At 29.0% G+C, this 129,183-nt stretch overlaps 29 protein-coding genes across 30 annotated transcripts; 14 read left to right on the top strand and 15 right to left on the bottom strand.

Moving 5' to 3' along the window:
- Nucleotides 1–9,958: 9,958 nt before the first annotated feature.
- On the bottom strand, nucleotides 9,959–11,803 carry OCT59_028430 (uncharacterized protein; the record flags this gene model as incomplete). Its single annotated transcript, XM_066147277.1, has 1 exon — nucleotides 9,959–11,803. One exon carries the CDS (start codon nucleotides 11,801–11,803, stop codon nucleotides 9,959–9,961), a length of 1,845 nt encoding a protein of 614 aa, XP_065994001.1.
- A 31-nt stretch (nucleotides 11,804–11,834) lies between these two features.
- Nucleotides 11,835–13,342, bottom strand: OCT59_028429 (uncharacterized protein; the record flags this gene model as incomplete). The annotated part of the gene is made up of 2 exons (XM_066147276.1): nucleotides 11,835–12,785; nucleotides 12,902–13,342. 2 exons carry the CDS (start codon nucleotides 13,340–13,342, stop codon nucleotides 11,835–11,837), a joined length of 1,392 nt encoding a protein of 463 aa, XP_065994000.1.
- Nucleotides 13,343–16,249: 2,907 nt separating this feature from the next.
- On the bottom strand, nucleotides 16,250–17,112 carry OCT59_028428 (uncharacterized protein; the record flags this gene model as incomplete). Its single annotated transcript, XM_066147275.1, has 5 exons — nucleotides 16,250–16,446; nucleotides 16,536–16,625; nucleotides 16,695–16,724; nucleotides 16,799–16,950; nucleotides 17,030–17,112. The coding sequence occupies 5 exons, from the start codon at nucleotides 17,110–17,112 to the stop codon at nucleotides 16,250–16,252; spliced, it is 552 nt and encodes a 183-aa protein (XP_065993999.1).
- Nucleotides 17,113–21,844: 4,732 nt separating this feature from the next.
- On the bottom strand, nucleotides 21,845–22,693 carry OCT59_028427 (uncharacterized protein; the record flags this gene model as incomplete). Its single annotated transcript, XM_066147274.1, has 2 exons — nucleotides 21,845–22,083; nucleotides 22,291–22,693. 2 exons carry the CDS (start codon nucleotides 22,691–22,693, stop codon nucleotides 21,845–21,847), a joined length of 642 nt encoding a protein of 213 aa, XP_065993998.1.
- A 13,498-nt stretch (nucleotides 22,694–36,191) lies between these two features.
- OCT59_028426 (uncharacterized protein) lies at nucleotides 36,192–36,794 on the top strand (the record flags this gene model as incomplete). The annotated part of the gene is made up of 2 exons (XM_066147273.1): nucleotides 36,192–36,399; nucleotides 36,643–36,794. 2 exons carry the CDS (start codon nucleotides 36,192–36,194, stop codon nucleotides 36,792–36,794), a joined length of 360 nt encoding a protein of 119 aa, XP_065993997.1.
- A 1,810-nt stretch (nucleotides 36,795–38,604) lies between these two features.
- OCT59_028425 (uncharacterized protein) lies at nucleotides 38,605–40,468 on the top strand (the record flags this gene model as incomplete). The annotated part of the gene is made up of 8 exons (XM_066147272.1): nucleotides 38,605–38,634; nucleotides 38,705–38,985; nucleotides 39,058–39,214; nucleotides 39,278–39,366; nucleotides 39,445–39,576; nucleotides 39,661–39,968; nucleotides 40,034–40,176; nucleotides 40,244–40,468. The coding sequence occupies 8 exons, from the start codon at nucleotides 38,605–38,607 to the stop codon at nucleotides 40,466–40,468; spliced, it is 1,365 nt and encodes a 454-aa protein (XP_065993996.1).
- A 4,607-nt stretch (nucleotides 40,469–45,075) lies between these two features.
- OCT59_028424 (uncharacterized protein) lies at nucleotides 45,076–46,340 on the top strand (the record flags this gene model as incomplete). The annotated part of the gene is made up of 3 exons (XM_025311679.2): nucleotides 45,076–45,480; nucleotides 45,557–45,808; nucleotides 45,873–46,340. 3 exons carry the CDS (start codon nucleotides 45,076–45,078, stop codon nucleotides 46,338–46,340), a joined length of 1,125 nt encoding a protein of 374 aa, XP_025169255.2.
- Nucleotides 46,341–46,752: 412 nt separating this feature from the next.
- On the bottom strand, nucleotides 46,753–47,509 carry OCT59_028423 (uncharacterized protein; the record flags this gene model as incomplete). Its single annotated transcript, XM_066147271.1, has 3 exons — nucleotides 46,753–47,079; nucleotides 47,158–47,354; nucleotides 47,413–47,509. 3 exons carry the CDS (start codon nucleotides 47,507–47,509, stop codon nucleotides 46,753–46,755), a joined length of 621 nt encoding a protein of 206 aa, XP_065993995.1.
- A 5,008-nt stretch (nucleotides 47,510–52,517) lies between these two features.
- OCT59_028422 (uncharacterized protein) lies at nucleotides 52,518–53,023 on the top strand (the record flags this gene model as incomplete). The annotated part of the gene is made up of 2 exons (XM_025327853.2): nucleotides 52,518–52,701; nucleotides 52,806–53,023. The coding sequence occupies 2 exons, from the start codon at nucleotides 52,518–52,520 to the stop codon at nucleotides 53,021–53,023; spliced, it is 402 nt and encodes a 133-aa protein (XP_025169253.2).
- A 5,172-nt stretch (nucleotides 53,024–58,195) lies between these two features.
- Nucleotides 58,196–59,727, top strand: OCT59_028421 (uncharacterized protein). Its single transcript, XM_025331220.2, has 6 exons — nucleotides 58,196–58,280; nucleotides 58,358–58,382; nucleotides 58,517–58,580; nucleotides 58,678–58,833; nucleotides 58,913–58,946; nucleotides 59,021–59,727. Exons 1-6 carry the CDS (start codon nucleotides 58,237–58,239, stop codon nucleotides 59,550–59,552), a joined length of 855 nt encoding a protein of 284 aa, XP_025169252.1. The 5' UTR covers nucleotides 58,196–58,236; the 3' UTR covers nucleotides 59,553–59,727.
- Nucleotides 59,636–64,940, bottom strand: OCT59_028420 (uncharacterized protein). The gene is made up of 3 exons (XM_066147270.1): nucleotides 64,139–64,940; nucleotides 60,277–63,967; nucleotides 59,636–60,211 (listed from the first exon to the last, which is right to left on the bottom strand). Exons 1-3 carry the CDS (start codon nucleotides 64,864–64,866, stop codon nucleotides 60,140–60,142), a joined length of 4,491 nt encoding a protein of 1,496 aa, XP_065993994.1. The 5' UTR covers nucleotides 64,867–64,940; the 3' UTR covers nucleotides 59,636–60,139.
- A 1,050-nt stretch (nucleotides 64,941–65,990) lies between these two features.
- OCT59_028419 (uncharacterized protein) lies at nucleotides 65,991–70,122 on the top strand (the record flags this gene model as incomplete). Of its 2 annotated transcripts, none has more annotated exons than XM_025321308.2 (1): nucleotides 65,991–70,122. In XM_025321308.2, the coding sequence occupies one exon, from the start codon at nucleotides 65,991–65,993 to the stop codon at nucleotides 69,774–69,776; it is 3,786 nt and encodes a 1,261-aa protein (XP_025169248.1). In that variant the 3' UTR covers nucleotides 69,777–70,122. The 2 variants fall into 2 exon arrangements, with proteins under 2 accessions (XP_025169248.1, XP_065993993.1); XM_066147269.1 differs by having other exon boundaries at nucleotides 69,126–70,122.
- On the bottom strand, nucleotides 69,970–71,146 carry OCT59_028418 (uncharacterized protein). Its single transcript, XM_025321307.2, has one exon. The coding sequence runs from the start codon at nucleotides 71,059–71,061 to the stop codon at nucleotides 70,408–70,410; it is 654 nt and encodes a 217-aa protein (XP_025169247.1). The 5' UTR covers nucleotides 71,062–71,146; the 3' UTR covers nucleotides 69,970–70,407.
- A 290-nt stretch (nucleotides 71,147–71,436) lies between these two features.
- OCT59_028417 (uncharacterized protein) lies at nucleotides 71,437–72,997 on the bottom strand. The gene is made up of 9 exons (XM_025321306.2): nucleotides 72,948–72,997; nucleotides 72,831–72,879; nucleotides 72,596–72,742; nucleotides 72,509–72,525; nucleotides 72,373–72,406; nucleotides 72,231–72,282; nucleotides 72,085–72,123; nucleotides 71,884–72,008; nucleotides 71,437–71,799 (listed from the first exon to the last, which is right to left on the bottom strand). Exons 1-9 carry the CDS (start codon nucleotides 72,981–72,983, stop codon nucleotides 71,492–71,494), a joined length of 807 nt encoding a protein of 268 aa, XP_025169246.1. The 5' UTR covers nucleotides 72,984–72,997; the 3' UTR covers nucleotides 71,437–71,491.
- A 99-nt stretch (nucleotides 72,998–73,096) lies between these two features.
- OCT59_028416 (uncharacterized protein) lies at nucleotides 73,097–74,240 on the top strand (the record flags this gene model as incomplete). The annotated part of the gene is made up of 4 exons (XM_025311678.2): nucleotides 73,097–73,286; nucleotides 73,365–73,624; nucleotides 73,710–73,821; nucleotides 73,892–74,240. The coding sequence occupies 4 exons, from the start codon at nucleotides 73,097–73,099 to the stop codon at nucleotides 73,993–73,995; spliced, it is 666 nt and encodes a 221-aa protein (XP_025169245.2). The 3' UTR covers nucleotides 73,996–74,240.
- On the bottom strand, nucleotides 74,013–75,179 carry OCT59_028415 (uncharacterized protein; the record flags this gene model as incomplete). Its single annotated transcript, XM_025333819.2, has 3 exons — nucleotides 74,013–74,704; nucleotides 74,798–74,990; nucleotides 75,060–75,179. 3 exons carry the CDS (start codon nucleotides 75,177–75,179, stop codon nucleotides 74,013–74,015), a joined length of 1,005 nt encoding a protein of 334 aa, XP_025169244.1.
- Nucleotides 75,180–75,268: 89 nt separating this feature from the next.
- Nucleotides 75,269–76,432, top strand: OCT59_028414 (60S ribosomal protein uL22). The gene is made up of 5 exons (XM_025309547.2): nucleotides 75,269–75,364; nucleotides 75,483–75,683; nucleotides 75,752–75,819; nucleotides 75,892–75,984; nucleotides 76,075–76,432. The coding sequence occupies exons 1-5, from the start codon at nucleotides 75,325–75,327 to the stop codon at nucleotides 76,261–76,263; spliced, it is 591 nt and encodes a 196-aa protein (XP_025169243.1). The 5' UTR covers nucleotides 75,269–75,324; the 3' UTR covers nucleotides 76,264–76,432.
- On the bottom strand, nucleotides 76,378–77,252 carry OCT59_028413 (uncharacterized protein; the record flags this gene model as incomplete). The annotated part of the gene is made up of 4 exons (XM_025333820.2): nucleotides 76,378–76,618; nucleotides 76,689–76,942; nucleotides 77,025–77,077; nucleotides 77,157–77,252. The coding sequence occupies 4 exons, from the start codon at nucleotides 77,250–77,252 to the stop codon at nucleotides 76,410–76,412; spliced, it is 612 nt and encodes a 203-aa protein (XP_025169242.1). The 3' UTR covers nucleotides 76,378–76,409.
- Nucleotides 77,253–77,370: 118 nt separating this feature from the next.
- Nucleotides 77,371–81,654, top strand: OCT59_028412 (Splicing factor 3B subunit 1). Its single transcript, XM_025321305.2, has 8 exons — nucleotides 77,371–77,411; nucleotides 77,491–78,159; nucleotides 78,236–80,403; nucleotides 80,471–80,504; nucleotides 80,580–80,677; nucleotides 80,765–80,897; nucleotides 80,994–81,169; nucleotides 81,240–81,654. Exons 1-8 carry the CDS (start codon nucleotides 77,402–77,404, stop codon nucleotides 81,396–81,398), a joined length of 3,447 nt encoding a protein of 1,148 aa, XP_025169241.1. The 5' UTR covers nucleotides 77,371–77,401; the 3' UTR covers nucleotides 81,399–81,654.
- Nucleotides 81,655–83,480: 1,826 nt separating this feature from the next.
- On the top strand, nucleotides 83,481–84,435 carry OCT59_028411 (uncharacterized protein; the record flags this gene model as incomplete). Its single annotated transcript, XM_066147267.1, has 3 exons — nucleotides 83,481–83,539; nucleotides 83,784–84,234; nucleotides 84,301–84,435. 3 exons carry the CDS (start codon nucleotides 83,481–83,483, stop codon nucleotides 84,433–84,435), a joined length of 645 nt encoding a protein of 214 aa, XP_065993992.1.
- Nucleotides 84,436–87,883: 3,448 nt separating this feature from the next.
- On the top strand, nucleotides 87,884–88,303 carry OCT59_028410 (uncharacterized protein; the record flags this gene model as incomplete). The annotated part of the gene is made up of 1 exon (XM_025327851.1): nucleotides 87,884–88,303. One exon carries the CDS (start codon nucleotides 87,884–87,886, stop codon nucleotides 88,301–88,303), a length of 420 nt encoding a protein of 139 aa, XP_025169239.1.
- Nucleotides 88,304–88,460: 157 nt separating this feature from the next.
- Nucleotides 88,461–89,072, top strand: OCT59_028409 (uncharacterized protein; the record flags this gene model as incomplete). Its single annotated transcript, XM_025327850.1, has 2 exons — nucleotides 88,461–88,614; nucleotides 88,855–89,072. The coding sequence occupies 2 exons, from the start codon at nucleotides 88,461–88,463 to the stop codon at nucleotides 89,070–89,072; spliced, it is 372 nt and encodes a 123-aa protein (XP_025169238.1).
- A 9,415-nt stretch (nucleotides 89,073–98,487) lies between these two features.
- OCT59_028408 (uncharacterized protein) lies at nucleotides 98,488–98,805 on the bottom strand (the record flags this gene model as incomplete). The annotated part of the gene is made up of 2 exons (XM_066147266.1): nucleotides 98,488–98,670; nucleotides 98,755–98,805. The coding sequence occupies 2 exons, from the start codon at nucleotides 98,803–98,805 to the stop codon at nucleotides 98,488–98,490; spliced, it is 234 nt and encodes a 77-aa protein (XP_065993991.1).
- Nucleotides 98,806–100,542: 1,737 nt separating this feature from the next.
- Nucleotides 100,543–101,067, bottom strand: OCT59_028407 (uncharacterized protein; the record flags this gene model as incomplete). Its single annotated transcript, XM_066147265.1, has 3 exons — nucleotides 100,543–100,725; nucleotides 100,885–100,960; nucleotides 101,057–101,067. The coding sequence occupies 3 exons, from the start codon at nucleotides 101,065–101,067 to the stop codon at nucleotides 100,543–100,545; spliced, it is 270 nt and encodes an 89-aa protein (XP_065993990.1).
- An 88-nt stretch (nucleotides 101,068–101,155) lies between these two features.
- OCT59_028406 (uncharacterized protein) lies at nucleotides 101,156–101,395 on the bottom strand (the record flags this gene model as incomplete). Its single annotated transcript, XM_066147264.1, has 1 exon — nucleotides 101,156–101,395. The coding sequence occupies one exon, from the start codon at nucleotides 101,393–101,395 to the stop codon at nucleotides 101,156–101,158; it is 240 nt and encodes a 79-aa protein (XP_065993989.1).
- A 2,119-nt stretch (nucleotides 101,396–103,514) lies between these two features.
- On the top strand, nucleotides 103,515–103,994 carry OCT59_028405 (uncharacterized protein; the record flags this gene model as incomplete). The annotated part of the gene is made up of 2 exons (XM_066147263.1): nucleotides 103,515–103,570; nucleotides 103,658–103,994. The coding sequence occupies 2 exons, from the start codon at nucleotides 103,515–103,517 to the stop codon at nucleotides 103,992–103,994; spliced, it is 393 nt and encodes a 130-aa protein (XP_065993988.1).
- A 3,256-nt stretch (nucleotides 103,995–107,250) lies between these two features.
- OCT59_028404 (uncharacterized protein) lies at nucleotides 107,251–109,733 on the bottom strand. Its single transcript, XM_025321304.2, has 2 exons — nucleotides 108,717–109,733; nucleotides 107,251–108,565 (listed from the first exon to the last, which is right to left on the bottom strand). The coding sequence occupies exons 1-2, from the start codon at nucleotides 109,480–109,482 to the stop codon at nucleotides 107,790–107,792; spliced, it is 1,542 nt and encodes a 513-aa protein (XP_025169236.1). The 5' UTR covers nucleotides 109,483–109,733; the 3' UTR covers nucleotides 107,251–107,789.
- Nucleotides 109,734–115,414: 5,681 nt separating this feature from the next.
- On the top strand, nucleotides 115,415–116,331 carry OCT59_028403 (uncharacterized protein; the record flags this gene model as incomplete). Its single annotated transcript, XM_066147262.1, has 3 exons — nucleotides 115,415–115,469; nucleotides 115,542–115,883; nucleotides 116,057–116,331. The coding sequence occupies 3 exons, from the start codon at nucleotides 115,415–115,417 to the stop codon at nucleotides 116,329–116,331; spliced, it is 672 nt and encodes a 223-aa protein (XP_065993987.1).
- Nucleotides 116,332–117,179: 848 nt separating this feature from the next.
- OCT59_028402 (uncharacterized protein) lies at nucleotides 117,180–118,118 on the bottom strand (the record flags this gene model as incomplete). The annotated part of the gene is made up of 1 exon (XM_066147261.1): nucleotides 117,180–118,118. The coding sequence occupies one exon, from the start codon at nucleotides 118,116–118,118 to the stop codon at nucleotides 117,180–117,182; it is 939 nt and encodes a 312-aa protein (XP_065993986.1).
- Between the last annotated feature and the right edge of the window lie 11,065 nt (nucleotides 118,119–129,183).

The raw sequence follows: 129,183 nt of genomic DNA, 5'->3' as shown, positions 1-129,183 counted from the left end.
AGATTTCTTTAGCTAACGATTATTGCCAATTTATCGTGGTTTGATAAATAATTTGAAGGTAAGGAAGTAGTATCACTAGTATCTAAAGTATTTAATTTCATTATTGTTGTTTCCACTGGTTTCATTTTTACCTTTCACTTTGCAACCTACAGTACATCAATAAGAATTAGTTTGTATAGAAGACTTAGGTAAAACTGTAAAAGAGTACCAACCGTGTTTGATAAGTACCTTTGTAACGCTGCTTATGGAATTCGAATATCAAGGCCAATCACCATCCCAAACTAATTTTGTAATTCCGTTTATGGAGTTCGAATATCAACCATTTGTAATTTCTTTTATGGAGTTCGATTATCAAGGCCAATCGACATCCCAAACTACCTTTGTAACACCACTTATGGAGTTTGATCATCAAGGCCAATCAACATCCCAAACTAACTTTGTAATGCCACTTATGGAGTTCGATCACCAAGGCCAATCTGACTTTATAACGCCGCTTATAGAGTTTGATCATCAAAGCCAATCACCATTCCAAACTACAAACATTGTAGTTATAGATGATAACGAAAATACAAATGGACGTTATAACGATGAAAACACGAATGCAAACAAAGTAATACTAAAAGTTGGTGATACCTTTAAAAACTGGAACGAGGTTGATGTAATTATCAATCAGTACGCAAAACAAAACGGATTTGTTGCTATTAAATTCCGTAAAGATCTTGATGAAGTTGATAAAATGATCGTTCGACGACGTGTCTATACTTGTTGGAAATCTGGAATCAGTAAACCGAAGAAAGTCGAAGATATTACATTACACCGTGATGCTACTACAACCAAAACAAATTGTTCATGGCAAGCATCATTTAATTTTGGAAAACGCGCGACCGCCATACATCTTACCAAATTCAACAATATTCATAATCATCAATGTGATCCAGTAACTATAGAACTCGCTCCTATGAATCAACGTTTTCCACAAGTAGTTCTGGATAAAATTGAACATTACACCATCAATGGACATTTAAGTGCTGGACAACAGTACGATCTCCTTCTTAAAGAATTTCCTCAACATCACATAAAGAAAAAAAATCTATACAACGCAATTCAAAAGTTCCGGGAGTTCGAATTCATGATGAGTCTGACGCGGCAACGATGTTCTCATATCTTATAGAGCAGCGTAGTAAGGATCCCGATTTTATTGTTATAGCACGATTGGAAGGACCATCTAATGAACTCACTGGGCTTTTTTGGATGACAAGTCAACAGCGTAATGAACTTTGGCCTAAATATCATGATATTGTCATACAAGACAATACAGCCAAGACGAATCGATATGAAATGGCCCTTAGCTTATTTGTTGGTGTTGACAACAACTTTAAAACAAGGATCCTCGCTCAAGCACTAACAAAATATGAAACGTTAGCTGACTATAATTGGATATTGCAATGCACTTTAGAAGCCACAAGTAATCTTTCACCTGTTGTGTTATTCACAGATGGCGATCCGGCGATGATAGCTGCCGTTCAGAATACTTATCCACAAACTCGACACCTACTATGTATCTATCATATTACAGAAAATGTAAAGAAGAAAGCTAAGTCTAAATTGCATGGAGAGATGATCAATAATTTCATTGGAGATTTTCATCACATGCGCAATAGCTATACTCAATGCCAATTCGAATTAAGATACAAAGAGATGCTCACAAAATATGAGCCATGTCGAACTTATCTTGAGAAAAAACTTTATTCAAGCCGAGAATCATGGGCGAGGTATGCCATCGGGAAGGTATTCACAGCAGGGGTCGAGTCAACTCAACGGGTCGAATCCATTAATGGTGTTCTTAAAAAGCATCTTGACTGGTACACTTTTAAAGGAGCTAGTAAGGGAAGTCGAACGTGAATTAGATAAAGAATCATATTACAAACGTCTTAATGATTATTATGGATCAAACCCAACAATTCATCAGGAAATTTGTTTAGGCGTAATTTAGTGTAATATTTCGAAGGTGATGTAAAATTTTGAAATATTACACTAAAAACGTAATATTACAAAAGTTTACGCTCTTAAATTTGAATAATTATAGTAATTTAAGAATATCTCGCTATCTACTGATCCAATCAAGACGATCTATAGCTCATTGGAATCAGCTCATCAAGACGAATCGAATGGTAGTAAAATCGTATCTTTACGTTTAATAGATGACTTTCTATTAATTTAAAACTTTACTGCATACTATAGAGCGTTCTATCAACTGTAGAAATGCGATTTTACTACCATTCGATCCGTCTTGATGAGCTGATTCCAATGAGCTATAGATCGTCTTGATTGGATCAGTAGATAGCGAGATATTCTTAAATTACTATAATTATTCAAATTTAAGAGCGTAAACTTTTGTAATATTACGTTTTTAGTGTAATATTTCGAAATTTTACATCACCTTCGAAATATTACACTAAATTACGCCTAAACAAATTTCCTGATGTTGGTCTTCTATCAGCATACAACTCCATCTTTAAAGACATTGATTCTATTTTAAAGGAATGTTTAGCACCTATACCATTATCACTTCAGAGGGCACAATGAAACAGGCATTATTATACCAGGGAACATTAATTACAATAGATCAAGTGAGTAGTTACAAAGCTTTCATTTTAATATAATGTTTGTAGTATGCTAATCCAATTGATTTAAAGGTTAACGAACCTGAAAATAATCCTTCAGATATAGTGGAATATATGTATGATATGCCACAAATCCGATTGCAAGACCTTTTATCAAACCTAGATAATACCGAAATTCAGGAAATATGGGAGGTTAGCTATATAACAATAACATCATCTACAGCTAAACCACACTATGTAGCGATTCTTGCAGACGCAACATCATTTTGTACATGCATGAATATTATTAATCAAGGGATGCTATGCCGACATCAATATCGTATTCTACTTCAATCTGATAAAGCCGTATTCCATATGGGCTTCATTCATACGCGTTGGTTTGAGTCCATGCCATCTGAAACATCAAGATACGCCACAATTGCTCAAGGAAATAAAACTTACTCAATCAAACCATTGCACTACATTGATCAAATTCGAACAGGCAACGTTTATACATCAACTATTAAGAAAATGGCTGATAAAAGGATCGAATTTGGTAGTGCAATGTCTATGGCAAAAACTAGTGTCCAAATTGCTGTGACAGAAGGTGCAACAGGGGAACTGACTGGACTTCTCACACAATTTATAATGAAATATTGACGCACTACAGGACTAAATATTGAAGAAGTTCAAGAAGGTCTTTCCTCAAAGGATAGTTGCCAACGACAACCATTAGTTGTGATAGATAATAATCGCATTCCAGAGATATCAAATCCAGAGTACCACAAGCCAAAAGGCCGTCCTCCGAAACGTTATAAAGCGGTAACAGAAATGGCCAATAAACAAAATATAACTTCTTCTTCCAAGACGTGTAGTCATTGTTTAGAAAAAGGTCATAATATTAGAAGTTGCGCAAAGCATAAAGCTTCTGAACGGGTTGTTTAGTGAATGTGGAGTTTGGTAGGGTAGCTAATAAAAATGCGCCTGTACATTGTATTACATTTGATTGGTTTAATCAAATTTTAGAATTACGATAGACGCGTGTGTGTAACATGCCACAAATTTTTAGAGTTTAAGTTTAGAAGCGGCATTTTGTAAATAAATTAAATAAATTACGTTTGTGGTAAATTTGCGCTTTATTAATTATAATCGAAGTGATTTAAATATTATCACGTGATAGCGGTGATGATCACCACCGGTGATAAATAGCAAACTCCTTTTTTAATATATAAAAAAGGATTTAGAATGTCATTTTTGATTTTATATACAGTCAACTCTCTTTATAGTCACACATTTGGGACAGTCCATATTTGGTGATTATGAGCAAACAGTCTTATGACTTTATCTTTTATTATTAAATTTAAACGAAAAGTACAATAAACAGATCGAACAATATTACAAATATCAAATATAAGAATTAAACATAAAAAATAAAAAGAACTAGCTTCACGATTCATACAAGTAAAGAAATCTAAACAAAATAAAATTAAGTAAAGAAAAACTAAACTATTACAGAAACGCATACCCCATCTTTACCCGAAGGCCAGTGTGAGTCAACTATCCAGCATGTCCTAAGATCCAATCCGTTACCAAAAAGAAATCCTAAGTAGAGGCTGAACTGTTAAGCGACGCCAAAAATCCAAATGCGAAATCCAAGATCCCCCACGGATTATAGAAGAGGAAACCCAAGAAACCCAGGAATCCAAGAAAGCTGTCGCCAAGGAAGGTGTCGAAGAGTCAAGAAGAATGTTAGAGGAAGGTCGAAGAATAGAAGAAGGCCCAAGAGCTGACGATTTCATTTTCTTTGTAATGCCTTGAGCTAATTCCCAATAATGAAAGAAAATGGATCGGCACAACCAGATTTGAACATAAAGGTCAAAATGAAAGTCGTGCAAAGGTGTATCTAAGATAGACCATATGGTAGGTGAAGAAAAATAAATTCCAAGAAATTCTGTCAAAAATATCGGTATAAGTCCTCTTGTGAGTCGCAGGCAGGAAATTGAAGGAGGGTCACAATCCCAACAATTAAGAGCCATAAATTCAGCAGCAAAAGAGTCCGGTAAAGGAATTAAAGATGACGCGGAAAGGAAATTATCAAGATAAGTAGTCCGAAGAGCCAATAGTAATGTTTTAAAAGTTTGTAAAGGGCTAAATTCTGGTAAAATATAAGGACAAGTCCACAAGTGGTCTAAAGTCTCAGGAAAAGAATTATATTGAGGACAAAGCCAACTTGGATTATAAAGATGAGGCTTTCGTCTCTGAAGAGTTGTAAGCGTTGGAAGCATATCTAAAAGTAGCTTGATACGGAAACCACAAAACTCAGAACGGCCATTCCGATGAGAGACAAAATGCTTATTGTTATTGAGACAAAATTTGGAGCAAGCCCAATCAATATCAGAAGTTGAAGAATAGGAATTAAATCTTGGTAATACAGCAAGAGTTAAAAGACTTTTGGCGTCAAACATATTTCTAATAAATTTCCGGATATTCATATCCACAGGTAAGGAATTAAATTGTAAAATGCAAGGAGCTATCAATTCCAATGGTGGGCAAGAAGAAAGATGTGAGTCAGTATGAGCGGCTTTGGCTAATGCATCCACATGATTATTCAAAGGGTCATCAGCATGAGCAGGAACCTTGATCAAGGTAACATCCAGATTCTTTTGCAACATAATAGTGCGTATGGAGGACCACAAAAGGTGGTTGGATTCTTTAAGCATTCTGGGAATAAAAGGAGCATCCACATACAAAGACCATAAAGAAAGTAATTGAAGACAATCAGTGGCGACAGAATAATCTTTAACGAAGGCGGGAGTCCAATCCGTGCAATAAAGCAAAAACTTCTGAACGTAAAGCAGAAGGAAAAATGGAAGAGATGATATTAATATTTGGTGATTATAAAGAGATGTGACTATATAAAAAATTTCTTATATTTGTATATCATAATTCCGGCCAAAAATTAACATAATTTTAGCCAGAATTATACTTAAAACTTTATTGTATCATAACTTCGCCAATATTAATCGTAGAGAGATGATCTTACCGCCATTCGATTCGTCTTGATGAGACGGTTCTAATGGTATAAAATACGTCGAAATCCAATCACTAGATTAATTTCCAAAATTAAAAAAATATTAATGGTTTTTGTGTAATAACTCTGCCAATATTAATCCTAGAAAGACGATCTTACTACCATTCGATTCGTCTTGATGAGATGAATCTAATGGTATAAGATACATCGAAATCCAATCACTAGATCAATTTCCAAAATTAAAAAATATTAAATGGTTTTTAAGTAATAACTCCGTCAATATTGAGCTTACCACCATTCGATTCATCTCGATGAGGCGATTCCAACGAGCTATAAATCGTCTTTCTACAATCACTAGGTACTGAGAAATCTAGCAAAATGTTAAATGGCGCAGTAAACGTAAATCAAGAAATATTATAATGCTGATGTTTAACATTTTGTTGAATAACTCGTCAGCCAGTGAAAGGAAAAGGATAAAACTACCACTATTCGATTCGTCTCAGTGAGACGATTCTAACAAGCTATGATACATCTTTGTACGATTATTAGATGCCAAGTTATTTAATATATTCTTTATATAACTGTGATTATAAACGGTTCTTTTTAATATAAGATTTTTGAGGATAGGTGTGATAGTGACTATAGATAGATTGTGACTATATAGGATAGATTTTAATAATAAAGTGTTTTGAACATTCAACTGGTGTGACTATATACAGTGACACCTCTATAAGTGCACCCTCTATAAGTGCATGCACTATATAAATTCTCTTTAAGTGCACGGTAGGCCTGGTCCCAACTTATAAGAGCTCTTAATATTTTACTCTCTATAAATGCACACCCTCTCTAAGTGCACATTCTACTATTTTTTTACTATGGTCCCAAGGAGGGTGCACTTAGAGAGGTGTCACTGTAGTAGAATGTGACTATAACGGGAGTAACTATAGAGGGAGTTGACTGTATAATATATTATAGAAGTACAATATATATAAAAGTTTAAAATTTAAATACATTTACGTTTGAACGCATTACCTTTTTTGGAAATTATTAAATAGTAAATTTGCTGATCATAATATGATCATAAATGATCAACAAATTTACTATTTAAAAATTTTTAAAAAAGAAGGATGCGTTGCAACGTATCTGCGTAAAATTATTATTTTCTATATATAATGCAAGTATGATAAAAAATAAAACCTATTAAAAATAATGCTTTATTTATATAATTCAATATTATGTATAAAATTCTAAATATTTAATATATAAATTTACCTTTTTTTGCTAAAATTTAAAAAACCTATTTTTTGCAAATTTTTTAGTATTCAATAATCCAATTTTAATAAATTTTTTTTTTTTAGTAAATTGTAAAATTTAATATTATAAAGTTTTTTTAAAAGTGATTACTTTTGTATTATTTTTGTATAACATTTAAATTTCTTACTTTATAGAATAATTAATATTACAGTCAATTGGAATAACCTATTTTCTGTGATTATAAAAAAGTATAATTATATATAAAATATAATTTTATTATATTTGAAATAGGTTTATTATAGTTATTTTATTAAACAAATTAAATAATGGTAATTTTATTTAAAGCTTTAAATCTAATCTAATAAATTAAATAATCTAATAGATTAATTTAAAATATTCAGGTTAAATTATTAAATTTATAACCTAATTTCAAGTTACAGTTAGATATTCAACTTATTTTATTAACTTAATTTATATTTAAATTAATACTTAAAAAAAAATTTATATAAAAATTTAATAAAAAATATTATAAAAGTATTTTTTTTGAGTTTTGTTAATTTGCCTCTTGAGTTAAATAACTCAGATTAAATCCCCCTCTAAAAATTTTATATTTTACACCAATCAATTTTAATTGGTTAATTTTAATTTATTTTTGTTAAAAATTTGCAATACTTTTATTTGCAAATTTTTTTTTGTATTATAATGGTTTAAAAAAAAACATTTAATTAAAGTTTATTAATTATTAAATTCATACTTTATTTATTTTTAATAGGACTATTAATTATAGTATAAAGAATAAAACTCATGTAAAAAAGTAAAGAATAAAATGATGATAAAACTTATAAAATCAAAAAGTAAAATTTGTGATAGAAAAGTAAAACATATTAAATTAAAAAGCAATATACCCTATAAAAAAATTGGTATAAAGTTTTTATATGATTTTTTTCCTTAAAAATAACATATCATAATAGGATACAAAAAAATGCATAATTTTGTATTACTAAAAATATGGTTTGGATACAGAATTTGCACAGAATTCATATGAAATTTACATGATTTGATCACTGATTTTATCATGAAATTTATATGATTTGGTCACTGAATTTACTATTTGTATTACAGTTTATTATAATTATATTTACATAAATCTAATTTTACTTTATTAAATTAAATAAAAAATAAAAAATAAATAAAATACAAATAATTCTCTCCTTATTAAAACCACTTATTGCAACCAAAATTATCTATAAGTTCAGGTTCATTTGAAGTTAAACAACTTAAAAAAAATAAAAAAAAGAAACATAAGAATGTCTAACTGACTTAATTGGAAACAAAACTTCCCCTTCATATAGTATCTGCAATCGTCCAAGTTACCAAAAGTTAGCATTCCTACAAAAAAAGAAAGAGAACTCCAGAATGTCTGATCTATATAAATGAAAAGAATTATGAAGCATCTGATGAAAAAGAAACTAAAACAACAAAATAAATCCAAAACTGACCTACAAAAAAAGAAGATTCTGAAGCAACAAAACTGAAAAAACCTATAAAAAGAAAAAAAGAATCTGAACCCAACTTACAAAAAAAAAAAAGAAAATTTGAACTGACTTAAAAAAAGAAAAAAATTCTGAACAATCCTATAAAAAGAAAAGAATACAATGTGAAAGTGGGAGTTTAAGGACTGAAGGTCCAGCCCCCACTGAAACATTGTGTGTACAGGTCATAGAACGTTAAAAACAATATTGATTTTTCTTATTATATTAGAAAAGCTTCTATTAGTTTTAGAATCTTAATTTTGATATTATATTTCTTAATTCTGTGTGGGTTCTCCAACTTCAGAAAACATATTGATTTTTATTAATATATTAGAAAAGCTTCTAACGGCTCTAGAATCTTAATTTTTATATCAACTTTTCAGTTATATTTATTAAATTTAACGAAAATTATTATATTAGGAATTGATTCTATGCATGTTAGCTCTTTAAATAGCATATTAACTACTTCAGTCTGGGATATTTCCAAAATTGGATTGTGTAATAGATCACGTTCTGGAATGATTCTAGAATAATCAGCAATTACACCAACATTTTAATTGGTTAATTCCTGTCATATTAACGTGATTTGGTAAAAAGAATTTTTCATGATATATTCTTTGAAATTGCAAAACGTAATTATAAAAATACGTCATAAAAGGTATGTATTTTCATAATCAGTAAATATTTTTTTATAATCAACTCTCTTTCAAAAGAATTATGAAGACGCAACGCATAGTCGAAATCGAAGGTTATCGGGTACATATCGGGTACCCGATATGTGTGCAATATATGTGATATATGTGTATGATATTTAACAATACTACATATATCAGGTGCCCGATAAGTGTAGTAAAAATGTAGAAAATCGGTGACATATATTGTAAACATCATGTACATATCTTATACATATCAGGTAGTCAAATATCAGTCACATATCATAGATTTATCAGATACCCGATATATTATAGTAAAATATCGGATAGATATCGTACATTTATCAGATAGTGCCGATATACATGTCTGAAGTATACCTAATAGGCTTAACAGTCAGGCGATATGTCTGATTGAGTGCAGATCATTAATTAAATTGTTTTGTGTAACAATCATTCGTAGAAGTTAGGGAATATATTAACGTCAAATTGTCATATATTAACTGCGAATTCTTTCTAAATAAACTTCGTTTTCCAAGTTTCAAACTATACATTTCTAAAGAAATTTCTTACTTTTTCCTGCTTCTGGTCTTATTTTAATTAGTTAAATATGGTCTTAATTTTCGTACTTATGGCAAGGATTCTCCAAACGGAAGAAATATTACAATTTTGGAAGTAATCTTAGATTTGCGAGTCCAGTTGAGTCGCATACACTATCACTAATACTAGTTTTGATATATAACAGATAATAGAGCTTTAAAGTGACATTGTAATTTTAAATAATATAGTATGTAGTTAACTAGTAAACAAATATAAGGTTTTTTTTATTTAAAATGTTTTTTTTTATTTTATAATTTCAAATATTGTTATTAACCGTTTTCCTTGCCATTATTTAGCTTTTTTATGTCGATTTTTATAATACTGAGTTAATCGAGCTGCGTCCCAAATATCTGAAGATGAAGATATACCTTCAAGTGCAGCAAGATATCGTTGTACTTCTTCTTTAGTAGGTGGTAAAGAATGGGCCACCATCGGGGCAAGTATTTCAACAGCTTCTTTTGATGGAATTCGACGTACTCGCTTCTTAGGTGGTTCATCAGATGATCCAGGTTGGTTATCTAAAATATTTGTGTTTTTTCTTTTTCTGGGAGGTTTTTCAATATCTTTACATTTGGTAACTAATACTTCTTTTACCCTTCGTCCTGTAGTATCAATTTTTTCTTTTTTTAACACTTCTTGTGCATATATGAGATGTATACGGTGAAGTCCCCGCTTATAGCATTCCTTTAATCGTCTTATTCCATCAGCATGAATCTCTTTTGGATATGAAGTATGGAAAAGATCATGTGTTTGATTATAATGATTGAAATCTTTGGTATCAAAAGCTATCAACAATTTCTCCACCAAACTCCACATTTCATCTTTTCTTAAATTTGTTGATCGTTCATGATTAGTAGAGGTATTGTTATGCAAATATTCATTCAAAAATAATTCTATTCGTTCATACTCTGACTGAGATGCTTTCACTTGTCGCTTAAGGTTTTCCTGATCTATAACATTACCTGTAACATTCTGCTTAATAAATTTTACTCCGAATGTTTCTAGAGCTTCGTCAAATGCCATAAAATGTCCAAATCTATCTTCTGATACTTTAAAAGACCCTGCAACTTGCAATTTTTCCTCTAATTTGGGGTATTGTTCAAGAATTCCAAAGAAATGTGAAACCGATTGAGCATAATTAGATTTTCCAGCTGAAGGAAGCAGGGGACTAAAAGCAGCTAAAGTATTCTTTTGAATATTAAAATTTCCTATTCGAATACCAATTCTATGTGCAATAAATAAACCCGCCCAATTATAAAATAAATACCAGATTTTAAGTATTTGGTATTCTTCATATTTGTCATCCATAATATCATATTTATGCATATTTTTTGACTTTAAATGTATTCGTAAAGCTATACCAACTGAAACCCAAATTAATTCTATAATCCGGACTGTAGCCCGATAGTCAACAACCTTCTCCAATTTGTCTATATATTTGACTCCAACTGCAGCAGCTAAATCAAAAATTCCGTAGCTTGAGAATATACTAATAAGAGCTGATGCCATATCTTTGTTAGTATGCCATGAACCAAGAATAGGTCGAAGGTTTGGCCACTCTTTTCGTAAATTTATTAACCGCCGAAATATAGATTCATCAGCAACGATATCCAAATATTCATCAGAACTTAACGAAAAATCATTTTTATACATTTTTGCTGCATTAAAGATTCCCTCATTTGTATTTGGAATACCACCCGCTTCCAAAATTACTACATGCTGTAGGTCTCCAAAACATCCTCGATCCATTCTTTCAATAAGTTTTTTATGTACTGTAGAAATATCAAAATTTGTCTCAAATTGTAAGTTTTCATGATCATTATTAGAATAATAAAATCCTAAACATTCATCTAATATTTCATCATAAAGATCTAATATTTTCTGTGCAGTGACATTTATTCCAAAAATTCGATGAGATACCAATGCTTTTTCATCGTGTTTAGTTTCAATAATAGGAGTTTGTAAAGGTGTTTGAAATACCATTCGAAGAGTTGCATGTGATGTGCCACGTGTAATGTCAAATATATTGCCATAGGAAAAAGTTTTTTCCTTAAAGTCTATATTGTCTATTACGGCTAGATTCCAAAAGTAAGAATTTTTTTTTAAACGCTTTGTTGGATCTACTTTATTCATTCTCTCTTTTTCTAATCTTCGTTCATGTTCCTTACAGTGCAGATAAAACTTTTAAGACAGCAAGAAGATTTGTTAAATCACCCGCCATTTTTGGTTTTCGTGTAAGGCTGGCAATTATTGTAGAAAACCAGATTTGAAGTGAAGGAAAGGTAATGCTAATCAAAATGGATAAGAATAATGAAACAATTTTGGTAATTTGAACTGGATCATTAGCTTTTATTGATATATTTCTTGCTTTTCGTCTTTGATTTACAATAGCCATTTTTTTTTCATAGATACCAGTTAAAAATGCATAAAAAAAATTTACCAACCATGAAGGAAAACTGGATACGTATTCACCTATGGATTGTGGATTCTGTAATTGATTCTTATTTAAAGTTAATTCAATTCGAGATTTCCATATTTTTAATGCAAATTGTTTTCCTAAATCTTGACAAAACTGATCTTTCAAATCCTCTTGTGTTATAACTTCAATATTAATTTGTTTTAGTTGCATGCCAACATGCAACATAAATAAACTTGGAACATCAGGAATTTCTTCTGAAACTGATTCTGATATGGTAGGTTCAGAAGTGTGTTTTGTTGGACGAATTTCTTGAAGAATTTGAAAAATTGAAGGTGCAATGGCTGCTAGAGTTTTATTTTTAAATTTATCTTCACCAAACTTTGCTATTCTAATAAACCATCTTCCGATAATTTCAAGTTGTGTAGATGTATCTGCTACATGATGCTCTTCACATCCGACCTTCTTTTTTTTACCTTTACCTGGCTTGGTGTATAAATGACCACCCTTATCAACAAAACAATTACCACATGAGAATCGAGGCCGGGAAAAGTTCTTTAATGAAGATTTACAAAAATTACCACTTTCTTTCAACGCGTAACAATCTATCTGCCCAATGCAAGGCGTAAGAATGACTCTATCCAATATAACCCATGAATGTTGTGTACAACCAATTCCCCTTGTAAAGTAATGATGGTTCTGATGACAGAATAAACATTGGCGTTGTTGTATACGACTTTCCTCAGTGCTTTTTGTCATTGATTTTATTTTTTTTTATGAATTCTTTGATCAAAATTGAAGTGAGACATACACACACCTAATTTTGAAAGATCATTTTTAACTGCTGTAACTATTTCGCTATCAATCTGCCAGATGCCAATTAATTCCCGCAACCTTTTCTTACAATTAACTTGTCCACATGTTCGATATGTTCCATCTATATAGTCAATTAAAATACAAGACGTTAATTTACTATCAGTATCTTGGCCAATGACTTGATAAAAATCTTCGTCTGGTTCTGAAATTTCAGACAATTCAGATTCTGTATCATCAGGTTCAATGTCACTTTCATCTGTTTCATTAATTAAAGAATTTAATGCACGAAAATACCCTTCTTCATCAAAATCTATTACGAAGTCATCCTCATATTGGTTATTTTCATATTCTTCATTATCATAACTTTCCTTAAACCCGCTGTCTGTATCAGAAAACACACTTATTTGATCATTTAAGTCATAAAAATCAAACATTTCCATTGTACTACTGTGCTGATTTCGCAATGAAATATACTCTTTATTATTGAAGATTCTCCATAAAGAACAAGCAGTTTAAAATAAAAATGATAAAAAATAATTCACGTTACTCAATTTATCTATTCGTATAATTCAATTTGTGCTACAATTATGCAAATGTACTGAAACGTCATAATAAATGCAAAATTTACTATGAAAAAAAAAATTTTTTTATTATGCAGATCACTATAAAATGCAAACCCCCTGCTGATCATCAGACATATCGCCTGACTGTTAATAGACTAATAGCTATAATTTACTGATTTTATTATTGAACGCATATCAAAAATAATATTTATTTAATGCAATAATATGAATGCTAATAAATTTATAATTTAAATTCAATTATAATATTAATTTATTTATTTAATTGTTAATTAATTACAAATAAATAAAATTACAAAAAATCATAAAAATTATTCTAGCTGTATAAAAAATTAGAATTATGTATAAAATAATGTATTCACTTATTTGCTGCATATTTTTATCTGTTTAATATTTAAAAGAAAGAAATAGAAATAGTAAAGTATTTTAGTAATAAAGATATTAGTATGAATAATGTTAAACGAAATTGTTAAAGAAAAGGAATGGTATTAGAAAATGTTAGTAAAAAAAAAGAAAAATAAAATGGATAGAAAATGTTAGTATGTTTAGTAGTATTAGTAGAAATAATCGTTAGATTAGAAAAAAGAAAGAGTGTTAAAAAAAATATTAATAATATAAATAAAAATTAGTAAAAAATATCTGATATACCTTTATATTTATTCCAGTTTTATTCCACTTCCTTTTTCGAAGTTTGCTATTTAAAGAGAAAATAGATCTTGTTATTATATTTTTTTAATAAAATAAAAAATAAATATTTAAGTTACCTTGATATGCGTTACTATCATATTCTTCTGAAAATACATTATATCTTCTTTTTCCTTGGGTTTACTGTATATAAACCAAATTAATCTTTGATTAAATTTTTTTAAAAAGAATGCTTAAATTACCTTGACATGTGTTGGTTCCAAATTCTTTTGATTTAGATTTTTTTTCTTGAATTCGCAGATATAGGATTACCGCCTTGATGTACAGTATCAAAAAATGTCCGCTCTTGATGTGGAAGGTACTTAGGAACCACCTCTTCTCCGATTAATAAGACCTTAAGTCAGAGGAGGCTAGCCTATCGGGCAGAAGTACCCTACAACTTCATCTCTAGGTAGTCAAAAACCTCGGGTGTTCCAGACTACAGCGTACTACATGATTAGTTTTTGGACATGTTGGGATTTGATAAGTGAGAGAAAAAATAACTCCAGCGCCAGCGTTTTGTAAAGAATAATAAAATAATATTTTTAAGTTAGTTCTTTCTTTATTAAATTTTTGAAAAAGTTTTGTTTCTTAAAATCATAATATTGTAAAAAAATGCTGGTTGCTACAACTAACGGACAACGACAAATTGTCAGGCTACCCCCGGACAAAGTAATTGGAAGGCAGAAAATGTCATAAAATATCCAGCCCTATTTCATAACATTTTCCTCCAGGCTAAAGCAAATATTACAAAAGAAATTGCAAATATATTTAACAAGCAATAGATACATGGCCGTTGAAAAATATATTCACACTTCATATTGTAATACCACAGTCTAACAAAGAAAGACAAGAAATTGCAAATATATTTAACAAGCAATAGATACATGGCCGTTGAAAAATATATTCACACTTATACCACAAAGAAAGACTCAAACCACAACATATTGTAAAGAAAAATATGAAAAATACGTGTATATCCTATTTTCATACCTTGCTTAACAGCTCCACTATTTATTTTAAATCGGCTTTTCTCTTTTTTGTATGTGGGTAGGTGGGCATATTATTTCCTTTCTTTTATTCTTTTCTTTTGAATGAGTTGGTGGGTACATTTTTGTAAGTTTTAATAAGAAAAGAATTGAAAATAAACAAAAAAACAATCACACGATTTTATCTATTTTTAGATATCACATGCATATAATCATAATGATCCTAATTGGTTAATATATATCAATAACAATGATGATTATCTGTTATTGGAGAATTAAGTTGATTTATAATATTATTGATGTAATTATTTATTGGACGAACTTATTAATGATTATTGAGAATTTTTTTTATTTATGTATATAATTTTATATCATTTTTAATATTTTTAAATATTACAGAATTAATTTTTTTATTATCTTAAACAACATCGACGTGACATAAATAAAATTACGTTGATAAATTTATATTTCAAAATAATCTGATTGAATAATCATACGTGATATACATCCAATATCCAATATGAATAAATTTAGCCGCTGCTTTGCATCGGGTATTAATTGATTAATAAGCTTATAATAGATCACGGGCGATGGTCGCAATTATAATTTATTTATACAGACTAAATGTTTTAATTATATAGATTCTAGATGGCATAATAATGAAGATTAAGGATTATCATTTTTGTTTACCCGCATAGCTTTTATGTTTATCAGTTGTTTTTTATAAGCCCAAAAATCAAAAACCAATTAACAATATTATATTAAAAAATAAGAAAATTTGATATAAGAATATTGTTTATTATTATAATAAAAAATATAATAAAAATAATAAACTAAAATAAAAGATTAAAAATGACGATTTCAGGAGGGAAGAAGAAGGGGAAGGAGAAGGGGAAAACGAAAGGGAAGGGAAGGGGAAGGGGAAGGGGAGAACGAAAGGTAAAGGGGAAACGAAAGTGAAGGAGAAGGGGAAGGGGAAAGGAAGGGAAGGGAAAATGAAAGGAAGGGAGGGTCTATTTTTCGCAAAATTCATGGAATAAGATTATAGTTTTACGCATTAGTGATATATATCCATCTAATTATAAATTCATGATTAATTAGTATTTACCTTAATTCCTATTTCTTCTTCTTCTATTTCTTCATCTTCTATTTTTTCTTCTCCTTCTCCGATCGCTGCTGCTGCTGCTGCTATTGCTGCTGCTGCTACGGCTTCGAAAACGATGCTGGCGTCATTCCCTATACCTATAGGTCCATCGATCCACTCTCTGCTGCAGGTACGCCCTGCGTAATCTGTCTCAAATAAAAAGAAAAAAATGTAAATATAATTTAATGAATCAGTAATATATACAAAGTATCATAATTAAGATCGAATCAATTACTAGTTTGCAGCCAGAATTCATCGCTTAATTCATTAAAAAAGCGAATATCGTAATTGTTGGAAGAGTGGATCGGGTGACTATCAGGATTCCCTAAAATAAATAAAATTGGTTTTATGTGAATTGGTTAAGAAATTTAACGTTAACCTCAAATATACAAACCATTATTAATCCTGGTCAAATTTTCAAAACCTATTATTAATTAAATATATTAATAAAGTATTTACTAATATTCACAAATTAATTACAAATGGTAAAAGATTCACCTCTCTTCAATGCCCTCCATTTATTGCGGCATTGATTTTGGGTGACAATAAAGTTATAATTGTTGCTTATTCTCCTCGCTATTCTTGCCCATATTATTGAATGATCTCGGATCGAACGATCCTCAAAAACATCATGGTACAAGCGCCGGTATCTAATTAGTATAAATAAAGTTACCATTTTAACTTTCCATTTTTTTTTTATTGTAAGATTTATCAGTTATACAAATTTACCTAATTAATGCCCTGGTGGCATCGAACGGCCAGTTGAAAAGTACGTTATTTATGTTGACGTTTAAAATATTAAGGTTGGCCATTTATTATAAATAAAAAATTGATTTATTATGATAAAAAATTGAGTTAAAAAGATTGATTTATTATGATGAAAAATTGGGTTAAAAAGATAAATAAAAAAAATTCGATAATTGCCTTATTTATGTAAAAAAATATACCACTTTTCTGCGCATAATCATAATATAATTTGATCTTAATTGTGATTATTTCTATTATTTCTGTATTACGAATCAGAGAAATAATTTTGTATACTCTTAAAAAAATCAGTTTTAAAGTAATCAATTAAATTGATATGTTTAATTGATACAGGTATTACACAATTAAATGATACAAGTATTATATCATTAAATTCATTATACAGAAAACAATTTTAAGAACTATAATATATCCAGTGTAAATAAATTAAATATTCTCCTTGCAAGTTGAGTGAACGTCACGAGAAAAAAATTTATAAATTTATTAAATCAGTCTTTGTTTAAATTTTATTTTTTTACAAATACAATTATGACCGACACCGACCGATTATCGGTGCGGTATGATACCAATGATTGTTATTTAATAATGTTAATGTATTTCGTACATGATTTGCATACAATCAATTTTAATTGTAAAGTAATTGTAAAAATTTGCGTCTGCATAATTAAATATTAATCGCGAATTAATCATCGGTAGATCTTTATTCTATATAAGGTTAATTTTGACTTTGTCTACGAGCAAAATTTAATATTGTCACTTAACAAATTTAGCAATTTATGATTTTGGTGTGATGATCAATTTTAATTATTATAAAAGGAAATTTTATTATTGTATTCTGTATGACCGTATTACCTTTATTATCGAATGTAATACAATGAAATGTTAATTTTTAAAGAAATCTATAAATTAAATTTTCTATTTAATGGTATTATTGACAAATATTTCCTTTTTCCTACGCACACACTTTTGAATTTTGTAGCTCTACATAGTATTCTATGAACAGCTATTATTGAATCACAACCTTCCTGAAAGTATTCAGCTTGCCATAGTTCGGTATTTGATATCTCTGGTTCTATGAATCTATGTTTAAACCGGATATCAGAGGAAGGTGCACTTTTATACCACTTAACATATGCTAGAAGATGTTTTCTTGGTCCTTCAGGTAATCTAAGTGTATGTTCAAAATAATATTAAACATCTCCTGGGTATATATCAACTGAATCATCATTAGACGCTTTCCATTTTGCAAGAATAGTTACATTTTTTTCTTGATGACCCGAAATCATAGATCCAAATATTTCAGCACCAATTTGTAATCTTGCGTGTTGATCAATTACCAGGTTCATAAATCCTAATATTTCATTTTGTTCTTTTTCATATAATATAGAATACCATTCACATAGAAATCTACGCAATTCTAAAGGTATAATAACTTTGAAACATGAAGGATTAAGCATTTGACCCGGTAATTTCTCAGTACCATATATTTTGGAAAACGTAGATGTATTATGTCTCATGGACAAAAAGTGTTGTAACTCATCCTTTTCTGCCGTAAATGCCAAACTACCCACAGCTTTCTTTGGCATAATAAGACTAAGAGATTCTTTTAGAAGACTAGATGACCATTTATAAGATAAATGATAATCTATTAAAGTATTCTTAAGAACGATTCGCATAAGTTCAGGCTCTATTTGTCGATTACTATTAGGGTATGATCCTGGATAATAATAATAGATTTATTTGTATTCTTTATTTTTAAAAAATATTAACATAACAACAAACATCTTACCAATATATCCATTAAGTCTCTCATATGGAAAAAGCCAAAAACTATATATGGAACCATAGTCACGGCAACAGTCGGGAATATGAAGTGCAAGGTGTATGTTGCTTGTTATAAATTCTGGCCCATATGTTCTTTCTATAAGGTGAGCCATGTCTTTCAACCTCTCTTGCGCTTCTCTCAGATCATCTTCTGTAATAAATCTTGCTACTAAAAGATTACATGCTCGAACAAAATGTCCTAAGATCTTTCTATTATTATTATCTAGCATGTTCCATAGTATAAGCGTGGAATAAATCATAATAAAAGTTTTTCATTGATCAGCAATTAAATTTGAAAAACCTTCATTTCTAATTGCAATTTTTGGGGGGATTCTACCGATATCAGAAGGTAATTCAATATAATCCATTCTCTTTTGTGCAATTCGAAGTTGCTCCATGCTTAACTTATTTTGATTAATGAAAATGGATTTGATTATTCATTTTGCTATACCTAGAAAAAGACAATGCATTGGATCCACTACGGCAAATCTTATGGGATCCATATATGGTAAGCGAAGCAACTCGCTCTACCTTACACCATGTTCTTTAAAATGTGTATCTCTGGAGGACTTCGAATTGCATTGCGACCATTCATGAGCATATTGCCTATGTAATGAAGGATTTATGGGATTTGTTACCCATTTATCATATTTTTGCATTCTTCCATAATGAGTTTTTTTATAAACTTCACTATAAGTACTACGCTTTTCACACCTATGACATTTCATTACTGCTGAGCCATGCCCAAATAACTTTCGTGTTGCTGGTGTATCTGATGATCCAATAATTAATGCAACTTTTATGTCTAAACCTTCAGTATATTGGTAGGTCTTTGGAACTCTCCAGCCCTTCCAGAGTTCTAAAAGCTCATCCACAATATGGGCTAAATAATGGTTAATACGTTCCAACCCTACTTCTTTCGATCCTGGCAAAAAACCTAAGTAAATAATATTTTCGGGTTTAATTCTGGATCGGGTTTGGCTTCAAAAGTGATAGGCCCTTTTTCTTCACATTGCTCAGAAAAAGATAGATCAGATACTTAGCTTTCTGGCTTTGAATTTACGAGAAGGTGACCTTCTGATAATTGCAATGGCTCAAGTCCCATTTCTCTTTTATATTTTTTGTATAAGCTGGAACAAATCTTATCCGTCAAAATGCTCGGTAACCCACTTAATTTGGCATGCCAATCCAGATATTCAGGAGTTAATATTTTATCGGACTTGGTCATGTTGCTTTTTATATGATCACAAATCAATTTAAATTAGGTAGTAGTTGACATAAATTAGCTCTAAAAAAATATCACAATGAAGCATGAGCAAATATAGGATTATATATGCAATGCGCTTCTGGCCAAAATGACTAGACTATGCAGTTATCTCAATTTACATACAATGGTGAACTTGCTAAGCGCCTGATTTTTTTATCCTCTTCTATTTGAAGTAGTTCTACTTTCATATGTTTACAAACATTTTCCATCTGTTTACCAAAGACTGCATTATTCTTTAGCTTATAATACATAACCCCAAATTCGTCCCTATTAGCTTTAGCAATTTTACGCTTGCGAATGTTTTTCTCAATATAATCTTTCATCTATGAAGACTGCCTGAACTTGAGAGTGCTATGAATCTTTGCAACTTTCATTCTGAACTTTATATATGTCTGGAGAGTTCAATAGTGAACTACATAATTTTTCTTAGTAAAAAAGATCTGAACTAACTTCTCTCCAAACATGTATTTTCCACCCCTGACTTTTTTATCATTGACTAACTTTTCATTATACAAGCTAAGCCAGTCTTCTGGAACTATCTGCTTTTTGGGTGCTAATGGGTAATCTGCAAAGAAATCATGCAAGTGCACTGGGACTTCTAGATCAACTTCTAGTGTATAGCCTATTTCTGCATTTGGCGCTATGCTTTGAATATCTGGTATTTTCTCTGGAGTTACTTTACCTAAGATTTCTGTAGGCATATATTGGATCATCGCACCTGAATATAAAGCGTTCATATCTTCATATAAGATCCAGAACTTCGGTTTACTGGATTCATAGTCTGGATATTGCAGATTATTTGCTTTGGCGTATCAATGACTTACCATTGTCATTCCACCACAAATGCCATTTTCTACCATTAGATATTCATCCATATTTGTCATGAGTTTGAGTTCTGCCCTGCTACTTTTGTAAAGAGAATCATTAAACATTTCAAGTGTTGAAACATAATGAGAGGGATCTAAGCCGTCATCTTTCAAGCACATGATAGTGTAGTTTATAAAAATATCTGCAAGTAAAAGTACATCTGTCTCAAGATAAAGATCATGATATTCTCCAAAGTTCTTTATCTCAAATATTTTTCATACCTTTTGATGAGCATGTTCATAATCCTCTTTACTAATATTTTGCTGACTAAGAAGTGAGTAGAAGTCCTTTCTAGATAAAAGGCTTATTCTGTCGAATTTTTCCTATGCATTTGTTCAGTCATATGGGAAAACGCCCTTTCAAAAAAGAAGCTTAATCTTATCTATTGAATAGTCTTTCTCAGTAAAGTACCTAACAGTTAGGGTGAATTTTTCGAGTTTTCCTTCTAGACATTTTACTAATTTATCTAATCCTATTTCCATATGCTGAAAGCTATCAAGAAATCGGAGCTGGCTAACATCCATAGCTTTGTACTTTCCTATATTCTCTGGGATGCAATTTAGCTTATCAGCCGTAAACTTGTTCACAACTTTCATAAGCGGATGAGAGTCATATTCCCAAAAATTATGACATATAAGAGGCACTTTGGTTTTGAAAGAGCCTATTCACAATTTTTTATTACAAGAGTCATAAGCTGGGCTTCAGTACTTTCCATTTATATGATCATGATCCTTTACTTTTCGATTAAATACATTTAAAGCTTCTCGATATCTTTTCTGTAACTCTTTCTTTTTAGAATGTTCTTTTTCTATGCATGTTTCCTATTCTTTGATTTCTAATAAATTATGCTTTGCTTCTTTAAGTTTTTGTACTATCTCTGGTGCTGGTTTTAAAAAAGGTCCCTTGCAAATCCAGCATTCTGTCACCTCATTGTATACTTTAAGATCTCTTAGTGCCATTATCATTTCTGCAGGCACAGATAAATCCTTCTGTATGTTTGCCAGCTCCTTCTCGATTTTTGTAACAAATCTTTCAAGCGCATCTGGACCCCTATATAAATCTTAACTTATGATTTCATAGTTGAGTGAACTATCCATACGAACAACTACATAGTAATGGCCACACAGCTTGTGCATCTGTAATCTTTCTGTGTGGGTTAACTTCATTTTCTTTTTTGAAATTAGTTTTTCAGTCAACATTTCAAGATCCTAGAAAATGCGATATGAATTTGGTTGCATGCATTTATAGTTATAAAAAGCTTTAATACTTTTATTCTTAACTGGCATTTGTGATCGCTGGGAGGTATTATTTAGACCCTTGCATTTTGGCAAATATTCATTATATTTTATCTCTGAAGAGTATATATGGAGACAATAACGGCAGAGGTATTTTCGCCCTTTATGTTTGCTATGATTGTATACTAGCTTATGTAAATCTTTAATAATACAGTAATGACTTCTTTCTTCTTTCGTACTAATTACTAGAAGATTTACTTGCTTATATTCATCTCCTCTTCTTTCTGAAACATAGCGAAATTCAAGACATTCATTCTGATTGTGCCATTCATAGACATATAGACTGATTTCAGAATTATTTTCTTCGAACTTTTTATAAACTGGTATTGAGACCGGTATTGGAATTGGGATGTCTTCCATATTAACTTCCTCCATGAAACCTCTATATAGCCGATGTGGATTTCTCTCTGTATGAACTTTTACATGATGCAAAGCTCCTAGAATACTCCACCCGAAATACCAGTCATCATTATTTTGAATATTAATTACATTTTGGCTAAGTTTCTGGCAAAGGTACACAGGTCGAAAAGTGAAAAATCAGGCACCAATCGGTGCCTGATTGGCATTTTCGCCAAATACCGTCACCAATCAGGCAGTTTTCTAACTTTTGATCCAGTGATCAGAAAATGATGAAATATAGCTCATTGGAATCGTCTCAACAAGACGAATCTAATGGTAGTAAAATCGCATCTTTAGGATTAATAGTTAATAAAAAATTAAATAAAATATAAATGATACATTTTCATTTTTATATTTTATTTAATTTCTCATCATGTATTAATCCTAGAAATGCGATTTTACTACCATTAGATTCGTCTTGTTGAGACGATTCCAATGAGCTATATTTCATCATTTTCTGATTACTAGATCAAAAGTTAGCAAACTGCCTGATTGGTGATCGAGCGAAAATGCCAATCAGGCACCAATCGGTCACCAATCAGGTACCTGATTGGTGACCGATTGGTGACTGATTGATGCCTGATTTTTCACTTTTCGACCTGTGGTATATAGGCAGTAAGACTAATTGGATTGAAATCAGATATCTTTATACTAAATTCTTCTATATATTCTGGATAAACATCAGATATTTGGTATATCAGTTAACTCTAATCGTCACGCTATTACATGCTTATAAAATTTTTTTTTTAATTAATTATTTCCTATTCTTTTCAGTTTCCGGTTATAGAGTTGTCACCAAAGGTGGTATTTACAGGCTTGCCAAAACGGTTTTAAGTTATTATGAAACTTAAGTATTAACTATTTATTAATTAATCTTTTGAATTTTAGTGTTAAAAAATAGGATGATTGGTGAATATTCATATTTGTATCTTTGTAATACTGGAAAGGCTTGCAATAACCCTTGCATTTACCCAGAAAGTTGCTGATTTCATTGGAAAGCTAAAAAATGGATACCATGTTCTGATTGCAGGAAACCTACAGCTTCTGCTTGTGGCTGATACCCGTTACATGTTAGAGGCTATTATGTTATTCAGTATTATGACAGGCTTTGATCAAAGATACAAGAAAGTAATGGATAGATCATTTCGGCTAGCACTTTATCTTAATTTTAACCAGAATTTTGAGCGTAATATCCAATGGGTATTTACTAAATTTTTGTTAGACTTGCTTTTTAGCTGGAGGCGCAAAGCATATTTTTTCGTTAAAGTTTTATGATTAATATACTATTTTGATGAACTAGCCTATGCTGAACCCATTCTTGACTAAGGAAAAGTTGGGACAATTCCATGGATTTTATAGAAAGATATTTGTTTTTTTGTTAGATTTAATAAATTTCCTGGCAGGACAGAATCGTTAGACTTAAATAAATAATGTATTAGATAAGGAGTTAGCCAATACGAAGCCAATTTCTGATATATATTTCTTATTAGACTTATAAAATTCCTGGCAGGGCGGAATAGTCAGACTTAAATTTTTTGTTAAATTATTATGCTATTTGATGAGCTAGCTTGTGCTGAACCCGTTCTTGACTAAAGAAAAGTTGGGACAATTCTGCAGATTTTTTAGGGAAATATTAGAGTTATTTTCATTAGATTTATTTAATCATTATAATATTTACTAAGCTATCTTGCGCAGAATCTGTTCTTGATTAAGGAAAAGTTAGGACAATTTCGCAGATTTCTTCTGGATTTTTACAGGATGATATTTTGTTAGACTTTTATATAAAATATGCTATTTAATAAGCTAGCCTGCATTAAACCCATTCTTAATTAAAGAAAAGTTGGAACAAAAATCCTGTTAGATTTATTTAACAATTATGCTATTTAATGAACTAGCTTATACAGAAGGCATTCTTGTATATAGAAATGTTCATTAGATTTAAAGTCACATGATTTTTCGTTAGACTTATTTATGGGGTAATAAGGACTGTTAAACTTATTTTATTATTTTTTGTTAGACTTAAGAAAATCGTTAGATTTATTTATGGGGTAATAAGAACAGTTAGACTTAAATTCGTTAGACTTAAGTACAGTCCAGGATTTTATTATAAATGGAATCATTTTTAAGCATTTTTGATTGGTAGTGATCTTACCATTTTTGTATATGCCAATCAAAGAATGTTGATCAGAATATTCTATGACTGACATCGCTACTTTGATCGTTCGAAATAATAAATCTTAGATAATTTTATTATTTTTTCTAATTTATTTCTGTATTTGAAAAATATTTTTTTTCGCCTAAACTACATCTATATCATCTAATTCATTATTTACACTTTGCAAATTTCATACCTCTTGTAATATGGCTAGCAATTCACTTTTTTTTTTAGATCCTATTCCATGGCACTACTTGTAAATACTAATGAAAAAACTGAACTTTTTTTGTAAAACACTTCAATAATATATTCTTGTCGTGCCTTTTTTGCCAAATTACTAAAATTTTTCAACTGGTCACTCAATTTACTCTCTCCACCTAGACTTTTAAAATCTGTTTTTGTCTCCATTAGATTAAGAAAATTAAGTTTTCTTAAATAAACACAAAATCTTTGACATTCTGTAATTGATTCAGGATAAAAGTATGATAAAGAAGGAGACATGTTGCCATACTTGTGATGGTTTGTCTTACATTTTCTCAAACCTTTTCACTCATATGTGATTACTAAATTTGTGAAAAAGGCAGCTCTTTAGCATATGATTTTTCGCACATTATCACTACAATAAAATTAAGAAAAAAGTTAAAATAAAAATAAAAAAAAATGACAATGAAACTCAAAAAAAAAATCATTTAAAATGAAATTATGTCATTTTATAGTTATTTTCACTGGTCAAAATTGATGCTATCGGGTACATATCGGGTACCTATATATCAGTGACTAATCAGATATATATCGGACATTTATTACATATCGGGTACCCAATATGTAACATATCAAATATGCCTAAAAATCGGATTCCCGATATCTAAACGATTAGTCACTGATATGTAACACTGAATCAATCTTACACATATCAGGTACCGATATGCAAAATATTTATTTATTGTATTTGTATTATATAATTCAAAGAGGTATATTAAAATTATTACTAAAAAAAGTATTTTAATATTAAAGATAATCGTTTATTCATATAAAACCCTTTATTTTCAATTTTTTTTTATTTTTTCTGATATCACGAATAACTGACGAAAATATTAAAAATATACATATTTTATTTCCCTATAAAAAAAAATTTTACTTAAAATATATTTAAAATATATTTAATTTTCTTTAAAATATACTTAATTTTCTTATTTTATACTTAAAATATACTGAAAATTGAATTTTCGTAAAATTTGAATTAAATTGTATTTAATATATACTTAAAATATATTTAATTTACATTTAAATTTTGCCTATTTCAGTATATTTTAAGGATATTTAAAATAAGAATATTTTAAGTATATTATTATATACTTAAATTATACTTAAATAATATTTAATTTTTGCCTATTTCAGTATATTTTAAGTATAAAATAAAATTTTAAATACATTTTAAGTATAAAATAAAATTTTAAGTTTATTTTAAGTATATTTTAGCAAAAATATTTTTTATAGGGATTTTAAAATTAATTGGATTGAATGTTCAAATTAATCTTACATACAACTTTATTTTAATCAATTCGTATAAATGTTGTGCCTCAGATCGATTCTTGCCTCAGATCGCAACTCACGCACCTCAGATTGAAATCGTCATGTGAGGTGCGTGATGTGGATCATTGATAATCTGAGGTGCCTCGGTTTTAATCTGAGGCAAATAAAAAATTTTTTTTTAAAAAAAATATCGATCGTTTTCTACTATTTTTTACTATTTTATTAATCTGAAATAGTGTTAGTTTAACTCATTAGTAACTACACTAAAAATTACTTTAATTATTATAAAGTTTTTAATAAGAACGGTTCTTTACGGCTAATTGGCTCTTTGAGGTAAGTTCGGAAGCTTTTATTTTATTTTTTTTTTTGTTTTTTTCTTTTTCGGAACGGTACTAACCATTCCTACCTTTTCTTTTTTTTGTTAAACATTTTAAGTAGGTTTTTTTTGTTTTTTTCTTTTTAGGAGCCGTATTTAACCCATTTCTTTTTCTTTTTTTAATAGGAACTGTTAAAATGTTTTAAGGTAGAATTCAATTTTTATTTTATTTTTTCTTTTTTGAACGGTACTAACCGTTTTTTTTTCTTTTTTTTTTAGCATTTCGGCCTGGGCTCTCTCCCGGTAAATAGGTATGCTATAATGTTTACTATAGTGTTAGTTTCTTTCTCCTAGAACGGTACTGACCGTTCTTTTTTCTTTTTTTTTTTTTAGCAGTTCAGCCTGGACTTTCTCCCGGTAAATATTTGGTGCTATGGTGTCTATGGTGTTAGTTTCCTTCTCCTAGAACGGTACTGACCGTTCTTTTTTTTTCTTTTTTTTAGCATTTCGGTCTGGTCTCTCTCCCGGTAAATATTTGGTGCTATGGTGTCTATGGTGTTAGTTTCTTTCTCCTAGAACGGTACTGACCGTTCTTTTTTCTTTTTTTTTTAGCATTTCGGTCTGGACTTTCTCCCGGTAAATATTTGGTGCTATGGTATCTGCGGTGTTATTTTCTTTCTCATATGTTTAAATAATCGGCGTATTTGTAAAGTAGAACGGTACTGACCGTTCTTTTGTCTTTTTTTTTAGCATTTCGATTTGGACTCTCTCGGTAAATAGGTGGTGTTATGGTATCTATAATGTTGGTGTTTTCTTAGATATTATCCATTCTCTTTTCTTTTTTTAATAGGAATAGATTAATGGTTTTTTGAGAATAGGTAAATAAGATTTTGAGTAAGAAAACATGGATGTTAGAGAAATAAAAATTTATAATAAGAGGAACGAAAAAAAATTTAATGTAAAATCTGATATTGAATAATATAAAAATTGTGTAATAAATAAAATCAACTTAAAAATTGAGATTATTGTCAGGTGATATGTGTGATGCAAATCATTGATAATCTTTACAAAGACACAACATTTTTTTATTACAGTTTTTTTTTATGGAAAACACGTTTTATCGCGTTAACAGATTGAAAACACATATTTTATCTCGTTACAGTCTGAAGACACATGCTTTATATCGTTACAGCTTGAAAACACATGTTTGTAGCTATATGTTTTGTCATGGAATATACGTTTATCAGCAGAGATACATTTAATGGAATTATTGAACGTTACATTGGCAACCTCCCTACGTCAAAGCAAGAAAAAGCTTTGATAAATCTTAATTTTTTAAATAAAATTAAAGAAGTATTGTTAGACACCTAAAAATAATACTATTTCTAATAAAAATACACGTAGTTGGATTAAGAAAAAGTTTAAGCTTGAGGAAATAACACCTGGTGACTATAGGGTAATTGTTGCAGCAAACAACAACCCAGTGTTGGCTGTAGAAAATATGTACGAAGTTTTATGTCGAACTCATGCAGAAATTACACAGCATGGTGGGCAAAGACAGACATGGAAGTCTATTATAGAAAGGTGGGGTTGGATTAAACAAGATATTGTAGAACAATTTGTTAATAATTGTACAATATGTGCAGTACGAAAACCATCATTTCACCCTTTAGCAGCAAAGCCTATCATTGCAAGGAATTTTCTATCTCGTGTGCAAGTAAATATTTAATTTATTTTATATTCTTTTTTTTATTATTATTATATTTAATTTATTTTTTATTTTTTTTAGATGGATCTTATTGATTTATCATTTGACGCAGATGGCGAATATAAATATATTTGCCATGTAAGAGATCACTTTACAAGATTCTCTTGGGCCAGAGCTCTTACTTCAAAAAGAGCTATTGAAGTAGCAGCATATCTTTTTGAACTTTTCCATTTTTTAGGCTCTCCTCCAACTATTTTACAGTCTGACAATGGGAAAGAGTTTTGTGCGGGAGTAATAAAGGAATTAATTGAAATGTGGCCTACAGTAATGATTATAAATGGTCGTCTACGACATCCGCAGTCTCAGGGCCTAGTTGAACGTGCTAATGGAATTTTACAACAAAAGCTTGGTAAGTGGCGAGAGAATACTGGCCGAACTGATTGGTCTTTTGGTCTTAAATTTGTTATTTCAGCTATGAACAATTCATGGTGTCGGTCCCATAAAAAAACACCATATGAACTCGTATATGGTGATAAACCACGTGGAAATTGTACTTTAATTGATGAATTATTTGCAAAAAATATCTATAATGAAGAGGATATACCTGATACTATACAAATATATGATAGTATTGAAGATTTGGATAGTGATATAATAGATGATTTGAAAGGTAAGGTTTTTAATACTAAAAAAATTATTAATTTCAATAATATTTATTAAATTTAATAAAATGTTTTTTTTAATCTAATTGCCAAATTTTATTATTTATCATACTAATACAATTAGAATCAAATATTCCAGTTCAACAATTAGATATTGAAAGAGCAGTGGTCCAAGATCAAGATAATGAAAATAATAGACATATAGTACTTATTGATCCAGTCCTTTTAGATATTACAAATAATACACAGCACGAAGTATTAAGAAATATGGCTCGTCAAGACCTTCAAGATTATACAAATAAGATGGCCAATCAAATGAGCAAGGGAAGAAAAAGAATTAAAGAATATCAGATTGGTGATCTGGTAAGGGTTGCTGTTCCTAAAATTGATAGATTTAGTGTTGATCGACCCACTTTGCCATGTAAAATTATGGAAAAAACTGAAAATAATAAATATAGTTTGGGATCAAAATTTGGAATAATTGGAGTGTATTATTCTGCTAGTGAATTAGAACCACTTGGAACAGAAACTTTTCCTGAATTAGAAGTCATTCCCTTAAACAAAATATCAATTAGAGAGGCTGCACGTCTTCAGAGTGCGGGTTTAGTATCAGGGGGTATATGTAATTGTAAAGGTGAATGCAATAGTAATAAATGTCGCTGTAAGAAGGCAGGTGGAGACTGTAGCAGTAGATGCCATAGTGGACGTTCATGTCAAAATAAATGATGCGGCATTTGTTATATGTAAAAATATATTAATTAGTCAAAAAAATGCATTATTACTGATGTCTTATATGAAAAAATAATAAAGAATTTGAATTTAAGTAATTTCATGTATGCTTAAATCATTGATTTTATTTGTTAATAGATTATACACAATTTTATATTATTCAATATCAGATTTTACATTAAATTTTTTTTCGTTCCTCTTATTATAAATTTTTATTTCTCTAACATCCATGTTTTCTTACTCAAAATCTTATTTACCTATTCTCAAAAAACCATTAATCTATTCCTATTAAAAAAAGAAAAGAGAATGGCTAATATCTAGAAGAAAACACCAACATTATAGATACCATAACACCACCTATTTACCGGGAGAGAGTCCAAATCGAAATGCTAAAAAAAAGACAAAAGAACGGTCAGTACCGTTCTACTTTACAAATACGCCGATTATTTAAACATATGAGAAAGAAAACAACACCGCAGATACCATAGCACCAAATATTTACCGGGAGAAAGTCCAGACCGAAATGCTAAAAAAAAAAAGAAAAAGAACGGTCAGTACCGTTCTAGGAGAAAGAAACTAACACCATAGACACCATAGCACCAAATATTTACCGGGAGAGAGACCAGACCGAAATGCTAAAAAAAAAGAAAAAAGAACGGTCAGTACCGTTCTAGGAGAAGGAAACTAACACCATAGACACCATAGCACCAAATATTTACCGGGAGAAAGTCCAGGCTGAACTGCTAAAAAAAAAAAAAGAAAAAGAACGGTCAGTACCGTTCTAGGAGAAAGAAACTAACACTATAGTAAACATTATAGCATACCTATTTACCGGGAGAGAGCCCAGGCCGAAATGCTAAAAAAAAAGAAAAAAACGGTTAGTACCGTTCAAAAAAGAAAAAATAAAATAAAAATTGAATTCTACCTTAAAACATTTTAACCGTTCCTATTAAAAAAAAAAAAGAAATGGGTTAAATACGGCTCCTAAAAAGAAAAAAACAAAAAAAACCTACTTAAAATGTTTAACAAAAAAAAGAAAAGGTAGGAATGGTTAGTACCGTTCCGAAAAAGAAAAAAACAAAAAAAAAATAAAATAAAAGCTTCCGAACTTACCTCAAAGAGCCAATTAGCCGTAAAGAACCGTTCTTATTAAAAACTTTATAATAATTAAAGTAATTTTTAGTGTAGTTACTAATGAGTTAAACTAACACTATTTCAGATTAATAAAATAGTAAAAAATAGTAGAAAACGATCGATATTTTTTTTAAAAAAAAATTTTTTATTTGCCTCAGATTAAAACCGAGGCACCTCAGATTATCAATGATCCACATCACGCACCTCACATGACGATTTCAATCTGAGGTGCGTGAGTTGCGATCTGAGGCAAGAATCGATCTGAGGCACAACATAAATGCCAATTGATAATAATAACCTAATAAAAGTATTTAATCATAATATTTAATTATTTTTATGTTTTTTTACCCCTTTTTTTGCTTTTTTTGTTTTTTTTATTTTTTCTTTTTTTATTTTCATATTCATCGTTATGATATTCGTCACTTTCTTCATCTTGATCAGTATTATAATCATATGTTGGAATTTCATTTATTGAACGATTAAATCTTTTAAGAGCCTCGTCGGTCAGACACCAATTTGGTGTATCCACTGGAGACATACTTGTTGTTTTACATCTTTGAACTCTTTTAATTTTTAGAATTCGAGGTTTTTTCCTCAGTTTTTCAACGGTCGGATCAATCTGATCATGTAATAAACGCTGAAGCTTTAATAAATAATTACTATTAATAAATAAAATAAACAAAATAATCATAAATATATAGTACATACTGCAGAAGAACGCCACCATGTTTTATATATATGAATTGACATTGTCTTTTCTTTAACAGCAGATTCTTTACCAATTATATCATTTTCTTCATCAGAATCAGTTTCCTCCCACTCCTCTGAATGATAACCAGATTCCTTAAGAATTCGTACAAGCTCCTTCTCTGGGTATCTACGAATGTATTTATCATTATTTTCTATTAAATAGTTTGCCGCTTGAGCTCTTCTTTTTTTTTTCTATAATAATAAATAATTATAAAATTAAATAAAATCAACTAAATTCCCACTTCATATTAATAAAATGGTTACTAACATCCATAGTTCTTGAATTCTTCTTTAATCTCCTCCTATCCATTTTCACTTTGTCGTCTTCTTGCTTCTTTATATTGCTTACATGATGGCGTGAACGCCAACGTCTATGTAACATCTTTAAGATGTCACTATTTGAAACATTATACTTTTTGTTGACTAATTTATAAAGCGGTGGAAGTAATTTTGTAATTATATTTTCTTTTTGCTCAAGCCACGTACGATCACTATCGATCTCATATATATCCTTAAATTCAGAATCTACCCAGATAAAGACTTCTTTCTATAAATAATAAATAAACGTAAATATTTGGGAAAATTCAATGACAGATAATAAAAAAATACTTACTTTAATTGTTCGATACATATTTTAATTCAAATGAATAGCATTGTCTGACAAGGACGAAGATGAATAGGTAGAAGATGATGAGGAAGATGAGGAGGTAGATTCTTGATCACTATCCATCATTGTCTACTTTGATTGCTTTGATTGAGAAGAGGAATTTGTGAAAAAAGATTTGTGAGCAAATTTATAGATTTCGAAGTTGTTGAGATTTGACTACGCGAATGAGTAATGCAAGATACGCGAATGAGTGACGTGAGATACGCGAATGAGTGACATGAGATACGCGAACTTGATTTTGAAGAACTGCATGCGAATCTGATCTAAAAGAATAATTAAACGTTTATTTTATCTTACCAAAAACGTGAAACTGATTTTGAAATAGGAATTAAACGTGAAACTAATCTTAATCTTAAGGAAGAATTGAACGTGTATCTGATCCTAAAAGAAAGGTTGAACACGAAATTGAAGAATTAAACGCGAACTTGTTCCTGATCCTAAAAAAGTGATTGAAGAACCTGATTTTGGAAAAATTGAATTGATAATTTTTTTGAAAATTTTTTAATAAGCGTACTTTATTTAAGTAATTGTAACCTTAACTTTCTTAGCTATTTCATAAAATACAAAATGAATAATAAAAAAAGTAAAATTGAAACCTTTAACTCCGTGTCTGATTTAGTAAAACACAAAAAAAGTAAAATTGAAACCTCTACCTCTGTTTCTGATTTAGTAAAACCCAGGAAAAGTAAAATTGAAACTTCTGCCTCCGTGTCTGATTTAATAAAATCCAAAAAAACTAAAATTGAAATCTCTACCTCTGTATCCGATTTAATAAAATCTAAAACGGCCAATTCAATAAAATCAAAAAAACCAAAAATGGCCGATTTAATAAAACCCAGAAAAAGGTATTTGTATCTATGCCATTGTATTCGTTGTGACAGCGCAGAGGTTGATTTTTGCACTCAAGAAAATCATACAAATGATGAAAGTTTGTGGAACTCAGAGGATACTAGGAAAAATCAGAAAGATACTATTACAGCGAGAAAACAAAAAAGATTAATCATTATTCAAGATGTAAACCTTACAAAAAAGCGAAAAAGGGCATCAAGTTCTAATCTTGATTCTTCCCAACATAATAGTGGCTTTAATCCTTTCAATGAAGATACTGATTCATTCCAACCAAATAATAATGAAAACATACATACATTATTTTCATCATCACCATTATTGCCAAATCCTTCTTATTTTCATGTTCCAGCACCTGATGAAAATAAGGATAACGATGAATATATATATTACAATGAAGAAGAAGAAAATGATGATAATGAGGATGACGGTGATGAGGATGACGGTAATGAGGATGATGGCGATGAGAATAATGGTGCTGAAAATAATGGTAGTGAAGATGAAGGCGATTATAATGAAGAAGAAGATGATGATGATAATGGAGATGATGAGGAGGAGGAGGAGGATATAGAAGAATTTTTTTCATCTCCTGAAATTGGTAATGATGAAGTATTTGTGATGGAAAGTTTAAATGATTCTATAGAAACTGAAATTATTCTATGGGTATTCAAATTTCAACAAAGATTTAGACTTCCAGATATAGCACTTGAAGTATTAATAAAATTCTTACATATTGTACTTACTCGTTTAGATAAATCACAATTTAAAAATTTTCCAGTATCCTTATATCTTACAAAAAAAATGTTAAATATCTTTCAACCAAAAATGCAGTTAGCTGTATGCAACAATTGTCATAAATTGTATAATGTTAGAAATATTGTTGAATACAAAGAAGAAGGAAAAGCTGCTATTGCAAATTGCCTACATGAAGAATTCCCAGATAATCCAGTACCTAGTCGTCATAATAAATGCAACAATCCACTTTCTATTCTTAAAAAAAGAAAGGGTGAAATAATTGCTGTACCTCGTATGATTTATCCTAAACCAAGTATTCGTCAGCAATTAAGTATGTTATACCAACGACCTGGGTTTGAAGATATGCTGGAATTATCAGGAATTCAAAGAGGAGGGGTTAATACCTATTCAGATATTTATGATGGTAAGGTATGGAAAACTTTCCCATTTAATGGTGATACCTTCTTTACACCAGAAACTGCAACAACACACCTAGGCCTTCTCTTTAATCTTGATTGGTTTCAACCTTTCACCTATACTCAACACAGTGCTAGTGCTATTTACGTGTCTATCTGTAATCTTCTGAGAACAGAAAGGAATAATTATCAGATCCGTGTTAGAGCATTTCACATACCTGAAATTCCAAAATAGTTTTAGAGGGATTGATAATTATAATATTGCATCACCTCAGCCGTGGAATTCACCATGTCCTATTTGCGATAGAAAACATGGGAATTATGGATTACATGGCGAATGGTATGGAACAGAATATTGTCTTACTTGCTTCACTTCAAGCAATAAATTCAAATTCGTAATTGTAGCCACATGATGACATTGCTACATCGTGGCAAATGGCAGATCAATAGTAAAGATATTATTCCGCAGTATGAACAAAAATATGTATTTTTTTATTTACAATCAATAAAGCTAAGAAACATTAAGCGCAATATATTTACATGTCAATATCTAGTATGTGTTGAGGAGAGTGTGGGATTGTGTTTTTATGCTAATATTTCTCAATCAGTTTTTCATCTGTGGATCGATACTTGCAGTATCATTTAAAAAACGTCACCATGTATCACGGGAACAAGTCATTACCACTATATAATTTATTCTTGAAACTTCCCGCATATACTCAAACTTTTACATGCATTAATAATAAAAAAGATCTTTTTGTTGATCCAGGGACACGATCCCAGTGTCTATTATAATTTTAAGGAGTATCCGTTGATCTGATTTTCGTGATGAATCATAATAACGTAATTTCCCCAAAGATTTATTCCAAAAATCGATCTTTAAATGCACCACAAATCTTATAAAAAGGTGAGGCTTTATTTAGTGAATCCTTTTATTCGTCTTGTGCAAGTAAAGCAAAAAAATATCAAAACAAACATTCAAACTTACCACTATTAATAACAACAATATCAACAATCAAACGAGTATATTTCGCAAAATAATAGCGAAGTTGATTTCTTGGCTTAAAAATCGTTATCATGATGTTAATCATTTTTCCTGGCTCTATAGATGCTCAAAGATAAAGCGAACATATTGATATTCGCCGAGAAAATCGTGATCATTGTCATGTGTCTAATCAGCGCAATATTAATTTCAGTCACCAGATTTTAGTCACATGCTGAGATACAGTGCGCAGACGCAAATAAAATTTTCTGGCAATGGCATCCGAATTCTTGATGCTTGGCGCAGTATTATTCTAGCGATAAAAAAACTGAAACACCTTTATTATAACGCATAAAGTAACAAATTTCTTGAATATGAGGCGGAATGGAATGTTGTGAAAATGAAGTACAATGGTAAGTGTGTATTTCTTTTAATGGGAAATAATCTTTTACATAAGCGTAGATATGGGTAGGATTATTTATTTCGAACTGAAAATCTATGGGGCTGAGAATCTTGTAGTTTAGAAACAAATTTATCTGTAGAAATTATTCTGAGAGCAAAGAAATAATGTGGTACGGAACTTGCATTAAATCGCCTAGGATCTGTGTACTCTCTCCCTCTTTGATAGCATCATACATTTCATTCGCTACCTTTACTTTTTTACTGAAAAATTAATAAAGTTTCACAGCTTATAAATTTTGATCATATATGATATGTGCTATTAATAACAATAAATAATTTTTTTTTTCTTGACATAAGATAAGAAAAAGGCTGACGACCACCAAGAAATAACTTGGATGTCTTCTGACTCATAACTTCACTGCCAAGGTCTGGAACAGACATGAAGTTATGGCTTCTTCAAGGTAACATATACCAAGGGAAACACTCACCGCCAGGGCCTGGAACAGACGTGAGTGATTTCAGCAAAGTCATTGGATCAACTGTCGCCGCCAAGGCCTTGAACAGACACGAACAGTTGTTAGTCGTCAAACAACTCATAACTTCACCGCCAAGGTCTGGAACAGACATAAAGTTATGGCTTCTCCAAAGTAATATATACCTAAGGTTGCTTGCCGAAACCTAGGGGTTTAGGCAAGATGGTGTTTCACCGAAAAGCAAAATTCTGCCAAAACTATATTAAAGTTATATTAAAAAACTAGCGAAACTTTGGAGAAAGATGAAACTGCCAAAACTTATTATAAATGCCGAAACTGCCAAAACTCTGCCGAAACTATAATAAATCTATAGTAAAATTTTGATAAAACTAATCGTAGAATTTTGAAGAGGTTTAGACAAGCAACTTTACATATACCAAGGAAAACACTCACCACCAGGACCTGGAACAGACGTGAGTGATTTCAGCAAAGTCATTGGATCAACTGTCGCCGCCAAGGCCTGGAACAGACACGAACAGTTGTTTCCACCTAAGTACTATGAGATATAAACGCACAGGGTATAAAGCTCCGTCCTATCTAAAGTTCCAAACGGGTCAGTTCGGTTCGGTTTTTTTGCGGTTCGGGTAGAACCAAAAACCGAAATGGAACCGAACCGGAACCGTCCGGTTCGGTTCAGTTCTATCTGAAATTAAGAAAAATGCGAAAAAATGAATACACGACCATCCAGTGATCGTACAAGGACGAGCCATAGCTCGTTGGAATCCTCTCATCGAGACGCGTCGAATGGTGGTAAAATCAAGTCTCTAACATCGATACATCACGAGATAGCCCATGGTGAGTGTTTCTTAAAAAATTTGTATTAGAAAACGATCCATTGATGCTAGAGACATGAATTTACCACCATTCGACGCATCTCAACGAGACGAATCTAATGAGCTATAATTCGTCTTTTTGCAATCACTGGATGGTCGTGTATTCATTTTTTCGCATTTTTTTTTAAATTTTTGAACGTCAAAAATTAAAATTCCGATACAAGCGATTAAACGCCATATATTGATCACACAAAGATGAATTTTAGCTCATTGGATTCGTCTCACTGAGACGAGTCTAATGGTGGTAAAATCAAGTCTCTAGCATCGATAGATCGTGAGATAGCCCATGGTGAGTGTTTCTTAAACAATTCGCATTAGAAAACGATCTATCGATGCTAGTGACATCATTTTACCACCATTCGACTCGTCGCAGTGAGACGAATCCAATGAGCTAAAATTCGTCTTTGTGTGATCAATAGATGGCGTTTAATCGCTTGTATCGGAATTTTAATTTTTGACGTTTGAAAATTTAAAAAAAATGTGAAAAAACGAATACACGACCATCCAGTGATTGTAAAAAGACAAATTATATCTCATTAGATTCGTCTCGTCGAGATGCGTCGAATGGTGGTAAATTCATGTCTCTAGCATCAATGGATCGTTTTCTAATGCAAATTTTTTAAGAAACACTCACCATGTGCTATCTCGTGATCTATCGATGCTAGAGACTTGATTTTACCACCATTCGACGCGTCTCGATGAGAGGATTCCAACGAGCTATGGCTCGTCCTTGTACGATCACTGGATAGTTGTATATTCGTTTTTTTGCATTTTTTCTTAATTTCGGATAGAACTGAACCGAACCGGACGGTTCCAAGTCCAAAACTGAACCGAAAACCGAACCGAATTTTTTGCTGGTTCCGGATCGGTTCCCGGTTCAAACTGGAACTGTTCGGAGCTTTAGTCCTATCCGCTAGTTTCTAACTAACTATATTAGTTTGAGCATAAACCTGTTTCAAACTGAGTTTAATTAACATCCCTACATCAGTGTGATGCACGTCTGAAATGTGTGTCAGGTTGACGGCGCAGTGTGGCGCAGTAATTTCAAAAAAAAATAAGTTAAAGATTTTCTTTTTAATGTAATATTTTCAAATTTACACACTAAATGTATTTTCATCTGTTTTACAAAATTCACTTATAAATGGAAGGAGGTTTTGGAAGTAGATTTTGACTTTAGTATATAACAACTGATTTTATTGTCTTTGCCGATCATTTCCAAAATTGGATTTGTCGAAAAAACAGTTTTTGTTAAATAACTCGAAAATGGCCTTCTAAACCACCCATATATTCTCTAAGTAAATTTGCAGAGCGGACGAAAATACATCTAGTGTAGTAATTTAAAGATTTTATTTTAAATAAAAAAAATTGCAATTTAATTTTTTTGGAAAAAATCGCTGCGCCACACTGCGCCGTCAACCTGATACACATTTCAGATGTGCATCACAACTGTCACGAAAAACCTGGGAAATCAGTTGAAGAGGAGGAAATGCCAAATATTGAGTCTCCGCTAAAAAAGGTGAGTTCGATAAAGGTCCTTTCTAAATTTGTTACATAGCCCTTTTCTTACCTTGTGGATGTGCGCACAGATAAAAACCGCTGATAGAGCAGAAAACATGGACGGTTGCAAGGAAAATCGAATGCAGTCAACTTCAGAAAACTCTATGATTTCATTGGAGACAGATGATGAAATAGATTATAATCATGATATAGATCCAAATATTGAGTCCGACTTATTGGAGCAACAGATACCTGTACAAAATCACTCAAAGTACCCTGATCAAGACAGTCTAGATGATATTTGGCTATTGCCTTCTGGAAACCCGATTGATGAAGTAATTCGTAGACCTGAAAATCTGCATAAGTCACAGTAAGTTTTATAATCTTCATTTTTTTTCTTCATGTCTTGATCCAACATATTAATTTTTGCATTTATATGTAGCCCGTCATGTCTTGGTATCATACGTATTGGTTCAAAGATTCGTAAATCAGAGTGGATTGAACAAAAAGATTGGAATTATTTACAAACTAGCATTGAATATCCGAATTATAAACTGACTTCTAATGTAGAAAACCTCGTTAAAGAATTATTAGAGACTGTAAGTACAAATTAATCTTTACCTTTAATGATAATGTTATTTACATTTGCTAATTAACAATAGAACTCATTAATGCAATGTGTTTGTAAAGCCAAGTTTAAAAATGAGATCGATAAGGAAATGGAATTTGTAACGGATGTCTTTTTATGGTTGTGAGTATAGATTTCTGCAAAAATAGTACTGTTTATTTTTTTTTATTTCACTATTTAATTAACAAATTTAATTTGAAGCACGAAAAATGTATTTAACCCTGCGTCGGCTTTCCACAGCAAAAATAAAAATGAAGCACTCCTGGGTTCACTAATGATTCATCCAATGTTGCAGTACCTTACTAACACAACTGACCGCGTTATATATGTGCCGTACGTTTTTTGAATCAAACACCAAATTAATATTTCGTTCTTCTTTACAGTATTAAAAATGTGATTATCTCTTTTTCAAAATAGAGGCGAAATTTATCTAAAGGCTAGTGCAAATCAGAGATTATTACGATGTAATCTAAAACCTGACGATGACAAGCCTCTAGGTATGAAAGTAGATGGTTCATTTCATTCCCCCGATGAAGAAAGCCTTGAAATAGGCATGGTGGAGCTGTCTGGTGGTTACTTAACCTCGGATTTGCCAAGATACTTAAAAGACCATGTGAAAGGATATTGGGGCTGTCGCGATCTTCTAAATGATATAGTTAGAAAATACAATCGTGGTGACTACAAAATTTTTAGACGTCTACGCTCGTGGTTTTTTCATATACACGGTAAGTTAATATATAAGCTGGGTCTTTATTTTTTTTCTTGTTAAATAAATTATCTTTGTATATAGGACTTGAGGTGCAAATTTGGGGTATGGATTTACCCGTTTCAAAATCCTACCGAATGTTTCTCATTGGTGCTTTTCGGCTCCCAATTAGTTGGGAAGACCATCATGAATTGGTGAATGCACTTAGGATTTTGCGAAATCTTAGAGTAAGTAATTCTTTGAATTAAATTAGTATTGAAACATTTTATTCTAATAATTATCTTTTTTGCTTAGAGGGGATTAGATGATACCCTCAAGATACTTGAGGAACTCAAAAAGTCACATCGCCGGAATTCAGTTTTACATTCCCATTCTTCAATATTGAAGAGTCATATAGGTGATGCGAAGAGTTCACCAAAAAAACTCGCAGGAAAAAACTCACGTTTCATAAATCCACTCATGTATCATGATTACAATGATTCTGATTATGATGATTCACCGTCAGGATGCTTTCATTAATTGGTTTAACATGGGAGAGTGTCGCAAATAATGATAATATGAGTAATTTTTTAATGATTGCAACTACTGAATGATATTTGCTATTGAAGTTTGTCTGTTATCTCTCATTGCGTTTATATAATAAATTTTTTATTGACCAAAATTCACATGACTTGTTTCTGCTTTAATATTCTTGCGTTACAAAAATGGAATTATATCAATAAAGCATACCCACATTGGGCTTGTAATCTATTAATTAATATGTTTTAGAACATCATAATTTATTAATTAATATAGCCTAGAATACCATAATCTACTAATTAATAGGTTCTAAAAATAGAATCTGCTTTCCTTTCCATAACCTATTAGTTAGTAAATATGGATGAAATGCATGATCGTGTCAGGTGGTGCAGTAATTTATAGTAAATCCATATTTAAATTTGGCTAGCATTATGGTTAAAGCTCCAAATAGGTCAGTTCGGTATTTAAAAAATGTAAAAATAGGAATAACTCAGCAACCAGTGATCATATAAAGATGAGCAATAGCTCATTAGAATCACCTTATTAAGGTATGTCAAATGGTGGTAACTGGTAATATTATTTCTTTAGTCTCGATATATCACAAGATAATCAAGATAATCAACACTAAACAATTTTTAAGAAACTAGCACTAGAATTGTATTTATTGATCCTAAAGAAATGATCTTAGCATCATTCGATAGGTTTTAATGAGACGAATCTAATAAGCCTTTTTTCATTTTTTATGATCACTACATAACGAGTTATCCTAATTTTTGCATTTTTTTAAATTTTCAAATGTCAAAAAATAAAAATTCTGATCTAAGATATAACTAGGGATGCTAATCGTTACATTATGTTACGTTACATTACGTAACTTACACTGTAAGTTACATGGACTGAATGTAACATTACATTGATATGTATTGATATGTTTACCAGAATTAAGATAATTCAGCCAGTATTACCTTAATCTTGGCCAAGTTTATAATTTATAACGAACATTAACAAATAAAAAGTAGCCTATTATCATGTTTTACAGTTTCGGATTCAACTATTTTTATGATCTTATCATACAAGTTTAACATATTCCTGCAATCTTGTCGTATTTTTGTTCATTCAGAATTACAGTATTTATATTTATATTTATATCATTTTTTTATTGGGATTTATTGTTTCTTCAGATTTTGATTAAAAAAAAAATTTTATGTTACAATAACATAATGTAACGTAAGTTACGTAACTTATAGAAAATTACCATAACGTAACAATAAATTTTATAAATTACAGTAATTTTACATCCCTAGATATAACCCATTCTCTACTGATTGCATTAGAATGATCTTTAGCTCATTAAAACTGTTTCAATGAGATGAATTGAATGACAGTAAGATCATATTTCTAGCATTGATAAATACCTTTTTAATGCTGATTTTTAAAACTGTTTAGCATGATTTATCTTGTGATATACCAATACTAGAGACATGATTTTACCATCATTCAATTCGTCTTATTGAGACGATTCTAATGAGTTAAAGATCATTTTAATGCAATCAGTAGATGATGGGTTATATCTTAGATCAGAATTTTTATTTTTTTGATGTTCAAAAATTTAAAAAAATGCGAAAATTAAGATAACTTATTATGTAGTAATTATAAAAAAATGAAAAAAGGCTCATTAGATTTGTCTCATTAAGACCTATCAAATGATGTCAAGATTATTTCTCTAGGATCAATAGATATGATTTTAGCGCTAGTTTCTTAAAAATTGTTTAACATTAATTATCTCGTGATATATCAAGACTAAAGAAATAATATTACCACCATTCGATATATTTCGATAGAACGATTCTAATGAGCTATTATTCATCTTTATATGATCACTGGTTGCCAAATTATTTTGATTTTCACATTTTTTTCTTAAAATAAAATAGAACTGAACTGAACCAAATGATTCCAATTCCAAAACTGAACTGAGAACTAAATTGAATTTTTGGTCAGTTTTGGATCAGTTTTCAGTTCAAATTAAAACCATTCAGAGCTTTAACTATGGTATAATTTCTGGCCAATCTTTAAATACATAATTTATAGTTTCAAGTTGGTGTTATAGTAGTGATTTGGTAGTACCTGAAACTCTTTTAGAACTCTTCTGAAACTGTCATAAAACTGGCAGGTAACTAGAAAGACTTTATCAATCCTAAAGTTCTGGCCAAAATTATAGAATAGTATTGACCAAAATTAAATGAAATTTTACTACGTCTTACTGCTTACATTTTTCAAGTAACTTTTAAATAACTTTTGAAAGTCAGTTAGTTAAAGGATTAGGGTTCTGATAAGTATTACTATGGCCAGTCCATTTATTTATCAGAAATGCGTACCTTATAACTAAAGCAACTATTGCCTATTTGTTGCCAGTACATATATGACAATTTTGCGTTTAAGGTTAGAGATGCGTTATGTATTATTATGACAGGATCCCAAACAATATATATATAGTAGGTCAGATGAAAAATTTAAAATTTACTAAGTTAATAAGCAAATATTTTTCATGTCTGCTAAACAAACTTTTATCCAACCCATAAATTTTTTACACTGCTAAGCAACTTATTTTATGACATATATATATTAATATATAATTTTTTTTATAAAATATGTATATAAAAAAAAACTAAAAAAACAAAAATTTTTGAAATAATGCATGGATAAAGCTATTATTACTTTTTTGTAATATTACAACTTATAAATGTTTCTTATTAATATTTTCGTATATCTGTTCTGTGACTTCAGAGTATAATTCAAAGGAAACATCCAAAACCTTTTTATTTATGAATTTATTCATGTTTTTCGTAACACCACCAATACGCAGAATTTTTATTTTTAAAATTTACTGTAAAATTTATCAAAAAAAATATTTTTAAAAATTTTCTAAGTAAAAATGAAATAACTTTTATTAATTATTACAAAAATTATAGTGTAAAATTATAAAAAAACAGAAAAACACTTATTTTTCTTGCTCTCATTTTTAATATATATTTTTTAAATGTTACATGAACGCGTATATGATTTATAATTTTAATGTTACGTGAACACATATTTGTTTTATCAAAAACATGTTACACAATCACGTCTAAAAATGTTTTCTGTATTACATATACAATTAACTTAATCTTTGTATTAAAAATAGTAACTGTTTACATATTTTATTAGGGTTTTTTATCGCCGTTTTTGAATTACTGTAAACTGCGGCTTGTCAATCATTTTATAAATAAATTATCAAAAATTGCGAAAACAGCAAATAGCCAATAAAATTGATTTTTAATTCGTATTACCTATATCACTATAAATGGCGCAGTATGCCATACGCGTGATAAATTAATTCGTGATCCGTCTCCAAACCAGTGAAATCTACTAATACATTTTGGGGAATTATTTTGCAAATTAATTTAGTGGGAAATTCAGATAAGAGCAAGAGATATAGCACGCAGGAAATGTGAAATGAACTTACAAATTATTAGAGAAAAGTAGTTTAGAAGAACTAAAGATGTTAGCCATAATTCAAAAAAGTGTCGTAATACAAAATTTTTATATGCCGTAATTAATTAAGGCTATAAAAATCTTATAGCCGTAATTCAAAATTTTTTAAAAAATAATTAAGGCTAACATCTTTAAGAAGAACTGCAAAATTACTAGATACACCACTCAATATAAGCAAAATATAGTACGACCTGTGTTTAATAGAAATAAATAATTTTAATACTTTTTTTTTGTTTTTTCTTATTTATAACCTTTAAATAAATTATTTACCAGCAAATAAATAACATTTTAATAAAAAAATATCAATTTTGTGATTGTCACACCTCTTGTATTGAATAATTATGGCATTTTTAAAGGCCGGAATCTAGCGTCGCTAAAGAAAAAATTTTTTAACTAATCGTTCAATGTAAAAATTTTTGATGGATTCTGATTCCCTCAGTTTTAAGCAATTGGTTACACTATTTTTCAGCCGGGTTGTAATACAAATTTGGCTGGTTACTTTTTAGGCAATATCGCCAATTTGTATAACAATGTAGCCTTAAATGGCAAGTATATGTTGATCAAACTTGTGATATTAATATTTGACAATGCAAATTTATCATTCAATATACCCAGAACATTATTATATAACACTTAAAAAAAAAAAATTCTGGGAAAATCAGCTCAAAAGCCATTTAAGTTATAATTAATTTGTAAAACCAGTTCCCTGAAATTTATTAGTAGTTTTCACTGGTTCGGAGACGGATCATGAATTAAATATTAAAATGAACAAATATCTTCCTGGTATTTGCTTCGCGTGTCAGAAATGTCTGTTTTGCTTTAATTTTTCACCTTGTAACTGTAATAAAAACATAAAACCAACAAGAGTAAGCAAACCAGAACGTGGATAGCAAATTTATTTTCGTGTATATACTCTAAACGAAAATTTACCAACAGCAAATTACTTTCTTTCTTCTGCTGAGACGAAATTTCAATATAATAATAATTTTAATGAGCCTTTTTCTTTTACTTTTTGTTCTACATGTAATAGTAAATATCAAAGGTTGAAAACTAAAGACAAAATTTCTAAAAAAAAAATGAAAAGTAAAGCTGCAGTGTACGTTGAGTCTCTTGAATTATTTGAAGAATGTGGTATTGATGAAATCAAACTACATGTAAGCATTGAAAAAAAGGGTAAGAAAACCTCTACTTCTAAGACTCTAATTATTAAACCAGTTGAATATATCAATGTTATGGAAAAGATCAATGCTTTTGTACAAAAAGCACTTCAAAATGAGAATATCAAACCAGCAAATTACAGTATATCATATAAAGCAATGAATTCACGTGGTCTTTCAAGTGAATTAGAAGATGAACTTGATTTTAAAGAGTTTATTGAAGATTATAAGAAAGTTACTACAGCTAATAAAAAAATGGGAATGATGGTAGTGATTGATAATTCTACAGATAATGAAACAAAATCAAGTGAAAAGCGTTTAAAGGTAAGGAAATTGCAATTACTCTTATTATTTTACATATTCAATATTCTAACTTGACGTAATTTTTTAAAATTTTTAGAATTCTGATGATGTTGAAAGTGATGGCTCAGTTTCTGAGGAAGAAAAGGTAATAACACATACTAAAAAAAAGAAAAAATCTCGTGTTATTAGAGATGATGATTTATCAAAAGAAGAAAGAACACGAGCAGAAATAATTTCTGTATTATGCGAAAAATACAAGTGTAATTTACATACAACACCATGTTATATTCAAGATAATCGTCATTTACAGTTTAATCCAGCAAGATTACAACTTTGGGCACGAGAAATTGTAAGTTATCTGCAATAAAATTGATTTTTATTTGGATATTCACAAAATTTAATTATTACTATAGATGAATAAAGGTACTACTGAAGACGTTCCACCAACTTATCCCATATTTAGTGCAATATTAGGCGTGTTAGTTAGCAATAATAATACTCAAATATCCACAATTGCACCTGCTACTGCATCCACTACTACATCTGCTACTGCAGTACCTACTGCTGCATCAGCTGTCCCACCTGCTAATACACCTATACCTATTATTATTCAAATGCCACCATTTCAATATCCTTATCCTTCTTTTAATCAATTAGATACATCTACAAATCACAAATTACCTTCAATTCATGAATTTCTTTTTAGTTTAGATCAAAAATACAATTGTAATGGTGAATATTCTCAATTTGAAAATGCTTTTCTTGAAGAAGCAATAACTGTAAATATTATAAAAGACTTATCTGATGAACAAATGAAAACATTAGGTATTGTAAAAATTGGGTGGCAAAAAAATATTAGACAAGAAGCACAAAAATATTGACGTGTATATTCAAAAATAAAGTATAATAAAATATGGTTATTGAGTTTACAAATAAATTGATGATGTAAAAAATGATTGTGCCATTTGAGGAGTAATTTGACTACATGCAACTAATAAAGCATATATTGAATCATCACAAACCTCCATAAAATCATGATTACGTTTAATCCATAATTTGATAGTTGAAAATGCTGTTTCAATTGGGTTATAATCAGGAGAATAAGGTGGAAGAAAAACTACACGGCATCCTAATCTTTCCATCAATGAAATAAGTTCAGCATCATGATATATTCTAGCATTATCCATTATAATTACGCTATTATCACCAGGATATGGATTCATCACAGGCACCTATATTGACAATAAATTTTATAAATAATAAAATATAAATAATAAAATACAAAATAAAGTTCTATATAAACGTAATATTACATACTACTTGATTAAGCACAAAATCAACAAATCTTTTTCTATCACATGCTCCTTCAAATACATCAACAGTAATAAATCCATCTAATGTAAGAGCAGGTAAGATTGTATATCGCTTTCTTCGTACAAATACTACTTTCTTACATGCACGTGTATTGTGAGGAGAATACCCATATAATCTTGATAAGCTTCTCTCATCCTTAGCACATTCATCAAGAAAAATCAACTGATTTGAAGTATAATGTTCGCCAATTACATCTAAATAATGTGCACGCATAAGTTCACTTCTTTCATATGCTGCTTTTTGCAACTTTTGTAAAAAAAATAAATATAATTATTGAGTATTTCAATTTTCTAATTGATTTATTAAAATTGATTATTTCAATACCTTTTTTCGAGTAATTCCTAAATAATAAAGTGATCTCCAAAGTGCTGAAACAGAAACTCTTTTACCTGTAAGATTTTCCATCTCATAAACTAACTCATCTAAATACCAGTCAACTTTGTCTTTTACAAGATTTTGGAGTATACACATTTCAGCTTCTACTAAATAGTTTTCTTCTGCCAGGAACTCCTTTAACTGGACTGGTAACACACGCCCATTTTACATATAAATTTATTATTTTGATCACAAAGCTCTTACTAACATACAATGTGTTAGCAATATCTATGATAGAAAAATCATTATTATAAAGATACACAACACGCCAATGTAAATCTTCGCTAATTTCTGTAGGCATAGGGCTTTCTACTAATATTCCAGACACATATTTTAGTTGAATAAACTAATAATTACAATATCATAAAACTTATTACCATACCTAATGTAGATTTAGTAGAAATCTGGAAAAACAAAATAGAGATCTGAGAAAAGAAAAAGAAAAATATAAATATTATAACTTTATTATTTGTATTACATAACATTTGCGTACAATATTTCTATTGAATAAACAATACAATTGCAGATTTCGCAATATATGGTGTAAAATCGTTACTATACCCAGTGTTGAATCATCAGAAATCTTCCAGTAAAATAGAACGAAAGACTGAAAAAACACTTAAAAGTGATACAAGAATAGCTAGGTGTTATGCAGATCAAAAAATATTTATATGTTTATATGTGAAACGTAAAGTTTTACTAGTACAGTTTTACAAAAATCACACATTTTCGGTTTATTTATAAAATGATCGACAAGCCGCAGTTTACAGTAATTTGAAAACGGTGATAATGTGAAAAATGTAAAATATATATTATATTATATATATATTAAAAAAATCTATCCTGCTACGCAAATATATATCTGACTATTAATAATTTAATACTCTACTACGCAAATTATATCTGACTATTTTAAAATTACGTTATCAAATAAGCAATAATAAATCTCACATAAGAAAAAATTTTTATATGTTGGCTAATCAAACTCAAAACCTACATTTATATATATTGTTCAGGATCCTATTATGACCAGCCCATTTATACTATATTTGAGTACATATCTAAAAAGATAAAGCCTTCTTTTAATTTTTATATATAGATTACAAAGAAGGTTTTATGCCATATATAAGTATATACTTTGAGATGAAAATGGAGTGGAGACTTTTGCCAATATTTATATAATAAATTATGCAGTTATCCAGATACATACTAGTAATAGGGTATTCTTTTTCCATTATTTTATATAAAAATTCTGAAGAAGGATACCTTAAATGACATATTTGGATACATACTAATAATATAAAGGTAGTCTTCTTCAGTTTTATAATTTTATATAATATTTCTGAAGAAAATTACTTTGGATGATATATCCGAGTATATATTTAAAAAGATAAAGTCTTCTTCCAATTTTTTATATATAGATTACGAAGAATGCTTCACTTTTAGATACATATTCGCTTTTTTTTCATTTATGATTTGTTAACTAAATTTGCTGTTACTTCTTTATTACATCTATTGAAAAAAATAATTAACCATTTTGGAAATATATTAGAATATATAAAGTTTTACTTACTGATGACATGTATATGCCAATTACTTCTAACCAAAATCGTGAAACTAGCCCTCTCATGGCTATGAGCACTATATTTTGCAGGGCTTATTGCAAGAATTATCTACATCTGTTAGGGGAGAAACTATTAAAAATAATGAAGTAGCTGAGGATAATTTAAAAGCTTCAATACCTAAGACTTTAGCCTGCCTATTCCAAAAAGCGTGTAGAGCAGAGATATGTGCTACAAAAGCAATTCAAAAAGAAATTTTGTGTTGGTATTATTATGTGAAAATGTATAAAGAGAAAGTTGAAGAAATTAAGAATGCTCAAAGAGGAGTTAGTGATCAATCAGCAAGAAATCAAGTGTATGATAATATAATGGAACATCTTTCTGATAGATTTACTAAGGATACTTTATGTAAAAAAACTCAAAAAGCTGTGAAGATTTTTAAGTTGTTTTAGAGAATTGGAGTAGATAAGATTAAACTGTTCATATCATATAGTGTAAAGCTATTTCAAAGCTTACTGATCCACAAATTCGAACAATTGAAGAGCATTTTGGTCACATGCAAGATCTGAGGTCCTACCTATGACTTTCACATAATGTGAATATTGCGCTATATATCTGAATTTCCACAGTTATATATTGATTTATGTTTACTTTATTGCAGTATACAAACTAACTCTCATAATTCAAAGTTATGTTATAAACTTTATTAATATAAAAAATAACATTGTAGCAATGATATACAAATAAAAAAAAATATATAACCTGGTTGGATCTCCTTTAAAAATATGTTTTTTCAGAAAAAACAGAATACCCTGTTTTATAAATCATTTAATTTGCTTTTCTGAATATCGCTGGCCTTAAATTTCAATTTGAAAGACTGTGTCACTAGGCCAGTTTATTACTAATTGTTCAGGTTTTTGATTGCAAAATCCGTTAGCCAATCTGAACATATGATTAAAATTAAAATTAAGTATACAGATCGTTAATTGCAAAAAAATTTCAAATAACCAATCAGCATATTTGTTTTTGTTGTGCTTTGCCTATTTTAAAATATGATCAAAATAATTCCATTTTTTTTTAGTTCAGAAAAATTGGGTCACTAATTGAATTACACCAATTTATTAATTAATATTATTTAACTAAAAACTGATCAAAATTCTGAATGATCAGACCTACTGTGACATAACAACTGCGGAAGTTATTATGTGACCACTAATGATGTGACTTAGTCAAGATATAAATTACTTCCAACTGTACTTTAGTAATTTGCTTATATAATTCAACTCGTCCTTCTGGTTAATAAAAAAATCCAACTGTACTTTAGTACTGAATTGTAAGGAATAAAGCATACCGAGATATTAAAGAAGAGAAGAATGACGAATATAATGCAGATCAAATGATCGTTGGCAGAAAAAGCACCAACTGGATTGTAAATAGGATTTGTATCAGAGAAAGTCTGATACAATATCAGCTTGACGAAAATCTGCCAAAAATGAAGCCAGAATATTATAACATTATTTTCTTCAATTCTAATTATAAGGATGATTTCTTAAATACGCTAGATTAAAGTATCGTTGAACAGATGCGTATCGATATGAGGAGAAAAAAAGAAAAAACAAAAGATAATATGGAGCAAGATATTAAGATATTTTTGGACAATGTGATTGATTGTGATATCAAAATCACTAAAGAGAAATTAAAATAACAAAAAGAAGAAAATATTACTTCATTTGAGAAGGTCTATGCGTTAGAATTCGTGAGTCGCATGTGAGTATATTACTTCATCAAAAATGTAATGAGACTATAAGACTAATGACTAATGAAAGTATAAGACTAACCTTATAGGATAAAACTAATGGAAAATGTGAATTGGCTTCTTGACCTGATGTTCAAAGGAACATACATAATCAATGTTTTGGCGCCCATCCTCTCTGAATTTTTTACTAAAAATAAACAATATTGGTGTGCTTCATACACTAAAGGCAAATGTAAGAGATTGTAATTCTGGTAAGGCAGATGATAAATGCTAATCTAACAGAAAAAAAATTGATAGGTGTTCAGATGAAAATTGCAAAGATACTAAAAACTTTAATGAATTAGTTTGTGGAGCTTAACTTAAGTTCCGATATCACATTGGTCAAGCTATATGGGCTACAATTATATAGTAAGTTCTGATTTCTGATTTCTGAATTCCTCTCTTAATTTTTGTTACCATTACTAACTCTGTGTTTTACAGTAAATGAGCTGACTATTTATGAGTTTCAACTAAAATATACAGAAATCTATACTATGGAAGTAATATCAACATTTCCGTTACCTAAGACATGAGTGGACATGGCAAAAGTTCATAAAACAGTAATGGGCTTATTGGAATATGAGGTTTGTATAAATAGGTTTCAGAAGAAATAAAATACAAAGATCATAAAACTAACATTCTCAATTTCTTGTAAATTAGTGTTTATTGTTTGAAAGTATGAAAACAATAAAAGACTTTATGTGAAGTAAAGGTGGATCTAAGAAGATGACTACGAAAATGATTAATTCTTCTACTGGAAGCGTCAAGAAAACTAAAAGCACTGTGATTACGAAAAAAACTAAAAGTACTGCGACTATAAAGAAAATTAGGAGCACTACTAATACAAAGAAAACTAAGAGCATTATGATTTATGACTGCAAAAAAAATTAAGAAAGCAAGGATTTAGCATTGAACAGTCATTATACTTCTGTTAAACTCAAATTATTTTGCATATTCTATATGTAGAGCTTAGATCCGGTAAATGATCCTAATGGATTATTCAGTGAATATCCTAAAATTATAGATATATCTGTTCACTTTTAGATAGGATATCTGGATTTTGCTTAAGAAAATAGGATATTCACTGAATATAATCCAGATATCTTAGGATATAATGTAAATATAATGTAAACATGATGTAATAAAATTTTAACAATGGAATATTACTTAATATTAATCCCATATGGCCATATGTATTTTTTTGGAATGAAATTAGTTTAATTAACATTCCCATCTGAATAAGTAGTCTAGAGTTATTTCAAAAAAAGCTTAAAAAAACAGGATGTCTACTAGCCAAAAACGTAATATAATAGAAGTACAGTAGATAGTAATATTGAGAATTACCTAGATTTTGATAAATGTTAAAATATAGATGACGAAACAACAACAATAACAATAATTCAGCTTTTAAGGTTCTTTTAGAATCTGGTGGCCATAATTAGAATACGAATAAAATTTAAAAATAACTCAATAAATATTCTATAAATATCCAAATTTTACCATCCAGATTAATATTTAGAATTGATATCTGGATATCTGGATTTATAACCTTTGAACGGACATATTCAGTGAATATCAACGGATAATCTGGATCTAAGCTCTATCTATATGACATTTTATTTTTCATCTTTGTGCATTACTGCAATCATATTTTAAGTATTAATAGTGTAAGTGTATAACGCACATGTGAAGGTCTCCTGGTTTTCAATTTTAGTGTATCACATTATGTTAACTTTATGCATTGGAAAAACTTTAATTATAGAAATAAATACACAGTATGTGAGTATGCTACAAATGTACTATAGTGAGGTTTTAAGCATGAAATAAATCATAAAGTGTATAAGTACTATATTATAAAGCTGTCTGTGACGAATTTGAATCATGATATTCATAAGTATAAGTTGATAAAGAATTACTATAAATCGATAAAATCAACCAATTCGTTAATAAACATGTCTGGATTAGCTTTTAATATTATTTTAGATGAGCAGTTTAATAAGATTATATCTAAACCTATTAATAATCATCCTGAATATGATATGAAATATGTTAGCGTATATATTGTAAATTATTGTTATGATACTAACTTCAAAAAAATAATCAGAATAGAGTGGAAGTATGATACATGCATGGGCTGTAAGTGTTAGGATTCGAGAATGGCAAGATGGTTAATTCTGACTATCATCAGCTCAGAATCCATAAGAGTAATATGGCTATTTATTTCAATTGCTGAAAATTAGTAAAGATTACTGATATAAAACCAAAAAAGACATATTTTAATGGATGGCACAAGCATAGATATAAGATTAAATCTAAAAATTTAATGAAACACCATTGGAATACTGAATGCTCCAAAGCTAAAACTAAGGATGGGGGTGCACAACTTATCCAAAATGCTTATCAAAATTATAAGAGAAGGCCTAAAACTCTGGCAAAACAAGTTTGGGAAGCAGTTTGAAACTTGAAAGGATAACACTCTTGAGGATAAGAAGTTTCTAAATATGCTTAATTTTGATTATAGATATAGCATGGAATTTGGAGTTTTTGTTCAAGAAGGTATCATTCTAGACATGCTGACTTTTATTATGCCAAAAGTTGGTCAGATTATAAGAAATGTCAATTAGCTGATAGATTATCTCAACAAGAATTAGCTGAAAAATAATTACAGTAAGAGTTAGCTAAAAGACAGAAATGTGTCCTTTTAGAATTTCATCAGATCGTGAACAATAGCCAAAAGATGCATCCACTCTATTTTTCGCAGATTGGTAGATCAAAAGAGGGTAATACAAACAAAATATTTATCTCATCTCTGTTTGCAAAACAAAATAACTTATTACCATCCACAAATATCTTAATTAGCCAAAAGGTACCACAATAAGATTAAGAGATGGGGCAGAAATCACAATTGTTTAACTGTTTTGACTTATCAATTCTGAGCAATGTTTTAATTATAGATTATTACTTTTGACTAAATAATATTTCAATAACATGTTTTTTTGTACTATATAATCTGCATGTATGATTACCTAGTATAATTGTAAAATATATTACTTGCAGGATAAAAATCGCTATGCATGATCTGCCTATTCTGGGTTAGATCCTCTAATCTATAACAAAGTATTTTTTAAGAAGTTTAGAAAGGTCAATGAAGAAATCTTGGGGATTCTTAATTCCTAAATAGTAAATACTATTATCATTATAGTTTTGAAAATTTCTATGCAACAGTTATCTAGCAGTATTTGCATAAATTATAAAAAAAGACCTAAATTTTGACAAAACAAGTTTGAGAAATAAGAAATGATGGTATTCCTGATAGAAAGAAATTCTTAGATATACTTAGAAAAGAACAGATGGTTATTAATCTTGAAATGCAAAAAGAGTATGCTTTAGCTTGCAATGAGTTTTATGCTTTATTTAGAAAAAGTTACTCAAAATATATTGGAATAATTAATCCAATCAAATTAACCCACCATATAAGAAATATGTTTATTGTTCTTCTAGTAGATGGATAAAAGTTAAGAAATATCAGTTAAGATAACAATTGAATAATATAGCATATGGGGTATTGAATTTTCACAAAAGTTTTTTGTTTAAATTGCTATCTACTATTGCTTATTATTATGAAAAATACTTAAAAAATCAATAATATTTTTTTACTACTACTCCATAACTAAATTTAGGATTACACTTTATTTTTTTTACTTTCACTCTGCTATAATGCATTATTGGCATGTGCAACATAAATTAGTATATTTTCAGATTCTCATTAAAGTATATATGATGTAATATGTAATAATTCACAAATCATTTATAAAACTATACTTGTATGACAAAATAATTTCATATATAAACTGATTTTCTCAAAATATTTCAAATTTTTTCCTTATAACATTTAGTAGAATAAGATTTAGTAAAATAGACGAAATATTCTAAATAGAATAATGTCTATATAATGTTGCCAAGTCTTAATATTAAGCGGTTAGACAAAAAAAAAGTTTATATATACATTGCCTTCCAATATATTTGAAAATGTTGAGATCTTTAATGTACATTCCATATGCTCTTATTCTCAAAAATAAAATTTTGGCCTAAAGATTTGTTACTTAACATAAACTTGAGCAGGACCCCAAATAATATATAAATATGTTATAGGAAATTGGTAAAAATTTACTATTAGCTTTACGCATTTTTTCAGGGTCAGAATTATGATAATGTCAGTCAGTTATTAAATAAAGTAATATATTTCTTACTAATATTATCAAAATTTATCTAAAAAAGGAAAGATTTTCATGATTATTTTAGTCTATTTTACACGTTATTTCTTGTTATCTATTTCAGTATTGCTCGGGGTTCTACTTGAGCTCAGAGAAAACATGAATAGAGAAATTGCAAATCATTTAAAAGGAAAGTATATGAAATTTGAAATTATAATTGCTTATTTTTTACTAGATATATACTAACAAAAGCTAACAAAAACTTTTATATCTTAAATTATTAGCTTATCAGCCAAAATTTTCATTCCATTATAAAGTCCTTTTTCTTAGATAAAATAACTACTTCTAATATAATTACCCAGTAATGGAATTATTTTAAAATTCAATTGGAAAATGAAGACTTTAACTGTCTTATAGAGATTTTAAAGAGTATGAAGAATGAAGTTAATGATGAAGATCATAACAATATTTTAAGTTGTTACAAAATATTAACCAAGTAATTTATATTATTTTTATTTTTCACACATTAGGAATAATATGATGAATTAAGCAAAATAGCTTTTAATTTCATTTAAATTTAAAATCTAAAAATAAAACTATTATTAGATTAAAAATTTAAAATCATTAAATTAATCAATCTAAATTTAAAATATTTTTTTTTGTAATTTGTCTTTATCCTTTAAAGTTTAAACTTATAAATCCACATACTTTTTTTATTTTTTACAATCTTTTTTTATTTTTACTTATTTTTTCCAATTTCCAGTTATTTGTTATATTACAAATGCTAAATGTGAATTATTTTACTATACTATTAAATACTTCGGAAAATTCTATACAGTCGACCCCCTTTATAGGCATCTCCCATATAAGAACTCCTCTCCTTAAGGCACACATTTTTTAGTCCAGATTTTTTTATATATAAATACCCCTTTTATAATCACTTTATTAGTTATAAGTACAATCACACCAAACGTCGGTCCCATATATATTATAGTAAATATATGTAAAATTTCCTCTGCATAAGCACACAAATCACGTGATTTATAAAATAACTGTGCGTTTCATTTTATTATTTTGTTGTTTTACCATGAGGAAAAATTTAAGTTTTTTATTTTTCAAAAATTTGGTATATTTTACATATAAAACTTTTTTACTTAATTATTTTATATATATATATATATATATAATCACGTTTACTTAAAAATTTATATATGTGTGATTATATATTTAACCCTCACCAATAGGCACACCTTATTATAATCACACCATTGGATGGTCCTGAGGGGTGTGATTGTAGAGGAGGCTGACTGTATATAAAAAAATAATTAATACTATTGTTAAAATTAGTAATAAACTGAAAGCTGATGATTTTGAATTTTTATATATATGATGAAAATATATATAATTGATATAATTATTGTTTTATTAATATATTTCAATTATATGATCTAGATTCTAGATATTACTTTAGATATAAATATTAAATCTTGAATTTTTAATATGAAATGAAAAGATTTTGATATTGAGGAAATTAAATAGTAATTTTAATTTTTTTTTTTTTTTGCAATTTAGCATTTAGTATAATAATAATAATTAAGTATAATGATAATTAATAAATAAATAACATAATATAATAAAATAAATAAATGCCAATTTTTCATAATAAAATAAATAATAATTAATAAATAATAAAAAAATGGGTTCAGATTTTTAATCTATAATAAAAATAATTTTGGCCTATATAAAGTTTTGGCTATAATTTTGGATTTTGGCATTAATTTCAAATTTGGATACCTTTGCATTAGAAAGTTTTGACTACAAGTATAGCCTGAATTATTATAATCTGAATTAAATGTAATTGTTTTTTTAAAAAAATTTTTATTAATGTATAACTTTTATAAAATATTAGCTACTTTTACATTGCTAAAATCCATTTTTTCCCTATATTTTACCTTGTTTGTAATAAAGAATTTTTAAAAACTGCATTTCATTAGTAATTTACATAAGAAATCCTGGTTTTAGCCAAAGATATTTCTGAATCAATAACAACAGAAACTCTTTTCCAAATAATTACACTTATAATCTAATTAAACTAGAAGTCAAATCTTTTAAAATAATACAAAAAGGAAAAAAATGCAAGTTAATTATGTAGTATGTACTTTAAAATTTGGGCAATACTATAAGTATATTAAAAGCTGTGTAAACTTGAATTGATATAAATACATTCCTTTCAACTTGAAGAGAAACTTCTTAAAGAAGAAAGATTGTAACAAGATGCAGCAGATTAATGGGATAATGGTTAAAGAAAAAAAATTCACTCAGGATTCAAGCTATAAGTTTTAAAAACAGTAGATATAGTTTAACTTTATAATTGTTAGATATGATATTGGATTAAACTGAAGTTTATAGATATTTTATTTTGTTTCTTTTCATTGTACCTCTTTTGTGTTCTCTATACACCTGTACCAATTCAGTAGAACGAGTGGCCCAGTTTATCCAGAATTGGGGCATAGAGCCATATTAAAATATAAATCATAAAAAATAAAAATATGTTATAGATGGTAATTGTTTTAAAAGAAGAAAATAGTAAATGAATAAAATATAAAATAGCGTAAATAATTGGTTCCAACTTATTATCTTGTTGAGGACGAACAGAGAAAAACTGCTGATAACGGTCGTGTCACAAATTGGTGCATACAGCAGATTCACTAAAGTAGTTTTAGCTTTATACTCTTCATTCAAGAAAAATTACTTAAAATACTCAAAATTAGCACATACCTAAATAACTCTACTCTAATTTCAATATAAAAAAAACTATTAAATAGAGATTATGCCATTATACCATTAAGTATAATATAAGGAACGCGTAAGCTATATTACCAATAATTTTAATATTTTATTCTTTCTTTATTATATAATAGCGATAAAATTAATTTAATCACATTAAAGAAAAATAAAAAGAGTATAACAATTAATATCAAACAACTTTATATGGTAAAATACCATTTCATTGATTTTCAAGAATTAGTGTATAGAAAAATAACAAAATCAATTGCAACGAGTGTAAAATTATCTCAAAACGTTTATAATTAAGGTAACACAAATTTTTTTTAATTGGGATCGACAAGCTTATTTTTTATTTGTTATCACGGGAAATTAAACAATAAAAAAAGCCACATTGGATTGGCAAGCCTATATGACATGATAATAAAGTATCTAACCACGTGCAGTCAAGAAGGCATAATCAAATTACATTACACGATACCATTACAGCCACAGTAGATCTGTGATCAGTACATATTACTAGATCTTGAGCGATGCAAAGATTTTGTAGGGGCTAAACTGAATCATTGTTTTACACAGCCCATTCTGGTTTTTTTATAAATATCACGAGATATTGCTATACCCTTTCTCTCAGAGTTGATATAAATATATGTTGAATTAAATTTTTTTCACAATGAATGAAATGAAAGAAACTCTATTACCTTTTTGGGGAGAAACGTAAGTTCAATAAACACAGCATTATTTTATTTATTTAGCTATTATTTTAATCTAATAATAAACACACTTTTTTTCAGAACGGCAACTTTGGATTGGTGCGAAGTAAGACTATAATAATTATAATTTATCAATTCACCTCTTTAAAATTAATTGGTGGGCTGTGAATTATTTGTTTTTATTCGTATTTAAAAATATGCCCTATATTCTTTAACATTTTATTTCTTGGTATTTTTAAGGAAAATTATATAGTTCATAAATATATCGCCGAATTCATCAATACTACAACAAATCTTATTTTTAGTAAGTTATACTTCTATTATTTATTAAACATACAAATGTTTTATAATATAATTGATTATATTTTTTTAATAATTTTTTTTTTGTCGTTGATTTTAAGTCACTTTGGCAATTTTCGGTATTTACACTACTTTCAAATGTGGTTTGCCTTTTCGTCACGCATTTGGCTATGCCGCAATTGCATTGATCGGGATAGGATCTTGGTGGTTTCATATGACTTTGCTGTATGAATTTCAATTATTAGATGAACTTCCAAGTAAAGTATCGTTTAAAAATTTTAAATTTCAAAAGAATTCTTTTTATGCTAATTATTTCTTCCTTATTTAACTATATAGTGATCTATGCAGCATGTGTCTTAACACACGACATGTATGCGACTTTACTACTATCATAACTATATTTCTGAAGCAATTCAACTAATTTCTTCATTAATGTTCATATAGTTTCGAAACAGGAGAAAAAAGAAAGTTCGGCTTATTTTTACCATTAGCCTTATTTATATATGCACTAAGTGTAACAGCGGCTTATTTATATATCAACAATCCAGTATTTCATCAAATATCATATGCATTATTAGTAATAGTACTTAATTTTCGATCGATTTATTTATTAACACAAGTACCTAAAGGTCAAACACGTATTCTTATGAAAAAATTATTGTTTACATCTTGGACAACGTTTGGACTTGGATTTTTCTTATGGAATGTTGATAATATAGCTTGCCATCAATTAATAGCAGCTCGTCGTAGAATAGGTATGCCTTTAAGTCATTTATTGGAATTACATGGATGGTGGCATATTGGCACTGCGTTTGGTACTTATTATTGGATTGTATTTAGTAATTATATTAGAATAATATTATTACATAAGGAAAACGAATATAATATTAAATGGGGATTAGGGTTTGTTCCTTATGTTGCTAAAATTAGTACAACTTCAAAGAAAGAAATAAAACTTAATAGTAAAGTTGAATGATATTTGAAACCACAACTTTTTAATGCTCTATTAATATAATAATTTTAATTTACCACACTTTTATAAATATAGACGATGTAATTAAATTATTACATTTTTTTATTATATTTTACATATATATATATAGTTTTGTTATAAATAAATAAATTGATTGTTAGCAGATTTTATAAACATTATATATATTTTTTTTTTATGGAAAATTTATGTTTGAAAAACTAAAACTAAATAATAATTAAAAATTTTAAATCTATTATAAGTAATAATATAAAATAATTGTTAATATAATACAATTTGGCAAAAATAAATAAAATGAAATAAAATGAAATAAATAAAAATAAATAAAATAAAATAAAATAAAATAAAATGAAATGAAATGAAATAAATAAAATAAAATAAAATAAAAATAAATATATATTGTAAAAGGGTAAAATAAACGATAGTAACTAATAATTTAAATAATTTTTTAAAAATATTATCACAAAAGACTTTCCAAATCGTATATATATATAAATAAAAGGCATTAAATAATACAATTAAAACATTAAAGTTTCGTAGTTATTAAAATATCTCTTGCAAACTGAAACAATCTAAAATGTCTCATCTTGATTTGGGCATTCTTCTGTCCAATGAAGTCCAAATTCTTCACAGTTATCACAATACTAAAGAAAAATTTTTTCAATATATTGAATGAAGATCAATAAACACTAAAAACTATATTACTCACCGGTTTTTCTTCGGTAATGCTTTCATTATGTATACCATTACTGGCTGCTTTATCTTCTGTTATATTTGCCGAATTCGAGCCAAATACTGCTTTGCAACTGATTATATCGTGACCTTCTTGTTCACAAATCTCACAGTATAAGCCTGAAGTTCCGTTTTCCTTTAACTTTTCGATCGGTTTAACAGAATTATTATTAGAAATTATACCATCGCCGACAAGTGTAGCTTCTAGTACATTTGTTGCGCCATTTGAACTCTTAATTTCGTTTATTTGCTCTCGTAATTCCTCAATTTCATCTTTTAATCGTTTGGAATTTCTTTGTTCACGTTGAATTTCTTCCTCCAAATCCGCTTCTCGAAATATTTTACTTTCAATTAAAGATTCTAATTCAGCTACATCTTTATTCAACATGTTGATTTCTCGTTGTTTTGATTTTTCTAAATCAGATACTTTCTTGCGCAATTCGCGTATTTCGGAATTATGCATCGAGGACAAACGTTCTAATTGTGTCTGTTTTTCGTTTAAAAGTGATTGAAGACGCGATAAATCACCACCAGTTTGTTGTCCGTTATTGTCCTGCAGTGATGCTTCACCACTCTGAGTATCCTCAGAACTCTCTTGATTCCCTTCAGATTTAATTCCATTAATATTAAATGAATCTTCAGGTGGTGTTAAACTTAATACGCCTTGTCCGTTGAGCGATTCACTGTGTAAACGTTCTAATTCATCCATTAATTTAAGGCATTCGGTTTCTACCTGCTTGTGGGCTTCCATTAATTTCTCTTGTTCGGCCAATATCTTTTTATTTTCACCAGCTATTGATACATTTTCACGTGTTAATTCATGTACTATATGTTTCAAACCAGAAATTTGTTCTTCAAACGCAACAATTTTTTCTTCATAATCTTGTGTAGTATTTCGTAAGGTATCAGGAATATTTTTATTAGCTAATGCCAAATCCTTAATCTTTTGTTTTAATTGATCATTTTCCGATTTGTAAACATTAAGTTTATTTTCATACTCTATCTTGAGGTCTTCAAGATTTTGTGTTGAGCTTACTTCGCTATTATTTTGTGCTTCTTGAGAAGCTTTTAATTTTTCCTTTTCATTCTTAACTTCTTCAAAGTCCTCAGACAATTTTTTCAATTCTTGAGCTTTAAGTTCTAATTCAGATTTCAGTTGTTCAGCATATTCGGCTTTCTTGGTTAAATCAATAAGTTGCTTCTGTAATGCTTCGAGTTCCTTTTGAGCATTTTCGCGTGCTTCAATTAATTCTTTTTTAGCATTTTCGCGTGATTCCATCAATTCTTTTTTAGCATTTTCGCGTGATTCCATCAATTCTTTTTTAGCATTTTCGCGTGATTCCATCAATTCTTTTTTGGCATTTTCACTAGCAGCTGTTAATTCCTTTTCTGCAATTTCACGACTTTCTATCAACTCTCTTTTGGCATTTTCATGCTCTTCAACAAGCGTCTTTTTCTCCATTTCCGATTCTTGAATTAATTTATTTTTTTGCTCTTCGACCTTAGTTACATTTACCTTCAATTCTTCTAATTGAGAGGTAATTTGATTTTTTTCATCTTCATTTCGTTTTATACTAACTTTCAAAGCTTCTAATTCAGAGGATATATCGTTTCTTTGGCGTTCACCCTCTTGCAGTTTTCTCTCTAACATTTTCTTCTCGTCTTTTAAAGAATCCGCTTCACTAACAATAGTACGTTTTTCAGTTTGTACTTCTGATAAAAACTTTCTTAACTCTTCCAATTCATCTTGTAGCCTCTTTGTATCTCCCTCAAAAACTGCCTTGACTTTTTCGATTTCTTCATTATTATTTGCACCCATTAGATTTTGCATATTATTTTTTAAAGCATTTATTTCCTCTAATTGTCTATTAACAAGTGCTTGTGACTCACGAACATCATCTTCCAATTGATATATGCGTTCTCTTGATTTTGCATCCGCACGCATCATATGTTCCAATCCAGTCTGTAAATCTGCTAATTCATTTCGAAGCCCTTCTTCTCGTTTATCATTCATTTCCAATTTGACTTTAGCTTCTGCCAACTCTTTTTGTACTAGCTGTAATTTATCTATTTCTTTTGATAATGTTGTAATAGTTTCCTCCTTTTTAGTTAATTGATTCTTCAATTCTTCAACTTCCTTTTTGGTTCCTTCGATTGTTTTTTCATATACATCTATTGCTTCTACGCCAGCAGATCTTAATTCTTCTGCTTCCTTTTCCAATGAATTAATTTTATCTTCACGTTCAGCAATTCTAGCTGTTGCCTCTTCATATAAAGTTATTGTTTCAACACCAGCCTTTTTTAATTCTTCAACTTGTTGTTCCAAGGAAGAAACTCTCTCTTCGTAAATATTCATTGTTTCTTGACCTGCTGCCTTGAGCTCGTCAATGGTTTTTTGTAAAGATTTTACTTTACTTTCTGAATCAAGTTTGTATTGGTCAAACTTTAAATTTAATTCATCATTTTCATTTTTTTTACCTTGGATATCTTTTTCTAACTGGGAAATGCGATCTGAAGCTTCATTTTGTGCAACTTTTTCAAGCTCTTTGATCTTTAATTGGTACTCACTAGATTGTTTATTTACCTTGTTAAGAGATTCTTCAAGTGATTTGACATGTTCATCTTTTTGTTCAATCAACTCAGTCAATTGTAATATTTTATCACTCATGTTATCATCATCGGCGATCATTGACAATGAAGTACTTGGTCTATGATGGTGTCCTTTCGCAACCTCTTGAAGTTGCCTGGATAAATCTGATATTTTATCATTCAAAGTTTTTTCTTTTAAATCTCTTTCTTCCAAAAGAGCTTTTTTCTCTTTTTCCCATTGATCAGAACTTCGAATTCCAGCTGATGTATCAGTGAACGATTTCTTGTTATCAAGTTTTAAATATGTATTTTCGGTTTCCAATACCTCGATTTTCATTTGTAGTTGTTGAATTCGAAGAGCTTGCTGATCAAAAAGACTCAAGGGAACACTGTCAGAGGTATCAGGATCGCTCAGTAATTTTTGGACTTTTTCTTGAAGTGATTTGTTACTCATTTCTTCTTTAATACCTGTTGTTATAGTATTCTCACTATCTGAAGTGTGCTGCGATTCATTTGGAGGGTTCGGTGTAACAGATCGTGAACGAGGTAGACCTGACGCCTTAGAAACAGTCGATCCAGTGGATGATGATGAATCTTTTCTGTTGCGGTATTGTCTACCATTAGTTGGAGGTGTGGATGGTGACTTTAAACTTTGAAGAGAACCAGGTCTCACGAGTCCTAGTGTCGGCGTTGGTTTAGTCCTAGACGGAGTCGTTTGTCCGTTAGGAGCAGTATCAGGAGTTGAGGACACAGTCGACGGCTTTCTCTGTTTAAGTTGGGAAGCTGTGACACCAATATACCTTGAAGCACGAGAACCGGCTGTGATCCGACCAGCAGCAATAGCTGCGTTTTGAGCATGTTTTGATAAATTTGGTGTAGCCAAAGATGATGGTATACCAGATGATGCTTTTTCACTTGAATTACTTGAAGTAGAAGGTGGTCGTGGTATGGTATTAGAAGATTTGTTAATTGAAGGGATTTGTGGTAAATTTGGTATATCATCAGCTTCTTTAGATTTGGTAAGCTTTGATGAAAGAGTAAATATACCCGAGTTTGGAGGACAAGTAAAGTAGGATTTTCTAATAATAAAATAATTTCAACATAAAGTAGATAAAATAAAAATAAATCATTAATGATAAATATGTGTAAAAAAATAACTTTTTTTCATCTCTTCTTTAAATAATTGCTCATATACATAATATTTAATTAGTAATTTATTTAATTCACAATTTTAAAATAATTAAACTTACCCGAAAGCACTCCCATCATTTTTACCTGTTCCTGGAACATCTACTTCTATTCCGGCCCAGGTTCCAGACTTATTGTCAATTGGGCCTAAAAACCTTAATGTACCTGAAATATTCATTGACTCAACAGTAACTCGTTCACCTATTGAATATAAGGAAAGTGAAGGGGAAGCTGGACGTTGTTGAGATGCAGCCATGGCCTGTAACCGTTGATGAGTGGGATTTGATGCCGAAGACAACGTTGAATTTTGGCCTGAAAGTGAACGTTGAAGTGGTGAAGATAAATTTGATGCAGGCAATCCAGAATTATTTAATTTCGATGACATTGTGTGAGGAGTTTGTTGTATTGTTGAATTTTGTTTTATAGCAGCTGATTTTTCTGTTAATGGTGGAAGTGTTGGACGCGTCATTCTGGTAAAACTTGTTTTTTTTCCAAGTTTTCTATTTGACTGGTTATTCGTATTATTCGTAGCTGGCGTTGAGTGTGATGAATTAGCTTGACTATTTCCAAGTGTTGAGATAGAGCTAGTTTGATTATTCTCATTCGACTCGGTAGCTGGCGTTGGATTATATTTTTCCATTGCCGCTTGTAATAGCGCTTCCTGTTCTGGAGTCAGGGCAAGTGTTGATTTTCCTGTAGTGCCAGTTGATGGACGACGTTTTGCTGCTGGAGAAGGAAGACCCGAAGACGGTATTCCGCTAACCGTAGGTAATTTTGGTAGTCTTGACATTGCTACAACGAACTTTTTTTTTATTTTTTTTTTATTATTATTTGCTAAAAGTAACGAAGCAAATATTACTTTAAAAAAAGGAGAGGTCGAAAATAATAAGTAGTATAGTAATAAAGTTAAAATCACTGTACATTATATATTAAAAATAAGGTATTACAAAATTTTTTTTTTTTGCAATCGGATATGTGCCATGTTTTATGCCATTAGCGTCATGGCAACCCATTTATGTTAATACTATAAATTTTGCAACAATATAATACAATTATATTAATTATATTTGATATATCTGATGAAATGAATTTTGGAAGGAGGGTTTAGTTATACATTGTCAACAAACTGACATCAATGTGGCACCACATTCTGTATAGGGAGTATTTATTTTTGCAATGGGGAGAACGATCACTAAACCAGTTAAGTAAGTAAGCTATTTATTAATTTAATTTATAAATTTATACTTGCAAAATATATAAATATAAAAAAAACCAGTCAATCTTTTTAAGCTGCGGAAATATTTTTTAACGCTTTTTATATAAAAACGCGCACGTAAAAAACTAATGTAGCATTGTAAGGAAACAAAACAATGGAGAAATATTTTTATTATTGATATATATTGATTTTATTTTACTTTTTTTGTTTGAAATTGAATACGGGTATTTATAAGTCGTAATTCGTCCAATAATTACAATAAAAATTACAGTTTTAATACCGTTATAATGAAAATTTTAAAATAATTATATAAATGTAGTAGAAATTGAAGATGAGTTTATTTTTTGTTTGTACAAATGCCACTGCCACAATTTAACGAATCATTTTTTATTTAATAAAATTAGTCAACAACGTAATTAACGATATGCACTAAACCTGAAAGTGACCACAGACTCACATTACAGTACAGGTTTGATATAAAATCCAACTTAAAAAATTATATTTAAAATATTTTTTTATAAAAAAAAACCATAAAAACCATAATATACACCCTTTTTTTTTCTCTTTTTTCATAGCTTGAGCTTTCATTTAGCAGGAAGTAGCTGGTCATCTTTACCAGCTCCACAACGTCCTTTACAAAAAAAGAAATACAGAGTATCTATACTCAAATCAAACAACAGATTTCCGATTCGAGTACGATGGCAGAATCTACAAGAAAAAACTTGAATACGGGTTCAAAAAGGACATCAGAAAGGTATAGTACTGGGCCTGGACCGAGATCGACCACTCTTCGTCCGGCTACCTTAAAAAAACCAAGACCACGAAGACCTTCTTTTCAGGGCGATCAAGTAACTCCTGATATGCGACCTGTCTTACATCTTTTTGATATTTTTTCACGGAAAATATATATGGAAGGTTATTTGTGTAAGCAAGATATCATTAATAACCAAGGTAGCACTAATTCGAGCGATGACTGGATAGAATATTACGTGGAATTGTGTGGTCCTGTTCTAAGTTTTTGGAAGATAGCGAATAATCACGACTCTGAAACACCAGAAGTATCCCAGGCTCCTCTTATATTAAATTTACCTAATTGTTTAGTAGATCTATCTATTCTAGAAGATAATAATGTATCCCAACGTATGCACGTGTTTTTTCTTTATTTAATTCAAGGTGAAAAATTATATTTACAAGCTTCAGATAATAATACTTTAAATTTATGGGTCAATGCAATCCGTTTATCATGTTTTGAAAGATCAAGATTACAGGAAGTTTTCACAGCAACATTAATTAAACGTCCTGGATTGAAAGATTTTGGTAATGGATCTGTGTTAGTAAAGGGTAAACTGGAAGGTAATCTTCAAGTGCAATTTGCTGGTAACTTTGAACCTAAAACTTATTGGGTTGTTGTAGCGGATCATCGCGTTGAAGATAAAAAGAAAAAAGATTTGTCATTTACTAGAGGACAAGCTTTGTTTTATGAATCAAAAAAATCAAAAAAACCATTCATGACTTTAGCAAATGTTCTTCAAACTTACGCGATTTATCCTGAAGATCCCGCTATCATAGATAAAACGGCCACTTTCTGTGTTGAAGGTACTTTATTTCCTACAAAGCCGACTGAAAATAAACCTGGTGATTTTGTTATTTTGACAACTGATTCACTTAATGAAATGTCAAAATGGCTTTTTGGTTTTTTTGATAGTTTCAAATTATATGGTAGACCAAAAGAATTATTATATGATTTTAAAAATCCAGTATCACCATTTTTTGCCGTGCCAACTGGTAGAAGTAATACTAAATTATTTTTAGATCTTCCCGAAGTAAAACATATTGAAATACGTGAATCGTTAGCGGATGTAAAAGCTGCATTCGCTGAAATTTTACGTCAATCTTATAATTTACAACAACAATTACATGATAATTCTCAACAACCACCTCCAAATGTAAATCAAAAATCCTCAAGGAAAACAAGTGCACATAATCTTCCTCAGATTGTGACCGATGGTTTATCGGATAATTATGATCGCCAAAGGACCTTTTCAAATGAATCTAATTCTTCAACACCTAGTTCAAATTCTCCGTCTACATTGAAACCTATAAATCAAACTTCACGTCCTAATTCCATGGTATCCCTGACCGGAGGTTCTCAAAGGAGTCCAATTTCGATTACCCCCATATCACCACATTCACCTACAACTACTAATAATACCAACCGTTCAAATTCATCGTCGTCTCAAGTTACTCAATCGAACAAACGAAGAGGTAAAAGAGCTAAACAATTGGCCAGTAGCGATGAATCGGAAGATCAGCAAGGAGATTCACAGAGTGAAAGCGGGAAATCTGATGATGATGATGTTGATGATGATGATGACGAAAACGATGACCCAACACTCTTAAAAAATACACAGGAAAATGCGAAAATTACCGCAGAAATTGAAGCAGAATTATTAAAGGCTAAAGCAGATGAGTCTGTTAGCTTTGGAAGTAGCTTTGGAACATTTGGAGATAGTGACTTTATGTCTGAAGTTATGACTGCTGTAGCTGAGCGTAAAGATGAATCTATTCAAGAGGATACTTCAACAAAAAAATCTAAACCTAAAAGAAGTGTTTCGTTCAAAAATCACACCGCCAAACAAAAAAGTAAAGCTAAACGAAGACTTGCTCCACTTCCATCTGATAGCGAAGAAAGTGGTAATAGTGATGATGAATCTAATAGCGATGAAAACAATAGCGAGGAAGATAGTAGCGAAGATTCTAGTTTAAATAAAAATGTTAAATCTAGCCAGACTATTAACAAACCGGGTAAAGGAAATAAGAAAAAGACAAGGGTTGTACCACAGCCATCTGATAGTAGTGATGATAATGAAGAATTGAGTGATAGTGGTAAAAAAAAAATGAATACACAACTCCAACAAAAACCTTATCGGCAATCGCCTCCCTATGGACAATATGGGCCTGGTTCAAAGCAGCCTCGTGGCGGTATTAGTTCAACCAACCAATATGCAGATAAAAATTATCCACAAATTCAACAACCTTTACATCCTCAAGGAAACTTTGAGAACGATCCAGAAGGAATAGTTACACCAAGAAGAAATCCTGTACGTAGTCGTAACATACTTCCTAGTGGAAATGTAACTGATGAACAGTTTCGTGGAAGGTCAAAAGGGAAAAAGCCGATTACATCTGAAGAAGCAGATAGTGAACAAGAGAATGATACCAATGTTAAAGATACTATAAAAAGCAACAAAAAGGAATTTAGCAGTCAACAAGATGATTATCAATTTGAAATAGGTGGTTTAGATATAGATATTAGCGCGTTGAATTTTGATACTATAAATGAACCTGCAATTGAAACAAAGGATAGTAAAAAAGGGAAAAACATACCTTCTGATGATGACGATGACGATGAAGTTTTGAACAGGACAACAAAAGTATTTAAGCCAACAAAGCAAAAAGATAAATTAAAGAATACGACAAGGCATGTTAAAAGTAAATCGAGTGATAGTAGTAGTGATGATTCTGAGAATAACCAGTCATCAACATCAGATGAGCCATTGGCTGCATTAGTTGAGGAAGGAAGTGGATTAAATACTAATTTTGTCAGGCCAAATTTCAATACTCCGCCCAGGTCGGTATCTCCAAATTACCCACCTAGGTCAGTATCTCCAAATTACCCACCTAACCAGAGATGGGGATCGGGAAGTGATTATGTGGATAACATGTATCTATCAACAGACAACAGGCGGAGTGTAATGATGCCACCACAAATTCGAGGTGGTGAGTATTATGATGATGATTATATGAAGGTTGGAGGACGACCTAGATCAATGATGAACCCTGGACAAATGATGGCTGGTCGAAGGCGTGTAAGTGGTGGGCAATTAGATTATGCACGAGAATCCATATATTTGGATGATGGATATGATGATCACCCAAATCATTATCGACCAGTGAGCTTGATAGATTCTATATCGCAATCTCAGCTTTCAGCTCGTGAACAAGAAATGCTGGCTAAAGAAATGGGTACACCTTTAATTAATTTACCGGAGAGACAAAAAGACCCACAAACAGGATTAGTTGGAGCCATTACTGCAAGAGAAAATCAAAGAAAAGCTATGGGACCTTCGATATTGGCAAGACAGGCGGAATTAGAAAGAGAGAGAGCATTTGAAAGAGAAAGAGAACGCAGATTAATGGAACAGCGACAACAAGCTATGATGGTTGAAAGAGAAAGAGATTTCTTGCATCGACAGTCTCATTTTGGACCTCCAGGAGATCCAAGGTCAAGTAGATTTTTGGGAAGCCAACAATATTTGGATCCCGGACACAGAGGTTCTTATCACGAAAGTTATGGACCATATATACAAACAGAAGATGATTATGACGAAGACGATGATGTTCCTTTAGCTGCATCAACAATACCGCCAGTACAAGCAAGGCAACCTCGAGCTGCTAGGAATCGGCGTAGAGATACCGAATAAATACTAAAAATTATAATGATTTATCAAAGATTTGGACATTGTTTGAAATTCATTATGATTCCCTATTATTATCCGTAATACATCCATAATTATTAGAATTTTCGATACTTTGTATATTATTTTTATATCAGTTTTAGTTTTGGAATTCTTGTGGAAGAAAATATTTTTTTATTAATATTTATGCATAAAATCTGCTCAAATTTTTATATCATTGGTAATTATGTAATTATTCATTTGGACACTATAATTTATAGAAATTGATTAAATTCTGTGGTTTCATTATTACATGTAGAGGGTAACACAACATAGGCATTAAAAACATCATTATAATGTGGTTAAAACTTTTATTTATGCTACCCGGTAAGTGATTTAATATCTGGAAAAGAAAATAAATAAGCAAGCACATCAAATATACACGGGAAAAATTATATGCCAAAACATGATTTGAAGTGTGCATGTGCATGAAGGGAAAAATAAAAAAAAATAAACTAAAAATTATCATCACTCTATCTAACAACGATCAAATAAATAATACAAAATATACAAATTGAAAAGTAAAATACAAAGAATTTAAGAATTCATAATTCTAAAATTCAATAATGTAAGATATCGAAATCTCGCTGATAATTTTCTAATTTTTTGTTGCGAGTAATTGTTTTAATTGTTCATTTTCTACAGTTAGCTCCGCGATCTTATGTTGCAACTCGCGGATATGAGATTTCATTTCCAAATTTTCAGCCATCAATCTCTCAGCTTCTTCTCTCTTTCTTTTACGGCTTTCATAAGCTGCAGCTCGATTTTTAACCATACGTTCTTGACGCTTATCTCGGAGAGCGGCATGCGCAGCTGCCTCCAATAGCATCGGCATTAAGTCCGATTTTACAGTTGAAGGTGTATCTGTATCTGCTGGCGGTGAGTTAGAATCCTCTTCTATTGGTGGTGTTCCAGGAGCCGAAGAAATTACAGGTGGTGGTGTTGGTAATCGCCGCTTAGCAGGTACAACGGGAGTTGGTGGTCGCGGAAGCAGCGGCTTCCAAATTACATTAGGTGCTTCTGCGTTTCTTGAAATCCTTTTCCGCGAAGACGGTGTGCTAATACAAACCTCAGACTTATTGATAGTTGAATATTGTGAAGTTTGTAATTGTTCTGACACTGAAGAAACGATTGACATAGTAGTGGACGTTTGTAATGATGCAAATTTTTCTGTTTTAGATGATTGATATTCACCAGATTGTAATGATTGTGGTTGGTTTACTTCGTTCTTACATAATTGAAAACTATCCATCGTAATAAAGTTGCTGTATAATTTAATAAAAAAGTCGAGAAATTAAGGATTTCTGAAGGGATTCGGAGTTTTATGTAAGTTGGATGTTACACCTAATGCCGATGCAAATGTGATCATTGATCTCCATGGCATATATGTTTCACACTTTAAGTTTAAACTGCAATTATCGTGCAGAAAGATTATGACAATCTGAACTAATTAAAGGTAAATAACAATCTTTTTTTATACAGCATCATTGTTACATTTTTTTAATTATTATCTTATGACATGGATTTTAGTCAGATCCAAAAAGGTTAATCATACTTAAAATCAATTTAGCCGATCGTAATATAGTTCCGGCTAAAATCAAATCATTTTTCTTAATTGGGAAATTAATTAAATTTAAATTCTTTGCTTAGCAAAAAGTATATTTTTATAGATAAAAAAATTATCAATTCCCACCAACACGATCAAATTTAGCAAGTCTTTTCGCTCGCAATTCATCAATGGTTGGTTGTTCGGTAGTTGTAGACGATATTGGTTCACCACCAGAATTTTGTTCAAAAGGTTTCATTAAATCATTACTAACATCATTTTCCAAACTTGCTGCAATAGCAGCGTCAATCATTGCTTGATCAATTTCATCTATATTTTGTCGATTCTTTTGAATATGATGTAAATTAGGATCTGGAAGAGATTTGCTATATTCATCAGCTTGACTTGAAGGTAACTGTCCTTTTACCACAAATATGCTATAACCTTAAGTACGTAAAAATTATAAACATAATTATTTTTGAGAAAAAATGCGGGACACCCATAACAATGTTATTACATGTTATTTACCCTCATTTTCCAATTGATTAAGCAACATTCCCAAATATGTCTGACTGATGCTTTCTGGTCCACGTAAAAGGGAGTCTAGATTGTACCAACGTGATGATAATCCACCAAATTTCCTAAGAGTAAACCTTTTTTAAAAATATATGTGTATGTGTGTTATAATAAGCTTTTATATATAAATAATCAAAAATTCATTCGACTCACCAATGTTCATGCAAATTACATATGTATGCTAATTCATCCCTACAATATAAGAGGAGAAAAGATAGAAACCGGATACATGGGTATTTTAACCAATAGTAATGAAAAACACATAAAACAATGAATACCATATTTATTTTAATAAATACTCTGGATGAATCTTTGCTATACGGCCATCTTCAGACCCAATTGGTATTATATCTATGATTAAATCAAGTCACTTTGTGATTAATAAGGACTACTAAATATATAGTATTGGATGCACTATTTATTATAAATTTTATGAATTACCAATATTCCACACTTTCAATGCATGGCTTAATACCTACATAAAATAAAATGAAATGAATGCATTAAAGGATGAAAAAATATAATAATAAAACTAAAATTCAAATCTATGATAATCATAAATTAATGTATTACGTACTTGGACAGAAAAGAAACCTGTATAAAACAAATAATTTAATAAAATACAGAAAATTGACCAATTTTAAAATGAATTTTGATGAAATACCGGAATCATCCATATTTTGGCTTGTGCTTGCATTAGCATTTCGGTTGTCCTCGTGTTGTTCAGTGGTCCCTTCACGTAAAGCAGCTTGTTCCGCCTGATCTAAATTTCTAGCAATTTCACTTAAATCAACAGCAGTAAAATATTCTCCTATAATAAGAACATTTCCAATAAACATTGTTTATAATTGTAAAAAATAAAATAAATAAAATAAAATAAAAAAATAAAATCTATATACCTTGAAGAAGAGAATTTAAACAGTGCTGAGCACATAATTGTCCTTCTTGCTATGGTCGCAACATATAAATAACAGATTGGTAAAAAAAAAAAAATAACGACAGTGATTTACAAGTACCTTTTCCCAAATTATATAGGATACTAAATCGGACATGATAAGAAGTTTTTGACAAAAATATTTCTCGATTCACTTATTAAATACAGATATACGTGTCACGTGAATTTCCATCTATCTATAAACTCGGATTTTTATTTGCCTCCTCAAAAATGGCAGAAAAAGGTATATACGATATAGTATTTCATAAAATTGAAACAGGCAAAGTTAAGAAACTTGGTAATGGCAGCTGGTTAGAATTACAGGAAATCGAATACATTGATCCGAATACCAAAGCAATAAGAAAATGGGAACTGTGTAAGAGAAAAAATTGTACAACTGAGAATAAAAAGAATGTCGACGGTAAAATTATGGGCAAATTTCTTTACAAGTTAACATACTAAGTTTATTATTAAATTAAAAAGTGATAATTGATTTTAGCCATTGACATACATGCAATCATACGGGAAGTAAATAAGCCGCCTCAAATTATTTTGGTGATTCAATTTCGACCACCCGTTGGAAGATATTGTATTGAATTTCCATCAGGTTTAATTGACGACAATGAAACAGTGGAAGCTGCAGCGCTTCGTGAACTTCGTGAAGAAACGGGATACCACGGTAAAATAAAAAGAATATCAGAACCCATTTGTTATGAACCAGGGTTGACTGATTCATTAACCAAGGTTGTTGATGTAGAGGTAATATACTCAAGTTGCTATGAAATTTTTTGAATTTAATTCAATTTTTTTATTTTTATTTTTATTTTTTTTTTGTTACTTAAAGATTGATCTAACATCTATTGAAAACATCAACCCTAAACAAAAGTTGGAAGACGATGAATGGAGCTTGCAAGTGCTTAAAATTCCTCTAGATAATCTATACGATGCGTTGCAAAGTCAGAATACATTCTATTAAAAAACATTTATATTCTAATTATTACTAACTGAACATTTATTTGTATTTAGAGTTGCAACAACAGCATTCTGAAGAAATATGGATTGACAGTCGTCTATATAATTACGCCTTTGGGTTGAATAGTGCGAAAGACATTTATGTGGTCGATAATTAAGTTATCATAAACAAAATTTATATTTCCAACATTAATTGGCATTTTGGCAATCTATACGTGTCTAAAGTCCAATAACGTCTTTTGACTCCCTCCCATATTTTATCGTTAGAAGGATCGATTGAAATTTCAATATACTCTGTTTGCAATCCAACACTTGTTAGATGCATTTCTGCTATACGACAATAAACATCATGAAAAAACGTATTAGTAGCACCTAATCCGTTGAAAAATGAATATATTCCATCAAATTTGAGAAGTTTTGGCAATATTTCATGAAATTTACGTAGATCTTCATAATATTCCCCGAATGTATCAAAAAATATGCCGTCATAAGTACCAAGTTGGTCTATAACATCTTGCCAACGGCCATAAATTATTTTTACACCGGGTTTATTGTTCCAACCCCGGTCCATCATAAATTTATAAACATCTGGATGAGCTTCAATTATTGTATGACTACGAAGTTTATATTTTTGAAATGCGGTATCTATTAGTCCTAAACCAAATCCCACATTCAAAATATCAAGACCTTCTCTAATGCATATAATTTCGGCATGTTTTTCCATTAAAGGTTTTTCCCATCCCATCATGACTCCATTATTTTCATAATCAAGTAATTTTGTACCATCTGGTGAGTACTTCAGAGGTTGTAACAGGAAATTAATATTTGAAGGCTGTTCGTCCTTTTCTGTTTTCGAGTTAAGTAACCCTTTGTGCCAATCGTTTTGCTCATAAATATTTATTTATTATAGCGTAAAATACAAATGAATTTTTTTTAAAAAAAAAATTTTTAAATAAATACCGAGTATCAATTCAGCTCTACAACCCTCTTCAAGAAGCAACTCATAAACCAAATTGTGACCTTTACGCTTAGCATATTCTCCAGCTGTGCTTCCCTCATTGTCAATAGCATTCCAGGCATGACCATTTTGAAGTAACAGCTTAACAATTTCTAAATTACCCTTTGAACATGCGAAATGCAACGGACTCGTTCCCTATTGTTGGCATTTATTTTTTTTAAAAAAAAGAAACCTTCAATTTTAAAGTATTGCTTTCATTGGTACCTTTTCGTCTCTGAACCATACGTCTGCACCCTGTTCCAAAAGTTGTTCGACAAGAGAAACATTTTCAACAGAAATTGCGTCTAATAAGCACAAATTTATTTCTTTTTGACTTCCTTCCATTTTTTGAACACGATAAAAAGTACTGTACTAGAGATTCCGCATCACACAAATCTGCAAAATTGATGGCCAATCATAATCTATTGAAGATCAAAATTTTTTTACATCAAAAAGATCAAATTATTTTCTTTCGACTATATTATTGAAAATGGTTAGATATTCTACTGAACCCAAAGAAGCAACGAAGTGTATGTTTACTTTTCCTACTGAATCCTATTGAATGTTAGCTTCTAAGTATTTGCATGGGAGAGAAGAATCTTTGCATTTGGCAATATTTTAATTTAAATTTATTATTAAATTTTTTAGACGCAAAGACTCGTGGTTCTTATTTACGAGTTCACTTCAAGAATACGCGCGAGACTGCCAAGGCAATATCTGGAAAAAAACTAACTTATGCCATTAAATACCTCAATGATGTTAAAGAGCATAAGCAGGCTGTTCCTTTTAGACGGTTCCACGGTGGCGTTGGTCGTTGTGCTCAGGCCAAAGCTTTTGGCTGTACTCAAGGTAAGAGTTATCATTGTCGTAGATTTTTGTTTTATAACTTCAAAATTTTAATTTAATCATAAAAATAGGTCGATGGCCCGTAAAGAGTGCTGAATTTCTATTAGGACTTTTAAAAAATGTTCGAAGTAATGCGGAGGTTCGATTTGTATAATAATTTTTTTTTCATGTATATGTGTGTATTCACGTATTCACACGATCATTTAAACAGGTTAAAGAATTGGATATAGAAAATTTAATCATCTCTCACATCCAAGTGAATCAAGCTCCTAAGCAAAGACGAAGAACCTACAGAGCTCATGGTGTAAATATTTTTAATATATATGTATATTTTTGATTTTATTTACATTACGAAGATTTATTTATTTATTTTTTCACTTTACAATTTATTTAGCGTATTAATCCTTACATGAGTAGTCCATGCCATATAGAAATCATCGTTACTGAAGAAGCTGCTCAAGTAAAACGTGAAAGTGATAATACTAAGGTTCAAAGACGACTTAATAGCAGGCAACTTGCTAGAAAAAGACTGACCGCATCTTCTCAAGCTCAAGCTCAAGCTCAAGCTCAAACTCAGGCTTAAAGCTAACGTGAGAGAAAAAAATAACATTCAAGATGATTTATATATTTCTTTTTAATCAAATTACTTAAAATAAAAGAACTTAATATGCTTTATCATTGCAAATGATTATTAGATACAGAATATAATAAATATTTATTATAGTAATTTTAAATTGTTTGTTTATTTTTCAGATATCTTTGACATTTTTTTCTTAATTGAGCCGCTGTATGTTGATATATATTAAGCTTTATATCTCTAAACATAGCATCATAATCATCGCCATATTTTTGAATCAGTTCTTCTATAAACTGTTTTTCTCCGTTAGATTGATAGCTTTCGTGTTTGCTAAAAACGCTTGCAGCTTGAGCTTCCAAAGCTTAATTTGATACATCATTACAAGATTACTCAATATGTAATTTAAAAACCATACTTTTAAAATGTCACACCTTTAATAATATCCGTTTTTGCGGGAACTGGGTCGATTTCGGTATCAAACACTTCCTCTTCCTCCTCTTCTCGAGACCGTCCAATAGTTACATTGATGACATTACCTTTTTCGTCTCGTTCTATTATACCTTCTTCAGGACCTAACGATTTCTTTATTACTTCTAAATCTATTTCTTGAGCCTTATCAGGATATAACTTCTCAACGCCACCCGAAACGCCGTTTAGAGACGTCATAAGGCCCATACGATGATAACTTTGTGTTAAACGAGAGAAATGCGTTAATAAAACGACAGGTTAAGTTCTTAAAGATGAAATAACTCGCTTAAATTAAATACTTTTGGCGTAAAGTAGCCTTTTTATCCCAATTAGCTGCAATAATGGAATTCCCCTATGGGACAGAAAAAATTTACGAATCAGGCCATATTTAAATACCAAGCAAATTAATTGAATAATAAATCAATAATGACTTTTATTGGAACTCTTTTGAAATGTTTATTTGCATTTTTACGCGAAACTTTTAGTGATGGATTGCGTATCTTGCGTTGCTTTCGGGGTCTAGCCATTGAAAGAATCAAAATTACTGCGCTCGCGTCATTTATATATAGATATTAATAAGCATCACGAGTTTTCAGCTTATGTAATTAATAAAATCAACATTCAATTGGTAATATTTTTTTTCTCGACAAAAATTTTACCTTTTTGAAAAAAAAAAATGGAGATAGGTAACTGATTTCACGGTTAAATAAATTAAATGTTATGGGACTTTAAACAAATGACTAAATAAGCTTCTTAATTCTGTAGACGAATTGAGCCAACAGCAAACTAAGCGTCTTACTTCATATACAGCTCCCGCAGAAGTTTATGAAGATCTGATAGGTAGTGACGACGAAGTTGATCCCTTTTTACAACGTACTGGTTCCCGTCGCATTGTAGATAGACAAAGTGAATACCATGCTCGTAGATTGAATCGAGCCATTTCACCAGAAAGGAATGATCCATTCGCTGAAAATGAAAGTAAAGACGAGTCACGATCCTATGCTGATGTTATGCGAGAAGCTGAGTTAGAAAAAGAAGAACAACGTATCATGCGTGAACTTGAGAAAAAGAAAAAGGAAGCTGAAAAGAAAGCAAAAGAGGTTACAGTAGAACAAGCCACAACGCAAAAAAAGCGACGTTGGGATATGGAAACACCTGTGGATGTCAAACAAACGTCAGAATGGTCAAAAGCCGATGATGAATCATCTGTTGGAAAAAGTAGATGGGATGAGACTCCTAGAATATCTGGAGACGTTGAAATGGATACTCCTCGCAAAAGAAGCAGGTGGGATGTAACTCCTCAAGTTTCGGCTAAGAAATCTCGTTGGGACGAAACCCCTACACATCCAGTCGCTCAAATTGGAGCCACACCCGTTGGTAACTTAGGACTTCTCACCCCAACACCTGGTCATTTAATGCCTATGACTCCAGAAGGTAGGTCAATTTTATATCTTTTCATATTAACGGCCCACGATCCTATATAATAATATATTTGTATTTTAAATTACAGCTCAACGTTGGGAAAAAGATTTAGATGCTCGTAATAGGCCTCTTTCAGATGAGGAACTTGATGCTATGTTCCCTTCAACAGGTTACAAGATCCTAGATCCGCCAGCAGGATATGTTCCTATTAGAACTCCCGCTCGAAAATTAATGGCAACTCCAACTCCAATGGTAGATGGGTTTGTGATGCTGGAGGAAGATAGAACACAAAATTATGATTTACCAGCAGAAATTCCTGGTGTAGGCAATTTGCCATTCTTTAAGCAGGAAGATATGCAACATTTTGGCAAACTACTAGAAGACAAAGATGAAAGTGAATTGTCTGTTGAAGAATTAAAAGAACGCAAAATTATGCGTTTACTTTTAAAAATCAAGAATGGAACCCCTCCGATGAGAAAAACTGCGCTTCGACAGATTACAGATAAGGCAAGAGACTTTGGAGCAGGACCTCTTTTTAATCAAATTCTTCCACTGCTTATGTCACAAAATTTGGAAGATCAAGAACGACATTTATTAGTTAAAGTTATCGATCGTATATTGTATAAATTAGATGCGCTAGTTCGTCCGTACGTTCATAAAATTCTTGTGGTTATCGAACCTCTCTTAATTGATGAAGACTACTTTGCTCGATGTGAGGGACGTGAAATTATAAGTAATCTTAGTAAAGCTGCTGGTTTACCAACTATGATAGCTACTATGAGACCAGATATTGATCATGTTGATGAATATGTTCGTAATACAACCGCCCGTGCTTTCTCTGTAGTAGCTTCTGCGCACGGTATTCCTGCTTTGCTTCCATTTTTAAAGGCTGTATGTAAAAGCAAAAAATCTTGGCAAGCAAGACATACTGGTATAAAAATTGTTCAGCAAATTGCTATATTGATGGGATGTGCTGTTTTGCCACATCTTAAAAATTTAGTAGAAGCTATAGCTCATGGTTTGGAAGATGAGCAACAAAAAGTACGAACAATTACTGCTTTAGCTATTGCTGCTTTAGCTGAAGCCGCAGCACCCTATGGTATTGAATCTTTTGACTCAGTTCTCAAACCTCTTTGGACTGGTATTCGAAAACATCGTGGAAAAGGATTAGCCGCCTTTTTAAAAGCTATCGGGTATATAATTCCACTTATGGATGCTGAATATGCCAATTATTATACAAAAGAGGTCATGATCATATTAATTCGAGAATTTCAATCTCCTGACGAAGAGATGAAAAAAATCGTTCTTAAAGTCGTAAAACAATGTGCTGCCACTGATGGTGTACAGCCACATTATATTAAAGAAGAAATTCTTCCTGAATTTTTCAAGAATTTTTGGGTTCGCAGAATGGCTCTTGATCGTCGTAATTACCGCCAAGTAGTTGAAACAACAGTGGAATTGGCTCAAAAGGTTGGTGTAACAGAAATTGTAGGTCGAATTGTAGAAGACTTAAAGGATGAATCAGAACCATACAGAAAAATGGTTATGGAAACTGTCGAGAAAGTTGTGAGTCAGTTAGGCGCTGCTGATATTGATACTCGTCTAGAAGAAGTATTGATTGATGGTATTTTATACGCTTTTCAAGAGCAAACTGTGGAAGATATTGTAATGCTAAATGGGTTTGGTACTGTGGTCAATGCTTTGGGTTTACGCGTTAAACCTTATTTGCAACAAATTACTTCTACTATTTTATGGCGTCTTAATAACAAATCTGCAAAAGTACGTCAGCAAGCTGCTGACCTCATTTCTCGTATTGCAGTCGTCATGAAAACTTGCGGCGAAGAAAAACTTATGGGCCATCTTGGCGTTGTGCTTTATGAATACTTGGGAGAGGAATATCCAGAAGTACTTGGTTCTATTTTAGGAGGCTTGAAATCTATAGTTAATGTAATTGGGATGTCCAGTATGACACCTCCAATTAAAGATCTTCTTCCAAGACTTACTCCCATCCTTAAGAATAGACATGAAAAGGTTCAAGAATCATGTATTGATCTTGTTGGCCGTATAGCAGATCGTGGTGCAGAATTTGTCAGTGCTAGAGAATGGATGCGAATTTGCTTTGAATTATTGGACATGCTTAAGGCTCACAAAAAAGGAATACGAAGAGCTACTGTAAATACTTTTGGTTATATTGCGAAGGCGATTGGTCCACAGGATGTTTTAGCAACTTTATTAAATAATTTAAAAGTTCAAGAGGTAATTATTTTTGTCGTTATCGCTTGTTAAAATAATATAATAATATAATACTCATAAATTTTTATAGCGTCAAAATAGAGTTTGTACAACAGTAGCTATAGGTATATTTTTTTTATTCATATATAATATTGTTAATCAATTTTTATATATTATATTAACTTTATTAATTTCTATAGCTATCGTTGCTGAAACTTGCGCTCCTTTCACCGTTTTACCCGCGTTAATGAATGAATATCGTGTTCCTGAATTAAATGTTCAAAATGGCGTTCTTAAGGTTTTTATTTATTTATTTTACATTTATTAAAGTAGTCAGATTAAATCATTCAAAACTTTAACTTTTATAATTAAATGGTGCATTTAGTCACTTTCGTTCCTATTTGAATATATTGGAGAGATGGGAAAAGACTATATTTACGCCGTTACGCCGTTGTTGGAAGATGCATTAATGGACCGTGATTTAGTGCATAGACAAACTGCGTGCACTACTGTAAAACGTAGGTGTCTTTTATGGTATAAATAATATTTATTTAAAATTGATTAAGAATTTCAAAAATTTATATTTTTTAACTTTCATAAAATTCCTATAATAGATATGTCACTTGGAGTTTTTGGATTAGGATGTGAGGATGCTCTTCTTCATTTGCTAAATTACGTTTGGCCAAATATCTTTGAGACTTCTCCTCACGTTATAAATGCTGTAATGGAAGCTATTGAAGGGTTAAGAGTAGCACTTGGTCCAACTACAGTATTACAATATGTCTTACAGGTTAGTTTGGTATAAAATTCTAAAATACCCTCTATAAGTCATTTACACAAAATTTCTTTTATTTATTTAGGGTTTGTTCCATCCTGCGCGAAAGGTTCGAGAGATTTATTGGAAGATATATAATAATTTATACATTGGCGCTCAAGACGCTTTGATTCCATATTATCCACGCATAGAAGATGACGAAAGAAACAATTATGAACGATACGAATTGTCTATGTGGCTATAAATTCTCATAAAAGTTAATGAAACGCGTAAATTATAACTTTAAAATTCGGCGACTATATAGTTATATGAATTTAAAATCTCGTTACACATATCTTTATCAATCTGATAATCAGAATATAAACGACCAGTTGAACTTTTTCTTATTTTTTATTAGTTTTTTTTTCTTTGGATGATAAATTACGAAAATGGTTTGTACTTATAGAGAAAAGGGAATCTAATAAATAAAGATTTGAATAGCACTGATGTATAATTTTTTTAATTACTGAAAGCGACTACGCTTTTTGCATCCTTTTCATTTATGCATAATTTTTTCACAATAGAAGCTATCTTTATATACGGGGATTATTCTGTATGCAACTAAATTAAACAATTATTAAATAAATAATAAGCAAATACAGAAAGCTTTGAGGATTGACAAATTTATTTGAAAAAATAGGAATGACAAGATTCAATACGTATAGTGCGGATACTATACACGCTGCTGAGAATTACACCACTGGTTTCGTCTTACCGTAAAATTGTAACTTGTCACACACGTACGTTGGAATCATTAACATCAAGAACAAGATTTGCAAAAGAAAGAATTGCGCGAAAATTTTTAAAGTATTTCTGATCTCAGAGCAACTTCGAGAATTGAGTCTTATTGAGTAAAACTTCATATGTATGTGATTTTTTACACGAAGCTAATCACAAGATTAAATTTTGTAATTATAAGAAATTTTAGCAGAAAAAACTTAAACCGTACTGAATAAATAAAATGTATTTTTACACATACCTGTTATCTGAACACCCATTACAAAGACTTCTTCGAGTTCATCTTTCTTTAAATGTAGTTTATTCCAAAAATACATCCATACAATTTTTCATTACCACTTTGATTCTTCCCGGAATTTAGTGTCATCGATAGGACCTTCTGTATCAAGCACTAATAATTCAATTTTGCAAATACGTAATGATATTATCATATCCACCATTTTAGATGGTGGGTTTAATTTACAAAAATCAATTTTATAGAATTATTGCAATACAAAAATCATCACTTACCAGTTGTACCGATATTGAATTTATTAATCCAAAAATTGTACTAAGGATTTCGTAAGCAGAGGTGACTAAATAAAATTCTGGTTGGTATCTGCAAACCGAAATCTTCATTCAATTTGATTCAAATATTTAATAATGTACTTACAAGAATTCAATAATTCTGATAGTTAAACGTGCATCCTCAGATTCTAAAGTTGAAATTTATTTTCCATCTATAAAATATTACAATGATTTATAAATATGTTGTAAGTGGCCAGTAAAAAATAAATTTACACCCATTATGGAGTAAATTTTTTACTTTCTCATCAATTTTATCTTTGTTAAGCTTTCTTTTTGATTTATTAAACAATTGTGCATAATCATATGTTTTGAGAATTCTATCCCAATTAATTTTTGTCCAGTTAGAGAGATCAACTATTCATGGTTCAATTAATCTAATAATTAATATAGAAATTATTATATGTGAAAAGCCTACAACATACTGTATATGCAAATTTTCTTTTTTCAATTTTTCCATAACTTAAAAATAGCAAATCAGAAATTTATTGGATTTTCATAGAATTTTTGTAAAATCCATAAAAATTATATAATTTATTATTACTACTTATTAAAATTATTTAACTTTAACCTATAATATTAATTAAAATTCTTATTAAATTCTATAAAATAACCTGATAGAAATGTTCAGTACATGTTGTTCTATTATTTTATCAGTTTAGTTTTTTTTTTTACTATTCAATTTACAATTTATAAAAATTTGAAGTTATATAATATTAGTATGGTTTATAGGTGACGGCCACCAACAGGGCGGACATCCTTATATCACCTTATCGATCATTTGCTGATCTTATAGTAAATTTGGTGATATTAGACTTTAAAGCTTCAGCCAAATAAAGTCACAGAAGTTTGGCCAAAACTTAAAACTTTTATGGGTCATAGCATATGGGCGGATATAACTTTTTTTATAATATCATCTGACGTGATATTTAGGAAATTGTATTACATACATGTGATTACCTCGTGATAAACACTGTCAAAATAAATGCAACACGCCCCCATTATTAATACGTCTCCTCTTATTTTGATAAGTCTCTTTCCAAAGTTAATCATACTCCGATCCTATTCTTAAGGTCAAAGTTGTTTACCTTTTATACATATTCTAAAAAGGAAGGTGAATATATTTTAAAAAGGAAATAAAAGATTTATTAAATTGACGAAGTAAAAAGTTTAAATTTTTATAATGTTTTATAATATTTTAAAATATATTCGTGTCTTAAAATTTTTAATACAATATTTTAACAAAATAAACTTTAATACAGTCTATTATGTTTTGAAACCCATTAAGTAATCGTGAAGTTCCAAATAATTTATTACAGTTTCAAACTCCTATTACTTGTGACCACTTTCAAGAAACTCAAAATGAAGAACTTATTCTAGTTAATGATGAAAATACACATCATTCATTTTTTCATAATTATCCTTCCAACCCATATATTCATGCTGTTAGAATATTTGGTGGCAAAAATTATCCTCAAACATATAAAATTATATCTCTTGGGCAATATTCTACAAAAGTAATTTATACTAGAAAAGATAAAGGAATAAATTATAAAATTCCAAATAATTATCAAGTAGAAACAACACTAAATGGACTAGTAGTTTTATGCAAAACACAATATCAATTTTCACGTAAAATTGCAGTCAAATATATTGTTGAATGGACAGATGAAAATGGACAAATAAAGTCAAGTTATAGCTTGTCATCAGCTGGAGCTGCAGGTTCCTTATTTTTAAAGGTAAGTAATATTTAATTAGATGATTAAGTAATTGTATTTATTGTATTTAATAATCTTTATTTATAGGAAATATGTAATAAACCCAATTCACGAGTTTCTGGTACAACCCTTTTTGGTTTAGATATAGGTTTTTTACATCAAATTCGCAAAATTATTGCTTGTCAGCCACAACAATCTATTACACCTGCTAATCGCAAATGATATTTTACTGAACTTACATCACAATCACAAAAAAATAAACGCATTTCAATGGTTGGAAAGGAAATTGCAACACAAACTATGTCAATTCTCAAAAAAAATAAATTTACTTCACCATCTGAAGAAATTATTGCAACTATTGAAGCTATAGTTCTTAAAATTAATGGTGAAATTGTAGAGTTACATTTCCATCCTGACAATGTAACTGATTTTACACAACACATAGATTCAATTATCCGTGCTTGTGATGAAATATTAATTTCGCGTAATAGTTATCGCAGATTAGCTAAAGCTGTTCCAAATTTAATAAGAGAACATGTAATTGAAAAACGCCGAAATGAAATCACAAAAATAATGAATTCCCTTATTCCAATTAAACCATTTAATTTGCAAAGTGTTAATCTTGATGATGATAATGATAATGAAAATCAACAAGATATTAGTGGAATAGAACTTAATGATGATGATGTGGGCAATGGTGCATACCGATCTATTATATCTCTATTAGATATTATAGTTCCTATTTTAACAACTTCAACACCTCCTATTTTAAAAGTTGGAGATAAGATTAATATAAAATTGAGTGGAGATGGGAGAAATGTAGGGCGAAAGCAAAAGCATGTGATGCTTACTATGTGTATTCTTAATGAAAAAGAGGGCGTTCTGAATCCTGCTCATCAATACAGGTATTATGTATATATTGTCAATTTTAATTATTATACATGATTTATTTATAATATTGTTGTACATAGTATTTGTTTATATATAGGAAAGGAATCTTATAATTCTTTATCAATTGTATCGGCCAAATTTTCACAAGAACTTGAACAATTAAAGATAAATGGATATAAAGATTCAAATAATACAATTTGGCCGATTGAACTTTTTTTTTCAGGTGATTGGAAATTCGTAGCATTAGTTTTAGGAATTAATGCGGCAACATCCAATTACTTCTGTTTATATTGTAATTATCATAAAGATGAGAGATATGATATGGATAAAGTATGGTTAAACTCAAAAAATACACGTGGTATATATTTGATTTTATTGTATTTTTTATTTAAAATATTAAATTAAAAATTAAAAAAATTAATATTTGTTATAGGATGTAAAAATACAATGCTTTTTCAAGAAATTGATCAAAATAATTGGATCACAGATGAATTGCATCTTATGTTGCGAATTTCTGATGTGCTTTTTCAATGTCTATTTTATGAACTTGTTAAACAAAAAGATTTTGCAAATAACACACAACCATTGATAATTGCAGAAATGAAAAGATTACATATTCATTTTGAGTTTTATTCTCCTACTACGAAAAATGGAAAATGGGAATGGACATAACGCATAGGGTGCACGATAAGGAAAAAATATTGAAAGAATTTCAGATTAAACATCTTTTTGAAGGACGAAAAGCTGCAAGAGGGCAAGATATTGAATACCTTTGGCGTAAATTTTATAATCTTTATAAAATTATGCGTCAAAAGTCTATAACAGATGAGAAAATCAATCAATTTGAAGTTGATGCAAAACAATGGATTCGTGATTTTTGTCGTCCTACTATTGGTGATCTGAATAGTATTAATCAACAAGAAGGAATGTATTTGCGCACAGACGTTACACCTTATATGCATGTGCTTGCTCAACATGTACCTCAATTTATGCGATATCTAAAACAAAAAGGAATGGTATTGCGGCATTTTTCAACATCAAGTATAGAAAAGAAAAATCATCAACAGGTAAATACATTTAAACTAATTAAATTCACAATTTGTAATATTTTATTTAGCATTTTTTGATTAAATAATTTATTAACATATTCTTGTTTTAGGTACGGCTATTTTTTGGAGGAACAACAATGGGTGGAGGAAAATCAAAAAAACCTGTAATTCATGATATTCTATATTATGAAAACCGATAATTGTTCTATCAGATACATAATACTCCAATTAAATATACACGAAAAACAATGGACATTAAAACCTAATGGTGTAATCATACATTTAATATATATGAACAATATAATAGCGTTGTGAACCTATGTAAATACTTCAGTTTTTCATTAAATGGAAAATAATGTAAATAAAAAATAATCTTTTCATACTTTATTTCTATAATTTTAAATTTATAAACTATATTTCTAAATTTTTTTTTCTACATTCCAAAATCTTCTAAGTTATTATACATATATAAAATTTTCAATTACCTTCTACAAAATCTCTTACATCAACATTAAATTCAAAACGCATAGAACCACAACGTAACTGCATATTTGAATCTTTGTACACACGACAGAAAGTAACATCATAAGTTTCTTGCGCGTTCTGCATTAAAACATATGCACATGTCCCCTGTTCGCCGCTTTTTACTACCCCAGTTTTTATTATCAAAAAGAATTCCTAATTGTTCATATCCTTGACCACCTTCAAACTTACAAGTATACATTCTTTTTGCTGGAGAATATTGAAAAGTTGGTTCATTGTAGAATAAAATAATAAAAAGTCCTTCAGAAAAGGGCCCCATTTTTAAAGTTTTTACTCGAGGTTCACTTCTATGAAATTGTAAGCGTGCCTTTAACTGCATTATAAAAGAATGTTTAAAGTGGTGAATATCGTATAAAGATGGAGAAGTTAACCTGCGCGAGTGAGGTATTATTTTATTATTTGGGTGAACAGTTCTTTCATGAATAAAAAGTGAGTTTTTAGATGAGAAAGTTTTAGGAGTATTTTCAGAACAAAGAAAACAAGTATATGGCATCGTAAAACAAAATTATATAAAACGTACGTATAAAGTAAAAAAATTCATTTTCGCATTTTTAATTTTTAACAAAACTGACGCACAAAACGCAATTTCTAATTCAAGTAATATATAATTGTTTTCAAAACCAATCAAATCTTACATATAATGTGATATGATTCTGATGGGGTGTGATCGCATTTTATTTGTTACGGGGGTGATGCTGTTGAGTCGAATCCGTCCATATGGTTTAACTGATTTAAAATTAATGGCTGAAGTAATCATTCATAATTTTAGGTAATTAAGAAGTTATGGCTAAATTTATACTTGCAATTATATGGTTATAATCTATATAATAAATAGAAATTTTCAAAATGCAATTTCTCAATCAATTTGATGTAAAAATTTATGAAATTACTATCAAAATGATCGTCTTGATGAGATGGATCTAACAAGCTACAAAACATTAAATTCTAATCACTGGTTGTCATGATATCATTAAAACAATTTAATTTTCTAATTATTATTAAAATTCAGCTCATTTTCGGGTTTTAGTTAATTTTTAGATTTTTGAAAACATTAATTTTCAGACTTTGTATGAATTTTAATAGCAAATAAAATTTACATAACTAAATTTGTCATTAGTTGTTTCTAATTTTTTTTATAAAAAATTCTTTATTTTTGAAAAATAAATTATTTAAAATTTAAATTAAAAATGGAAATAGAAACCACATTAAATATCTGTAATTTTTTTTCTACTGATTGCAAGGGAATAATTAGAACAATTACCAAGAATACAAATGTTCCAGTAACAAAAAAAGAAATTATTTTAGTTGGCATGAAGCTATGCCAAACTCATTCTAACAAATTTATTGTGAATAAAACTCGTAATCTTGAATATAATAAATCTTGTTCTCATTTAAAACATGATATTTACAAAACACAATCAAAAAATGCAAATATAAAGTCAAAAAAACTTAATCTTAAAAAAGTTCTAAAGAGATTAATTGAAGTATTAGAATTAGATGAATTTGCAGAAATTTGTAGTATATGTAAAAAAAAAACTAATAAAAATCCCGAGTATTTACAAACTGAAGAATATAAAGCACCAATTCCAAAGAAAAAAGCAAATTGACAATAATATTTTACAAGTTGGTAATTATTCTTATATATTAAGAAATGATGTTTTTTATAGTGAAGAAGAATTGAAACAACTTAAATTGGATTTTTAAGAAATTTTAGAGCATATAACAATTCCAAATGAAGTTAGTTTAAGTGATAAGATAATAAAAATGTCCAATATTCTTTACAATAATCAGCATAAATTAAACCAAAAGCCTATTTATGATCCAACAGCTTTTAAGAAAATGCTTGAAACAGCTGATGAAAATTTAATTGGCTTTTTTGATGAATTATATATTGGAACTAGAGCTCCTAATGAGTCGAGTTGAGTCGAGTCACGAGTCAAAAACCTTAATTTTAAAGTACTTTTTATTAAGTTAGAATATAATTAAATGAAATTTACAATTATGTGAGTCAAAAATGCGAGTTTATGCGAGTCATTTTTGGAGCTCTAATTGGAACTAATCCTTATACTAAATCTGATAAAACAAATGAAAATAATAAGAAAAAATTAGTTTCTTTATGTTATTTTTTGGCTAGTATTAATAATAAATATATTAATAGTTTTAAAGCATATTGGATCATATTTACAAACTTCTGGTACATCTTCATCTTCTATTGATATATTAGCAAATATAGGATTTTCAATAACAAGAAAAACAGTAAATCGTCAAAAAGCTCTTATTTCTGAAAGTCATCAAGATACTATAAATAATTACTGTTTACAAAATATTGAAAATATGTTTATACTTAATATTGATAATTATCATAATATTCACTGAAGAAATCAACCAATTTTATTGAAAACACATGATATTAATCATTTTGTAACAATATTATTAAATTCAAATTCTAATATACCTAAAATACCTTTTTATTCATTAAATAATATTTCAATTCATAATCCTAAAGGTGTTGATTTTTTTTTTTTTTAAATGTTGAATCATGTATCATTTTATTAGAATATATTTGGACTATATAATAATCACAAATATTCTATGAATGATACTTCCAGCTCCAGGCTAATCCGATCAAACATTAGATATTATATTACCAATAAAATTAAGAATAAAAGTAAACAAAAAGTATAGCAAAATAATATACTATAATCTAAAAATATAAAATATATAAACCATTAAAAGAAAATCAAAAATAAAAACAAAAACAAAAATAAAAATAAAAATAAAAATAAAAATAAAAATAAAAATAACAATAATTAATAGATTATATATCTAAAATTATAAATAAAAATAAATATAATTGAGAAAAGAATAAAAATATTATTTTTGTAACTATCAATCCAATAATTTTTTGCTCATATATAACGTAATTTTATTAACTTTCTTTTTTATCAGAATCCAATCTTCACATATATATTTTCTTACAAAGGTATCCATTGATTTTTTTACCAAAGAGACTGATTTTTGTAATTGATCTACTTTTCCTATTTGTAAAATTTTAACTTTATTTGAAAGTTGATTTGAATTGTTTTTTACTTTGAATTCTGAAGGTTGATTTGAATTATCCTTTGCTTTTGATTTTGAAGTAATTTTATCTGTTCGAGAAATACCTTCTCTTTTTTCCTATAAAATAACTTGTTCACATCTTGATTTCCACATTAATTCTTTAAATGCTAGAATGAATTGAATTAAAATATTGGCCATAAGTGTCTGTACCTTAGCAAGAGATATCTTGAAGTCTTTTTGTAATCTTATTGTTAGATAAATTTCAACTTTCATTTCTAATACCAAAAATGTTAAAACTTTTGAAATTTTTCTTATTTTGCTGTAACTTCTAATATGTTTTGTAATACTTTTCTAATAAAATCTTCACCTTTACATCTAATTTGTTTTTGTTTTAAACATATAATTATAGATTTTTTTATTGTAATTTCTAATATTTTTTGTCAAACTACCACATATGCCTGACATTTAAATAAATGATTCCAATTTTCCTTCTTATTACATTTTATAATACATTTCATTTCCTTGTAGAGTTTTAGTTTTCTTGTTGCTAGAATGAATTCTAAAGGAAGGATTTTATGAAATAATTTTGCTATAAAAGTCCATAAATAGTTAATTCTCATGCTAATGCAGTGAAACCTCTTGCAATAATGGAAAATAAGCCAAGTAATTTTCCAGTCTATCTGATTAACATCTCCATAACATAATTCCTGATTATTTTTTAACAATGACTATTCAGTAGCTTCACCTGTAGCTAATATTTTCAAAATAAATCTTCTAATATTGACTTCAATAGGTTTATCTATAAAAACAGAAAAGTAAGATAATATATTATTAATAAAATCTACATTATTCCTAAATAAATTGTTTTCACATTGTCCTTTCTTTGCTAATTTATCAGCTATATCATTGCCTGTTATGCCACTATGACCTTTTATTTTAACCAACTTTAAGTTTATAGATGTTTCTCTAATCAGCATGATTATTTTAATAATGATTAGATTATTGGTCTTTTTAAGTCATGCTCTAGTTGTTGAATTAAAAGCTGAATTAATTGAATTAATAGCACCTAAGCTGTCTGTATAAATAGTTATATTAGAATTTTCTGGTGCTGTCAACAATGCCAAAAAAATAACTACTATTTCTGCCCTAATTGATGATGGCCATAAAGATAAACATAAATATACTGAAAATTCTCCTAATTCATTATTTGTATAGAATGCTGCCTCTAAGTTCACAGTAGTATTATCTGCTCTATGTAAAAGATCATTATTATCTATAGTTCGATTAGCCAGTGATTCATCTGTATAATATTCAATATTTTTCAGTGACTTTAATTGATGTCTTATATTTGTAAGTTCTTGTTTAAGTGTATCTTGCTCAATCCATCGATTGATCCATAGACCTAAATTATTTTCATTCAAATTAATTGTAGGTGTTTTTTCCAATTGTTGTATATCAATATTTGCTGAAATATTTTTAGTTCTATTTAACGATTCCACTATACCAGTCAATATGTATAATTGCACCTGTTGATAAACAAATAAAAATTGGTAATACTAATGCATTATGTTGAGTTATTGTAATCATCTTGGAATATTTTTGTTTTTGAATAATTGCTTTTTGAGAATTATCTGAACATATTTCAATATTACAAACTTTTATAATTAAACATTTAATTTTTTCTCCATTTTTCTTTATCTGTGTTCTTTTCTTAACAAATCCTATTGAGACTTCATTGTTTTTATCTTTTATTATAACATATAGGTGTTTTCGCTTGTTCTCTGATACCGGTTGTAATACAGTATATTACTCAAAAAGTTAAATAAGGAATATCTAGGCATTTCTGGTGCTGATATTCCCTTTATCCCTTAATCTATCAGGTTAATAATTGAAACTATTTGGCTATGTATCCTTTTGCTGATAGCCCTGCAATGAAACGATAACATGCCCAACTCATAGTGTGTCCAGAAGGTAATATTAATTGGCTAGCATATATAAGTGAGTATGAATTTGAAGTTCTAATTTTTCGTAATAAATTGAAACATCTATGTGTTATAAATATTTCTCTAATGGGCATGTTTTCACCACCAATGGTCTATGTTAACCTATTTATGTAATTTTAAAGGTATTGATTTTAAATTAATTATAAATTATATTGATAGAAATTTTATGAATAAATTAGGAAAAAGTTATTATTAGCAAACTGAAATGTGGAGATTTGATGATTTATATGAAAATAATATGGAATAGTGTTTGGACTCATGTAACAGTTATTCAAATAACTCGAGTATATTCAAGTATTCGAATAAGCATAGTGGTTATTTAAGTATTCATTTAGCCATATATAGTATAGTTAAAATTCTAATTGGACATTAAATCCTTAAATTTAACTGAGTTAAAATCATAATTCAGGCCAAAAATTATGTAAATCATTACTATAAAAAAAAATTTAACTTATTCGAATATTATTCGAAATTTCGAATACACTTTATAAATTTAAATGAATATTCGAGTATATTCGAATATATTCGATTCCAAATACTAATATGGAATTTCTTACTGTTCATGATTATGATAAATGTATTTAAAATCAACAAGAATTAAGGTCAATAAAAAATAGTTAAAACTCCGCATGAGCTGGTTTAAGCTGAGCCACAGTCTAATTCAATTCAGCTTAAAAAAAAAAAATTCTGGCCTGAGCCAGAATAAGCCAAACCATAAAAATTTTGGCTCAAGCTAAAGTGAACTGAACCGAGCCAGGACCTCAAAGAATACATATAATACTGGAATCCAATTTTATATAAACTTATTATGTAATTTCTTAATAAGTTATATATTCGAAATTATATAATCAAATAACAGTTACGCAAAAAGTCAGATTTTATTTGTATAACAATAATGATTTTTACAATAAGTAAAATTTTCATTTTATATAACAGATATTAAAATTTTTTTTATATACGTTTAAAATTTTTTAAAGTTTTTTTTATTTTTTGTTTAAAAAATTTTTAAAATATTTTTTTTTATTTGTTTTAAAAAACACTTGAAATATTTTTTAATAGAAATTGTTTTTTGTTTAAGAAGTTTTTAAGAGTTTGTTTAAAGACATTTTTTTAATAAAAATGAAGAAATTTTTTTAAAATTCATTTATAAAATTAAAAAAATACATTTTATTACATATCTTAGCATCTAGTGATCGTAGAGAAATAAAACACAGCTTATTAGATTCGTCTCAATATATTGAGTCGAATGGTGGTAGTTTCATATTTCTAGGCATGATAGATGCCGAGTTATGTGATAAAATGTAAAAATGTACAGTAGACGAAAATATAAAGTGCCGATGTGTGGTATAGCTTAACAACTATCACACCTAGAAATACGAAACTACTACCATTCAATTCGTCTTGTCAAGACAAATCCAATGAGCTGTATTTTATCTTTTTACGATCACTGAGTGGTGAGATATATAACAAAATGTATTTTCTTTTATTTTGTAGTATACACCCATGACCCACCTGCCAAAAGTATTCAGGCACTTCTAAAAAATGGCAGTATTTTCAAATCTGTAAGTTCAATAGATCAGAAGTTATCGTTGAATGTCTAAAAACAGTAAAATGCAAATAACTTTTGATCAATTCTAGAGACATGAAAATAATAGATACAATGTACTTTAACAAGACAAATCTAATGAGTCATATTTCATCTTACTAGGTTTAATATGGAAAAAAACATTATAAAATTTGTATTTGCTAAATTTTTAAAGATAAAAAATGAATTATTTGCATTTTACTGTTGAGAATAACATCTGATCCATCCAATTTAAAAACATAAAAATAATGCAATTAGATGCATTTTGATAATATGAATTCATTGAATCATAAATAATTAAATTCTGATCACTGATTATTGAAATAATATGATTTAACTTTATGAAGTAATTCATTTTTCATCTTTAAAAATTTAGCAAATACAAATTTCATAACGTTTTCTTCCATATTAAACCTAGTAAGATGAAATATGACTCATTAGATTTGTCTGTTTAAGGTACATTGTATCTATTATTTTCATGTCTTTAGGATTAATGGATCAAAGGTTATTTGCATTTTACTATTTTTAGATATTTAATAATAACTTCTGATCTATTGAATTTACAGACTTGAAAATACTGCAGTTAGATGCGTCTCGATTAGATGAATTCAATGAATCATAAATCATTAAATTCTGATCACTGGATATCGAAATAATGTGATTTAATAGTCATTTTTTAAAAGTGCCCAGATACTTTTGGTAGGTGGGTTTACATCCAAATTTTTGCATAAAACTTATTATATTATACATATTGGGCATCAATATCTATAAGGTATTTAAAATTTTTAACATATAATTTTATTTAAAAATTTTATTTAAGTTATTTTTTAATAATTTTTTTTAAAAAAAATTTTTAAGTATTTGTTAGAATTTTTAAATAATTTTTAATAATATTTATTAAAATTTTTAATAAAATTTATTTGAAATTTTTCTTTAAAAAATTTTTTTTTATATAAACTCAGATTATAATTGTATAATTTATAATAAAATTTGAGCTTATGTGATGATTTTATATAAAGCTTCTAATAAAATTAGGTGTATAAAATTATATTAAAATTTTGGGTCTGGATCTGAGTTGTATATGTATTCTTTAGAGTCCTGCCAAGCCATGAAAATCATAGCTTGAGCTAAGCCAGACTCGAGCTTTATCTTCAGAAAAATGTTCTGCAACATTTTTTACTAAAAAATTAAAAAAATGTTGCAAAACGTTTTCTAATATAATATTATGAACAAAACGTTTTTGCAACATTTTTTATTAAAAAATTAAAAAAAATGTTGCAAAACATTTTTTCTTGTGAAAAAAACGTTTTTGCAACATTTTTTATTGAAGAATTAAAAAAACATTTTTGCAACATTTTTTATTGAAGAATTAAAAAAACGTTTTTGCAACATTTTTTATTGAAGAATTAAAAAAATGGTGTGAAACATTTTTTTAATATAATATTATACAAAAAACGTTTTCGCAACATTTTTTATTAAAGAATTAAAAAAATGTTGCAAAACATTTTTTTTAATATAATATTATACAAAAAACGTTTTTGCAACATTTTTTTATTAAAGAATTAAAAAAAATGGTGCAAACTAATATAATATAGTGAAAAAAATGTTTTTGCAATGTTTTTTACTAAAGAATTAAAAAAAATGTTGTAAAATGTTTTTTTCTAATATAATATTATGAAAAAAATGGTTTTGCAATATTTTTTACTAAAGAATCAAAAAAACGTTGCAAAATGTTTTTTTCTAATATAATATTGTGAAAAAAATGTTTTTGCAACATTTTTTATTAAAGAATTAAAAAAAACGTTGCAAAACATTTTTTTTTAATATAATATTATACAAAAAATGTTTTCACAATGTTTTTTATATGATAACTCAAGCCAGCTTGAGCTTTTTGAGCCAAACCTATTACTGGCTTGAGTTTTTTGATACAGGTCAAAAAGTGAAAAATTAGGCATTAATCAGTCACCGATCGGTCACCAATTAGGTAACTGATTGGTGACTAATTGATGACTAATTGGTGACCGATTGGTATTTTCGCAGTTTGCTAACTTTTGATCCAGTGATCAGAAAAAATGAAATATAGCTCATTGGAATCGTCTCAACAAAATGAATCTAATGGTAGTAAAATCGCATTTTTAGGATTAATAGTTAATAAAAAATTAAATAAAATATAAATAATACATTTTTATTTTTATATTTTACTTAATTTCTCATCAAATATTAATCCTAGAAATGTGATTTTACTACCATTAGATTTGTCTTGTTGAGACGATTCCAATATATTTAAATCCTTTTAATACATTTGGATCAAAAGTTAATACAAATTGCCTGATTAATAGCAGTATTTATAAATGAAAATGCCAATTAGTTACCAATCGGTCACCAATCAGCTACCTGATTGCGATCGATTTACTTTTCAACTCGTGTGAGCTGGGTACCCCTATTACGAGCCTCCAAATGGGTCAGGTTAGGTCAGGTAATTGCTTGACCTCGACACATTTCATTTTTTTTGATCAGGTTAAATGTCAACCTGATTATAAAAAGTTTTAACCTGACCTAACCCATGGGTTAATATTTCAGATTAGATCAGGTACACTACAGCCGATCTGTAAGTTAAAAATTATAACATATTTATATTTTTTTAATTGATTTTATAATTTACACATTAAATAACATATATAAATTTATAATAAATTTAAGAATTAAAATTCACAGTTTGATTTTATTTGTCTTGTATTGGCTATTACATAATAATTAATAAATTTAAAAAAATAGAAAGAAATTACTAATCTAAATTAATGTTATGAAAGAAAAAATATGAATAGAAAATTTTCTGAAAAATTATCATTATAATAATTAATAAAATCTTAAAAAGTGATCAGCTCAGTTATCTCCATTTATTAATTTATTGAAGATATTTTATCCAATTTTTTAAGCACATGCACATCTGAATAGTTTCTGGTTTCAAGCTAGAGCATCTTTTTGTTATTAAATCAGATCCACCAGAAAATATTCGTTCAACTGGTACACTAGTCCCTATTATTAAAAATTATAAAAGTTAGAACTTAGAAAAAGTTAAATAAAAAATTCAAATAAATACTTACCTAGGATCGTTAAATAGTCTCGTGCCATCTTTGCCAGATGCGGATAGGTAGCTTTGTGTGCCTATAATAATATAGTTACATTTAGATTAATTTAAAGTATTAGATGCTAATAAATTAATTATAAAAAATTTACTTACTTTCCACCATTATAGTGGATCTGTCTTAAAATTAACTGCAGGTTTACAAAGATACTCTTCTAATTCATCTTTATTAGAAGAATCATTATCATCACCCATTTCAAAAAGACTAAAAAAATTATTCAAATCAATTTTCTGAGCTCTAAGATCATTATTAAATGAATCATCTTGATAATTTTCATTATACTGCTTCTTAATAATTTTTATTGCTTCATTAATATACTTTTCTTCCCATTCTTGTTATTTATAATATTTTAGTTTTATTCTTGAATCCAGAACTAAAAAATGATAAAATGCATATAAATAAGTACATCAGGAAATTTGTTTAGGCGTAATTTAGTGTAATATTTCGAAGGTGGTGTAAAATTTTGAAATATTACACTAAAAACGTAATATTACAAAAGTTTACACTTTTAAATTTGAATAATTATAGTAATTTAAGAATATCTCGCTATCTACTGATCCAATCAAGACGATCTATAGCTCATTGGAATCAGCTTATCAAGACGAATCGAATGGTAGTAAAATCGCATTTCTACAGTTGATAGAACACTCTATAGTATGCAATAAAGTTTTAAATTAATAGAAAGTCATCTATCGAACGTAGAGATATGATTTTACTACCATTCGATTCGACTTGATGAGCTGATTCCAATGAGCTATAGATCGTCTTGATTGGATCAGTAGATAGCGAGATATTCTTAAATTACTATTATTATTCAAATTTAAGAGCGTAAACTTTTGTAATATTACGTTTTTAGTGTAATATTTCGAAATTTTACACCACCTCCGAAATATTACACTAAATTATGCCTAAACAAATTTCCTGATGTAATAATCTGAATTATCATCAAAAATATAAATATAAGATTTAAAAATTAATTTTTACTTGTTGCAATTGGTATACAATTGATTTATCTGTCTTAGAATAGTATATTTGAAGTTTTTCGTATCCTTTTTTTATAGCAGATCTTAATTCTGAAATTGGACAATAATGGTCTTTATTATTTTTATCAAGAAGATTTTCTAAATGATCAAGTAAAACATTATATATTGGAATGAAAGATGAAAGTGTAATAAATTTTGACTTTAACATTTCTTCAGTTGCTTTATAAAAAACCTAAATTTTAAATTAAAAATAAATAAAAAGAACAAATTGCAATAAAATTTAATAAAAAACCATTACCGCAAATACACAACATAATTCTTTTAATGTTTGCCATTAAGGTTGCTTGTCTAAACCTCCTCAAAATCCTACGATTAATTTCATCAAAATTTTACTATAGATTTATTATAGTTTCGGTAGAGTTTCAGCAGTTTCGGCATTTATAATAAGTTTCGGCAGTTTCGCCTTTCTCCAAAGTTTCGCCAGTTTTTTAATATAACTTTAATATAGTTTCGGCAGAATTTCGCTTTTCGGTAAAACGCCATCTTGCCTAAACCCTTAGGTTTCGGCAAGCAACCTTATTTGCCATTCATTTGAGGAAATTGAAAATCCTTCCAATTCAGGTTCAATTCTAATTGTTTCATCAAGAGGTTATAAAATTAAATAAAATTCAATAATTTATTACTATTTTATTAGTATTTATTAATGATTAAAAATTTTACTTATTTTTTGAAGTTGAAAAGCACGTTCTATCATTAAATATGTAGAATTCCAGTGAGTCTTGACGTCCAATATAAGATTTAAATCTTTAACAGTTGGATAAAAATCACATTGGCATGAAAATCTGTCTCGACGCTGTAGTGAAGCCCGAATTTTAACTATAAGTTTTCTCAACTAATAATTATTTTAAATTTTTTATATAAATTATTTTTAATCATAATTTAATTTACCTTAGGGATTATGTCATTTGTTTTGTTATTTTTTTCTAAAAGTTCTTCTAAAATTATATTCTTATCTTATGCTTCTTCAGCTCTAATGTGTTTTAATATCTCCTGAACTGTAAGATTCATGATATGCGCAATACACCTAACATGATTTTCTTTATGATGAAAAGCAATATAATTTTCAACACAAGTTTGTTCAAGTGATTTTAAAAAAGTATTATTATTGGCCGCATTATCTGTTGCAATTGCAAGAATCTAATGATAAATAGATTTATTATGTTTACTGACTTTTATTAATATATAAAAAATTAAAAATTAATTTGTTTACAAAGTACAAACCTTAGTTAATATTTTTTTTTCCTTAAGGCATATTACGAACATATTTGCCATATTTTTGCCCAAATGAGAACCTGAAAGATTTACAAAATCGACAAGAATATCTTTAATATTCTAATCAGCGTCAATATAATGACACGTTATGTCAAAAAATCCAATAACATTTGGTGAAGTCCATACGTCCAAAGCGAAGCTTATCTTTCCTGGAGTATTCTTTAATTAAAAATAGGTTAATTTTATTTAAAAAATATTAATTTTAACTTTAAACATAAATTATTTACTAACCTGTAATATATTTTGTATATTAATACTATGGTAACTTTTATACAGTTTTAAGATCATATGTGCCGATTTTTGGAATTAGTCTAAATTAAGATTTTTATAAAAATTTAATATTTTAGTAAGATTAACATTACACAAATCTAAATTAAATATGTGTTACATATTTACGTAACTCAGATTTAATAAAAAATAAAAAAAATTTTTTTAATCAATATTCAAAAATAACGGTAATAACCACTTCTTTTTCCCCATCACTGCCCATCACTTTTCCATCATTTTTCTATTCACTTTTATTAAATATGACAAAAAAGTTTATAAGCAAATATAGCAGTTATTTTTAAGTGGTAAGTAAAAGAAAAAACTTAATATTTTATATACATAGATAAGACATATTTTTTCTTAATTTTTAGCTTTAATTTATTGTTTTTCTTTGTAAAAAATACATGCAAATAAAAAATAATTATGATGTAAAATAGTTGTAAAATGAATAATAAGATATTCTTTTTTTTCAAAATAACTAATTATATATTTGTTTTTTATCTTTTAAAATTATTTTATTAGATTTATTCTATTAAAATCCTTAAATGGCAAATAAAATCTTTTAAATAAAGTAAAAGAATTTGGGATTCTCTTATGAAAGCATTTTTTGGTAAGAAATAAAATTTTCAGATCGGACTTTATGCAGGTGACAAAATCGTGCATTATTATTCCTGGAGATATGCTAACGTCATCATTTTACATTCATTTGAAAGCTGAGAATTTGCTCTATCGTAAGAATCAAAGATCAGGAAAATTGGATCACTGGATGAGGCGTAATTAACGATCAAAGTCAAATCAAATTTAAAAATTAAAAATAAATATATTAGACGTAATTATTCACAATCCAGTGATTCAATTCATTCGATTTTAGGCTTATTAGATAGACCTCAATTTTCTCTTTCAAATGAATATAATTTCATTCGTGTAGCTTGCATCTACAGGTATTTAATAAATTTTTTTATATCAGATTTTATCAAACTTATAAAATTTTATATTAATAATATAATTGATGATTCCTAAACATCTACATATATTAAACGAATTATTTTAAATTTATTTTAAAGATAAAAGTTGGCATCACCTTAGGGAGCAAAGATCATTCAAATTGAATCACTACATGTGAAGTAATTAACGATCAAATTTAGATAAAATTCAATAAATATACTGAACGTGATTACTGAACAACTAGTGATTCAATTCACTTGATTTTAAATTCATTAGATAGATCTCGATTTTCTCTTTCAAATGAATGTAAATTTATTTGTATAGCTTATTTCTACGAAGAATTATCAATAATTTTGTCATGAGAGTTATATTTGATCTTTTAAATTTTAATGATATCTTATATTAAAAAAAAATTAAAAATTATATAATTAATTAGTTTTTTTTGCATTATCTAGTATAAATTTATTATTCTTATATAAATGATAATTTATATTTGCTTTAATAAAATTATTTTTGTGTAAAAAATTAGATTCCAAGAATCGGCCCATATGTATCACTTTTGATAGTATCCGCCGTTAAAATTTGTACTTCTGCATTACAAATTTGTATTACATAGCAAAATTCAGGTAATTCAACAACTGTAAATGGCTGATCATCTGTAACAATCCATTCGACAAGCTTTGCACAAAAAAGTTCATTAGAAAATTTCTATAAATAAATTTATAATTTATTAAATTAATATTTTGTTTTTAGTAAAATTGAAAAATTTTTTTTCTAACATAACTCTTAAAAAATCATAAAAAATTTATACTCACAATTTTTAAAATTCTTTATAATTTCTGCTTGTTGCGCAATAGAAGGATTAACTTTATTCAGATGTAATTTATTAAGATGACGGAATAAGTTTCCTGTTGAACCACTGTCTATATTACATTTACCATTTCTATCAAATTATCAAATTTAAAAATATTTTTTTCAGTGATTTTGACTTTATTTTGTATATCTCATATTTTAAAAACTTTATTCATTTCTTACTCACAATATCGACATTTTGCCTATGAAGTACCTTTATTATCTACAAATTTGTCAAAATGTTTTCATACTACGCTTCCTTTTTCATCCTTTTCGTCTAATGTACTTAAGGTACTTGAAGTATCATCTTTATTTTCAAGTAAGACCCTCCTTCTTGATAGTTTTCTAATCTGATTTCCTCATTATCAAGTATTTCTTCAGGCTCTTCCTCTTCATCTGTAATATTAATATAACGAGTTCGTTTTAAATGATAATTAAATTCAAATTCTTCATTATTGTTTTTTTGAGACATTTTATTTTTGTATGATATTAAAATAAAAAAGAGATTTTGAATCTGATAATCCATCTTATTATATATATTTGGTAAAATATAGCAGATCACAGTAAAAACTCCTTTTTTTTATAATTTAAATAATAATTAAATAACGAAAAACAATTTTTAATTTTAATATAAATTATCAAAGATGTAAAGGCAGTAAAACCAATTTTTTTTTTATATATTTTCTAATGGACCTGAAATTTTATTTTTTAAGAAAACTTTTCAATTGGCTAACTGAAATGATTTATCAGATTATACTAATTGAATTTTACTAACGTAATTGATTTATATTGGTGTAATTATTTATACTAACGTAATTCTTTATTTAAAATTTAAGTTAAATTTTACAACTTTAATTAATGTATTATATTACAATATATTCAAATATTTAATGTTAAAGATCTATATTTATTCAAATTTCCAGTACCACAAACTCTATCTGAAATCTACAAATGAAAAGATAAAGAATATTGGTAAACGTTCTTATATATAAAAGGAATAATATTCTGCTTCCTTTCCCTTTACTACACCCACAAATTGCAGTCCAAAAACTACAAGAAAAAGTTAAAGAACATTAATAACTTAAACGTTCTTATATATTATTAAAAATAATAATCCCGCTCCCACCTCTTCCACTCTCTTTAAAATCTTACCTAATATCTCATCTTTAATTCCAAATTCTAGTCTAAAACTTATAAAAGAAAGTTAAAGAACGTTAATAAACATTCTTATATATAAAAAAGAAATATATCCCGCCTTTAAAGCCATACCTACTGAGTTGCAATCCGAAATCTACAAAAAAAAAGTTATTAAAGAAACGTTAGTAAACGCTCTTCATAAAAAAATTAAAAAGAAATTATTTTACCGAAGAAAAATAAAATGAGATTGATAAAATTTATTGATCTCCATATTCAGTTTTTTAAAAATCATATGATCAGCCATAATTTCAATTGTGTCACCGTAAGTCCGTAATTAATATGACAGGGATATAATACCGTAATTAATGAATCAATTACGTTGAGAAGTATATATCAGATATTTTAGTTTCCATAAAATAAAATTTTATATAGTGACCTCCGCAAGGTTTGACTCCAAGCTTAAATTCAAATTCAAATTAATTCCTGACCTGAAAATTCATGAAAGTCAACCCTTGATGGGTTACTTGACCCATCATGATTGACATTCAGAAACCTCTACCTATTACTGGCTCAAGCTCTTTTCAAACTGGCTCACGAGCCACTGAGTCAATTTAATTGTGGCTCAGCTTAGCTTAGATTGAAAAACTCGAGCCAGCTCGTGAGATGGCTTGACTCATGTGAAACTTTAAAAATAGCAAATTAGTAGATTTTATTTTGCATCCATTACACATTACATAATACAAAAGATTATATTGAATCTGCAAATATTTTATTTACTACATTTAAAAAAATAAAACAAGAAGATTATTTAAACAATTATGTAATTCCTACAATTTGTGATTGGCCTGGTCAAATAAATTTAAGAAAAGCTATTACACTAAGACTTAATAAAAAAGATAATTCTGGAATTTCTTCTCAAATATTAAGTTTAATTTCTATGATTGGGCCACTTCATGTTTTTTTAAATAGCAGAGAAATATTATTTCAAATAATGGTATATCATAATCTTTTCAGAGAAAAAAAAATTTTAGTACAAAAACCAAAGCCAAGACTTATTGACTTTATATTAAATCTTACTTTTTATGGATGAAAAAATATTCGTAATTTAATTATAAAAATTATAAATCATTTTAAAAATATAAAAGATATAAAATATTTAATAATAATAGATTTATTAGATAATTCTTTACCACTTACTTTAGAAATATATGCAAAACTTTTTAGATATAGATTTTATAAAGGATATCTAGAAAGTATTGTAAAAATTTGGGGTTTATTTCAAAAATTACAAAGACATAATTATAATAAAGCACCACTTATATTTTTAAGTGATGTGTTTTATTGAACATTAAATGAGCATCCAATTATTGATATTTTAAAAAATTATTTACCAATATTTAATGACTATTTTATTGAAAATTTTTATAGTTCTCTTAAATATCAAACAGTTGAGTTAAATTCAGATAACCAAATTATTCAAAAGGCAAAAATTATTGATATTGAAAGAAATGATAAAGGGTTTAAAAAAGCATTTATTAATACAAGAAATACAAATATTTCAAAAGTTAAGTTAATATTTTTAGAGAAAAAGGTTTCATTATTTTTACTATCACGGTAATGAAACATTTGAATTTCCAAGTTTTAATAATAGAATTGTGAATATAAAAGTTCTTCCACTAGCTTGGAGTACTTCAAATCCACCAACTGAAGATAAATTTTATGATGCAGAAAATTGTAATATTACAGATTCATTATCAAATATTGTTTTAATATGTGGGCATAGCTACCATAAAAAATGTTTAAGTATACTTAATGAAAAATGTAAGTATTGCTTTAATTATTTGTCAAAAAATATTAAAACAAATATTACTAGTTTAAATAAAAGATTGTTTAAGCCATTAAAGGATAATGAAATACCTGAAATTACAAAGGATGATGATTTAAATAAAGATTATGAAGATGAAAATATTGAAACTCTTTTAAAGTAAACAGAACAAAATATAGATAATCAATATGAAATTCAGTACAATATATGGCTAAGCTACAACAATATGTAAATATATGTAATATAAATATAGATAGAAACTTTCTTTTATTTATTTAAATTATTTTTAATAAATGCATTATAAATAAAAAGCTGCCATTAATAAAAATTATTTAATGTAAAATTCATACATGAAACTAAAATTAAACTCCAAAAGCTAAAATATTATGGCTTTAAAGGTCAAAAGTCAAATTAAAAGTTCACTAAAATTACATTATATCACATAATGATTAATGACTAAATAATATAAAATTTTGAAATGTAATAGCTTTGTTATTATCAATCTGATTGCAATAATTTTACAACCATTCAAATTCTCTCAATGAGATGAATCTAATAGTATATGTTTCATTTAAATCTGATCACTATATATTGAGATTGTAAATTTTGAATTTTCATATTATTTATTAATTATAATAATCACATACTACAATATAATTTCGGCTAATTTTGACCATTTTGACCTTTAAGATGGTCAATTCAAATTATTTTAGTTTTATGTATAGCCGAATTTGCAAAAAATAATCCATAATGGTAGTTTTATTATGTGATAATATCGAATAGATAATTAACAAATGATCGGCAAAATGATCGGTAATAATATAATGTGATAATATGAGAATGTCCACCCTGTTACAGCCACATAGTAATTATGATACATATACATAAAAAAAATACATGATAATAATAAAGCAAATAAAAAAACAAAGCTATAAAAATTAGAGATTCTGGGCGAAACCGAAATATTTAGTCATTTGACTAAACTGAAATAGTTTAGACATTTAAAATTAAAAGACGAAATGCCGAAATTTAATATTCCATAGTATTTCCATGAATTTTTTATAGATTTCCATGGATTTTTAATTATAATAATTACTTATAAAAAAAAATAATAATAAATTCATATTAAAATATAATATTTTTTAAAGGAATTTATAAAACTATTATATGTATAATATAATTTCATATATTTTTATAATAAAACTATAATTTTATATAATTAATATTTAAACTTAAAAATTATTACTATATAGTTTAGTCAATGACGAAACTGAAACTAGTTGGTGACAAAACCGAAATTTTTGGTAAAAAGAGTTTAGCCAGGTATCACTAATAAAAATAAAGAATAAAACTCATATAAAAAGTTAAAGAATAAAATGATGATGAAACCTATGAAGTTAAAAAGTAAAATTCATGACAGAAAAGTAAAACATATTAAATCAATGAGCAGTATAGAGTAAAGAAAAGATAGTCAGTAAAGAATAAAAATTAGAAAATAAGTAAGAATCTAAAGATTAAAGAATAAAAAAAAATACCTACTATAAAGAAAAAAAAAAACCTCCATAATTAAGTTTAAAAGTGAACCCATAAAAAAAGTTAATGACTAAATAAAAGCAAATTAAGAGCAAAACGTTGAAGAAAAAGGAGTTAAAAAATGGCATAAAGAAAAGAAAATATAGTTAGTATTAAAGGAACAAAATTAAAAAATAAAACTAACAAAAAAAAGAGAATGTACCTTTTTAATGTATTAAGATATAATATTGTATTAGAAATTGTAAAATCCAGAAGAGCTAAAAACCTAAAAAAAATGTATTTTAAAAAGAAAAAAAAAGAAAGCAAATAAAAATAATAAACAAAAAAAGGAAATGAAATGGAAAAAGAAAGGAAAATATAATGAAACGAGAGAGAAAAGAAAAAAAATAAAAAGGAAAAAAAAATGAAAAAAATGATATAAACATATAGTGTAACTATAAATATTAATCAGCCTAATCAAATTTATCACATGATAAAGGTGAATATAATTATATAAAATTTATTAGTAGGTTAAATTATCTAAGTTAAATCATCTCAAGTTAAAATTAGTCTTATACAAATTTATAATATCAGATAGAATTATTTAAAAATTTTATTAAACAAAATTATAATTCTAGTTAATACTACAAATTTGACCTAAAATTTCTAAAAAATTCAGTATACAGTTTACCCTTCCTATAGCGAATTTTTATATAACGAATCACGTGACACTTAACCAATAAAATATGTCAATTTTCCCTCGCTATAATGAAGTAACCAATCAAATTCTTCAAATTCTTCATTAACTTGCTATAACGAATTTGAGATGCAGAACAGTTTCTTTGCTATATCAAGGGTAGACTGTATTATATAATAAATTCATTATATATTAAACTAAATCTTCTGAAATAAAAGTTTATTTTATCCAGTGGTAATTGTAAATAAAAAAAATAAAGTCAGATTTAAATCTTTACAACTTTACCATTTTATTTTATAATAAAAAATAAAGAAAAACATTTATAATTATTAATTCTAAATTTTGTAAAAACTATATAAATCTTTTAAAACTTTTTATAAATTTTTTACTAATAATTAATAATAATAAATTTTTTTAATGTAATTGTACTTTTCAATTTGATAATTTATAATAATTCATAATTAATCATATAGATTTTATAATTATTCTTATTAATTATTTACTTTGCTACATATTCTTATTATATTATTTTACTATATATTATACTTGTTTTCTATTATCAATTTTAGTATATTTTATTATTATTATCATTTTTCTAACTATTTCAGCCTTTCTAAAAAATATGCAATTTTTTCTTTATTCCTTATATTTTGAAATTTGAAATATAATCTAAATTACTAAATATAAATGTATAGATCCAAAAATGATTTTATATTTCATATAATTATAGGTATTGGTTAAAAGTCTAATGAATTTATTATTTTTTCTATAAAGTTATATGAAATTATTATTTTCTTAAAAAAATAGCATATTTTCTTTGATTTCTAATATTACTATTATTTATATTACTTCTAATTAGTATTGGTAAAATTTATTTCAAACAAATATTAAATATAGGGGAAAAAATCTAAATGTATCAAACAGTTACTAACTATTTTTTCATTTCAGATATTTTAGTTTACAAATACTAATTGTAATAATATATATATAAGAAAAATATTCTTTATATCAGTAAAGAAAATAGTAGTTTACTTTACATATAAACTAACCTAAACTTAAAGAATTTTTGCAAAATTATCTATTTTAGTATTAATCAATATATCAAAATTTCAAAAAAATATATATGTAATTATATAATAGTAATATAATAAAAAAATACATATGACTAGATTTATTTATATTATTTCAAATATAAAGCAGAAGAGAATTTAGTAAACTTAAATATGATTTTTATTTTCATAAAATATAAAGAAAGATATACATAAATATTTAATTGAATTTAATAAACTACATATTTAAAATTGTTTGATATTATTTCTAATAAAAGGTAAAATAAATTTTATTCAAATTAATAAAAAAATTTTATGTTATTATACCTTTAATAATATTATCTGAATCATATAAAGTTATGATATCTAATGCAATGATTCAATAAAATGGTTCATGAAAAAATGCTTATATATATATATAAAAAAGCTTAAAATCACCCCACAGTTAAAATTAAAATAACTTAATGTGAGTTATTGCATTGAGGTAAAAAAACTGAACTTCTAATACCTATATGAAATTTACTTTGTAAATAATAAAAAAATTAAGGCATTAGAAATATAGGAATATTGCATGATAAATGAGGTGAAAATATTGAATTGGTGATTTGCTATCAAAATCATGTTATAAAACATAGTAATTTACTGTTTTATAACCTAATCCCTATAGCAAAATACCAAAGTATGTACTTTTAAACCTCAATCACATATAATTATCAACAAAATTTCCATATGATATGGGCGGTGTGGGTTGTTGTGTTACAGTTACAGGGGGTAATGAATAAGAATTTGAGACTTGCATATTATCTGAATTATATTCTTTTGGTGAACTTGGAGCACTATCAGCTGGTGTAACAGGATAAATTCCAACTCCGGAACATTTATAATCCATCGTCTTTGGATCCATAGATCTCAAAGTTTCACGAAATAATGCTACTTCTCGCTGATTCTCTGCTCGCCTGAACGCATCAGGATTACTCATATCTGAACCTGAAATAGCTTGGATATGCGTTAACAATAGACTACTCCAACGTTTGAATATATCCTCGGCTATGAAAAGATTGTAATCAATAAGTTTAAGAAAACAAATTTCATTTGCATTTATCTCATGAACAGGTAGACCAGATATTTTTGACCAGGCTCGATTAGAATAATTACGATCTTGAAGATACTTTGATGCGACGATTAGTGCCGCTAAAAACATACGCCTGCCGCAGGTTGCTGGGTCGTTATTCTGACTTTGATTAGAATCTGGGGGATACTCGGAAGACGGGGTTAGGGGAAGCTCGGTACGTCGAGACGTGGATGAGATTTGGGGTTTGATACGAAAGAGATAGAATAAGGCAGTTTGAAGAGTTGAATAGGAAGTCCTCGAACGACGCAAAGTTTCTTGAAGGAATAAACGTAGTGGAATAATTTTTGCACTAGGATTTACGGAAAAATTGGCCCAAATTACCTCAATAATGAGGCCAGCTGTATCTATAAATTGTCCAGTAATAAATTTGCCGGATCGATGTATTTATAAATTAAGCGTCAATTTTGATTCAAGCAGGTGGGAGGAGTTTGTTAATACGCTAGAATAAATCGTATACCTCCTCTTGGATCTCTTTTTCCTATACCCATCACTCACCGACAAGGTTTTCAACAAAAGCAGCTTTTCGATGCTTTTCACTTATTAAAGACGGAATTATATTGAGAATCGAAAATTCCTGATTCTCATTTCCTGGATCATGATGATCTGTGATTGCTATAGAATGATTACGAATGGAGTCTGACGCGTCTGCGGGAATTATGCATTTGTTAGTAGTACCAGTAGAAACTTCTTTTTGTTGATGCGTGATCCTACCCAATTGATTATTAAAATTATTATCAATCGTTTTTTGTGACCCATCATTATCAGAAGAAGTCATACTTTGTTGAAATGAGGACCCCAAAGAATTATTATTATTAACTATAGATACTTTTTCCTCTAAGGATTTAAACTGACAGGATTTTGAATAAGTTTTAAATTCCTTGATAGTTTCATTAGATTGTTGTGAATAATTCTGTATGGTGTTAGGTTTTGAAGATATATATGCACTTCCTCGAAACCGACTCCCAAAAAACAGCGGACAACGAGAACGAACCACATTTGTAGGCCATGGCTTTCCAAGTTTAGAACTTTCAATGGAGGAATTTTCTTCAAGAGGTTGAGTGGCTTGTAATGCAAGTTGCTGTAAATGAATACTACTCTCATTCAACCTTCTACGTTTTTGAATAACTTGTTGCAGCTGTTGTTGTTCGAGATGGTAGCTGTTGTCTTCTAAATAATGTTTTAGTGGCAGCTGCTGCGGAGAACCACCCATGTGGTCGCACTTCTCGTTTGGCAAAATTACCACCATTCGTCGTTTTTTCATTCTGTGAAGCACCTTGTCGAAAGATCATCAAGAAATTTAGCTAGGTAAGTTAAAACAAGTTAAAACAATAAATATATCATTTCTTTTCTGTAGAGGCTTTTGTATAAGGGTTTTATAGCTATAAGCGGAAAAAAGGTTGGCTAATAATGTGTACGCAGTTAATTTAAAGGCTGAAACAAAAGAATACAATTCTTAAAGAAAACTATAGAACTTATATTATAGGTGTTTAAAATTGCCGCAGTTTTCTCTGATATCAAAATACTTTATCTGGTATATTTATACACAAATTCAGATATTATGTAATCCAATAAATTTATTTTATTTATATTTATTGTCTATTTCCGTTATTTAGTAAAAAAAAAAGGGGGGGACATTTCCAATCTACCGCAGTTCTAGTGATTTACTGCAGAATAATATGAAATAAAAGAATGGAGAACTTGTATTCCATTATTTATTTTTTTTTTCGCCAGCCGCCACCCGCCCATCCTACTTTGATTGAGTAAAAAGCGCAGTACCCGGCCGCAAGAAGTTACAGCAGTATTACAACAATGCAGCTGGTCAAACCTAACACAGTTCATTAAATTTCGGATATATCCACCATAAATGTTTTATATCATCTACGCATCATTTTCTTATATAAATTAGTCTGAAAAAATTGGGCAAACTTTTATGTTCTCGGTTAGGTTAAAATGAGCTGCAAAATTTCTGCGGATAGAATTTATTGTAAATTGCATTAAATTTTGTGATCACGATTTCTAATTTTGTGCTATTTTATTAAAAAATTTTTTTATACGCTTAACATTTTTTTCATATTTTATTTTTACAATTTTAAATACATTATAAAAAGTATTTTCATTTATATAACTCTTTCTAATTTCTAAAATAATAAAATTTTTAAAAAATTGAATTTAAATAATGCTCAATGTCTTGTTAAATAGGTTCTCAACATTTTTTTATAACCTTTTTGGCAGGTTCATTTCTTTAATTTTAAATTTTTATTTTATAATATAATCTAAATTTAATTTGGCTTAGCTTTGTTTAATATTATTAATTGTAACTATATTGGTATTTTAATTAAATTATCTATATTTATTTATTATTATGTTAAAATTTTTATTTTACTTTATTTAAACATTTTTTTTTAAAAAAAATTCTTGTAATTTATTTTATATATTATGATTTTTGTTATTAGTAATTACTTTATAATTATTGATTTCTTATATTTTTTTTTTATTAGAAAGGAATATACTTAGTATTATAATTAAATATTTAAAAAATTTATTCTTAAATTTATAATTATATTTTAATCTGTTTTTATTTTACTAATATTATGCAAATTATTACATATTCAGTTAATATAATATAATAATTTATAATTTTTGTTTTAACAAATTTCTATACTTTATACTTTTGAAAACTTTTAGAAATATAAACTAAGCATATTTACTACTATTCCAATAAACTATTATTGCAATTTTCAAATTAGTATGATTGGTAAATTTTTTTAACAAATATATAAACTATATAGTATATATATATAACAAATTAATTAGAGAACTGGGTTTTTTCATTTCTATAATAAATTTATTATAGTCAAATGACATGATGATTATACAAATTATCTAAAAAATGTTAAGCCATTACTGTATCATGTTCAAGATATTTTTTGCTATTTGGTTTATATTTTTACTAGTAATATATAGTATGCAATTTAGTAATTTTAATTCTTATAATTACTATAATTGATTTCCAACTTTTTTCATAATTACATTAATGATTACTATAATAAAAAGTAACTAAAATACAAAATAATTAACCATTAATTATTTGGAATAACTTTTTGAATATAATTTATATAGAAATTTCAGTTATTTTCAGTTATTTTCAGTTTTTGTTATTTTTTATACTGTAAGTAATTGCAAGCAAATTTGCTCACAATTTTACTACAAATTTAGCTCTTATCTATTTTTAGAAATACTTAAGCTATTTTAATAAAATTTTTTTCTGATTAAATCAATGTATATATTATGTGATAACAATTATTAATTTACTGATCATATATTAGAAATCAAAAATTACCCATTAATCAAATAACTTCATTTTTAAAAATAACCACAAAATTAAAAAAATCTCTTTAAATTTAGCAATCTTATATTGGAATTTAATTGTAGTTATTTATAATCTTAATGTAATATTTAGAATTTATTATAAGAAATAACTTTTAATTAAGTTTTTTAATTTTAGGTATAAAATTAATTTATAATAAAAGTGCAAAATAAATTTTTATGAAGTAAAATAATTCAAATTATGAAAATTTTATATTTATTCTAATTATTATCATCTTTTTGAGTATGATAATCTTTAAAATAACTCCTATTCTTATTATAGCATAAAACTACATTGCATTTTGTCTTTTGCATTTTTTACATAATAAAAATAAAAATAAAACTAATATTCATAATATTTGTATTTTTAACAATTTGTTTAATAGGAAAAAAAATACAATATTGAATAGGATGATAGTAAAAAGAGTTCTTTAGGTAAAGTTACTGTAAATTCATATAAAGGTTTAAAATGTTAAAATTTATTAAATAAAAGTGAAAATAGGAATTGTACAGTATATTCATTATTAATATAGCCATAACTTCTTTTTTTTTCTTTACCACTACCACTATCATTATATCTACTCCTACCTCTACTTCCTACACTACCTCTATTTCTAATATTTTCTTATTTTATTATTAATATCATCATCTTATTATTATCATTATTTATTAATAAAATTATTATAAAAGGCATGCTAGAAATTACATGAGTGAAAGGTCAATTAGATATCACAATATACTTTTTATGGTTAAGGTTGCTTGTCTAAACCTCTTCAAAATCCTACAATTAGTTTCGTTAAAATTTTACTATAGATTTATTATAGTTTTAGCAGTTTCAGCATTTATAATAAGTTTCAGCAGTTTCACCTTTCTCCAAAGTTTTGCCAGTTTTTTAATATAACTTTAATATAGTTTTAGCAGAATTTTGCTTTTCGGCAAAACGCCATCTTGCCTAAACCCCTAGGTTTCAGCAAGCAACCTTATTTATGGTAATAATATATCTTTTATAGTAGTAAATAATATATAATTTTATAATTTATTTATTAAAAAGCTTTTTTTACACCATCTAAAGGTCCAATTTCAATGAATTTAATAAAGTATAAAGAGGATTACAAAACAAAAAAAAGTTTATGTAAATTAAATTATTGGATAGTAAAATAATTGTATTATAATATATATACAATCAACTTTTATAAATGGGTCTTAATGCTAAATGCACAGTTTTTATATATATATATTTTGTAAATAAATGCACCCTTTATAAAAAAATTTTATATAGTTTACTTATAAAATTTTTATATTACTTTAATATTAAATTAATATTATATCCCTTAAACTGTAAGGGCTAAAATTAATTTTAAAAATTTTTGAATTTTTATATTTATTAGATTTCTTTTATTAAGCGTAATACAGGTTAAAAAGTAAAAAATCAGGTATCAACCAATCACCAATCAGTCACCAATCAGGTAGCTGATTGGTAACTGATTGGTAACTGATTGGTAATTAAGGTTGCTGGAGAAACTAGGGGATTTTGGCAAGTTGGCAAAATGCCGAAATGGCAAAACTTTGCTGAAACTATATACAAGTCTTATTAAAAAGTTAGTAAAACTCTGGAGAAAAGCGAAACCTGACGAAACTTATTATAAATGCTGAAACTGCCAAAATCTTGCCAAAACTATAATAAAACTATAGTAAAATTTTGGAAAAACTAATCATAGAATTTTGGAGAAGTTTAGGCAGACAACCTTATTAGTGATTGATTGGCATTTTCGCCAAATACTATCACCAATCAGGCATTTACTAACTTTTAATCCAGTGATTAGAAAAGGATGAAATATAGTTCATTGGAATCATCTCAACAAGACGAATCTAATGGTAGTAAAATCACATTTTTAAAATTAATACTTGATGAGAAATTAAGTAAAATATAAAATAAAAATATATTATTTATATTTTATTTAATTTTTTATTAATTATTAATCCTAGAAATGCAATTTTACTACCATTAAATTCATCTTATTGAGATGATTCCAATGAGCTATATTTATCCTTTTCTGATTTCTGGATCAAAAATTAGCAAACTGCCTGATTGGTAATGATATTTGGCAAAAATGCTAATCAGTCACCAATCGGTCACCAATCAGCTAACTTTTCAACTTGTGGTATTTAATGATAATAATAAAATTGATAAATAAAAAGTTATATTAATTTATAAATTTTTAGATTTTGTAAGTTATCCTGTCACATAATATTTGTAGAAAGACAATTTTATTTTTATTAGATTCTTCTTATTAAGATGTATCAAATGGTAGTAATTTTATATTTTTAAAAAGAGTGATTTTAACGCTTGCCAGTGGTGAAATTCACCCAAGATAAAGTTTATTTATTACATAATTTATTAAAATTTAAATTGTTTTATTTTGAAAAAACTAATAATTTTATTAATAAAAATATTTATATAAAATATATAGTTTAAATCTAATAATATATTATACAATAATTTATAAGTTAGTATTATTATAAAAAATAGGATAAATCTTACAAATATTAAGTAGATTTTATACTGCACAACAACTTTCAATTAATAAAGGAAGTAAATTTTATTTGACTAAAGTGGTGAAATTACGCATTAAAGTTAATAAATAGAAAAAAAAATTTGAAAGTTAGTATCATGATGAAAAACATAGATTTCTTCATATATATTATACCTATACCCATAAAAATTAATATACAAGTAGTTTTTTTGACCTTGCTGAACAATTTTCAATTAATTTAGAAAGTCAATTTCATTTGACTAAAGTGGTGAAATTATGTGCTGAAGTTAATAAACAGAAAAAAAAATTCAAAAGTTAGTACTATTATGAAAAATATAGATTTCTCTATATATATTATACATACATCCATAAAAATTAATATACAAGTAGTTTTGACCTTTCTGAATAATTTTCAATTAATTTAGAAAATCAATTTCATTTGACTAAAGTGATGAAATTACTCTCTAAAGAAAAAAAAAATTTGAAAGTTAGTACCATTATGAAAAATGTTGGTTTCTCCATATATATTATATTTACACTCATGAATATTAATATACATGTAGTTTTGACTTTACTGAATAATTTTCAATTAATTTAGAAAGTCAATTTTATTTGACTAAAGTAGTAAAATTACACTTTGAAGTAATACAGTAAATAAAAAAATAATTTTAAAAGTTAGTACCATTATGAAAAATATGGGATTCTTTATATGTATTATATCTACACTTATAAAAAATAATATACAAGTAGTTTTGGCTCTGTTGAACAACTTTTAATTAATAAAAGAAATTGATTTCACTTGACTAAAGTAGTGAAATTACACTCTAAAGTTATTAAATAAAAAATATAAAACTTTAGGAATTAAACAGTTAGTAGTATTATAAAAAATACTAATTTCTCTATAAATTTCATTTTTAATTTATGAAATTGAGTTATATGGGTTTAATAGTATGTTTGGAAAAAAAGTTACAGTTTAAAAAATTCATAAAAAAATTTTTATTTATGTATATGAATTTGTAAAACGTAATACAAACAAAATTAATATAAAACTAAAATTATCATATTACTGGTGAATTAATTTTAAATTAACCACTGGTGAATATAAAATTAGAATTAATTTATTTTTCACCTCAGGTGATTTTTATCGGGGTGATTTTCACCTTAAAATTTTATATAATGATTTTCACTTTAATTTTATTACTAAATTTTTACATAAAATCATTATTTAGGAGGTGAATTTCATCGGTTTGATTTTCTTTCTCACAACTTTTTAAAATAATAAACAAACCATACATGGAATATATGGAAGATGAATATCTTACTAATAGCTATTCTTTAGTTATTAAAGGTTGTAAATTTGAACAAAACAATAATGAAGTTATAGAACTTAATAATAATGTATTTTGAAATTCTTTACCAGTTTTTGATAATGGATCTGAAGGATTTTACAATACAGAAGATATTTTTGAAAACTATAATTCAAATAGAACTGTAGATCCAAATTTTACTTTACTTAATGTTGATAGTCCAATTAATGAGAATATTTTAGATTTTTCTGATGATAATTCTGAAACGTTGAATTCTTCTCTTATTTACCAATATAATCTTTATGTAGGAGATATTTTTGATAACTGGCAATCCGTTGATGCATTTATGCATCAATACTGTTTAGAAAGAAGATTTGGATACCAAAATTTTCAAAATGATAAAGATTCAACTAATTCTTTGATCATTTGGCATAAATCATTTCAGTGTTTATTAGGTGATATCTATATATCTAGAAAGGAATTGATCAGAATTTGCATCATCAACATAATACTAATATATGCAATTGTGAATGGCATTGTAATTTTACGTTTCTAAAAACTACACATCAAATAAAATGTACAACTTTAAAAGATGAACATAATCATGAATTAAACCCAAATTAAATAGTTTATATTAATACCAGATATAGGTGTTTTAATAGTGATAATATGATCCAAGATTTGAAATTTTTTACCGATTGTAAAGTTACTCCTGTTGTACAACTAGAAATTCTTAGAAAAAAATATCCAGAACACGTTTTTTATAAACAAGATGTTTGTAATGCAATTTATTATTTACAAAAAGATAAAGATGAAAGCCTTGATTCTAGTACATTCACTGGTCAAAATCAATGTTATCGGGTACATAGAACTCCGAATAATACTAATACAACTCACATTTGATAGGCTAACAGTTATTTTTATTAATCATTTATAACTTCGTTTACTCAAAATACAATGAAAAGAAAAAGTAAATAAATAAAACTAAAATAAAAAGAAAATAGTTGCACAAATTTGTACATATAGAGAAGTAACCTAAACTATAAATCCCAAACTTGTATATCCCAACTTTAAACCTAAAAAGCAAAGTTTCAGATCAACTACCCATACTAAGAGAAGACTATTCAGAAGTCTGAAGCGGGGAAAGAAGCCCATTGGCCTAAGATAAAGCTACTTAAGGAGCGGAAAAACAGAAAGGTTGAACAGAAGGTTCTTTGTATGATTGAAGAGTGCTTGGCAAAATTCCTTTTGCTGCATCTTTTGTAATTTTAATTTTACACCTCGGTTGCCAAAGTTTATGATAAATTTCACGTTGAAGTTTCAAAAATGTATGAGAAATATGGAAGATATACATTTATAATTTAAACTGAAACATCGTATAAGGCATTTTGAAAGATCACATGGAATGAAGCCTTGGAGAAACCAAGAAGCTGAAAAGGAGGAATAATTATTATTGGAAAGTAAATCTGGAAGGCCAAGCACTGGTAAATTACGAAGGGCCATAAGAAGTTCATCGTATGATTGTTTGCATCATGGTGAAGAAAACACCTTAGTAGCAAGTTTGACGTGGTTACATCTTTTTAGTTCAGAAGCACAGAGTTATCATCCTCAGTATCTAGATAGCTAGGTGAGCAGATAAAAAGGTGTTCCAATGTTTCCATAAAAATGCCACAAATCGGACATAAGGAGTCATCAGCATATAGACCAGGAAATCTTTGAGAAAGCTTATACATGACAGGAAGTTCATTGAACTAAAGCTTAAGGCAAAATTGTGCAAAAATGGAAGATTTGGACACTGCAAGGTTCAGATATAAAGTTTGTTTGAAAGTATCAAAGGAGAGTGACCAGTCCACAGCGTGAAAGAAAGTTTGCATGAACAGAAAACGGGAGAGTCCTATTAACGAGAAAAATTGTTGAATATCTGAAAAAGACTGCCAATATTTAACCGGATCTTGAGTTAAAAGTTCATCATACCCAGTAAAGAGACCCATGGTGTTCAGAGAAGAAGGAAAAATAGCGTCCATTAATGGTATAGGTTGTAGCGAGTTAGGCCAATTTTGTCCTTTGATAAGTTCATGTGCGTGAATGGAATATGGAGGAGCAGAATCTTTGAGGAAACTAATAAATCTGCAAGAAATTCGTCTGGATTTCAACAATTCTGAAATACAAGACCATAAAGGATTATTCTTCAATCGGGCTCGTCTTATAGGGGAAGCTTCACACCATCGTGAAAACAAAATGTCAAATTTGAACAAGGATACAAAGGAAACGGAGGAACCCAAAGGAAGGGAATTCAACACATATAATACAAAGGTTAATTCCGCAACTTCATTATATGGAGAAATCATAGGACAGGAAAAAATTCCAGAGTTAAGTATAAAATCATCAAGGGTTTGTACCCAAGCACAGACCAGATATGAGGTTAATGAATCAATGGCATGTATAGTTCCAGATATATGGAAATTGGTATCAGAACATAAAGCAAAGGCAGAATTCGATACAGGAGTAAGATCTGATGATAAGATAGGAGAACTGTCACAATGCATTAAAGGTGATTGCTCTAATGCTAAATATCTTTCTGGGATATACAATTCTGAAAACTCAAGTAAGAATCTAAAATAAGAACATAAAATAAAAGGAGAAAGTTTTAAATTAATAAATTGTTGTAAAATATCTACGTGTGCGGTCATTTAAAAAAGTTGTAGACAATGATAAGAAGGTAAAACAGATAAACAAGAACGATGAAGTAGTTTTTCTCCAACAGATTTCAGAGCCAAAGGGCTTTCATCATTAACGAGACAGTGAAGGAAACATCTAGGACAAGGAGTAATTTGCATTTGGTTATATGTAGTAGGAATCCAATGAGAAAAATAAACTACATGAATTTCAGAGTTATCATCAATAGTATAAAAAACCCGCCTGAAAATAAGAGAATTTGAAGAGTCTACTCCAACAATCCAATAATATTCATTCAGAGTCGAATATGAGAAGAAGTGTCAATTATATCTACAAATTTTCCAACCAATAAGCCGAAACCAAAAGAGAGTTTTTCCAGTATTGGCAACAAGGCCCATTTTTTTTAGGTTAGTCCATGTAAATTGGAAGTTATAAAATGGATCCATGACTTGTGATAAACACCAGAGGGCAGATTTTAGCCAAGAGCGCGTTTTGAAATTGGCCAAGTCAGAAGATAATGAGACTAAAGGTAAAGCTTCACATGAGCCGAGCCGGCTCATGAGCTGACTCGAGCTTTTCAATCTGAGCCGAACTGAGCCACGATTAAATTGGCTTAGTGGCTCGCGAGCTAGCTTGAAAAGAGCTTGAGCCGGTAATAGGCTCGGCTCAAAAAGCTTGAGCTGGCTTGAGTTATCATATTTTTTTTAATTCTTTAGTAAAGAAACGTTGCGAAAATGTTTTTTCCACTATGTTATATTAGAAAAAAATATTTCGCAACATTTTTTTAATTCTTTAATAAAAAATATTGCGAAAACGTTTTTTTCACAATATTATATTAGAAAAAAACATTTCACAACGTTTTTTTTAATTCTTTAGTAAAGAAATGTTGCGAAAACGTCTTTTTCACTATGGTATATTAGAAAGAAACGTTTTTTAAATTCTTTAGTAAAGAAACGTTGTGAAAACATTTTTTTCACTATATTATATTAAAAAAAATGTTTCGCAACGTTTATTTCAATGCTTCAATAAAAAATATTGCGAAACGTTTTTGTGAAGATAAAGCTCGAGCTTAGCTTGGCTCGAGCTATGATTTTCATGGCTCGGCTCAGCTCACTTTAGCTTGAGCCAAAATTTTTATTGTTTAGCTTATTCTGGCTCAGGCCAGAATTTTTTTTTTCGAGTTGGTATGGTCAGAAAAATCAAATTGAAGTTTAATTTCTCGAAGTAGTTTAATGGCTTGAAAAAGCCAATTGTAACTGATGGAATGACGTTTAGAAGTCCATAAAGAGAAATCTACAAGAGAATCAGGAGAAGTAGGCCAGAAAAAAAAAAAAAAAAAACTCTTTCCCGAATACATTTTTTACGAAAATTTCTGCGTAATAATTTTTTTTAAAAAATAATCCTCTTTATTAAATTTTATTACATAAATATAAAAATGTTTATGGATAAGAGCTGAACATCAAACGAAGAAGCTTTAGACTTCGTTTCCAAATTTAACGAAATTTATTTTCAAACTTTTACACACCATTTAAGTTCTTTTGTACAAGACGGTTTCCTTAAGGACTTATTTGAAAAGAACCCCTCAGTACCTAAGGATAAAGCCCAGATACTGATAGAGAGGTTTGGCGACTCAGCCAACCCTGTGAACTTCACTTTACAAGCCCAAGTTACGAATATACAACCTACTACCCTTTCACTAATATTTTCTATAGTGCTATATGCTGCATCCAGGTCTTGGGATAATTTTTCTACCCGATTCCTTTGCGAATTTGGCGATATGGGTGTTGACGATGATGATGACGATGATGATTCTCAGAATACTGAAGATTATCTGATGGATGCATCACATCTGCCGCTTGAAGAAGATGATCTTATACGCCAAAAATTCCAAAAACCACCAAATCCAGTACCTATCAAGCTTCCATCAATGCCTAATGTAGTAATGACCCTTGTTGATCAAACTGTAATACCCGAAAACTCCCAGAAGAAAGATAAACAAAAGGCGCGTGTTACAAATGATAAACAAATCAAGAACCAATCAACGAAGGCAAAACCTGATGTGAAAACATCAGCCCAAAATTCCCATAAGGGAAAGAAATCATCTGAACCGGAGGCTACACAGATACTGACAGGATACGAAGCTATCGGAGAGGAGCTTGAGCGAATCCGAGACATAATAGTTTACGATATCCCGTATACCTGGGACCTGCAGAAAATATTAGCAGAATTAAAACTTTAGGGGAACGCTATTAAATGTTCTGTTAAACGGCAACATAAGTATCAGACTCTTCGAGTCAAGATAGCACTTTCCTCATTTTCCCTTTCCCAGTTTAACAAATATTGGACGATAGACCTGGGAGGTATACCCGTTAGATGGTCTCTGCAAGTTGGACTTTACGAGAAAGAAAGCAACGTGAAAGTTCCAAGCCATTATTCATGACATTCTGGAGGATATGACAATGGCTACCTTGTGGATGGACCGTAAACCATGTGAATTTCTAATGAAGTGCGGTGCTAGCTCATTTAAAATTATTCAAACAAGTAAAGGAAGGAGGAAACTTGTGGCCTATTTCGAGAATTGGGAGACCACACTAAGGGCCTTAGATACGCCACAGTTTTTCGTACCTGATGGTAAGGAGTTGAAATGGTGTTGACACTCCATTCCTACCTTGAAGAAAGCACAAAGTAAACCGAAGGCTAAAAATACTCCAAATATGAAAAAGTCAGGTAAGTCTGACAATAATTTGGATCGTAATCAGCCTAAGAAGAAGGATAATTCTATATCCTCAAAGAAAGTCTCTAAAAGTAATAACCAGGAGGAGAAACACCCGAATACTCAGAAGAAGACAAAGAATTCCTTGAAGAAAAAGAGTAATAATAAAGATAACAAGGCGGTTTTAGCAGAAATTTTAACTTTATTACAGAAGCTAGTTTAGCCTATGCTTTTATTAGCAGTTTTACGAATTTCAGAATTGTATTATTTTTAGGATAGAATATGTTTATGTGTAGTGCCACGATTTCTTGAAAAGGGGACTTGTCCTCTCCACTTTTTTTTTCTTTTACCCAGTGTGCTTGCCTGGACCTCTATCGGACGTGATAGTGGTACAGTCTTTTTTTTTAGGAAGTTAGGGTCGGTTTCCAGCTTCTCTGGTTGTCGATGGTGGGCTTTTTTTGGGTCGTATTACTTGTAATCAATCCCTCGCTGTATTCCCCGCCTGCTTCACATAAAATAAATAAAAAAAAAGAGAAGTAGGCCACTTTAAGGTAAGCTGCAAAGTTCGTAGCATAATAAGGACCTAATTTGCCTGTTTGGAGTAGTGGATAACAATGAAATCCAAGATAGAAAATGACATATAAGTCGTTTACACAGGGAGTCATAAGGATTAACATCTTTACTGAAAAATCTACTAATTAAGGCTATCAATGGAAAAGTATGAGCCACAGAAAGAGCTTTGCATTGAAGACCATAATATCCATTGGTAATTCGCATAATCTGTATTTCTGACAAGTATAATACTTGAAAATGGAATTGAACTTTCGGTAAAATAACCAAAGAGTGAAGATATGCCAATTGAGCAGGTGATAATTTCTTGAACCGTACAGATGTGACAAAAGAAGAATAAATGTCTTTGAGTTGTGAAAGAACAAAGTTAGGGGATCCTTGCAAGTTAAACCAAACACCCAAAAATCGAAAAGATGAAGATAATTTCAGAGTCTGTAATGAAAAGCTCATTGAAGAAAGATAATCCAGAATTTCGAAATCCAATTGAAATGTAATCAGATTATTGCCAGCTGAGGAGGAAACCAACTTATATTTTGAGAAATTTGCTGTAATATTATTTAAAAAATAGAAATCACGGGCTATGGGGAGTAACTGTTTTAAGCCCGATAAAGAAGAGGCAATCAAAGTGAAATCATCCATATAAGTAAGTTGAGTAATGGGTACGGCAACATCTTCATTATTGTTAATGTCAAGAATATCTGCAGGAATACCGGAACTCCATATATAAGAGGAAATTGCTGATGATGATAATTCAGTTAAAAGAAGATCAAAATAAATGGTCCAAAGGAGTGGGGAAATAACCTTGCCTTGATCAATACCAATCAAGAGGTTGTATAGTTCAGTTTTTCCAAAGGGGGTTAAGATTCTATTCTTTCTAGAGGTAAACAGGCTTACTATAAAGTCAGAAAGATTAGAGGAAATTTTAATCGATCTATAGAATCGAACACTTTGGAAATATCTTGACTTAAAATCCACAATTCTTGAGGGAGTTGGGAAACACGATGACTTTTCATAATGCCATTAAGTATATTAATAGGAGTGTTAACAGATGAACCAGGAAGTCCAGCAAAATTATCGCCAGTAAGCACTTGGTATTTAGCCATTACTTGAGAAAGGCGATCAGTGACGATTTTAACTAAAAGTTTTTGAGCAGTTTCCAATAAGGTGATTGGGCAGGTATTATTCAATAAACATTCGAACTCATGAGGTTTAGGAATGGGTACAATAGAAGCCAGGCACCAATCCTTGGGAATATCTGAAGACGCCAAACAGGAATTCATCAGTTTGCACAAGTAAAGGAGTCCCTCAGGAGATAATAATCTGAACCATTCATAAGGTATACAAGATGGACCAGGAGCCTTGTGGTGCAGAGAAATATTAATAACAGCCCGAAGTTCATCTTCAGTAATAGGTGCCATAACCATTAGGTATATATCTGAGTCAATTGAAGTGAGAAGAATATAATGACTTTTCCATCGATCAGGAAGATTTTCAAGAGTTTTGAATGGAGATCTACTAGGACCAACCACATCTTGAAAGTGCCTAATGGCAGCCTTATGAATATCATCCGGTGCAATCAACAATTGAGGATTACCAGGAATATCAGTAATAAGTACTCAATACTTCATTTTTCACGATTCAAAGAGCTTTGAATAAATTTTCTTTGTCTTCATAAAGTTAGAATTCCGTTCAGCAATAGCAGCTTTCATAGCGGCTTGCTTATGATTGTCAAATTTTAAGGTGACTTTTCCAGAAATAAACCTTTTAACGGTTCGTAAAGTTATACAAAATTTCATTAGGAAGATAGATAAACCGAATAAAGCGTTGTGGGCAAAGGAAAGGCATCAATAAGAGCAGTTTGATCAGGAAACAAATCAATAAATTCTCTACAAAAAGAAGGGAAAAATTGATTCCAAGAATTATAAAGATTGGAAATTGAAAAAACTTTAAAAGTGAACTAATATAATGATCCAATTTGTGACTAAGATGAATAAAAGGTCTAAGTTCAAATGGAACTGTTTGGGTTTGTTTAAAGAAATTACTCATTTCGGAAAAGCACAATGAGCGGTATTGAGTAAGGCAGATTTCAATCGGTGCCAGTCTTTATTAAGATGTCCATCACCATTAGAGTATGCTAGTTTCTTAAGACCAGAATCCACTTTAGCAGTGAAAAGAATTTTTTGATCAAGAAGGGTAGCATGGACATTATATTTAATTCGGTAGCATGAACGCTGCTTTAAGCATGTAGATCTTGAATAGTAAGAAAATCAAAGAAAGCGATCAATAAAAAGTGATTAGTACTAAAGGTATCTGAAGAATCTAGGACGTGAGACCATAAATAAGCAGCAGGAAAAGCAGGGGAAGTCCAAAGATAATTCAGACGAGATAGATGTTTAGAACTCGAAGATCTAAATGTAAGTAGGGGGATAAGGAATCAAAAGCACACAAATCTTCAAATTGGTGCAAATGTAAATAGCGAAACAAAGGATGAGTAGAAGATGAAATAGTCGGATTAGAAAGGTTTTTAAGGTAACAGTCAAATTCAGCATTCAGGTCACCGCCTAGTAAAACGTGAGCACCAGCAGAGCACGCTGCAGTAATACAGGAGACAAGAGTGGAGTGACATTCAGAGATTGATTTATTATTGCCAATAATGAAAATATCTTGTCGACCAGGTAGCTGAAGAAAAAAGGATAACAACCAGTCTTTATAAAACTGTTTTCTAATTACATACATGGCTAAACTAGAATGAAGAATTATGCCAATGCCTGCATGATGGTTGACGGAAGGTGAAAATGAAAAAACCATTTATGGTAATTATATTGAGAAAGATAAGGTTCACACACGTATTTGTGAGCGGGTAACCGTAAATTGGTATCAGTAAAAATTAATCCGTGAAGTTAATGAGAAAAAAGTAAAGAAAATAAATTCAATTGTTTGGTAGAGTTAACTATAGACCGAACATTAAGGTACCGATACGTAAAATATTAGAGGAATTAAGTTCACGACTAAACTGCTCAGGGGAAGTATCAAAAATTTGAGTAGAGGAAAAGGAAAGTGAAGAATTTATATCACGCACACAGTTAGGAGGGTGTGTCAATCATTTAAAAGGGAAGGTGGATTCGGAAAAGAAAAAGACTAATTTTTCAAGAATGGATCCTAATTGATTGGAAAGATTTTGTTGAGTATTGGAGACCAAGGAGATTTCTTGACGCAATCTTATTGAATCATTAGGAAAGCCGCCAAGGTTGACATGATTAGCATAGCGGACATCTTTACTTTATCACAATTTTATCAATCATTTGTCGATCATTTATTCAATTTTATCACTTCGTTATAATTACTTTGGTTGAAAATCCTACATAATAATAATTTTACAGACAATTTAACATTCATTTAAATTTACTGCATATTAAATTTATCAAAAAAATTCTTTAAACAGTTAATAAAGTTTTACAAATTTTGTCTATATGGGGTGGGGACACGCACAGCAAAACAAGGGGATAGGATTTAAAAATTTTTTTTTGAGACTTCATTACAACTGTAATTTTTGGATAAATTGGAACATAATTATCATATAAACTTAAGAAATTTTTTTTTGAGGCTATCCCCTTGTTTTGCTGTGCTTATCCCCATATGTGTATTTTAATAATATTCATAAACATTTGCTCAATGATAACTTTTGATTACCTAAAATTCTACATGATTATTTTGGCTATTGATTCTTGAATACCTAAATAATATATTTTGAAAATTTCAAATTTCGCCTGTAAATCTGTGGCTTCGCCCGAAGCTCCAAAGTCAAATTAGCAGATGATCAGCAAATATAGGCAAATATTAAATTATTGAAAATTTCAGTTTAAGGTTAACTTTAACAATATAATTTTTTTTATTTTTCATAAATTATACTACTAAAAAGACATTAGTATAGTTTGGCTAAGAATTTTATGGCTTTAACCATAGCTTCAAAATTAATGTGACATGATATCGATGAATGATCAGCAAAGTGATAAAAGCATGTTCGCTATGCTGACATGATTAGGTAAAGGAGCGTGTCGACTGGAAAGGGAAAGTATTGCCCGATTTTGTATTGTGTAATGATACACCTAGTTTACATTAATTATACCCTTTTTTATTATTTTTTTTTTGTTTTCCCATAAATTTACAACTTGTTGAACCCGTTTCACAGTTAAAAAAATAATGTCACATTACACTGAGTTATCTCTTCAAGAGAAGGGAAAAATACTAGTGTATATGGAAAATTTCAATTCTGCACAAATAGCAAGAAAAATGGGACATGACCCTATCACAATACGCAGGTTTATTGACAAATACAAGAAGACTGGAAAAACTGAAAATTTACCGTGTTCAGGACAGCAATCTGCTCTCAATGATAATGAAAAAAATGCACTCATTAATGAAGTTACTAAAAATTGACGTATACTTTACATGAAGTTATTAATAAATTGAAGTTGAGTTGTAGTCTAACAACTGCTAAACAGACATTATATGATGTTGGAATTCATTCCCATGTTGCCACAAAAAAGCCTTTTATATCAAAAAGGCATGCATCAGCTCGTATTAGTTGGTGTGAAAAAACAGCTCGTGATTGGGCACAAGTTATTTTCTCTGATGAATTAAGTATTGAGATTGGAAAGCAGTCACGACAAATAAGAGTTTGGAGGCATACAGGGGCACTGAATGTTTGACACCTATCTTTAAAAGTGGTCAAAAATCAGTTATGGTTTAGAGATGTTTTGCGAGAGGGATAAAAGGACCATTGATTTTTTGTGATGAAAATAAGGAAGGAAATGAAAAAATTAATTCAAATACATATGTTAGAATCTTAAAAAAACATCTCCATCCATTTAATCATACAGTTTGCGAATTAACAGGAAGGGCTGCAACTTTTCAACAACATAATGCACCCATTCATACCGCAAAAATAACTAAAGATTGGTTAAAGAAAAATAAAATTACGATTATTGATTGGCCGGCCAATTCCCTGATTTAAATCCGATAGAGAACATTTGAAAGCAGTTAAAAGACAATATCCAGAGTCAGGAGGTCTTTCCTAGAACTGTAGGTGAACTTAAAGCCACACTAAGTGAAGAATGGGAAAATTTGGACTGCTCCGTTTTTGAAGATGTTGTTGCACATTATTAGCCATTTTAAAAGTTATTTTTTTATGTAAATTTTAATGAGAATTAATAAAGTTTTGCCGACTTTAACATTATTTTTAAATCGGGCAATACTTTCCGACACGACTGTACAGGTTTATTTATTTTTATTTATTTTATGTGAAGTCGGCAGAGAAATATACAAAGGCATGACTATATAGTACAACCTAACTAAGATCTACTATCGACAACCAGAGAAGCTGGAAGCCAACCCGAACTTCTTGAAAAAAAAAGGACCTGCACTACTACCACGTCCAATAACAGTCCAGGCGAACACACTGGGTAAAAAAAAGGAGAGGGAAAAAAAGTGGAGAGGACAAGTCCTCTATCCAAGAAATTGTGGTACAACACATAAACATGTTCTATCCTAAAAATAATACAATTCTGAAATTCGTAAAACCGCTAATTAAAGCATAGGCTAAACTAGTTTCTGTAATAAAGTTAAAATTTCTGCTAAAACCGCCTTGTTATCTTTATTATTACCCTTTTTCTTTGAGGATTTCTTTGCCTTCTTCTGAGTATTCGGGTATTTCTCCTCCTGGTTATTATTTTTAGACTTTGTTTGAGGATGCAGGTTTATCCTTCTTCTTAGGCTGATTACTGTCTAAATTCTTGTCAGACTTACCTGAATTTTTCGTATTTAGTGTATTTTTAGCCTTCGGTTTACATTGTGCTTTCTTCAAGGTAGGAATGGAGTGCCGACACCATTTCAACTCCTTACCATTAGGTACGAAAAACTGTGGCATATTCCTTTACTTGTTTGAATTATTTTAAATGAGCTAGCACCACACTTCATTAAAAATTCACATGGTTTATGGTCCATCCACAAGGTAGCCATTGTCATATCCTCCGGAATGTCATGAATAATGGCTTGGAGCTTTTCACGTTGTTTTCTTTCTCGTAAAGTCCAACTCGCAGGGAACCATCTAACAGGTATACCTCCCAGGTCTGTCGTCCAATATTTATTAAACTGGGGAAGGCTAAAGGAGGAAAGTGCTATCTTGACTCTAAGAGTCTGATACTTGTGCTGGCGTTTAACTGAACACTTGATCATAGTTTTAACTCTGCTATAATTTTCTGCAGGTCCCAGGTATACGGGATATCGTAAACTATTATGTCTCAGATTCGCTCATGCTCCTCTCCAACAGTTTCGTATCCTGTCAGTATCTGTGTAGCTTCTGGTTCGGATGATTTCTTTCCCTTATGGGAATTTTTGGCTGATGTTTTCACATCAGGTTTTGCCTTCGTTGATTGGTTCGTAATTTGTTTATCAGCTGTAACACGCGCCTTTTGTTTATCTTTCTTCCGGGAGTTTTCAGGTATTACAGTTTGATCAACAGAGTCATTACTAAATCATCTTCATCAAGTAGCAAAGGTGACATATTTATCAGATAATCATCAGTATTCTGAGATTCATCTTCGTCGTCATCATCATCATCACCCATATCGCCAAATTCGCAAAATAATTGGGCGGAAAAATTATCCCAAGACCTGGACGCAGCATATAGCGCTATAGAAAATATTAGCGAAAGGGTGGTGGGTTGTATATTCGTAGCTTGGGCTTGTGAAGTGAAGTTCGCAGGGTTGGCTGTCTCGCCAAATTTCTGTATCAGTAACTGGGCTTTATCCTTAGGTACTGAGGGGTTTTTTTCAAATAAGTCCTTGAGGAAACGTCCTGTACAAAAGAACTTAAGTGGTGTGTAAAGGATTGAAAATAAATTTCGTTAAACTTGGAAACGAAGTCTAAAGCTGCTTCGTTTGGTGTTTGGCTCTTATCCATAGACATTTTTATATTTATGTAATAAAATTTAATAAAGAGATTATTTTTTAAAAAAAATTATTACGCAGAAATATTTGTAAAAAATGTATTCAGGAAAGAGTTTCGACGTGACTGTACAGGTAAACAGAAAGAATTATTATTATTATTAATGTTTTGATGACAGTTGTCCCAACCAGCATTGTTTGGATAAAAGTCGGGAAGTATTATCAGGAGGGCCATCATAGTTCAACATTGACTTAAGTTTCCTAATACAATATTCATGATCCGTGATAAAATATTCCATCCAACTGACTTTCTTGAGCTGTTGAGCAATATCGTTGAGTTGTATCTTTAATTCTTCTATGACATTAGGAGGTAAAGAGGGCTTGGGCTAAGGGAAGTTGAAGAGGGGTGACCTGAATTGGCTCCATTTTGAGCATTAATTTGGGCATTATTTTGAGAGTTCGCAGTATCAATGCGAGAAAAGCAGGCAAGTGGGAATTATTTGAATGTTCAGTGGAAGTATGGCCACAAGAGCGTGAGTTAAATCATAACCGTGAACGTGATCTAGAGGAAGATTGTGATTGCCAAGAGTCAGGGTAGCCACGTTTGGGCCCAGCATTGAACTGTGTGTAAAGTTTATTCAAACGGTCATTTGTTTTGCAAGTGGGCCGAGGGCTACATCTGGAAGGAGAGTATCCATGTCTTCCACAAATATGACAGAGATTTTTGGCTTCATCAGGAGAGTGCCAGGTCAAACCTTTATTACGAAAAGCAATTGTCAATTCCTTTGCGGCCTCAAAACTTTCGAACGATGAAAAATTCAAATAAGCATAAGGCTTGGGCTTGTAGGAATT

This window comes from Rhizophagus irregularis, chromosome 8 (genome assembly GCF_026210795.1).
Source record: "Rhizophagus irregularis chromosome 8, complete sequence".
Lineage (NCBI taxonomy): Eukaryota > Fungi > Glomeromycota > Glomeromycetes > Glomerales > Glomeraceae > Rhizophagus > Rhizophagus irregularis.
Note: the sequence above shows the minus strand (reverse complement) of the source record. Positions and strands in the feature narration are given on the sequence as shown.

Coding starts and splice junctions, on each gene's coding strand:
- OCT59_028418 (XM_025321307.2), bottom strand. CDS start 71,061: ATGGATAGTTTTCAATTATGTAAGAACGAAGTAAACCAACCACAATCA.
- OCT59_028404 (XM_025321304.2), bottom strand. CDS start 109,482: ATGAAAAAACGACGAATGGTGGTAATTTTGCCAAACGAGAAGTGCGAC. Junction 108,566..108,716: donor TTTTGTTGAAAACCTTGTCG/GTGAGTGATGGG, acceptor GACAATTTATAG/ATACAGCTGGCCTCATTATT.
- OCT59_028412 (XM_025321305.2), top strand. Junction 80,505..80,579: donor TTGTACAACAGTAGCTATAG/GTATATTTTTTT, acceptor TAATTTCTATAG/CTATCGTTGCTGAAACTTGC. Junction 81,170..81,239: donor TATTACAATATGTCTTACAG/GTTAGTTTGGTA, acceptor TTATTTATTTAG/GGTTTGTTCCATCCTGCGCG.
- OCT59_028417 (XM_025321306.2), bottom strand. CDS start 72,983: ATGTCCGATTTAGTATCCTATATAATTTGGGAAAAG. Junction 72,743..72,830: donor TTTAAATTCTCTTCTTCAAG/GTATATAGATTT, acceptor TTCTTATTATAG/GAGAATATTTTACTGCTGTT. Junction 72,009..72,084: donor TGTAATTTGCATGAACATTG/GTGAGTCGAATG, acceptor TTTTTAAAAAAG/GTTTACTCTTAGGAAATTTG.
- OCT59_028421 (XM_025331220.2), top strand. CDS start 58,237: ATGAATGAAATGAAAGAAACTCTATTACCTTTTTGGGGAGAAAC. Junction 58,281..58,357: donor TTACCTTTTTGGGGAGAAAC/GTAAGTTCAATA, acceptor ACTTTTTTTCAG/AACGGCAACTTTGGATTGGT. Junction 58,834..58,912: donor ATTATTAGATGAACTTCCAA/GTAAAGTATCGT, acceptor TTAACTATATAG/TGATCTATGCAGCATGTGTC.
- OCT59_028420 (XM_066147270.1), bottom strand. CDS start 64,866: ATGTCAAGACTACCAAAATTACCTACGGTTAGCGGAATACCGTCTTCG. Junction 63,968..64,138: donor AATGATGGGAGTGCTTTCGG/GTAAGTTTAATT, acceptor TTTTATTATTAG/AAAATCCTACTTTACTTGTC. Junction 60,212..60,276: donor GCATTACCGAAGAAAAACCG/GTGAGTAATATA, acceptor ATTTTTCTTTAG/TATTGTGATAACTGTGAAGA.
- OCT59_028414 (XM_025309547.2), top strand. CDS start 75,325: ATGGTTAGATATTCTACTGAACCCAAAGAAGCAACGAAGT. Junction 75,684..75,751: donor AGCTTTTGGCTGTACTCAAG/GTAAGAGTTATC, acceptor TCATAAAAATAG/GTCGATGGCCCGTAAAGAGT. Junction 75,985..76,074: donor GAACCTACAGAGCTCATGGT/GTAAATATTTTT, acceptor CAATTTATTTAG/CGTATTAATCCTTACATGAG.